Here is a 144179-nt window from a genome sequence, read left to right on the forward strand (position 1 = left end):
TAACAAGGGGAGCATTTCATGCCATGAAATAGTCAGCGATTTTCCCCTGACTAATAATAATAATTATACTTGCTTATATAGCGCCTAACACTTTGTCAGAAGTCTCTAAGCGCTCTACAGTATATGCAGCATAATTACCCTGGCTTTAGCAGTGCAGCTGTTATGCGCGCTACGTTTCAAGGAATAAATTCCTGCCAGGTACCCATTTACCTCACCTGGGTTGAGTGCAGCACATTGTGGATCAATTTCTTGCTGAAGGAAATTACGCCATGGTTGTTGTTATTGTTATATGCTACTGAAATTCTTGCATTTGATTGACTGTTCGTTTCATTTATTAATGCTAAGTTCTACAAGATCTGTTTTCAAACTTTATTTTTAAAGGGCAAAGTTGTGCATTTTTTCTGTTTTCTAGATTTTTATACAAATTAACCCCTCTCTCTTAAACTAGGTTGACAGTCAGGCCAGATGGCTCCTCATTTGCTTGTTACATAAAGGTGCAATTATCTGTGGATCATTTATTAACTTAGAACTATAAAGTACTACTATTTTCAATTGTTCTCAAAGTATTTCCTACAACTGATCCACCTTAATTCTGCCCCCCTACAAGTATAACAAATGAGCATTGTTAATGACTTATTGCAGCATTTCTTTCAAGGCATGCTCTGGCATCTTCCACTTCAAGGTAGGGTGATCAGCCCATCCCACACATCCAGTACAAGCAAATTCAAGATGAAGTGTGTTAACCGTTATGCAAAAAGGGCAATCTTTAACCACGGTCATTAAATGTTCCATTACGCAAACAAAATACCTCATAAGAGACCATATATTCTTCATTTAAGGCCATTTGATCATTGATTAACCATGGGGGAGCTAAGCAAACGAGCTCTATATTCTCATCACTCACACTTCTTCAGACTTATGACCATGATATTGTCAGACAAACCTCAATAGACCGCTTGTTATCTGTCTGCAAATGGCATTTACAGAAACTTGGACTCATTAGGCGGTTTTTGAGTGTTTCCTTGTCTCTGCGTTATATCACCTGTAGCTTTTGTCTTTCCTATGTCTGGGCGCCAGATTACTTTCATTTTCAAGATCAGTACAGCTAACAACATCTCTGGATTATTCCATTCTTACAAGATGAATGAGTGGATGTGATGATTAATAAATCTTGCATTGTTCTTCAATTCAACACCCCTATGATCAGAATGGTACAACCTATTAATGTATCATCAGACACCTACGCAGTATAATGAAGCATTTTTCATGAAGAGTTTTGTCATTGGTTTTCACTCACTCATTTTCTGTCAGCCAATCAGATGCAAGGATTTCAGTAACTTAAAACACTTGTCAGTTAAAATCTCTAGCTGTTGGAAATGCTCCCCAGGTGTCAAGCAATTGTTTGTGTCTGGAGGACTTCCCAACATTGGGATATTATCATTCCAGAAGATCACTTTGAACATGATGGGAATTCATGGAATCCATGACAAATCAACTTTTTATTTAGAGTTGTTCTTAAATTCTAAACCTTTAAATGAATTTGTGTTTCAGATGCATTTTGTGAAATACGTGATGCAAGTCATTCTTAATAATTAAAAAAAGAGAGTATATGGAAATAAGAATACAATCCTTTAGAAGAAATATCGGTAATGCAAGAAAAAAAAAAAGAATAGGTTTAGATTTAACTTTGGAAAGACTGGTATACTTTGATAGTATATGTTTGAATGCATGGTGTTTTAGAATGGATATCTTTCCCTCTTCACAAGTGTACTATATTCCAGAATAATAATCTCAAAGTCCTTTGGAAGGGCATAGTGTCATTATATCAAAATGTGATATGTACTAAACATTAACTGAGCTATTACTATAAGGCAGTTCTGATGATTTCGACTACACATGCAACATTCTCCAGAGTATTCTTTTCGAGAAATTGTTGCAATTAATACACTGATTACTTGTTTATTGTCTAAATACTGGTTACTCTATTGACTGGCCTTGAGCACCTGTTGTTCACATCCTACATCAGTCATTTAAGTTAAATACACATCCACTCAACAACAAAGTCACTCATGAATACAGACAACCTCAGACAAATCCCTTCATAAAACGCTTCTTATGAGTCTCTTTAGAACAGTGTTTTTAGCATCATTTAAATAAAATCATTGGAATAACCTTTATGTAACAATTGATCAGGAAGGCTGGGGGGTGGGTGGGTTAGAGTAAAATCAAATAAGAATGATTTGAACTATGTAATTTGCATGATCTGATTGACATACCAGCACGCTGTAGCTAGATTGCTTAGGGCAACTGCATACTGTACAGCTGGTCTAAGACCCGTTATGGGAACAATGGGATTTCAAACATTTTCTAACAATAAAACAATATAACAATCTTTTTTGAGATTCAAGATACTTATCAGAATACTTCAATCTAGGAATCAAAGTATTCACAGTAATGAATGGCCAAAAATGCTAATAATCGTAGCTAATCGTACCATTGCTGGGACACCATTACAATTCTCATCTCAATTTACTTTTATAATTACGAAGAGGGATAAAATGGTAATTAATTCTTATTTAAGTATTTATTTGATGATTCAGAATTTTTGCCTCCTCTTTACTCAATGATTCTATCTTCCCATCAATTGTTAAAACATTTTATTGAAAATTAAGGTAGTAGGCTAATCGTAAGGGGGGGGGGGGGGTGATTTAAAACTGATTATGTGCCATAAATCTATCGAGATTTAAAATTTTCAAAACTAAAAAACAATAATAATAATTTCATATTTAAACAAAATTAAAGGATTAATCAGTGACGAAATTGATTTTTTTTTTAAAGCTTAGTTTATGTAAACCAAAACACGATACATTGCTTACAGACAGTCAACAAACAATCATGTAGTTTTTAATTGAAATACAAATGAAATATCACCATTTATCCATATACACACATACACACACATATAATTGCAATTTCTGCCAAACAGGAACATTACAAAACATACTTTGTATATAAGTGGGGACACACTTCCCTATGCATCATGTTATTGGGGACAAATACATATGACGATTCATTATTTGGCGGCACTTTCAGGTGCACACAAATGCATGATTTAAAACTGATTATGTGCCATAAATCTATCGAGATTTAAAATTTTCAAAACTAAAAAACAATAATAATAATTTCATATTTAAACAAAATTAAAGGATTAATCAGTGACGAAATTGATTTTTTTTTAAAGCTTAGTTTATGTAAACCAAAACACGATACATTGCTTACAGACAGTCAACAAACAATCATGTAGTTTTTAATTGAAATACAAATGAAATATCACCATTTATCCATATACACACATACACACACATATAATTGCAATTTCTGCCAAACAGGAACATTACAAAACATACTTTGTATATAAGTGGGGACACACTTCCCTATGCATCATGTTATTGGGGACAAATACATATGACGATTCATTATTTGGCGGCACTTTCAGGTGCACATAAATGCATGATTTGGGCCATTTTCAAACGTACTTTGACACCACCTACCTGAGATTTGCAGCTATTTGAGATGTCACAAAAATAGGGACCATTCCGGTTTTTAGTAATGTCCTCAGTGTGATAGTGGAGTGTCACATTTTTGTCCCCAATCACAGGGTGATTATAAGCAGGCACATACACACATATACACACACACATTCACACATTACTAACGTATTGACATACCTCTGCGCTGAAGTTGACTCCTTTACTGTCGCAAATCTGTTGATGTGTAGTTAGTTCTGATAGTCTAGATGTGTAATGGCTCTTGATCATATTCTCCCGAGATGTTTCGTCGCTGCCACCGAAATCCATCGCTAATTTATCGGCACTTCCAAGCTATTATGTCAAAATTAGACAGGAAAATAATACATTTCATTAATAACTGATGCAATTTCAAAATTTTACAACATTACAGAACTCTGATAAAGAATTTTTCTATTAAAAGCAAAGTGTAATTAGACAATCCATTTGTTAATGATAACGAATGGTGTGGAATGGGGTGCATATTTCTTGATTTCTAGTAGTTTATGTCTCTACAATAAATCTAAGCAGTATAGAATGAGTGTATAATAAATTTTGTTATTGTGCACTCATATTTTCTAGGGGAATTGTAATAAATAATTCAATAAATCTTGTATCATTGTTAAGTCAAATGTTTGAATTTAATATTGTGACTTTTATTATCAAAATTGCATTGCAGTAGGTTACACAATTTGGGGACAGGATTCAGAAATATGATCTTTGATCAGAAAATGCAAAGGCCAATGCAATTACTTAATTAAGAGCATATTGAGATAAGGTAGAACAGTTTATTTGACAGTAAGGTTTCCTTTAATCTGTTAAATTTATTCAGTTTAGCTATGCAAATTCAGCTTTGTTTACAGTTTAGTTATGTTGTCATCTATTTTCCGATTGAATTTCACCGCACTTCTCTGTCATTCCTTCCCAATTTGGGACCACACAATATATAGACAGGCATTTTTCAGGATTTTTTTTCGTGCTCTTCATTTGCTCATTACTCTGTAATTATATATTTTCCTGAAAAATATTTGGCAGTTTTCATTTATTTATGGCTTTTTATACTTCATAATTCCAAGTTTTGTTCAATTCTGTGAATATTTTATTTTCTGTTGTAGCCAGTACAAGAGTTAATCTTTAAGCTTCTTCTTATTGGTTAATACAGTTTTAGTATTAAAGTTCTGTTACTTCTGTGCCCTGTTACAAAAAATACACAATTAATTGTACAATTAAGCACAACTGTAAGTCTATGGCACACCTATAAAAAAGTGTACAGTCAATCATAAATATCATGCATATCTCTTTCATATTTGACCCCAAACATAAAGAGATATGCTTGATATTTATAACTGATTGTAACTCTTTATATAGGGTATGCTGAAGACTTGCAGTTATGATTATGTGGCAGAGTAGTATTTTTTATAATGAATAAATGAAATGCCAAACTTCATCAAGTGAAGTCCCAATTATTTTACATCTGCTGGGTTTATTCCTGTGAAATCATTTCTTCTGCCATTAATTGATGCATAACTGTACTTCTTCCTCATCTTTAGTTTGAATATTTTATGGTTCTCCCTTACATACAAGTAACTATGTATTTCCAAATCCAACAACAATAATGACAAAATCAAAACATTTCAAATTACAAGGTAAATGTCTGTTACATTTATCATGGAACAACTATGCATATATACATACCATAGAAGTATCTTGGACAATGTCATTTGGTTTGGAAGCTGCCGTTGAGGGCGGGATCTTATCTTGAGAAAGTGACTGTCTGATGGTTGGTCCTCCCTGGCCTTTGAGGGCTCCCTCCAATTCAGTAGATTTCTAGCGAGACATAAATATGGTTGAAGATTTGACAAAAATGCGAAGAAATAAGAAGACTGTACAAAGAAATTTAATGAAACAGACAAAAGGATCAATAAAACACAGACAAAATTTATATGGCTACAGTGAAAATTTGTCCATGATAGATAACCCTCCAACATTTATGAAACACACGCAAAGTTATGAATTTGAATTTATTGTCATTTAATTAAATCCGGTTGAATCATTTCTGGGAGTCACAGAATGAACTCTAGTCTTTTGTCAAATTCAGTTGACATGCAATTTTACTTTTATGCAATAAAGATGCATTTTTTTATGACACTAAGACAAGAAGAATAATGCAACTGACTTCATCCTAAAAATATTAGGTATAAAATGTTTCCCACAACCGCGTAGCCAGGATTTCATTTTGGAGGGGGCGGTAAATGCACGCGAAGCGTGCCAACACTTACAGAGCGCGCAAAGCGCGCTCCCTAGGGGGTGGGTGCAGGGAGGGGGAGTTTCCCCCTCCCGCGCGAAGCGCGAAGCTTTCAGTGTTTCATAAATTAAAATGAAAAGGAGCCGTTTCTCTTGTCTCTAGTACCTCCAATTCGGTTGACTATATTGCGATTTTGAACCTTGTTTTCAAGTAATTGTGAACGCACAAAAGAGGTATACAATGGAGGAAATTAAATGATAATAACTCCGCGCGAAGCGCGGAAGCTAAAGCGTTTTATCAATTTTTCTTGCCATAAAAAGGGTCCCGAGAAAAGAATATTCTCAAAGATATATTGAATACTCTCTTTGGAAAGATCAGATTTGATTAAAAAAATTTAGCAACATTGCATATTTTTAACTCGCAAAACAGAGGAGAAGATTGGTAGAGGAAGATATTCCTCCCCGCGCAGAGCAATGAAACTCTGAAATTTCAAAGGGCGGACGTTTCATCAAAATGTAGATATCTCTAATACCCAATCGGCTCTAATTCAATTGATTTTCTAAGATTATTGAACTTTATTACAAGGAAAATAGTGCGCAAAAAGTTGAAACTTCTGTGATTTATTGAAATTATCTATCTATAAAAAAAAAGGATGCCTAATTTTTTTTTACTTATCTTGAAGCGCTTCATTTTGAATATAAAGAAACTTAAGTGTTTCTAACTGAGGGCGCAAAACAGGACAGGAGATGAGTGTATACATGGAAATGACATGAAGTTTAATACAATTTGATAAAAAATATTGTACTTTTTTTATTTAATACGACACGAATTCCATACCTTCCTTTTTTTAAATTAGGAACCTGTTTGCCCCAAAATTATGGTGGTTTAGTAATGAGCTGAAAAGCGGGAGAAGTTGACTTTATGGAGGTGACGGCAGAAACTGATATAAAGATTTTACCCGCTCGGAGCCGACCAGACCAGAAGTTGCGCGATTAATTGAAAAAAAAGATAACTTCATATATTTACTTCGGCCTAACCTTAGGCTCAAATTCATGCCCTAATGTATACAATTTTAACTTTAACTGGCAAGAAGCACATAACTGAGGTGGAAAAACAGGGTTAGAGAAATGGTGGGGGAAACAATGGAGAACTTCAATATTGTCATTTAACCGCGCGCAGCGCGGAAGCAAAATTCATGTATAAATTTAGAGCAAGAAGAGTGAAGGAGTTTCTCTTTTGAGAAAAAATAAGAATAATAAAAAAAAAAACACAAAGCTACCTTTCTGCCCTTTCCTCCCTTCCCTTTTCCTTTTCTCCTCTCTTTTCCCTTCTTTTTTTTTCTTTTGGGGACGTTTTGGGGGGGGCGACCGCCCCCACCGCCCCCCCCTGGATACGCGCCTGGTTTCCCATCATCACTATTTCTTATAAAATCACAGGAAAGTACAACCCAATTTACAAAAAGCACTATAAAAGAGATTTCTCTTTTATGCTATATATTGAACTTCACTTAGAAAATTTATTGTTAAAATGGAAGAAATTAGTATCCCCAGAACATAAAAAACAACAAATAATACGTAACCATGGTTTCAAATGCCTGTTATAATTGAAAAGATGATTGAATTCCATTCCATTTAGTTCCATTAAGTTTAGTCTGGAATATATTTAGTGCAGTATCAATCCCAGCAGTATATCAACGGAATACGATAACACAGCATTTGTACAGCCAAGGCAGCTAGATATTAACAAAAAAATTGCTTACAAAAATGAACGGGAAAGGGTACTCCATTTTATGTAAGGATATAAATGGAGATAAATGCTGAGAAAAATGAGGGCCTTACAAAAAATATGTTATATGGAAGAGGGCTGATATTGTTGAAAACTTATTTAATTTTGGAGCCAGAACATATCTAAATTTGGGATCCGATTTTGAAAGGAATATCACATAAATTAAATAATTGCAGAAAAAATATTGTCAGCACACCCAAGGATCCCATCAAAACAAAATTGCGTACAGAATTGATTATCAAGGACACATGGGGGAATGAAATGGAGGTACAAATTAGCAAATTAACTATAAATGGTATAAGAGACGGGAAAGATCAAATTGGGGAAAGTGAAGGAGAAAAGAGGAAGAAGGGACAACAGGCACAAAGAGAAAAGGATAATAAAAACAGAGGGGGGAAAGGGAAGGATCAATATAGAGAATACATGATTTTAAAAAGATGAACTAAATCAGCAGATAAAAAAAAAGATATAAAATTATAATAATTTATACCTGGTAAGCATTAAATGCAGGGAGTACATGTACTTGTTAAAAAGGGAATTTGGTAAGAAATATACAACTAAGCATAGGAAGATGTACAATTTGAAAAACACTAGGTGAAGAGGGAAAGCGTTTTCCTGCACAGAAATGGTAAGATGCAAGGGTTTTAATATATTGCCATATTCTTGCCATGCAAGAGCCCTTGTAAAAGCAAGATATCATTTGTATTACAACCAATGAATCGAATATTAAAAGGAATTTGAGGAATGCTGAGGATAAGAGTTGAGAGTGCAAATTATATTGTTAGTAAAAAAAATTAACAAAAAGGTCAATAGTTACAGCTCAATTCTAATTGTGGTAGCAAAGAGAATGTTGACCTATTGATGAATTATAATCTGAATTGTTCACCTTTAATTAGGCTCATGATTTCAATTTCAATTCCAATTTCAATTCCAATTCTGAATCCGATTCTGATTCCAATTCCAATTTTGATTTTGATTTCATATTTTGTCATTTTTAGAATATTAAGACTTTAAAAATGTGTTTTTGACCCCTTTTCATCATCTTTCTATTCAAGTTCCCTTTGGGAGGATGTTGCAAAGTTTTGAGCGTATGAAATCATTTTCTGACTTTACGATGCGCACATTCAATAATACACAGCCCGTCTGTAATACAATCACTCACTATACAAAACAGGAGTCAGTTTGAAAAAAAGGTGTCTAAAGAAGTGGGAGAGGTTTTTTTGGAACCGGTCAATTTCACATAATTTCAATTCGCTCAATCTGAACAGAATTTTTCCCAAGCCTATTTCTCATGTTCGGCCCACCTAATTTGCATAAACTATTGACAAAATTGATAAAGTTTATTTCTACAATGCAATTTTCTAATACACTTTCACTGTCATGTATAATGCAAAGTAGAAATGCTCCACAACTTAAAATTCCCTCATCCATATAGGTCTGGCCTATCCTACCAAAACTGGAATTGAGCTTTAAAAGCACCTTGAGATTATTACAAACACAACAGCCATTATCATATGACATAATCCATAGAAGCACCGGGCATATGTGCAATGCACAAAGAGCGCACATTCCACATGCATATCTTACCTCACCATTTTCTTCTTTTTGCTAAGGAAAAGGAAGCAAGGAAAACATTCTCACAATATTTTACATTTTGTTACTTAAAGATCTTTTTTGAAGGAGTTGATGAAGTCTGAAAATCTACTTTTCATCATATCTTTAATATTACGATGAAGTGATGGTGTATGGGGTTTATATTCACATGTTCTACAAGTAGTTGATCTACTTCTCATATAGGGTAATACCATATGGGCTTATTTGGTCTGTTATCAATTGGTCTAATTGCCACTTGGTCTACACTTCATTGTTAAAATACCCATTTAGTCCAATTCTCATCTAGTCCAAGGCCAGTTAGTCTATGAATCAATGAATAAAAGCCTGAAACATGGAAATTAAAACATACTTCACTCTTATATAACTACAATCTTGTTCATAGCTGGTTTCCTTGTTGTTTCTATCACAACAAGTTGTTAATTGTCAGACACAATCTAAGAATTTCATGCTGCAGGGCAATTCCATACAGGCAACTGATGCAATTCCATTATCAATTATGTTACAGGAGTTGATTGTGGAGCTATGTTTCATTCAGGAATTTGTGTATTCAGGACTATCAATGTGATTATCACTGTTTTTATTATGAATATGAAGAAATAATTATGATCATTTTCTCACATGGAATTGCCCTTTTACAAAGGAGAGAGGTAATTGGGTATAACTACGGTCCATGCATGCAATCTGTGTACTGGATCATATTTCAAAATTAGCAGTAATGAGTAAAAGTGAATTAAGAACTATTCATCTACAGTTGCTAGAAAAGAAAGTGTTCAATGGATTTTTGCTGATAATCTAAAATGTTTGCATTCATTTAAAAACATTCCTCAATTAGAAGACTGATCTACTTTTTTTATTAAACAAATATTTGCTTTGAAAATGAAAGTAGATTTTAGCAATGCTTTGAGACAAGAATGTGCACAGTAGCAACAAATAAAATGAGCTTAACAACTAGACATACAAAGCTTTTTCATAGCAGAATGTATAATATTGTACTTTGAAGAAATGGATTTGAATGTGATAAATATTATGTCCCTCATCTTTTATTTAAAGTATGAGCTAGAATACTTTTAGTTTTCTTTTGAATCAGTGATTACAAGCTGTTCAAAATAAATCTTCCTATAATACCATAGTACAGACCTGCATTTGAAGAAGCAGAGAAGCTGTTCTAAGATTTCTGCAAGCAACTGCTTTAAAAAGCAAATTATGGTTTTTACTATTTACAAGCATCTACGTATCTTGGTTTAATATTTGTAGCTCTATACTGGTGCATGGTTGTTTCATGTAATTGACTTTAGGCCACCACACACCTTACGACTGGTCTAAGTTCCACTTTCAGAAGAAATCTCAATTTGCTTATTATCTGAAAGTATGAATAAACAGACTCGTTTTGTTTGAGGTTAAAAATATAAAAATACAAATATCAAATTTTGGAGAGTTGCAAGCCTTTGTTTTCGGGTCAAGGCCATATTGCATTCAAATCATAGCTGATCATACAACTACCATGATGTCATAAGGATTAGATTATGAATTTGTTGACATTCACAGATTTGAAATAGAAGTATTTCAATTGATGATTTATAACTTTCAACAGTAAGATGTTCCATGTCACAATATTTGAATAAAATGCTCTGATTTTTATCAAAAATCTGGTTGCAGACCAATCGTCAGGTGTGCGGTGGCATACTTCACCTCTGAGAGGTAATATATGAATACAAATTATTTACAGAACAAACCTCAAACCTGACGGGGAAGCAACACCATTCGATCACATACCTGTATCTCTCTATCGTATTTGATCTGCAGGAGCTGAGCCTCCAGGACCCAATGCTCCTTCTCCTGCTCCAGCCGGGCTATCCTGGAGCTGGAGGAGGCCACCTGCTGGGCGAGACCCTCCTTGCTCTCTGTGGAGCTGAGCAGGATCCGTTGGTTCTGGACGGCCGTAGAGTATGGCACTGTTTCGGGGCAAGGCTGAAAAAGCAACAAAATAATAATACTTATTAAATATGAAGAATTTAAGGACCTATTCCAGAATTCATTAACTGATGTTATTAAAGAGGAAATGCAGAAATTGTGTGATCACCTAGAAAAAGTAGAGAGCAAAGTCATGGATCTAGAATCTAGACTCCAGTCTCAAGACCTCACGTTAACGTCGATTCAAGCTAAATATGAAGGTAGCTTAGAGGAAACAGAAATACTTCAACGGGATATGAACTCTGCTGCGCAATATGCTCACGGGTGAGAGCAAGTATATAGGATTCCCGAGAAAATAAATGAAAATACTGAGTAGATAATGATAAATCTTGCACAGAATAAACTTGGTCTACAGATAAATCAGGATACAATAAATCGATTGGATCTAATTGGACCCTGCAAGCCCTGAAGGTTACCAGAAAACCCACTTCACAACAATCGATCTTTGTGAAGTTTACATCATACCACAAGAGACAGTCCATCTTCTTGAAAGGCAAACTACATGTACTAAGAGGTACTCATACGGGAACAGAAGAGGACGTAACTGCCAGCAATAGAAGTTTATTATTGAGAAGTGCACTGCACATAGAGGAAATAGTCGCAGAATGGCATACTTATGGAAAGATCATAGTACCATTAAAAGCGACTATGGTAACACTATTTGAAGGAGAATACATCAGTTGGTAACCTTGAAAAACTCTGAACATTTTGAACTATGAACAATGTACTGGACTTCACAGTGACATTAATTAATTACTGTATTTTGGTCATTGTAGTTTATAATATTATTTGATTTAATACTGCTTCACAGCAATATAATTGGGGGATGTGGTGGAATTGTTTTCATAATACCCACATATGTACAATTCATTTTTTCTTCTCATATTAACAGAATGGTAATGTAGTTTTGCCTCTGTACAATAGAAACTTACATGTAAATGCTCGTTATATCATTACCTCTATCTGACCTATGATTGCATATAGGGAAATATATGGTATTAAAAAGATATATTACATCATTATTATAATTTTATATAGTTTTATGTGTAAAAAAAAACAACAACTGGGCCCAGTCTTACAAAGAGTTATGATTGATTCAATCAATCTCAACTGTGTGGAAATCCATGCAGTGGATCAAAAGAACTAGACAAGTGCAGAGGCACTTTTCATAAAGCAGAATATTGTCTCAGAAATGAATTAAGTACAGGTATATCATGATTTCAAAAGTATTATATCATGACTAGCTCTATTCATTCTTATTTACTTGTATTTCAAATCATGCTGTTCATAGAATTATTATCTATATAGGGCATTCTAGCAGTGCATTGAAAACACATTATTGGTGAGCATGATTCGCCTATTTAATTTCAAAGCATACTACACGATGGGCTGAAATCTGATAAATTTCTAATAGGCTTATGTACAAATCTTGCAGAGTAATATCCTGCCATATAGCAGGTCTAATAAATAATGACTATTTAAGACAATAGTAGTTTTATTGCATGTCTCTTTTTATCAAGGGACACCAGATATATTCCACTTGCTAGGGCAAATATTGCACTCATCTACGATTCACGCAATGTTCCCAAACTCATGGGACATTTCCACATTCCATTCTCTGGGATGCCAACCCTTTATCAAATTGCAATATTCTGAGGGATAAAAAAAAAACCAACAACAGATTATTGGTGTAAAAAGATTATTCTCAACTTTCTCCAATAGATATGTGTATAACACGATTTTGAGATGAAAATAATTTTTTTTTCATATAAAACCTGCAGTATTTTTATTTTCAAAAACGATAAAATATTGTTTGAAAAATTGTTGGCATCTCTGTATTCTGAGCTATCCAATATAAAATTTATATTCTGAAGGTTTTACCTTATTCAATGCAGCCATATAAGCTACTGCTCTCTGTCGTAGTAATGGCACACAAGGTGATGTGCTCTGACCTCCCGTAGAAGAACCTTTACTGTTCCCAAAACCTACTGGACTTTTGAAGAAATCTAGATTGGTTTTCATGAAGTTAGAGATCTATCACAGAAAAATAAAAATAAAGAAACATACAAAATTGTTATTCTGATTGGTTTAGTCCAGTTTTATTTAGGGCTTATTCCAAATCATTCATTGATTAAAAATTACTTTAATCTTGCATTGAATGTGTAAAAAATTAATCTGAATAGCCAAAATGTTAGGAAATTTACTAATTTCTTCACAGATAGACACATGCAATGTACACAAATATACTTGTCTGCCAATGTTTTGACCAAACATTTCGCCTTTTTTTATAACTAAATAATCTTATAAATGGGCAGGCATCTAAAAAGCAATTCTTTCCAGTGTTCATGTTTAATATAATACAACTTGGCTTTCATTTAACTCTTAATACACTGAATTCCAAAGGGATAATAATTACTACAGTAAAATTTTCTTTAAATTTGATTTACTTCTTGCACCATTGAAACTGATATTATAGATGCCACAGAAAACTTAACACTAAGTTTCACTGGTAAAAAGGTGGAGAAAACTTTTTACAATTGCTTAATTAAATTCTATAAATGTGCAATAATGCAACATTTACATGCAAAGGATAACTTAGGTTGATCAATATCAAACTTTCATTGTAATAACGTCAATAATACTAACCTTTCCTGTACATGTTACTAATGATATAAGGGATGATACAACACACTCATCTGTAGTCTTGAGTTTCTGGGATGCTATTGGTAGCTGATGTTCTAACGACACCTTGAAGTTATAATTCTTTGATAAATCTGTGTAAATAAGAAAGTTTTAAAACTTTGAACAACGCATTTAATAGTTTAATAAACAAGAAGTCAAATAAAAAATCTTATACCATCATCTTTTTCCCATATAACACTGCATCTGTACCAATCTTATGCTAGATCAGACAATCCATGGCCGAGATCTAAGGATCCATAGGCCCTTATTCTGAAGTCGGGTTTATTTTAGACCATGATCTAACTCTGCTAAAATTATGGGGAGCCAAAATTTCAAAAATTATGTTTCTATTGTATATTCATGTTGTTTACTATTTTGCTTTCATAATGAAGAAATATACTTCAAAATACCTCATTTCCCATTCCCACACAATTATGAACAATTTGGATTTCATATGGGTTAATAAATTGGATGTGAATTATTAGAGATTTGTGCCCCATTGGCTCTCCTTAGTTAAACCAGAGTTTGAATTAAACCCGAGATCAGAATATGGAAAATGAATTTAAGCTTGCAAAATAGCCCAGGTGAGGGTTAGTTCTTAACTCTCTATGCACCTTGAACAATCTAAAGACTGGATTAGATGCTTAAAGTAATCCTGATCACTTTAAGCATCTAATCCAGTCTTTAGATTGTTCAAGGTGCATAGAGAGTTAAGAACTAAATTTGAGTTTGAAAGTAAAGATATCTTGCATAAATATGCCCCAGTGAGTATGTCATGAGGCATCTTGTCAGTAATTTCCACAAACAAGCTGCTGTCAACCAATCAGGTTCAAGGATTTCAGTAGCTTACAACAAAAGTTTTCAGGGAAAATTTTTTGACAAGATGCTTCACAAAATGTTCCCAAGATCCAGCAAAACCAAGCAAATCGTAACAACAAATTTTTGTAACATAATAAGTCATCTGGTATTTTTCATCTACTTATTTGAACAATAATTGCCTATCATACCGAAGCCAATGAGTAAGTTGTGGGGGACCTATTGCAACTTACAAAGGATTTTTTTTTCTTCAAATCTTGGGGGGTGAATTGATCTTTTCCCTGCATGAGGTATTTGAATTGCAGCGTTACTGACATAGCACCTACAGGTGTTCTGCATGATTGTGTACAATGTGTAGCATGAGTGATGTTGCAAATTAAACATACTGGAGCTGGCTAAGCTTGCATCCATAATAATTCTTTCAGTACCTCTTTAATCTATTACCCCCTGTGCATTTCTTCAGTTTCCTACATACCTTTCATGACTTCATAAAGGTTGGTAAAACTCTCAGCAAGCTTCTCAAAGATTGTCTTGAAGTTTGCCTGAGGACACTCACAGGATGTGGTACTAGCGGACGCAAGGAGACTAACATAACTCTCGACAGTGGTAAAGACGGAGGACATTCGTTGTAGCGAGGCGTGGAGCTCCATATTACGGGATTCTAATGTCTGGGAACAGGTAGATAGACGGCATTCTTCTTCGATGCTGAAAAAAAGTAACAGCAATGAGGCATGTATTGATGTATAATATATTGTAACAGACATTACTGGCACACAGGGGTTACCCCTGGACACTTTGATTAAAAATATGTGAAAAGCCATCCCAAAACAACATTAAGGTGCTAAAAATTAATTTTGAGCATTTTTTTACTGAGCTTGAAAAAGCATATCCTACGCTACAACATGTTATATAACTTGTCAAAATTGATCAACAGTAATCCACACAGGTATTCGATTGAATGCAGAAGAAATTCACTGAGAGCTTAAAAAAAAAAGGAGGGCGATAAAATATGTATGTCCGATCCCATGTTAGTGAGACCTTCATGAAATTATCTGCCACTGATTTCTGGCTCTTATGGCATTCTGTAATACTCTCAAATGATCATGACTTGGTCAGTTTATGAAGTGAAGTAAAACTTGAGGAAAATGGAGGTCAGATGTACCAAAAAAGGTTGATTGTTTTACAGAATTTCCCAGGAGACAACAAAGTTGGAAATTTGGGGCTCACTCAAGCATGAGATGTGCACACCGTGCAATCTGGATGAAACTTCCAAGCAGTCGAAACAAAATGGTGTCAAAGAAAACATTGTATCTTAATAGTCAACAGTTGTAATCTAAAATGTTGACAGCATAAAGAAGAATTATTCTTTCTAATTTATTGCTTGTTGAAGACCAAATTACTATTTTGGCAATCAACAGAGGACCTTCCCTGTTGACTTATTGTTGGCCTTCGGACAACTGGCTGGTCACATAAGTGGCCATCAAATTCATAATAATAAGGTATTTTCACTCAAAATTAATAACCATATACTGAATTAATCTACTGGTATGAATTACAAATGTTGCAAAAACAACAAAAAAATGAAAATCTGTCTCACCTTAGAAGTTGATAAGGTAAAAGCTTCTGTAGATAAGCAACATATTTACTGAACTTAGCAGCAAAGTCTTGAAGGCCAGTAGCTGTTTCCTAGAAATGTACATATGAGAATGAAGGTCATAGCCATATTAACATTTTTATATTCATTATTAATTATTTTCCTGGATGATTAAATACTTTCGGACATTACAATTAGAACAAACCAATTAAATTCAATTTGACTCTACACTAATGAATCATAAAAACTATAATACATATAAACCATGTGATGAGCCCTAAAAATATAAAATATTTCAGATAGAATACCACCAATACTCAATGATCGAATAACAAAGAAACTCCTGTAAAACATGAAAGAAAGGACAAGGTAATTGTAAAAATGAAAGTGTTAGCATTTAATGTTGATTTGGAATTAAACAATCTTTTTTGAAAGACATAATTTTCTTTAAAAATCTGTGAAATGACAGATGTGGCATTTAAAAAACATTTTTTTTTACCCTAGCTTTACACTTATGTGAATTCTAAATATTGTCGGATTGTTTCGACCCAGGGAGGTTTCATCACAATGAATAGGGTGTGAATGAAAGGTATACCCTACATTTATTCAGATTAATTTTTCGCCTTCAATTTTTAAATTAGATTAAAAATGCAATAGGGATCAAGCAAGTTTGCTTTACTGGTACATTCAAAAGATATCAAACATACAGCAAACATTGATAGATGACTGAAAACAGGGTGGTACATTAAATGCCTCTGAATCATACAAGGTTGTCTGTCTCTTAATAAAAAAAAGAAGAAAGAAATAATTAAATACTTCCACTTTTCTTACCAATGTTGTAAGAGCATCATCCCGAGTACTTTCGTTGAAAGCTGCAAAGGACTGTTCTAATGGTCTTAGGTATGAAGCGTTTTCATGAAGATGGCTACAGAACTGTTGATTAACAAAGTGAATATAATGATTAAATCACAATTATATACTGCATATGGTATCAACAAAATGAAATAGTTACCCAATCATTAACTACTGTGCGAGAAGTGGGCAGGAATCTCAGTGGTTAAATGTCTCTAATTGACACCTGATGAATCAATAACAGAAATTGATACAGCTATTTGGGGAGCATTTCATGAAGCAAATAGTCTGCGGTTATTACTGACTATTGTTACAAGCTACTGAAATCCTTGCATCTGATTGGCTGAGAGCAAACTGGCCAGTGAAAATCACTGACAAAGCTCTTAATGAAATGACAATATCAGTTAAAAATCCTTGGTTGAGACTGGCTGAGAAGCATTGGTCCCATACTGTTACCATGGTAATTGAATTGTTGGAGCTGCGAATTTATTCAGTGCTCACAACTTTCACAGAAACTCCCCTGTGGTCTATTATTAAATATACATGTTGAATTTACACAGATCTCATTAATTGCTAATATTTTTGTAACAGGGCTCTGGATGTAGTATTGAGAGCAAATTCTAACAAGTCCCCCCCTGAAAAAAATTCATTTGTTGATTCATTTATCTTGCAAAGAATGCTGTTTATATGCACATGCACAAGTCGAAGCATTATGGTTTTGCAATATTTCTACCAAATAATACACTAACGGAAGTTGCATCACAAATTGAAATCTGCCTTTAGGCGACTTTGAGGAATCGTCATCATCATCAACAACATTATCATCATAATCATTAGACAAACTAGGATTAGACTATATATGAGACCAACAGAAACTATACAAGGGAGTGTAGACCAAGTGGCAATTCATCTGCAAGAAGCTATTGAATAAGCAGCAAACAAAATTATGATTATCAATGCTTGACTTACTTTTTGGTTAACTTGGCTGATAGGCATACCACTTGCAGAATCAATGGGAAATATCTTTGATCTTTGCTCTGTGTATGTGTGGAAGTTGGATAGTCCGGCACAAAGTTCTTTAACCAGGGAAGATGCCTGGTTCATCAGTTCCATACTCCGATGCTAAAAATAAGTGAAAATGGAAAAGGTTTAACTAAAAATAATTCTAAGAGTTGCAAATGATCATTTTATGATCACGTATCAATGTATATAAAGGGGGCACTTCAAATTCACAATCCTAAACGAGAAGGTTTGCATTCAAGTAGAGATCTTCATCGACTAACCTATCATGCAACCCGGAGCAAGGCCGGTGAACGTAGTTTTACTGTTGCTGCTGCAAAAGAATGGAACAAGCTTCCCATTACATTGAGATCTGAAACTTCTCTTCATAGATTTAAGAAACAGTTGAAGACTTACTTGTATCCAGTATAGATGTAGCCTTTAAGTGTTGTCAATTGATCTACAGTGTAAACCCTATGATATAGCGTTCTATGTATAGCGTTCCTAAATGCCTTATTTATTACATAAATCATTTTGTGCGTTTTACACAAATACAGGTATACAAGATTTAAAATTCAACTTTTTTTTTATAAGTTTGAACAAATAAAACACAACCAAGCTTATTTTCATTTTAAACAATTTCTACACCGTCATTTGATAATATATTTGGAATGTTTTATTGCTGAATCAAAATTTGCTGTGAGATTATAACGGCAATAAACTGAAAAGTTAACTGTACACATTATCTGATAACTTTGAATAAAATCAAATTTGCCACATTTGATATCAATGTATTTGATGTTTTTTGCTATGACATTGAACCAGTAAATGAATTGAAATTGAATTGAGATGTGCCTGGATATACGTCATAATCTGCCTATAAACCTAGTGTGGAAGATCTTCTCCACATGTTCCCCTCTCTCTTTTAATTTCATTAACCCTTTGTGCGCTGATGTTGCAATCTTGCACATTCGTACAATTAAATTCAACAATTGTTATAACTACTTACTTTTCTCCCCTTCCTTCAAATTAGTTAAGCTGATAAAAGGCAATAATTCTTGGATAACATCTATATGATAATAATAAAAAGCATCGATGGTGCAATTTGGAAATTTTAATTAAAGAAAACATGGAAACAATTGTCATTATTATCCCCCAAAATCAATCCAGCGTGCAAAGGGTTAAATCAATCTCTCTCTCCATGAATGGATTTTGTTACCAAGATCTTAGGTGTTTTTATATTGTACCTATTAAGCATGTTTAATGCCTGGTCACACTGCTCGGGCGTTGCTGGAGCGGTCGTGGAGCGATAGGGAGAGAGGGTGGAATTTCGACAACGCTCATCACCGCTCACAAAATTGGGGAAAAAATCGAAAACATGGGCGTTGCCTTAGCAGTGCACCGCTGAAGCCAGTGTAGCTTTAGCGTTGGTTTAACAGTGGCGAACGGTCGCGAGTGTTGGTTTAGCAGTGCCAAACTTTGACTGGGCGTTGTTAGAGCGGTAGTCAACTTTGCTGGAGCGGAAAATTGCCCGCTCGCAATATTTTGAGCAGCTATAAACTTTCGGAGCGGTAGGAGGGACCATCAGTGGAGGCCAACTTTGGTTAAACGGTGGTGAACAGTAGCAAGCAGTGATGATTTTTTTCTCTCCGCTCCACGACCGCTCCAACAACGCTCGGGCGGTGTGACCAGGCCTTTATATTTGAATTGCTATATGTTATCTATCACTGTACATATTGTTCTGTTTCCCAGGCCCATAAGTGAATCCAGTTTGTCAACTGAAGAGGCTACCCTGTTAGAAATAAAACTGAAAATAATAAATACAAAATTATTTAATGGAAAAAACAAAATTCCACTTACCTGGTGCTTCTTGTCATGTGCTGGTACATTCAATCTACTCAACTCAGGTAACTCTGTCAATATCAAATAAAAAGTAAATCAATATTAATAAAGACAGAGACTTGTTCAGTTTGGTATAGTCTACATTCATTTTACACATGACAATACACAAATATTGTCTTTACTGAGAAGGCAGGATCTTCCTATAGGCTAAATAAATATAATGACTCATTTTTCTTTTTCTAAACAAAGCATAACCAAGGAAATATCAGTCACATACCAGCTTGCCATTTTTATTTTATTTCTACAAGAACAATACAATCTCATGAAAGATTATTTATGCACTAACACAGCATTTTACTCAAGTTGCTCGACAAAAAGTGAATATTAACCCAAAGTCCTACTCACCTTCATCATTGAATGGTAGTTTATCTTGGATGATACGGGTCGCCCAAGATAACTTGCTACCAAGATCTTCTTTAGTTCTCCTCAGCTCCTCTGAACACTGTTCAGCCTTGCTAAGGGCTTCACGTACCTACCAAAATAGATCAAACATCACAGAATATCATAACAAAAGGTCTTATTTGTACTAAAACCAGCAACATAAGAAGCTGCAAATAAAATGAATTTCAGTTCAAATAGATAGAAGTTAATCAGTTCTCTACATTTGCAAATGTCACTTTATGTCGACAATGAAATCAAAGATTGAATTGTTTCAATGCAAGCCCTACAAATTATTCATGTGGGCATTATAATTACTAGACAAATAAAGTTAAGCAGGTGGCTATTCATGACCATACACCACTTTGGCATCATTACATTATATATGCAAAAATTAAGACATCAAGTATTTTAAATTATTTCATTTGTTTTCAAATTTCAACACAGGGCATAGTAAATATTCCTCCATTTTCATTATCTGGTGAAAATATCTTTGTGTTGTTGAATACATTCATTTCATTTTCACAGGGCAATCTATCACAAGAGGCAGTTAGTACCATTGTCCAGGAATCAAAATCTTAATCAATTACTTAGGCCTGGATTATAAAAAATAACAAAAAAGTTGACATACTGTGGCACCTTGAATTTGAATGCAAAATACAATTGGCTATTTGCGATGAGATTATGAAAACCCACCATTTTTGTGTCTTGGAAGAGTTACAATGCTTGGAATTCATTAATTGCTAGCATAAATTTCATTCGCTATCTTGCACTTCATTGTCCAATATCCAAGGATTATAACCATGCACTTTTGATAATCGAATGTCTCAAATCAGTAATCAACATCTGGCGAGTATTCGATGTAAAAAGTAATACCGTATTTGCCGGCGTAAAGGCTGCGGCGGCGTACAAGCCGCACCCCCGATTTTGTGAATCATCTTTGAAAAAAAAAAAATGCATGACAGAATTCCCGGCGAAGTCGGACAAAATCTTGGTTGGAAAATTGTTCAACAATCGCCGCGGAATGGGAAATAATAAACACGCATGCTTTAATTCTTCTAACTTACTACCGTATTTCATCTTTTTCGGAAGGCGATGCAAAGAAAATAATCAACCATCAACATGAAGAAGCGGCCGTGGTAATCAAGCGCTGCATGCAGAGGTAACCGAGAGCTGCGGAGGTAAACAAGCGCTGCGGAGGTAAACAAGCGTGGCGGAGATAAACAAGCGCTGCGGAGGTAAACAAGCGTGGCGGAGATAAACAAGCGCTGCGACGGTAAACAAGCGCGGCGAATGTTTTATTTCTTTCAATTAACGTCTTCTTTTCTTACAAATAAAGTTGAATAAATACACAAGCACGGGCGGTGTTTCAATGTTTGTTTTTATTGAAGTCGGCGATGTCGTATGAGAGAAATAAAGACTGAGAGGTAAAGACCAAGTGAAATAAAGACATATTTGGCGGCGGAAGCCCAAAAAATTAGAGGGGGGTCTACCTGAAATTTTGTGATGGACAAATGTAAAATTTGACACGCAAAAAAAAATAAAAAAATAAAAAGGTCATCAACCTAAATTTTAGGGGGGGGGACAAGAGACATTTTAAGGGGGGACCCAGGAAACAAAATTGACAAGCAAAAAGTTATCAATTTAGGGGGATCGTCCTCATCTCAAATTGTAACAATGTAACAAATGTAAAATAATTTGACAAGCAAAAAAAAAAAGGTCATCAACCTAAATTTAAGGGGGGGGACAAGAGACATTTTAAGGGGGTCCACCAGAATTTAGGGGGGGGGATGCAGGAAACAAAATTGACAAGCAAAAAAAAAAGGTTATCAACTAAAAATTTAGGGGGTGATCGTCCCCCCCATCTCAATTTTTTTGGGGACCTGCATGACATTCATTACAATTACAATGCTTTTTGTTGACAAAAGTCTACCAATACATGTCTTGGATCGATCGCCCCGAACAAGCTGCCTGCAATTGGCAAGTACCCCGCAGTATACGGTGTGAGCGCTAGCGCTAGAAGCCATGCATTGCAAACATATTAAACATGACATTGCCAGCCCCAGACAGAGTCAGATCGCGGGCACGGTCTCTGAGCTCTACTGCGTTTATGGAAACAAATTTACACCTGAGCAGAATTAAATTTGAGAAGTAAGATATCACGTACCGGTACTGAAAATGTTTGATTAAATAAGTCAAGATTTTTACTGTTTTATCCTATAAACGCGCTGTTTTAACTACCATTACAATGAAAGCGTCACTGTAGTCCCATACGTACGCACACGCGATGTTTTAACCACGTATTCAGCGTTCGCTGGACGCGGCTTTTGACTTTCGTCACGTATAGGCCGCACCCCGACTTTGCTTCATTTTCTCATAAAAAAAAGTGCGGCCTATACGCCGGCAAATACGGTATTCAGTAGCCGATTTTTGTTAAACTGATCAAATGCTTCAAAGGTTTGAGATTTACTCCCAGGCCTATCAATTATTCAGATGTAAATTCAATCAAAGTGCTTGTAGAACAAGTGAGTACACACCTCTTTGTCCCTTGCCTGGAGCTGTACCTCCATCCTGGCCCTCTCCTGCTGAAGCCGTTCTAGGGTCTCCTTGTATTGTTTCTCAGATGCCTCTATCACGCTATGATGCTGGCTACTGTCACGTTCTAGATTGGCCAGTTTGCTGCTGAGCTCTGTCACTATCTTCCTGTGCTCTTCAGATAGGTCATAGAGCTGTTTTATAAAGAAAACAGGGATGGCCATGAAACTATACAGTATGATCTTAACAGAACTAAACGAAGAAATAAATGTTGGAGGATCTCCTTGTATTGTTTATCAGATGCCTCTACCATGCTATGATGTTGGTTGCTGTCATGCTCCAGAATGGCCAGTTTGATAATAATACTATTACTACTACTACTAATGATAATGATAATAATAATAAAAATAATAATAACAATAAATTGGTACTTATACAGCGCACAATCTATCACAATTGCTCTATGCGCTTTATACAAATTGTTCTCCAATATTACAATTACACTACAACAAAAATAAGTATGTTTTCAAATGCCTTTCAAACAATTCAATGGAAGTACGTGATTGAAGGTGAGTTTAATGCTGAGCTCTGTCACAATCTCCTGTGCTCTTCAGATGGGTAACAGAGCTTATTTTCAACAAGACAAAGATGGGATTTAAATATCATAAGATCAAAATGAATCTAACTAAGACATATATATGTTGTCTCTTTGTTGTTTCTCAGAGGCCTCTTTCATACTATGATGCTGGCTACAGCCACATTCCATAGTGGCCTGCTGGCTGCTTAATTTTGTTACTATCTTCTTATGCTCTTCAGATAGATCATGAAGCTATATCACAGCATCAACAAAAGTATGGCCATTAAATTAATTCAAGTTCAAAACAAAAGTAACCTAAAGGCCTTAAAATTTTGTATTTTTAAGAACAAGGACACTTTTCTATAAAGGCAATTCAATTGAAAGTATAGAAATGATTAGAAAAAATGAAACATTTACAATGGTTATATAAAATGGAACTGAAGCAAGACAATATCATTATTGACGGATGTTTACCAGAATACAATGCAAAATGATTATTTGAAGAAAATCATAATTTCAATCTACCCTGAGTGTCTAAATACCCTTTAAAGAATCTGAAAACTCACTTTTTTCTATCAATTTAACACCTAAACATGGTAATGTTAAATGGAACTGAGGAAAGACATTATCAATATAATTAATGTTTACCAGAACACCATGCAAGATAATAATATGAACCAAATCATAATGTTAATTGAAAATTAAAATATGGTTATGTAAAATGTAATTATCATGATTTATCAGGATACAATGCAATATTAAGCCTGGAACCAAATTAGAATTTAACTGAAAAACTGAAAATGGTATTTACCTGTTTGTGGAGTGTTTCGTTTTCCTGTATTTTTCCTCTCAGTTCCTCTCCTATTACATTGGGCGATGTCTTCACATGGGTGGCATTGTCCATGTCTTTATTCTGGTTGAAGAAAATACAACACCATTCCTCAGTCAGGTTCTAACATGTTTGTATCCACTTGGTCTACTACCAGTTGGTCTAATTCTCAGAGCTTAAAGGGAATGAAACCTTTGGAACAAGTAGGCTCGTGTCGAAACAGAAAAATCAAAGAATAAGAACGAAGAAAGTTTGAGAAAAATCTGAGTTCGAATCCCAACTCTGCCATTGTCTCCACTTTGATAAAAAGGCCCGAGAGTGATATCTGTCATCTATAACGTCAGCCACTATGACTGATTAACCTAGACGTAAAATGTTTCATAGGTAATTGGTTATATACCAGCTTGGCGTTTACCAGCTAAAAATGCTGTCCTGCCGAGTTCCTATGGGAGTTACCACAAACAGAAACAAACAGAAACAGAAATATATAGCCTACTAAAGTAATAGGGAGAGTTGTTTACAAGTGACATCACACATCTTTGTCGCATTTCCAATGTGAGGATCTCCGTAGCATTAGTGATCGCAATATTCAAATGCTTAAAACTTTCTAATTATTTGTCTGATTTTTCTGTTTTCACACAAGCTATCTTGTTTCAAAGATTTCATTCTCCTTTAATACCTGATCTACCATCAATTTGGTATAATTACCATTTTGTCCTACCATCATTTGGTCTAATGCTCACAAGGTGCAATTGTCATTTAGTCTAATGCCCACACGGTCTATATCGAGAATCATGCAAACACACACAAAAATAAGGAGTATTATACGGCATTGCCCATATCAAGATGTAAATTCAATTGAACCTTTATGGATTAAAGAGGTTGATATTGAGCTCCAAGTCTATGAGAGTGGATTCATAAAAATCAAATCTCCTTTGATTGTGCACTCATCCCATCACTTTATGAAATCGGGAACAAATTATCAGTAGCTCAACACTCTGAAATGGATGAGCTAAAATAGTTAGGTTGCTGGGGCCTTTTAAGCACTTCAATATAACATATCCTTCATCTATTGCACATTAAAGGACGATTGGTCTCTATGAATTTCAGCACTAACAGACAGGGGAGTGTTTCATAAAACAAAGAATGTTTTGTGTTGTCAGTGATGTTGACTGACAACTGTTATAAGCTACTGAAATCCTTGTATCTGATTGGCTCTGAACAAAATGAAATCACTATTGCTTCATAAAACACTCCCTGTGAAGAGCTTAGGTTCAAAACATTAAATGATTTTTTATTTTATTTTACCTTGCTCTTTTTGCCCTTTGATTCATGTATGTCCAATTCATCTTGCAGGACATTGACCCTCTTGGTCAGCTGCTGGTTACGGAAGGTCAAGCTGTCCAGCTCCTGCTCAAACTTCCGGATCTTCTGATCACGGATTTTGAGTTGCTCCTAAATGGGATGGCAAAACAAATATTTTCTTGTTTACTACCAGTTTAAAAGAATTAAAAACAAAAAATGCTTAAGAGGTAATATTTCCATTCATAACCAGACATAACTGAATTAAATGAATATAGTGTTGGACTTTAACAAAAGCATGAGACATCTGCAGTTGTCAGTTCATATGATTGAAACCAAATGAATTAATATCCTAAAATGGTGTGCTTCCCTATCAATGTATCCTTGGATTGAAAAAAATTTAAAAAAAGCTATTAATTCATGTTAAATTTCATTCTTAAATATCTATTTTAAAGCAGGTATTTCTGCTTTTATTCATAAAACAAAATTACAAAATTAGAGCAATGATATAAAATCAAACATACATAATGATCAAGTTACAAAGGTGACAATTGTATAGTAGTTAAGTAGATATAGACATAATTCATGTAAACAATAACAAATAAATTTAAATGCAGAGGCCAGCTATCGTAAGCTGAAAGCTTGAAAAAATAGCAGGCAGGGCTTGAAAAAATAGCATCCAGGATATTACAAGAATATTATTCATAATTCTTAGCTGATAGAAAAATTGATCTAATATACATAATAGACAAAGTAACAAATACCTACAAAGAAAACTATCCATCTCTCAATCAAAATCCTACCTAGGTAATCTTAATTCTTAAATCCAAAGAATTTGATTCAGGGAAGCTGTTTGGGACTTCATTTGGGAATAAGTTTAGAAAATCAATGACCTTTGTTCCATTAGAGATACAAACTTTCTTCTGTCTTCAAGAAAGGATTACTACTTACTTTTGGTTTAAATTGTACAAAATACATGTATTTGGGAACTGACCTTTGCATCATTCTGCTTGGCTTGCTCCTCTATGACCGCTTTCTTCAGCACCTGGTTTTGAGCACGCACCTAGAATTAAACAAAAATGACCATATACAGTAAGATCTGGATATAAAAAATACTACACAAATAATTTGTTTTCAATTTGGCTTTTTTTAATGTTGTAATAGAATATGTTGCATTGAGGTTTATGCCCTGCTCGCAATTTAATGCCAATGTTATTTGAATATTATGATCTGCTACTTAGATATAAATTAATGCAAGTTTGCAGCTGTTTGCACAATTTATGTTTAGCCACAAATTCTTTGTGCTTACTTCAGCCTTTGTCGAAATTACAGATGAGGAGGTCCAATTGAGAGTTTGGACTTGAACATTGAGATCAAAGCTGAAATAGAGCTGTTCCTGAAACCCAAAGTTGGATATCAAATCAGGACAAAAACTTTACCTAAAAGCTGTTTGCTAAGATGGGGAAAATGGGTATTTTGTGGTTTTTGGAACCGTATGTTGATTTTTTTAATGCACATCTGTGGACAAAGTGAATAGTGGTTCCCAACTTAGAGATACATACTGTATAATGCCCTAATTACAAAAGTGTATTAGCATCAAGCTCTTTTGTAGCTTGAGCTCCTCCTTCCTACCACCCCCCCTGCCCCCCACCCCCTGGCTGGGTAGCATGTGGAGAGTAAAAATCATTTGCTAATGATAGATTTCTCTCCAACACACTTGAAACTCATTGGTATCAAATACACATTAAAAAAAATAAATGCCTGTAAACAAGGCCTGGAAAACTGTTTCCTGCCTGCAGATGACAAAATTAAACTTGTTAAGATAAAATCATCTTCCCCTTTTTTGTCTAGTCTGCACAAAATGCTTTACCAATTTTTGTTCTTATTGTCGGATGGAAATAATAATTTGTCAATGATTATGCTGCTCTCTTCACGTTTTAACCGTGCAATTGTTGGCCTTATCATCAGCAAGATAATGAAACCGTGCACTGTTTCCATTTGCACAACTGCTTTCCATGACAAAGAAAATAAAGGTCCTTATATTTATTAAATAAATAGTACTAAATTTGAAAAAAAATACGAGCACTAGCGTTTACTTACCCACTGTGTTTACGTTGCCATTTTGGAGTCTCAGTCGATAAATATCATTTAACAAGTTTTATGGTATTTATCGACCTGAACAGGTATTTTACGATTCGTGATGTTTATCGGCCGATGCAATTATTTTTGTAATCTTAGACTGCAGCTCTACACGCGTGTGGTATCTTGGTATCGATAACAAAAGACTCCAAAATGGCGACGTAAACAGAGTGGGTAAGTAAACGCTAGTGCTTTTTTTTTAGTGTTTTTTTTCAAATTTAGTACTATTTATGTAATAAATATAAGGACCTTATAAAACGGGAAGTAAATATTGTTTTGGCCCATTAACGTTAGTTTGGGCTAAAAACGTAAAGGAAGACGTGTGATTTAGGTTGACTTTCACCGTGGGAATCCTATCCCTATACAGGGACAAATGGCATGACGTCCCATGCTTCATGGGAGTAAGCCTACACAGTAAATAACTTTACTCCCCAGATGCCTCCAGGCTAGGCAGGCACTGCACTGGAATGAAAAAAAATGAATCGTAACAAAATGGCCGATCGAGACTGGGGTAGGAGAGAACTTTTCCTTTTTTGAGGATCCAGTTTGTGCCCCAATGTCAGGAAAACTGCCACTCGTTAGACCTTTACCATATAATCGTGGTAATTTCTGTTTTCACACTTCATTTGGAGAAATATTTAGACCATAAATTACGCTAGTCCTGTGAGTATGGTCAAATACACGGTAAGCCCCTGGGCTCCCTGGGTTATTCTTTGTTTTCCATGACTTTTGTTGTGATGTATGATTAATTAGGGCATCTGGGGCCTGTTGCATGAAATGGTCTTTCGTAGAACCATTCTATGTAAGAACGAGATATCGCTCAACTGTTTCACAATGCCGATTTGGGCGATACGAAGAATGGTCCTTTTAAAGACATGTCCTAAGTAGGCATAATCTTCTTTGCACACCTCCCGCCACCGTCCGCATTGAGAGAAAATGCGTTTACGGCAAGCCACACTGACATATCACCTTTAAACATATTTTTTAGGGGGTTGATGATGCATTTTATCTGGGATGGCGCCAAGTTATTTTTTATATTTCATCAATTTCACGTCGACAATTATGTTTGCATCAATATGATTTCTTTTGTTCTCTTTTTCTTTCCTGTAATACATGCATGTACGCATATAAGAATAAGTCAACTATAATTTCTTCATTTCCAAGGGGATCCACACTTTACAAGCTTTGCTTTTTAGTGGATCCCCTCATTTCCATTTATGCTCTAAAGTGCGTATTAAAAAAAAGTTTACACTTTGGAAAAGCCCTGGGAATTTAAAAATATACACTATGTGGGTAATTTTTGCACGTATAATCATGGGTTTGGGTCTCATCTATCCAATGAAGGTAAAAGTTTTGTCAGAATGTTACACTTGAGTGAGCACTGTCCATTTCTGTAAAGCTCGCAGAAATCTGTTTGCGCAGAAATGCTCGTTTTCATGCTGTGTCAAGGGGAAAGGGCGAAATCAAACTTACCATACGAAACATTTATCATACATTTCCCTTGCACTTTTAGTCAATTAAAATAAAATGGATACATTCCAGCATTTTGTAACAATTTTGCCACCCATAGTGAAATTTCAACTCTTATTAAGCAAAACCTTTACCCTATTTGTGCCAGCTGGATCTGAGGACATAACTGAATCTGAAGAAAAGTTTATATCAGACATCTCCAGCATTTTTTCACTAAGTTTTTATCATTGAAAGTGGGTTTACATTGCATTTTTCATTTAACACTTGTTTCTCCAAACTTTTCTCAATTTTAGCAATGATAAACATAATGAAAATCAAGCTTAAGCCATTCCATGTAAATCACACCTCAGTGTAAAGCAAATATCGTCACGATGGGCTCGGTGTGTGGGGAGTGGGGTAGGGCGAAATGCACTCTTCGAAGTGTTTTGGGCAAGGAAACAAGTCTAACAAAGTAGAAGATATCTTCAAATCAATTTTACTAGCTAAATTCCATGTGTTCTTCATGATTACGGTCTACTTTTATTCGCATAACTATTTCAATGTTCTGCGCAAATCATTTTTCACTAACTTTTCAAAAGTAAGTGGTGCTCACTCAAGCGGAAATATTTTTTGACAGTTATATCGTTATTTGCTTTAATGGACCTGTACCAATGTTAAAATGTGGAAAAATCTTCAGGATATTACAAATGCATAGTTTTACAGGATTTTTTCAAAGTGTAAACTTTTTTTTGATACGCACTGTATATTATACTGTTTTTTTTCTGTTTTACGAAGTAAGAAAGCCCTATAAAATTGTACTTGATTTGTATTACTTTATATTATTTTGTATTATGTTTTGAATGGAAATGAAATAAAAGAATTGAATTGAATTGACAAGACGACCAAAAACGGATGTCATTTTAACTTCTCCGGGGGTAATGTAGGCCCAAATACTTTTATTTAAATATGTTTTCTTTTATTCTCCCTCCTCCCTATCCCCACCCCTTTTCCATTAAAAAAATAAACTTGAACTATCGAAATGGGCAGCACTATCTCTCTGATCCCTCATGCTTTCTAATTATAGATAATTAAACAACGTGAAAACAAACTTATTTAAAAGAAATTATGTAAGGAAAAAAATGTTTATAACGTTAAGCAAAAAACAAAGAAAAAAAACAATACAAAACTAAGATGTTAAACATGCTAAATCATTTATTTTTTTAAATTTAATTTTCATTATGATTATTCTTTTATGAGATTAATTTTGATCAATGAAAATTAATTCTTGGATTTGGGATAACTTGAGATGTGAAACAATGAAACAAAAATCTGCAGTATCAAAATAGCTAATAAAAATTTAAGATACAGATTAGGCCTATTGCTAACGAATCCATCACAATCGTTACAAATGAAGATAACTTTAGCGAATAAAATATTATGGAAAGTACATACGAAGAGGTGCATTTTAAATCGTAGGGTAAGCCCCTTTCGGCTCCTATGTCATGTTAAAAGAATCACGGTAGTCTCTACTCCTTAACTTTGAAATGTTGAACATATTTTTTTTGTACATTCTTAAACCTTATATTCTTATATAAACTTCCATAAATTAAGTGATCAACTTTAAATATGACCAACATTTATGATCGTAATTTTTAGCATTATTTCCGTTGATATATTTTTTTCTCCATTGCAGATTGCACAACTTTTTCTGTTTTGATTATTATTGCAAAGCACTACTTTATTCACTTGGACATGTTTGCAGCAATGTTCATATTTTCCTTGTCTTTGTTTACTCATCATGCAACTGAGGTATGTTTATACTCTAAACATTCACATTTGTATTTATATGCGTTATATCTGACAAATTAAATAAATAGATTAGATTTTTCATAAGCATCCTCTCATATTTTCCCTTTTAGTCTCATACAATCAGACACTTTTGATTTTGTTTACTCCATTGATTCAAACCTTATTTTTACCTCAGCAAACAACATATTAACGCATAATTTGCAAAATTAAAATTATATTAGTATTCTATAAAAGTACTGAATATTGAACTAATAAAATGTCGAAATTACTTTAGTTAAATCAATTTTTATATTGAACAAGGGTCTCTTTCGTTGAAAATCAATGAAAGGTGTCTTGAAAAAAACACTGTGTTCTAAATAAGGGAAATAATGAAAAATTAGATTTTATTCAGTTATGTTTGTGAATCTTTAAAGTTTTTTCTCTTTTTACCTCATAAAGTAAGCTCCATACATCAATTCTACAATCAGTAATAAATAAAACATCATTTGATCTCCTTTTATTGAAATAAATGATTTTATGAAAAGACGTCATTCAGAAATAAAAGGTTCAGGTGATGATGAAGACTAAATATTTTTCCGATACTATCGATATCAAACGATGTCGCGGACTTGGAAGACAAAATTGCCTTCGTGAAACGGAAAGCGCTGATTTGTTGCCAATCTTCCTAAGTATCTCGAAAGAATGGTCCTACTCCTAGGACGTTCCTACGTATCGCTTATCTTGTCTTGCAACAGGCCCCTGTAAGAGTAACCTTGCATTAATAAATCATTTTTACTCTCTAAATACCTCTTGGCAATCCACCACTCCCCAACCCCCGGTTTCACCCACAAGAGCTAGCGCTGGCCTGGTGCCGTATCCGTATATATCCACTACCGACCGGCGCCGCTCCGGCGGCGAGCTGACCGCCATGAAGACTGAACTCTGTGATCAGCCACACATGACACACTACACACACGACTGTACTGTACCGATCTTCTTACTTTTGCAAACTCTTGGGCCAGTTTCTGGTACTTTGCTTGTAGATCTGACATCTTAGAATGAATAGGATCACTCTCCCTGGATCCAGTGAAAATTATCCTCACAGACAAGGTTCAACACATCCATGGATTATTAGCAAAGGGAGGCAGCCATCTTCCGTGTACGGATTCGATGATATCGTGATAATTCGGATACGAAAAACGAAATAACAGTCATGATTGACCACGCCCCCTAAGAAAATCCTTCCAAGATAATTTAGTAAACAAAACATCTTGTTTACATCAAAGCAACTGATAAAATATACTCATGAACAAATATCAACATACGTTAATTATATCACAAAATGAAATCATTGTAGTGTGTGTGCATTAATTAATCATTTTTACTCTCTAAATACCTCTTTGCAATCCACCACTCCCCAACCCCCGGTTTCACCCACAAGAGCTAGCGCTGGCCTGGTGCCGTATCCGTATCCACTACCGACCGGAGCCGCTCCGGCGGCGAGCTGACCGCCATGAAGACTGAACTCTGTGATCAGCCACACATGACACACTACACACACGGCTGTACTGTACCGATCTTCTTACTTTTGCAAACTCTTGGGCCAGTTTCTGGTACTTTGCTTGTAGATCTGACATCTTAGAATGAATAGGATCACTCTCCCTGGATCCAGTGAAAATTATCCTCACAGACAAGGTTCAACACATCCATGGATTATTAGCAAAGTGATTAGTGAAGGAGGCAGCCATCTTCCGTGTACGGATTCGATGATATCGTGATAATTCGGATACGAAAAACGAAATAACAGTCATGATTGACCACGCCCCCTAAGAAAATCCTTCCAAGATAATTTAGTAAACAAAACATCTTGTTTACATCAAAGCAACTGATAAAATATACTCATGAACCAATGTCAACATACGTTAATTATATCACAAAATGAAATCATTGTAGTGTGTGTGTGTTTTGTAAATACTCCACGCTTCAGAGGTCTTGTTGTAATACTTAGGAATCCCGGGGGGGCCACTTCCATTCACGAGTGGATACCATGCGCGACCACGGGGTCTCGAAAAGCACCCTAAACACGTAATTTCCATATTCTGAAAATGCACCCCTTAACAAGTATTGGCGTGTGAAACCCTACCCTTAACAAGTATTGGAAACAAAACGATACTCTTGGCAAATATTCCCTGAAATGAACCCCTAAACAAGTACATGAATGTTTTATTGTTATGGGTCCTTCGGTCGTCGGCTTTACCTTATTTGGTTTAGTACGACCCCACCTTCTACACCTCGCGCAAATCGGACTCTAAACACGAAGTTTTGGTGCAAAAAGGACATCCTTTATAAAACATTTTAATTTTGTTTTATCATCCCCGCATATTCGACCCTAAACACGTAATTTTCCTAGCGAAATAGATACCCTTTTTTCATTATTTTTGTGTTTTTGACACCCTTATCACGTTACGTACGTAACGTGCCCTATCGTGAAAAAGACATCCTTTTTACGTGTTTTTTTGGTCGCGCATGGTATCCACTCGCCAATGTAAGTGGCCCCCCCGGGTTAGGAATACCATGATTAAATCAACGTTTCATTAACTTAACGATATTATTATAATACAAAGTGAATGACATTTTGTTCAGGATTGTAGATAAGATTAGCAAAGTACTTACTTTCGGTATTTCTCTTTCATTTAGAACATTGCACTTAACGGTTTTTGTTTTCTTTCATTTTACATCTCCTGTGACACTACTTAGGCCTATAGCCCCTCGAACCAACATGTTTTATAAAACACTTTTTATGAAAATGATAACCTATGATGTATCTATGGAGGCAAATCATATATATTCTGGGTGATATAATCCCATTTTCCTTTTTATAAATCTTCGATTTTCACCTCACAATTTTAATATTAAATGTTTCATCATCGATTCCCTTGTTTTATATCTGATCTTACTACTGATCCCCTATTTTCATCTTCAATATGTGCCCATTGTGCCTATTTAAAAAAAAAATTTGCTTGCAAGCATTTTAAAGGAGGCTTGCTCACAACGTTTAGCTCACAAATATTATTTAGATCATGTAGGCCTACTAAATTATATTATATGAAGGCCTTATCACCATTGGCGGCGGAAGCCAAAAAATTAGGGGGGGTCCACCTGAAATTTAGTAATGGACACAGGTAAAAAAATTGACAAGCCAAAAAAAAAGTGATCAACAAAAAAATTAGGGGGACCGACCCCCCCCCCCCGCTTCCACCGCCTATGCTTATCACTCGTTCATTCATATCTCTTTAATAATAGACGTTTACTGGACAACGTACAATCTCCCAACTATCTACCTAACATTTGCTCTCTCTCTTCGCTCACTCGCACATCAATATTCATGGAAAATCAAAACAAACTGCAAAGTTTAATGCTGCAAGCATTCGGTAACTGGTAAATAAACTGACCTTTTCATCTATAAAAAAAATCGTGTTAGACTTAAACTTTTCAGTGGCGATACTACGGGGGAGGCTTAAGGGGCCACGTCCCGGCGGTCCTCAAAAACAAACAAACAAAAAATTAAGTACATGGGAATCCAATTCATGCCGTCAATTGATTAAAATGAAAACTATTACTAGTTTTTAAAAAAAGAGATCACTCGCTCAATTTAAGCTCCCTTGCAATATCATGAATATGGGCCTACTATAATATATGAATTCATATATTTTTATTTATATACGTAGGGTCTCCCTCTCACGTCCCTGATTTAAGCCACTGATTTCTCTGCACATAATACAGTAGAATGATGCAAAGCCTCGTATATTGACCCTAAATATTAGTTACGATAAATCCTGATATTGTTTATTTCGTTCAAGTACAATATGAATCTTTGTCATTTTCAGGAGCTACTCTGTTGAGAGATTGTATTTTCACAGCTAGGTCACTATGGCCCGACGTAAATTCGGGTTATCAAGAAAATATATATATTTGAGAGTGAAAATAATCCCTCTGGTGTACAGTTCGGGTGGGATTGGAGGAGAATTAATGTGAAATTCCTTTGTGAACTAACACTTCTTCAGGGGCGGATTCAGCTTTCGCCAATCGGGGGGAGTGGAATATTTTCATACATTGTTATCCCGATATCGGCCATTAAAAGCTGATTTAAAAAAATAGGGGATGTTCCTTATTTCATAATCTATTTTATAAATAAACTATTACAAGCGGGAAGTGCGAGCTATTTTTTAGGGTAATTTATGCGTTTAAACCTGAAAGTTGGGCATTCTGAGCAATCTTTATAAGCATGACCAGGATGGGTAGACTATCTAATCAAACAACAATTTTGATGCGAGCGCGAATATTCCGACCAATTTTTTTTTAGACATTCTAAGCACTTTTAATAATCAAGAACAGGATGGGTATCTAACTAAGCATCTAATGCTAGCGCGAAGCGCGAGCTGAATAATTGTGATATTCCGATCCCATACTGCACATTCCAAGCACTTTGTGTAACCATGCATGAACAGGATGGGTATATATCTAAACAACTGATGCGCTCGGAGCAGGAGCTGAAAATTTGTGATATTTTGACTTAAAATGTTTACATTCTAAGCACTTTTAGTACTCAATTGGGCATGTAACTATATACTTTGAAGCGAGCGCGAATCGCAAAATGAAAATGTTTAATATTTTGACAAATGTACAAGATGCGTATCTTAACAAACAACTTATTCGATATTGCAAATATGAAAGTATTTGATATACTAACCTAAAAGGGGGATTTACAAAGGACTGTTTGATGGAATCCATTAAGAAGATACGCCTATTCCTATCCTAGTAATGCAAGCGAGTATAGCGCAAACAATTTTTTTTTCACATAAGCATATTATTGTAACCATAAACAAGATGCATGTATTGCTAATTATAATAAGAACTCGAATTCTGAGCAGAATAATTTTTACATAATTGCATATTAATTTAAAAACGGAATATTGAAGCCCCATGTTGTTGAGAAGAATATTCTCCTCAACAGGCATGTTTGCGCGAAGCGCGAGAAATTTTTTCTTTATAATGACCTGAAAGTAATGTTTCCATTTTTTCACCTTATTTCATTCACTTTTATCAATATCTCTCATGTTTTGTTTTCCTTCACCTTAGTCCCTCCTTATTTTCTTTTCTTTTTTTTTGCTGTCTTCTTGTTTTATGCGCCGTCAAGGGGGGGGGGGCTTGGGCCCCCACCTGAATCCGCCTATGCCTTTTTTCTTTAATTATGTGAATTTCCCTCACTAAAGTTGATTTTCATTTATTTCCTATTTCATATTTATGAAATATTCCCTTCTTTTTAATAAAATATTTCCTTCATGTTTATAAAATATTTCCTTCTATTTTTTCATTAACTTTCCCTTTTCGACCCGGAAGGAAGACATATGGGTGAATTACATTGAAGGAACATGATATGGCTAAATGCCGTATGACGGGATAGCAAAATAAGACCTTTGCCCAATACCCCCCCCCCCCCCCTTCACTCAACGGCAATTAAAAAATGACATGATAATAAGTAAAATATTCCTTCTGTTCGATTTGTACTCAAATGGAGTGAATTGAAACCTGTGTTTAAAATGAATATATAAGCATTCGTCACTAATGGCGATTTTCTTTTATTTTTGTGATTTTTAATTTTGGCGGGGCACGCCGTAAAACAAAAAAAAGATTACTTTGTAAAGTGAAGAGACCTAAAAGAGGCACCTCTTAGAGTCCCCGTCGTAAAAAATGGCTCATCTCTTCGCTAACATAGCTATGTGATTAGATATGTGGGCCGAAACCACAGCGCTTCCCCCTCCCCTATTGGCGAAGCAAAACAAAAACCGGAAATGCAAGAAAAAAAAACAATAAAGGAAGAATGGTAAATGAAACAAGGGGATGTGTTTATAAAAGATTTTCAGGTCATTATGTTAAAATGGAAATTTCTTCCGCTTTCCTGTTGAGTGAGATAATAATATGTTCAAGTGGATATGACGGGATTAAATATCCCGTTTTCAAGTCGAAATGCACGAATTTTTCAACTTGTGATTAGACTTAACACCCAGATCATGAGTACACACATACACAAAAAGCTTAGAATATTCAGTTTTCATCAAACATTTTTGGCTGCGCTTGCTTGATTCAATAATAAGATATACTTCATGTTTATGATACAAAAAGTGCTTAGAATGTCGAAGTTATCAGGTAGGAATGTCAAAAGTTTAAAGCCTGCGCTTCGCACTCGAATATTTTAATTGGTGAGATATGTATCCTAATCATATGTCACTCATGATCACTAATTAATAATTTTATTTCGGACTTCGCGTTTCATGCAAAAATAGACATCTTGTAATTCTTGTTCAAACCAACTACTCAGAATATTCACTTTTTATGTTTAAATAATGAAATATCTAAAAAAAAAAAAACAAACAAAAAATTGAGCTCGCGCATCGCGCATGCCATATTTATGTAGGCCTTATCTTTGTAAGAATGAAGTTAAGATGAACTTTAGTCTTTAGTTAGGACTACCCCCTCAGAAAATGAAATTAACAAAGAAATAGCTGCGAAGTTAGCGGCAGTATGGTAAAATGAATTTGGAAGTATTTTTACGGCCTGCCTATCACGTTCTCTTCAATGATAAAAAAGGTCAAAAAGGTTAATACATTATATTCAACAAACAAAATCACTTCAAGGGGAACGAAATATACTTTTTAATAAAAATTATCTGCAGAATATACCTCACAGGGAATTACAGAACTTGCAGTTTTCAGATACTGCTCGTTCCCAATGCTCTCTTGCAGGACACTCTTAGACAAATTACTCCTATTACAAAAGAAGTCTCTTCGTGTCATATGTCACAAAGCATATTTGTCTCATACTGACCCATTATTTTTGGAACATAAAATATTGAAAATTAAAGATTTTGTTTATAGTTTATATTAATGATTTTTGTAGATCATCAGATGTTCTTTCTTTCATTCTCTTTGCGGACGACTCTAACTTATTTTTTTCACATAAAAATCCTCTTCACCTTGCTAATACAATCAACTCTGAACTAAAAAAAGTCACCCAATGGATAAGAGCAAATAAATTGTCAATAAATTTACAAAAAAAAAATATATGTTGTTTAGCAACTCTATTAATACACTTCCTGTTGATATTATTTTGGATGGAACTCCCTTGGAAAAAGTATCCCATATTAAGTTTCTTGGAATAACAGTCGATAATAAGCTCTCATGGAAATTCCACATAGATAACATATGTAAAACTATTTCACGCAACATTGGTATAATTAACAAGCTTAAATTTTGTTTACCATTATCGTCCCTGCTTACATTATATTCATCCCTTATATTACCGTATTTAAATTATGGAATTTTAGCGTGGGGCAACACACATCAAACACTCTTAGACAAATTACTCCTATTACAAAAGAAGTCTCTTCGTGTCATATGTCACAAAGCATATTTGTCTCATACTGACCCATTATTTTTGGAACATAAAACATTGAAAATTAAAGACTTGTATTTGTTCAATCTCGGTCAGTTTATGTACAATTATAACAATAACAACCTCCCAAATGTATTTCATTCAATGTTTCCAAAAAATCAATCCATTCATAACTATCCAACAAGGCGATTGGGTGAATTCCATTTACCACTTCTAAGAACTTTGCTGGCTCAGAACACATTTATATATGAGGGACCGAAGTTATGGAACTCACTTCATAATGATATAAGAACTGCAAAATCTTTGAACTCTTTTAAGACTAAATTCAAATTATCTCTATTAAAATCTTATAATGTATCCTCAAATTAAATCTTATTCATCATCTCTGTCAAGAGGTTAGTCATCATTTTCACTATAAAGACTATAATTAAAACATAAATCATCCCTTTTTTTTAATTGAAAAAAAAATCTGACACAAGTCCTTCCCAATTGTGCTCGGTTTTTAACCTCATATATTATTTGTGTCTATCCTCTCATCTTTTTTTCTCTTTCCTGTCCGCTTATCCGCCTTCCTACCGCTTATTTATTTACGGCATCAATCACATTTTTCGCGCATTTTATTCTTTCCAGGTCATTTTATATATTTTTTTTCTCCTTTTATACACATTGAATCCAGTTTGCTTGAGTCCACGATGGCATGTGTTCTACCTACGTTTAGCAGCACCCATCCATCTTCTCAGGGCATTCTCCCCTTTCTCTTTTTTTTTTTGGGGGGGGGGTGGGAAGGGTGGATATATTTCCTATACAAACTATATTTTTTGATATCTTCGTATTTTATATTTTGTGAGTATTTCTCTCTCATTTATTTTTTTTCTCATTTGATTACATATGTCTGTATTTGTACTCCGTTAATGGTTTTGTTATCTATTTTTGAGGGGCCCACATTGTACAAGCATTGCTTTTTAGTGGGTCCCTCCATTTCCATCTTAATTTAATTTCTATTGAAAAATAGTATACTTATTTAAAACCTCCAATGTGTTGCCCAAATCATGTAAGTTTTTTTTCTTCACAACATATGTATTATTATTTTTGTTTCTTTGCAATGGATACAAATGATTATTTTTTATATATATGGTATACAATTTGTTTTTGTTTGATGGAAGTGAAATAAATAAAATTGAATTGAAAAATTGAATTGAATAGTACATTTTATTTTTAAACAGGCATCAGAAATCACATCAAAAAAGTTTTGTTCAACTTACATGTATATTAACACGAAGCACATTGCTACTTCAGGCAGAATCATTACTTAGTGCCAAAAATATCTGTTTGTACCCGAATGCCCTCTTTGATTTTTTGCTTTGCCCCTGCCCCCCCCCAGCGAAAAATATGTTGGCCGCCCTTTTTTAAGCGTTCATCTAAGTTTAAGGCAAACTGCATGTAATTACCCAAAAGATTCTTTATGTTATTGATCTAGCAATAAATTATATAAATAACCAAAAATTTATTCGATAAACAATAAAAAGTTTTTATCGTTTTGTAAAATTGCGAATCGTAGAAATGCCGGCCGGAGTCCAACATTTCGTGAGGTGTCGCGGCCGTCAACTACGAATCCGTATGTATCCGAATTAACTTTGAGTTCTTGCATTGAACCCGACGCATCCGTGGCCGTGCATTGTCGTCGGATTGAGCAAAAGTGTCTAACTCGAATTTGTAAGTAAATTCATGTATAGTAATCACTTGATTTTTTGGAAGATTCCCTGGCATTAAGAGATATTGTGAAATAAAAGCTTAATTTATGGCTTTCTCTTTGGAAGTTTTTAAGCACCCACGCTCACTCGGCCTGTCTCAGTGTGATCACTTCAGTCCCTCGCACGTAATTTTGTGTTAGTGATTAGGATCTAAAACTTGTAAGTGTAACGTCTTGAAGTAAACGCTAACAGTTATTCCTAGACCGTACTAGTTAGTTAGTAGGTCACGAGTCCGACTTACTTGTAATTTTACTTACATTAATACTCAATCTGTTATTGAGGTAGGAGGAGCAATAAATATAGGATTTTTTAAGGAAGAAACAAAACAAAACTTAGACTAAGTAAGACAGAGTTAGACTAGAGGACAGACTACTCTCTATCTCCCGCTTTTGTAACTTTCTTTTAATTTGATCATTTGAAACTGTTGAACATACTATAACTCAAAATAGAAAGCATGTTGGCAAGTGGGTTATCATTTTGAATACCATAATAAAGAGGAAAAAAAAGCAGAAGGCTGTTTCGTTATGTTTTTTTTTGTAGGCCAAGCGCCTGATCATTTTGTGTTTTGTTGTAAGCAAATAGATGTTGTTACTGTTAGACATGTCATTTTATATGCCAACATCATTTTAATCTTATAATGTGGTCTGTTATATCATCAATGTTTTGTTATGCTTACTATGAATGAAAAGGATCACTAAAACATGAATTACAAAAAAAAGAAGAAAAATAATTAAAGGAAGATTGGCAGAGCACAGTTTAGCACAGTATCGGTTTTTCAAATTTATCCAACTAAGGAAGACAACAAAATAGACTTGGAAATTTTTCCAGTAGATGCGGTATAAAGGTATTATAATATGTAACAAAATTTGTGTAACTTGGTGAGTAGAAAAAAAAAATGAATTAAGAATGGTGAAAAGTTTGAAAGAAATGGGACAAGTCTTGGCCATTATAAGAATGAAAAAATTGTCAAAGTGCATAAAAAATTGTAATCACTATACCTATGTGTTTTCCCTGCTATCCAATACAGTCTACAGATTCTGAATGCAGCTCGCCCAGATCATCAGGTGACTACATCGATTCCCATGCATAAGACTGAATGAGAGTCCGAGACAATGTTTTCTGCAGCTCTTTTAACAAGACAACTTAACAACACACCAGCAGCAAAGACCTGGACCTGTCATATATGGAAGCACGGTTTAACATGGTCGCCCCAGAATTTCTTCCACACCAAAACCATCAAAGTGCCCGTTGAGAGTATCCCAAACATCTGGTGTGGCAGGCTAGCTGTGAGGAGTCACAGATGTCAAGGAATTCAAGATGGTGTCCATAGGAATATAAAGTTTCTTCCATGCTTGAGGACATTCAGTCAGTACTCCAAGACGGAGGTTACGAGGGACGTACTGCTCTACAAAAGTGACAAGACCACTTTCTTTAGGATCCTGGGAGTGTTTGCATGTGCACAGGTGTTCTTCTGGGGTTACCTGACTCACACAGCCTTCCTGACCATGAAGGACACTGATACATACATGAAGGTCAAGTATGGAGAGGAAGGTCCACCAACTGAAGTGAAGAACTGGAAGTCATGGTCAGGGATAAGGGTGCAACTAAGCTCAGGATTATGGCGGTATACTATCACAGCACTCAGCATCTGTGCAGGTAACTATGACTGCATGTAATTGAAACTTACATTCAATAAAGTGCCATTTAGCTATTATTATTTGTGACACACCAATACAGAATGGACAATGATTCACAAATCAAACTTTTCTTGTTTTTAACCAGTTGAAAATAGTAATTGTTTCTTTTGATGATCTTGTCCATCTCTTGATTTAAAGAAACAAAGATTGATATTTAGATGTCAGAAAATGAAAAGGCAATATATTTTGAATGTATATATACATATATATCATTGAATGATCATTAAAAGTTTTAATTTTCTCATTTGGTCATAGGGGATTGCTAAGATCATAGAACATAAAAGTTATGTGGTGAGACAAAATCATAATGGTCATCTTTCGTAAATAGTGAATTTTTCTTTCTTTCTGCAGCTCCTCTTTTTGCCTTGTCTCTCTCTTCTTCATTTTCCCTCTACCTTCTTTGCTGAACACCTCTGCTATCTTCATAACCCTCTCTCTTTGTTTTCTTCCCACAGGATCTATTATTTTCATAGCATCCTTTGTGTACTCTCGGAGATCGATATACCGCATTGTCCTCAGGAAGGGTGGTGAGAGTGCCACGATCCAGACCTACGGTCTCTTTGGCTTACCCTGGAGATTCACTACATCAATCAACAACATCTCCTGTGAACATTCTAGAGATGGGATCCGTACCCAACTGCCCATCAAGGTCAAAGGTCACAGGCTATTCTACATCCTGGACAAGGAAGGAAAGTTTTACAATGCAAGGTTGTTTGATTACAGTGTAGGTATGCACAGGATGTTTTGAAGCGATGACCAAGGTTCGGATGAACTGAATAGACTTGATTTTATCTATCAGAGTCAAAGGTCACCAGTTATTCAACATCCTAGACAAGTAAGGAAAGTTTTACAATGCAAGGTTGTTTCATTATAGTGTAGGTACTACTTCTATGCACAGAATGTTCTGAAGTGATGACCAAGGTTTTGATGAGCTGATCAGCCTTACGGTTGTCCATCAAGGTCAAAGATCAATGGCTATTCTACATCCTTGACAAGAAATGAAAGTTTTATAATGTAAGGTTGTTTGATTACAGTTTAGGTATACATGGGATGTTCTGAAGCGATGACCAAGGTTTAGTAGAACTGACCAACCTCGGGATGTCCATCAGGTTCAAGGGTCACCAGCTATTCTACATCATGGACAAAGAAGGAAGGTTTTACAATGAATTAATCACAAGGGATGGCACTGGAGATTCCTAGATCTTGAATGGACAGTATTCACTATCCAAGATGTCCATAGGCTTTTTAATCCATACTGGTCACATTGTTTTTCGGACTAGAATGTCATAAGCTTAGTGAATTTTGAAGACAGTATAGGAAGGTGCAGAAGGTTCTGAATTGTCAGCTGTAACTAGACACAATTCTGTGTTAAATGACATGAGAGAAATGTTATGAAATTGATCATTTTTGTCCTGGGGTGACAAAACATTGGGCTCTTTATTTCAATAAACCAGTGGCATGTATCATGAGGACTTGTATATTTCATCCATTGAATCGACCTGATGTAAAGTGATACCTATTAAAAGAAATTATCACATTTTGAAAAGTTCTTCATAATACACTTCTTTGTTTTGCAATTAACCTTTGATGTATTTTGGACAGTTTCACAAAGTAAGTAGTGATTTTGACAGATTTGCAAAATTGTAGATCTTATGGATCAAATTTCATGATTTTCATACATATCATGGTCATGACTGTGTCCAATTTAATAAAAATCAATCAAGAAAAATTAAATTGATTGCCACCATTGAAACTATCAAAATTTAATCATACGCTACCTTGTGGGCCAGATAATGTAGGTAATTTCCTTGTGCATCTTTCGGTACCAGAATCATGAACATTGACAATGAATAATGACTGCATGGACCATTTTGAACTTGCACTTTGTCTGGAAAAAGAAATATATAATATTTTCATAAGTTGGTCCACACCAATATCCAATACAAAGTTTTCATGAAATTATATGAAGTCCTGCTTATTTCATCTCCTAAGCAATTTGAGTTTCATTTTTCTTAAATGAATCATGTAGTAGAATACATTCATAGAACACTGAAGGAAAAAAAACTAACAAAGTAAATCAAAAACAAAAAGTACCTTGTACCTTGTTTGTTTGGCGTCGCCTGTGTTGGGAGGTGAAGAGCGAACTGAATAACCGACCTGCAGGTCTCTTCTGATATAACTGATTGGGGGAGTGCGGGTGGACCACTACACCAGGATTTCTGCCTACTCTTACACAAAATAGTGCAGTGGGTTCTTAAAGTGCAATGGTGTGACTATCCTCTACACAGGGCCTCCATTAACATCCTATCCGAGGGACAGGCTTTGCACCCACGACCTTTGGTTTCAACAGGCAGATACTTTACCGACTGAGCCAACTTGGCCTTGTTTGGGGAAATTTAACAAAATGGAAAAATATACATCTTGTTTGTATACTCTATGATAATGAATTAAAATTTTCAGATCTATACATTTCTGTGGATAATCGATTACTGTGTAGCAACATTCTTTACACTCATTTTTTTTATTGTTTGAAAAAAAATGGGGAAAAAATTTCTTGTATAAACTGATACTGTCCCTGCTGTGTAATATGAATGCTGCCATCTGTGTTCAAATTCAGCCAATGTGAAATAGCCATCATGTCTGGATCATGCACATTCTAAGTATGCAAGAACAAATCATACGATTGATGATTGTTATGGATTAATATTATAAAAATGCCTGAAATGAAAGTCAATGTGTGCTGATTTCCTTCATTATTGACCTCTTAAGTTAAAGATCGAACCAGCAGAATGAGAGATTGGCAAAGATTTAAGGTTTTTTGTTACAGATCTGGGAGTTATGGAGTGTGATATTAGCGAGAGGTGCAATAGAAGAGAGGGTAGATAGAAAAGGGGTAGAAAATTATATACACTTTTAGAAAGGGAAGGAGAGAGAGGTGGTGGGGGAGAGAGAAAGAAAAGAATTGACAGAGGGGAACAAGAGAGAGAGAAAAGAAAAGAGGAGAATAAGAAAGAGAGGACAAGAGGAAGAGATAAGAAAGGGGAAAAAGAAATAAAAGATGGAAATAAGAGGGGAGGGCAAATAACCACAATATTATAAATGTAAGAAACATTGCAATAAAAGAGTTCAGGGGCCCATTGCAGTACGAATTTCATATAAAACGCAACTTGATCTACAACCAATCAGAAGTGGCATTTGTGCTTGATTTCATGAGTTGTGATTGAACCAGGGACCTATCCACGGAGGATTAGTCTATTGTTACTGGGGGTGCTGAGTATTGTCACAGCACAGTCATAGATAATCCTCCGTGGCCAGGTCCATGGATTGAACACAACTCGGACAGTCAACCTGTCCGATACGTCCAGTCTCTCTACCACTCATCATCTCTACTCGCCGACTCAAGCCAGCATCTCCTCATCAGCTCCACTACTCAAGCTGTTCTCACTCAACATTCCTTCTGGTTTACAGTCCTTTTCAGGACTATTTTCAAAAAAGAATACTCTACTCTCAAATCTCCACTTTCTCGCCTATCCATTTCTTCTCTTCTTCTATCCACTGTTTCTATAACACTCCACATGGTGTACCGTAAACCGCATCAGCAAGATCCTGAGTAATGTAATAGACATATATTTCAAAATTAAATGGTAAAATATTGACAGGGAAGGTATGAAATAGCTGCACCTACTCTAAAATGGTAGTAAAAGAATGAATGACATGTTGAATTGTCATTTACCCATTTGTATTGGAACCCCTTGTTCCCTTCAACAATGGAATGAATGCAGCATGTATGGATGAATGAATGAATGGTTTTGTAATGATTAAATGAATGGATGGATTTTGAATGATTCAATGAATGAATGAATGAATGAATGAATGAATGAATGAATGAAAGAATGAATGAATGAATGAATGAAAGAAAGAAAGAAAGAATGAAAGAATAAATGAATGAAGTTGGGATGATTCAAAAGTGAATGGATAAATGAATGAATGGCTTTGTAATGATTAAATGAATAGATGAATGAATGACTGACTGACTATGACTAAATGAATTGACAGATGAATGAATGCACCCATGCATTTTAATGATTAAACAAACACAAATGAATGTATAAATGTAAATACATAACTAAACCATTAATTGTACTTAAAGAATAAACAAATTTGAATCAAAATAAAAAGCAAGAGTATATCGCAGTACAATTCTAAATACGAAGAAAAAGACTCCTACATTTCAACCTATCTCAAGACTCTATATAATTATGTTAAATACTTTTGATGAAGATTGCATTCGGTGGTTTTTCATTTTAGCATGCTGTTAGGTTTCACTTTATATCACCATGTTGGGGGCACTTTCATAGTTCATGTAGCTGAAATCTGATCAGTAGTACAACTAGCCTCTAAATTTAGAAAGCAAATATACATGGAGAGGAGGGGCGGTTAGAAGCAATCTAAAACCATAAAGGATCAAGTTCCCTAGATACAAGATGGAGGCTTTACATGATGCACAATGCACACTAAAGATATTTATAAGGCAGGAAGAGACACAAACACATCTCACATGGCACTGATGCTTGCAGTTTCCATGACAACCAAATTAGTCTCAAATTTGGATTAATCTCGTCAGTGAAGAGCAAAGGAGAGTAAAAGTTCCTGTTGGCTATGTGGTTACCATGGCAACTGTCTCTTCACCAGAAGCCTTTCTTGTTTGTCATGCTTACAGCTGGTATCAAATTACGCCATAACAATTTTTTTTTTACCAGAGAGAGGGAAAGATATATACAAAGTCGGCATGGCAACAAGAAATACAATGTATGTTTGCTCAAAGGCTTGGACCACTTCATATCAAAAGTATTCATACACTGCCACTTCAAGAAAGAGGCAATTTGAAACCATTTTCAATACATTTATGAGCTTGATCACTCTGTAAACATGGTTTGATCATTTCATTAGAATAAAGGAGTGGATTGGACAAAAGGAAAGCAAGTTGGATATGAGTGTACCTACATAAAACCATATTTGAAATGCAGATTGATTGGAGCCTGAATGACCCTTTTTCCCCATCCACCACTCAATGTAATTTTTAATACTCTATGACATGAATCAATCTCATATTTTGGTCAATCACTTTTTTCGTTTAAATCTCTGTAACATTTTGTAATATATTCAAAAGAAATATATCAGTAACAAAGGGACTTACAGTACTGCAGCTATTCAAATTTGTTGCTTTTTTCCTGAGGCAAAGTCATGAAAATTAGGGGGGGGGGGGGGTTCACTCATCTGTTACAACTTTCTTGCATGAAATACGTGGAATAAACTTGTTGATCACTTATTGCTATTTTGGGCAATCCTCTGGCAAGCTGTAAGATTTTTTTAAGAACATACGTTTAAAAAGTATTCCATTCACCTGGCATTTCTGAATTGCCTCAAACACTGGAAATCAAGACGTAAATCACTAACTTAGAGGGATGCTCCGGGCTGAATATATTTACATTTCAATAATAATAGTGAGTAAAATTCACAGATCAAAATGCTGAAAATTTGATCAAAATCGGATAACAAATCACAAAGTTATTGAATTTCAAAGATTTGCATTATTCTGGTGAAAAATTTCTAAGAATGTCTTCATGAATATTCATTAAGCAGGCTGATGATGTCACTTGTTCTTTTGTAATTAGGTTCATTCAATATTTTCTTACCAAGAACTAAAACAATTGGATTGACAACTGATTAAAGTGCATTAGTTATTTTTTGCTGCAACTTATTTCATATATAATAACACATAATAATAACACATTTATGAAAAAATGAAACAATTATGATTTCATGTAATGACATAAGAAAAAGGGAAGTGGGGATGTGACATCATCAGCCCACATAATGAATATTCGTGAAGACATGCCCCGGGGGCCGTTTCATAAAGCTGTTCGTAAGATAAGAGCGACTTTAAGAACGACTGGTGAACCTTTCTTACGCGCTAAACCATCGCCATTGAATATACCATTACCACAAGAAAGGTTCACCAGTCGTTCTTAAAGTCGCTCTTAACTTACGAACAGCTTTATGAAACACCCACCAGAACTGTTTCACTGGAATATTGCAAGGAACTTGGTCGCACATCTTTCCGCCACATCAATGCCAGGCTGGTACAAAGCATTACCGAGGAGAAGTTGTATGTCAGTCATATTGGCAGACCTCAAAAGAGACGGAAATTACTCTTGGGTCTTTTCTATGAAAATGGAGATAATGGCTTGAGCAGGGTTTTGAACTCAAAATCAGGAGTCCAATGCTCTGACCACTAGACCATATGACCCTTATGTGTTTTTTTATAGACAGGTGCTCTGGCTATAAAAGTCCATGCTATATAGCATGTATGATAGCATCATTCTAATTGCTAACCATCATTTAGTTTTGGAAAGCGAAAACTTAGTCCCTTGGGTGCTTTTTGATAACTGATCAGTACACCAAAATTAAAAGAAAACACTTATAAGTCTAGCTTCAGTAAAACATCAAGTTTATTATAGGCAAAACTGTGATAACGATGCATTTGCTGTTACGTATTCACATGAGCTCTCAGACCAACTTTCATGTGCAAAACATTTTAACAAAGCAAATTTCAATACATGTCCTCATCTAAACATAGATCTCTAAAAAGAAGACATTAATTCAAAGTTTAATTTTGTAGTTTTGCAGTAAAATTTTGTAGTAAAATTGCATATGCACTGAAATCGCATGGAATTATGTCAGCTACCTCTGTTGAAGAAATGCTTGTTATATAAATCAGGGATATGTACAATAGTTGGATGCGTTTGTAATCATCTCAGAGTACAAGTGTTATGCTAAGCTGAATGTTGCCACGGGCAACGATTATGATTATTTAAGGGGTTGATCTTGCCAACGCTCAAGTACATGATATGTGTGTTCAATTCATCAATCATAACTCCACTTCATAATGAACTTTGAGGTTTCCCAGTTTTGGCTTCTTTAGCCAAGTGAGGTGTTGATTTGTTTCATCTACAAATGTGAAATTCTGACCATCAATGTGAAATTCTGATCGTCTTTCACATTTCCATTTGCAATTTTTTTTGTATCTATCATTTCATACTAAATATCTTTCACTCTCGTCTGTTTGTCTCTCATCCCCTCTCTCTCTCTCTCTCTCTGTATGCCTATCCATCTGTCTGTATGTGTGTCAGCCCCCCCACCCCTCATCTCCACTCTATATTTTGTGTGTTTTTCCTCTTTCTTTATCAAATCAATCTCACATAAAACAATTTAATATCAAAGGTAAAATTCATATATAACATACGAGGATAACATATTTCCTATCCTTCATTCTTTTCATTGAATAATAATAATACCCAATTTTTATAAAGCGCTTTTCCCAGAATGGCTCAAAGCACGTTACAGCATATTATTACCCCGGTCATTGGATTCATTTCAATCCCGCACGAAAGTGCACAATTTCCACTCCCTGGGGAGCATTCCTTGCATTCATCGCAGCCTCATTATGGCGCTGGCAAAATCAAACATACAATATCTTTCGCATCCTATCGGGTACCCATTTAGCACCTGGGTCGAGAGTGGCAAAGTGTGGATTAACGCCTTGCCAAAGGACGCTAGACCGCGGTGGGATTCGAACACACGACCCTCTGTTTATAAGGCGAGAGTCAGAACCACTACACCTGAACGGGAGAGGGCGCGCTCGCGCTTTTTAAATTCTTGGGAGTTCTTTTCGGGTATGGCAGTCCAGAGGGCTGAACTAGCAAATCAAGTAGATGTATGGAGTTATTGATGTAAATAATGCAACATACAAGAAGTACAATTTGAAAGACCAAGTGGTGACACAATTTGGCCTACCTCCCCCTCTCCTATTCTCATTCTATTGTCATACAGAATTACGCAATAAACAAGAAATTGCACAATTAATAAAGAACAAGCAATTATACATTTTGCTTTATCATTTATTTCCCAACGAGTTTCTTACAAAGGTTGAACGAAGTATTATTCTTAACTACAATATACTGTACAATGTTTTTTCTTCTTTTTTTTTAGTTCTTACTTGCACTATACGATTTTGTGTAAGTGTACAAAGCATGCGAGACAATGATATGAATAACAATAATACACGGTTACCAAATATTTCTTTGGTACCAAATACAAAAAGGGGAAAAAATGGTGCTAAAATGATACACTTTGAGGTCACATGGCTCTTCAAGTGTTTGTTCGTTATCGCCTTTCACTTTCTTGCCTGACCTATCAATTGAGAACTGTAGTCAGGATAGGTAAAGGCATAGTCATATTTCCTAACTTTTAGAGTACATACCATCCATACATTCTTTGACAGATTTTAGCATAAATAAATAGCTATTCAGATTTATTCCCTTAATATTGTTTTGCGATAAATAAATGCATGGATATTCAAATTTATTCCCAACATATTGTATTGTGATGAATAAATATAGGTCATACCTGATGTGAAGTTTGTTGTACGCAAAATAGAAATCACCGTAAGTCTCTATCATGATTAGTAAGAATAAATATATATTGAGATGTAGATCAACATTACTATCATATAATAAGGAAAATCACTGGATAATAACGTAATAGAATAACTTCAAAACCTTTTCTTCTTGATCAGTACTCCTTCTTTTTAGAAAAAAAAAACTATGCACTTACAAAAAATATATGTATACCAAATAATATTCATGGATCTAAGAGGTACAACATACATTCTACAAACAAGTTTGATCGAACCGTCTCTTTAAATCATGTATGATAAATTACATAACCATCACATAGAAAATACTTTGAACAGTAATAATACATTATTCTTACCAGTTTTAATCAGTAGTCCTAGATAAAAATGAAAAATAAAATCTTGGTATAATACATTTTACATCCTAAACATAAAGTACTTCTTAAAAACAAATAAAAACGCTTTGAACTGAAGTGATTTTCATTTTGGGACTGTAATTTTTTTCGCATAAAATTAACAAATAATCTACATCTAAAAAAATAATAAGTCAAACCCAATGTGTACACATGTCTATAAACCTGAAAATTCATTTCCTGGACATATTTTAGATAACTTCTGATGGTATCTTGTCAAAAATTAAGAGTAATGTTTGTTCACAAAAAATGGTTTTATTATGACAATAATTATCAAACAATAAAATTGAAACTTGCTTTTCCTGATATAAAAGTTCTATATAATTTAATCACACTCACACACAAAACCAAATTGTGAAGAAAAGAAATTACCCAGAACACACGTGGATTGCAACATTCTTTTTCCATCGGCAATACTACATAATTTCAGAAAAGAAAAAAAAAGTAATAATTGTGGCAAGTTACTCATGATATAAATAAAAATTGAACACAACCCTGATTAAAGAACATAAAAGAATTGAACGTAGATTGTGACAAAATTGTCCCATAAATAAATGATCCCACATATCTACTACCCCAATGTATGATTTTGAAACAATTGCATGAATTAAAAGCTTTGATTAGTTCAAAATTACGAGAATCATCAATATCATCATAATATTTTCCTCAATCTTTTTATGATGGGAGGAATTTCGATGATAAATCTAGTGCAATGTCTGGTTCCAGACCAAGCTAGGCCTTTCAGGTGATGATGATAATGGGCGGTTCGAGATGTAAAAATAATATCCGAGTCATGCAAGATTACATAATAATAAAATTTAATTTTGGGAAGTTCTAAGATGAACTATCCCTTTAAAACATGATAAAAGATGTACAAATGATGATAAAAGGTTCTTGTTTTCTTCTCAGGCTTTTATGGATTTGTTTTCTCACATGAAATCACCAGGTGCAGTTCCAAAGACAATAAAAAATATATAAAACTTATAATTACAACAACAATAAATATTGTAAAGCTGGTATTGATAATGATTCCCAAACTTAAAAAAAAAAAACTACCTACAAGGAGAAAAAATTCTCTTCCAAAATAAAAAGGAAAACCCAAACAAAATTGCAAATAATCACTATGATTTGTGCAAGATGAGTTTGATCTACTTCTAAAATTACTTTTAAAAAATACACGTATGCAAGAACGTATTGAGTTAGTAAACATAATACTACTAATATTGCACGACGTGACAGAGAGATAATTGAAAGCAATGAACAAATAATGTTGAATAATGAATGCACAAAAAGAAAAATGAAATTGCTACTGTACAATATCATAGTCTAAGCAAAAAATATAAGTCTAATTTAGTTATATTTTTCAAACTAATATTTTGGCAAATAAAATCGCTTTCACTCTTCATTCAATTTTGATAATGTGGCATCACTGTTTGGCTAAAAAGAAATTCCCTTGAATAATTCTAATATGCAGACCGACTATAAAATGGTAAAAATATTATTTACCGATACAAAATAACACAATTTAAGAATTTCATTTTTGTTTGAATTTCCCTTCATTTTCACCCCCGGTTACAGATAAACTTACAGAAAAAAAGAAAATCAGATCAACATAATATTGTTTACTTCTGATTTAAGATTTGTTCAGTGTTAGCTAGTGCATTAAAATAACAGTGCCTCAATACATTCATAAATACCAATGACATACATTTCATAATGTAACTTAACAAATGTAAACTGATATGGAAGCACAGCGCAAATAAAAATGCTCAACAAAGCAAACCTGGGTTTTTCCAAATAATTGAAATAATTAGATTTTGATTCTTTTGATGAGATACATATAAATATCTCAATTTCAGCTCAGGGCCAAGATCGTTTCGGATAATTTGTTCATAATTTTGTTTAACTTTGCTTCATTTGTACAAAAGAAAGCAAATTTCAGTTCTGAATACTGGCGGTAGGGAAGACTCTATGTACATATAACAAATAGTTCATGTACATTAGTAGCACGGTGAACATACTCGAATGATTCATAAATACAGTAATGTGTTCGCTGAAAATTCTAAAGCATGATAATGCCTAGTTTAGTTTTATAACCAAACTCTGGATTTGTTCTATTATTAGCTCATTAAACATCATAGAATATTCCAAAATGATGGAAATTTAGAGACAATTAGTACGTTATCGTTTCTCAATGATAATGTTGCCAATAAACTTTGAGTGTATATGACCATGATTATCAAAACAAGACCTGGAAAAAAAATGTCACAAAATATAAAAAGGATTCAAAACTTTGAATTTATGTAATATAGTGAGCCACCTCATAAGCTGATCATCCTTCCAGTTTTAGTACTGTCACAAAAATCTTGCAATTTTTTCTATTCATAAGGACATCCATGCTCTTATCTTACAATAACAACTGCAATAAAATCTTACAAAAAAGAAATTACCCACTAAACGGCAAATAATTTGTTTTACTGTAAATGTCAAATCAGCACTAAAATGTTCACCTGATGTTTATTAAACTGCTTGATATTCATAACCCAGCACCATATTTTTAAACTAGGAAAACCAAGAAATGCACCATTCCCATCATGTATTACTCTTAAAAAAAAATGAAAATAACAAAAAACACTACATTAATCCTACATTGGGAAGTATATCACGACTAGCACCGCACGTGTTTGTTGTTCTAAAGCTCCACATTTCAGCAATTGTTCAAAAAAATTGGAAAACTTTTATCTACTTGTTCACACTATTTGCACTTGAAATATTTTTCATCGAGCTGCATTTCATGTTGCATTGAAAATGATACTGATGACTACAACAAAAACATATTTGTTCCCTTTCGATGACAATTATCACCAATTCAATACCTATATCATATCAGTTGTATTTCCACAAGTAAATCATTTCTGATCAGATTACTACCATGACATTTCTCTTTGGTTTCCTTACCGTTGCGGACCAAGACTCAACAGAAATTAAGACCTCCTGGAAAAGAGATAAAATTTCATTTTGATCTAATTCAAATAGTGATCATATTGGCAATGATTTTTGGCACTACCATTTGTTTGTTACTCTCAAAAAGTATGAAGTAGTGTATTTTATAACATTAAATAACCTGTTCTTAATCAATCCAGCTGAGATGTTTTCAAATGTGTTTAAATTAACATTCTTTTAAGAAAAATACATTCCTAAGAGCAAACGCCTTATTAAGTATTTAAAAAATCCTTGTAATCACCTTAATCAATTCATATGACATTAAAAGTATGTAAAAACAAGAACTCGGCAAATTTAAGTCTTTCATTTATCTGTTATCATCGAATGGTGTGCAGCATTTGCGGCATCTGACATATGACCTTTGACCTAACAAGAGCATCTAATGCATGACCTTTAACCCTTCTCCTACAGCTTTCTTTTTCCCTTACAACAAAGTACTAAAATCTTTCAGACATAATTGTATATTTTTACAACATATTTACACACAAATCCCTCATCTATGCTTTCAAAGCAAACACGGGTATTTACAAGATGGAAGCACTTGTCCAATGCTCACAACTTTTTCTAACAAACTAATGCGAGAAATAAGAAATTAAAACAATTTATGTACTATTATTGAGATATGACTAAACTACCTACATCTACAGTCTATATACGAAGTTCTTTCTACGGCAAATGTTTCTATGTATATACACCTTGCTCAAAACCATTAACTTTGCAGCAGAAAAAAAAAATCCAACCTTTCATATACCATGTAATCATTAGCTTTCTGAAACTTAAGCTATTGATTTATATTAAATTAATGAAAATGGAACCGAATGATGTCTTTCAAATTAAATGAAAGTACATTTTCTCCTATTAAACCATGCAGTTTGTTTTAAGTTGTCAAAAGGGAGACAAAAATCATTTGTTGAGGTTTCTCTTCCTTGTTGGCATATACCAAATTAAAAAAAATTATTCATTTTTCACTTACAGTGTATGTTAAGAATTTGCTTGATAAACTAGTTATCTATTATAATTCTTGTAATAATTTGTCTTGTAATTTTTATGCAGGGGTTACACTAATCAAAGTATAACAGAGTGGCATAGCATTCTTCTTGAACTACATCTTTTAAAAAAATACCTCAGCGGGAATTTGTAACTACCTCTTTTCCTCCAATTTTTTCCTATCTTTTAGGAATATCTAAGAAAGAGAATTTGTCATTATAAAAGCAAGCCCAATCTTGTCTCTGGAGGATTTCATAAAATAAATAGTCAATTCAACTATTGTTATAAGCTACTGAAATACTTGCTTTATATTGGCTCAGAGCAAATTTGTTAGTGAAATTCACTGACAAGAGGCTTCACATGAAACCCCCCTTTTCATCCTCTATACGCAATGGGCACAAAAATGGTTTCATTTGCAAACGAAAATGAAAGTAAACTATACAACGTGATTGCACAAAAAAGCTCTTTCAACGTGCTCTACAGTCTCAGGTTAAAAATTTCTCATTTGAGATGCGTTATTCTTTATTCTTGAGTTGTACCGAAAACAATCTTTTTCAAAATTCCCCTCATCACAACAAAGTACAAGGAAAATCAAATCCATCTGCTTCCTTCCAATGGTATTTATCTTTTTTTTTTGCCAGAAAGCCGCACACCACTGATGAATTTTCCACACCAACAAAAAATGGTTCACATTTTCCTATGAATGTCTCTCCACTGCTCAGATACTAGGAAAAATATTCTGCTCTTACATAGCACTTAATACACTGACACAATGTCTCTTAAGCGCTTTACATATTTATTATTATCCCGATCATCAGATTCTGGCTTGCCTGCACACAAGGTATGCACTTCCTCCACTCCCTGGGGAGCATTCCAACAAGAGTTTCCTACACACCTACAGACAAAATACAAATCCTTAGAAGATATTCCAAACATCTTGGATCTGCGACTTCTTCATTCGCTGAACAGGTGATAGCTCTCCATGTAAACACAAAACAATTAAGAAAAGTCGATAGGTTGGCCTTGGAAATAACCAATACCAATCGCTTAAAAAGTTTTTATCCCGGCATTTTCCACTCAACATAATCACTATGTTATTGTTCATCTTTGTCATAGTCTTTTGATTGTCTTCATGACATCGCATCACCGTGCAATTCAGGCTTCACTACCTTGAGGCTTCCAGGACTTCTTCCGTCACCATGGCATCTGGACATGTACTTTCACCTGGACCTGGACTAGCCTCTGGACCTGGACTTGCTTCTGCGCTGGGACTAGCTGCTTCCTTAGCGGGCATCGGCTCTGCACCGATACCAGACAGGATCAGGAGGGCATCGGCGAGTCTCTTGTCTTCTTCTGTCATCCGGGGAGGACGCTTCTTGAGTGGCAATGGGGCTCCTTTTTCGTCAACTCGTTTGCCTTCCTCAAGATGGAAGTGGACACCACTATCGCCAAGCCTCCTGAAATGAGAATGACAGCAATTGCTTTAAAATGATGAAATCTTCTATCTCCCCAAAATGCTTAATAGATGGATCTCCTGCAAACTATGGAAATTTACCTTATTGTCAGATTCGATATGCATTAGTAATGTTTTCCAAACACAATAATTCATTTTGAAAATTAAAGGATTTTCTTAAACCACTGTTTGTAATAGAGTTTGCTCCCTTGCCTACCCCCCCCTTCCATACCCTTTACACATTTTTTTTTCTTGTGGATGCTGTCCACTCTTCAATGGAAGTGACCCCCGGCATAATCATCATCAAAAGTGCACAGTAGATTACTTTACCTCGATTCCTGCTCCATGTCTGATTCTTCCTCGAAGCTCTCGTCACTGAAATCGCTCATCTCTACATCACCAGGATCCGAGGAGTAGCCATGATCGGCCTGTATCTTGATGGACGAACTCAGGCTGTAGGTGTGGTCCATACCGTCTGGTGAAGGGGTACACTTGGCCTTCAACATCTCTCGGTTCTCTGGTGTCACTGCCACTCTACTCACTCTGTGGTCAAAAGTCAAAGCATTTATATCATAAAATTCTAGTTAATCTCATCCATATATCAAACATATTCGTCAAATGAAATAATAATAAAATTACAACTGATAACACTGATTTTCATCCAAAGTTTTTCTCAAGTTATATACTTATTTTTGATATTTCCTCTTAATGAATGAGAATGCTGCATTTATATGTTTCAAAACAACAAATAAAACTATAACAAACATCAACCAATTTTTGCTAAACTCTTTGCACTTAATTTCTTTCAATGAAATAAAAGCTTTTTCCATTCACTTCAAAATTGCTTTTCACTTCTTTACCACTTTTCAAAATGATGAACAGAAACTGAGGCCGTTGTTTAAAGAAGGGGAAGCTAGCTTTGATTTTTGTGATCCCAAATTGTGGAACAGTTTACAAGTCCATTTCCGGTCTTGTACATCAATGGAATGATTTTTAAAAAAATCTATAACAGACCGTATTAAAGAGCTGTATATGTAAAGCGTATACTGCAGTTTTTATTGCTTATTGAAGCTCTAAAATCTGTTTCATACCCATTGTCTCCGAGCTCGTTGAGTGCCGTCTCTGCGAGGTCGTTAAGTGTGGGTCTCCAGTGAGGCTGCTCTGGTCTGGCTTGCATCGGAGCTAGTCCGCCCATGATAAAGAGGTTCTGATTGGCCAACGGTCCTGCCCCTGGGTAGGACTCCCTCTTTAGTCTGTCATCTGCAAGTGGAAAGATAGGTAAATCAAATATTATATATTTAACTAGTTTGAATAATTCATCCTGTGGGCTGTTAGGTGTGGTTTATTCAAATAACTTTTTATACAACCTGGGCCCCGTAACACAAAGCTTAGCAATGATCGTTTTTCTACGTTTGATTCCATAGTCTACAATGTACAATCAATCGTATGATCAATCGCTAACCTTTGTGTTACGGGATCCAGCAGTTGGATGTGTATACGCTTTTGATATCATGCACACCAATCTGCCAATAATATTTCTATAAAGGCGTCATCAGATTCGAAATATGGATTCTTGCAATAGAGGGACTTGAAAGTGAAATATACATGAAACCTATTCATTAGTACATGTTTCCAGACACAACATTAACCATCTTGTATCTTGTATAATTTTCTTCGAAAGAGGTCCAATGCAATATTTTGCAACTTATTATCCAAGTCAATGGTTGTGAGAAGAGTGATTTTGAATAAAATCAGATATTCCAAAATCCATAAGTGAAGTTATCATTATTATAAATACATTTTAACAATACCATACACCCAGTTTCTCAGATTTTACTTAATTTACTTTGACCAAACTTATTCATATATTATCTCATTACATCACACTGAATAAGTGTATCATCATTATACATGCAATGAACAAAGTGCTAGTCCTACAGCCATTGATGTACTACAGCATAAGTTATCCAGCTTGTGGGAGAACAATTCAACGCATGTGTTACGTGTAATTCTGTATGCAGCTCGCAGAGCAAGACATATGGTTTTCAGATCAGCTAGTTCTGTGCCAGAACTAATTACCCCCTACACTTACACTGCAACACAGTTTGATGATATTTTTGTCCCCTATCACTCTATAAGATTTAATTACATGTAAGCAGGATGGATATCTGCTGGTCCCATGCACAAACATATATTGCATTTCAAGAGCTTGTCTGGGGATCTAGTTGCACTAGCCTGCATCCAAGGCTTGACTGGTATTTCATTTTGGTTACAGTTACCATTTTAATATGGAATGTGTCTTTAAAAACAACACACTAACACATTAAATAATAAAAGAAATAGGGAATTAATACTATTATAGGCAATAAAGACAAGTTTGTTTCTTTGGATTGAATATTTGAAGAGAATTAGAATTTTTGGTCACTGGATTTTAAGTTCCATGACGTGCAAACACTTGAAAACAGTCACATCAGATAGGAAAAAGAGAACAAATATTACTAGAAGCAATTATGAATGAGAACATTGAATAACACTTGAGTCAAAATCATCTTGGATAATTTCCATCCATCTCATCACTTTATCACAATCAATTTTAGAAGTAAAATATGATTAAATGCATTAGAGTTGACAGAATGGGGAAAAGGTTCTCTAGAGACACCTCCAAGGAAATCCATCTTGGCACATACAATCACAAGGATTGACATATAATGGATGCTCGAAACTAGAACCATGGAAACTGCTGGGGTAAAAAGTTGCGCCAAAAAGTCTGACACTACCAACTATTGTTGATTCTACCTCATCATGGATAAAATGATAATAAATATGGCCTGCCAACCAAACTAGCAAAGTTATTCATTTAGAAACTATTCTCGGTTTATTCTTCACCACCATAAATTTTGTCATTTATTGAAATGTTAAGTCAGAAGCAGTCCGAATTAGCTTCAGTTTCAGTTCGTGTCATTCAGGTATTAATTCTTTGAACATCAGAGGGTGGAAATATCCCGGGAAATATTCTCCATAATGTGCTCAAATTGACATTGTTTTATGCTATATTTGCAATTGTAAACTGAGTAACCTATATTGGTCATGGGAATACTTGAGTGCTCTATTTTGATTGAAACTATCAGATCATATAACACACCTCATAAACCTTGGGGGAGTTATTACCTTCCTCAAGGTACTCTATACATGACTACAGAGAAGAAACATATATCTACTACACCCAATCAGTTGGAATGATGGTGGAGAAAGATCCCAACATTGCCACATTTAATCACATAACATGTATCATCATTTATTATACTTTCAAAGAATAACACTCTCCCTGAAAATTTGAAAATTGACAATGTTTTTCCCTACAAGTTGAGTTTTGAAAAGAAAATCCTTCATGATCCCACTCTGATACCCTGCCTTTGTTGTAATAATAGTGCAATTGAACCTTTGACATGAAAGTGTCATTGGGGTAAGCTTTGTGAAAGCTTACCTTCAATGTACCTGATATGAATGGATTGGGGAAAATATGTAGATGTTACAGTTAGTATAAAATCTAGTGGATTCCGGTCCCAATGAATAGAACATCAATATATACGTTGGTGGATCTAACTAAGCAGGGATCCTAAGGTGGTGCCCTCCCCATATTTTGAAAATCATCCATTGCACATAAATACAAAATAAAATCCAATGTAAAAAAAAATCATCTTTAAAGAAAACATACTCAAGTGGGCGGGGCACAAGTGATTCCCCCAAATTTTCGCAATCATATCTATTGCATATATTAATATATCAAAATCTAAAGAAATTGTTGTCCCCCCCCCCACCATTTCAGAATGTGCATCCCCTATATTTCACAATCCTGGATCTCTCACTGCCATACATTTCATGCTGGCTTACTTACCTTCAGTGTATTTCAACCATTTCCCAACAAAACCACAGAGCCTCGTCCCAGAAAAATTCAATTATGGAAATGTCCTTCACACATTTAACAGTTTTATTTTCTAAAGCCGTTGTATATATCAAATAATATCATTTGAATGATCTACCATTTCCTTAATTTGGAATTTGATGGAATTTCATTTTTAAATTACCAGAGTTCATTCACCTTGGTTAAATGGTTGCCAATTTGGCAATTGGTATGTGTTTTGCTGGTAAGACGTACTGTGCAGGATCATCATAGCTCACAACATACCAGTTATCAAACAAGGCCACCCTACAATAAGAGATTAGTGTGGACACTGTTTGGGTGAATATTTCTTCCTGGGAAATAATAAAAATCTAGTTAAGAAATACTTCTCCTGAGCAAAAATCATCCGTTCACCTGCATTGGTACACACCTAAAAATTATTCTGATGCACGGATATGATCTTATCTATATGATCTTAAACAAAATATTCAAATAAAATTGTTTTCTTACGTTCAGCAAGTCTCCTGTCTGGAGGAGTTCTGAACATCATCATGGTAGCTGCAGCGTCAACCTCAGATTCTGTATAAAAAAAGAAAAGGAAAAAACATGAATAAAACAAATGGAACCTGCAAGATATATGCCTACACATTTCACAAACAAAATACCAAATAATGCATTTTTAGTCATCTGTGTGTTTTTGTAACTTTTCATTTCATAATCTAAAGTAGAAGCTAATTCATTACAGGCGACTGATATTTGTCTTATAAACCTGGATGACTAGTATTTAATTATATCTCTCTATATGAATCATGATTGAATGTGTAAGGACATGTGCAAAATTAGGAAATAAGTTAGGATTTGCAAATTTTTGTTTGATACAATGCATGATTACTGCATACACTCCTGGGCCTCTAACCTACAGCTTAGTCATTGATTGTGGAGACCAATACTACCATTGATAGCATTGATTGTTATGTATGATCAATCATAAAACTAATCCCTATAAGATCAATCAATAAGCTTTATGTTACAGGGTCAATGTTAACTAGAAGCCTAAGGTGAAGTTTACACACAGGGTCATCAAACACTCTTTAGCTGTACAAACTTTGCCATAGAAATGACAGAAAGGAAACCACATGCTAATCTACGAGGAGGCTCCTTGGCAAAGCAAAGGAGCAAATAGATAAGCCATTATCAACTGGTTATCATCATCTACATCTTGATGTGTTTCTGTATCAACAGAAATACTTCCACCGCAATGCAAAGATTGGACGAGGGCACTCCGAGGGGGGTGCCAAGCGTTTGCACTTGGCAATACGCAGTAAATTACGGCACACACTTGCCAACGTGCCGTGAATATCTGCTCAAACAGCGCGAATTAACCAGCTCCCGCATGCGGCTTTAATGATTAACACCAGAAGCTTTGGTTGCAATTATGTGCATCAGAGCAAACATTAATCCAATCGCAATGTTTCGGGGATGGGAGGATAAAAACCAGTAGTTTGGGTGTCCAGACTCTAAAATTCATCACAAAATTTTTACCCCATTGATCGATTTGATTCGGATTTATATTCCACATTCACAAAGATAAAATTGTGGGAAGGATAACTAGATTGATCTACTGAAAAGTTTAGCTTGTGTGATGTAGATCCCCTCCTTGATTGAAATAAAAATGACATAGATCTACCAATACAACTGACATAATTAAAACTTCCCTAGTATAGTCCTTTGAATAATAATTAGAATCAATATATCTATATTTCAAAGTCAGTTCCGTAAGCAAATCCTTTGAGGAAACCATTTCACAACAAGGAAATATATCAAACATGAAAAAAAAAGATGAAGAATTAGTATGTTCAAAACAGGGATACAAGTTATTAAAACCTTTCATATGATGCTTGCATAAAACCTCAATCCCAAAGACTAATGTGGTTAAATAAAGGTGTGATTACTGGGTAAATTTTTCACCGAGAAAGGAACCGGGGCTGTAGCGGGACACGATTCAAGCTCGAGATAGAGACATCTGCCCTGTGGGGTTAATCGCGCATGCCAGATTTTCATGCGGACCAGGCAGCTCATGAGGGAATCTGAGATTTTCCCACTCAGACAACCAAGCAAGCATGCAGAGCAGGGCATTCAGCTTTGAAATAAGAAAACACCAAGAAAGTCGACAATTTGCATTCACAGATCTCAAATATATATAAAGAGCTACTCATGCAGCATTGCCCCCCCCCCACCCCCCCAAAAAAAGAAAAAAAGCATAATTAAGTTTACATTAGGACTAACTGCCAGTCAACTGCATCAGATGGTAACAGATATGGCTGGATTAAAAGGCATAAATATGATTTATATTTATTATTACATTTTTTTACTATATATCTAGTTTGATGCCTAAGGCAAGATATTGAGGTGACTTTGTACATATTCTGAAAATTCACACATAATTTGTGAACTCATTCTACCACTATTTTTTTTTTACTATATATCTAGTTTGATGCCTAAGGCAAGATATTGAAGTGACTTTGTACATATTCTGAAAATTCATACATAATTTGTGAACTGCTTCTATCACTACACTTGACAATAAAAAATGGTGTTCTTTTGTCTTGAAAACATGATAAATGCATTAAACAATATTGATTTTGCATTGTTTGCTTTGTATCCTGTTATCAAATAGCCAACACAGGTTGTTATTGTTAGCTCTCTACTCTCTTAAAATAAACTTTATTTTGGAGAAAAAATTGAACTGAAGAGCTTAGGGCCCCAGTCATCAATCACCAACAACGGAGAACAAGTCTATGCCATATGTTATCATGTTTACCCAACAAGCTCACTTCCCTATATGATTCCATTAATAAACGGTAATTGCCATGGTGATAAAATAGCCCCCAAACAGTACTTGGTCAAGTACCAACATTCATTATACTTTATAGAAGCAATGAAAATTATGATTTTAATATGATCTGAATATTATTGATCAAATGAATTTTCTGAATAGTACTAATAGTATTAAGGATTAGTTTAATAATATTAAAGCCATTAAAAAAAACCCTGTAAATTCTAATATTGGTATTTGCTCTAAATTAGGAATAATAAACAATTTAAGATGGGGCATGACATTGTTAAAAATTTCCATCTATATCTCCAGTTACCTGGTGGGTTTTTCATAAAGCTGTCGGTAAGATATCAATAACTTAATGCCTGACTTGTGACCAATGACTAACGATCACCTAAGGACATGTTCCAGTTGTTTGTAAGTTGTTCATGAAGTTGTGCATAACTTTATGAATCGCTTTATATTACCCATCTGATATCTATAATGAGATTTGGGCTTACCGAGATCGAGACCATTTTGATGAGACTGGTTATGAGTCGGTTGGCTGTTGAGAAGTCTCTCTACCAATGCTATGTGAGCTGTAGAGAAAATAAAAAAACAAGGAAAAAATACAAAATAAAGAGCTGTTATTTTACTATCTAATCTACAGGCATATAAAGTATTAAGGACAAGAAATATATCAGTAAATGCATACTGATACACATATATATATATACCAAACAAAAAAAAGAACCCCTCCCCCTAAAAAAAAAAAGGCTGATTGGCCATGTAAACTTCCAACCCTAATCATTGTTGTAAATAATCATGAGGAAATATGAAAGGTTACAAAAAACCCAAATATATTAACAAATTAAAGAATTGAAGAGAAAAAAATTAACTATGAATGTTATCAAAAATAAATTTAACAAGAAGATACAAAGAATTACATAATATGAAACTGGTAAAATCTTATTTCAAGATTGTATCCTTATCTGTTGTTTGTTACCTTCAATATTTCATGATTTTACTTAACTTTATTTTAAACCATGTCAAAAGGTTTTTCTCTACAAAAACAGGAAACAACATTTTCAATCTTCACTGCTTGACAGTTATTTTCAGAATTATTTATCAACCATGCATGGACCCATCAATAACCTAAATCTTTATTGAAGGTCCTTCAAATAAAATCACAAATAAAGATCTTTGAAAAGAAAGGACTTTGCATGAAAACAAAGAGTTCTTTTGAAATGGCATGGTCCTGTTTTTAGGTTGAACCATAGTTGGCCTTAATGCGAGCAGCAGCCGCTCCCAAACTGTAAATAACATGAATTACTATAACAGATCATGTGATAACGATTCCTGTCTTCAATCTGTATTGGTTGCTATGGTAATAGCTAACCACTGCCATGGCAACTGGCATGTGGCTTTGCTATTTTTGAGGAGAGAAATGATGAAGGACAAAAAACAATTCTGACCTCTGCATGATTATTCAATTATAGCAGGCCACATGATACCAAGGTTGCGAAAATCATTACCGGAGCTGAATAAAATCATTCAATTGGCAGAAGCGGATATCTCATCTGATATTTCTCCCTTTTTTTATAAAATAATCACTTACAATAGAAATAGAGTTAACCACATTTTGCATAAAGTCCTTGTTTCTACCTAGTAAGTTTCAACCATAAAATTAATCAACATTCTTTTTTCTCACAACACATAATACACACACAAAGAGAAGCTGAGAAATATCCTCAAAATACAGTATGTACCTTTATATCTTCATGATTTCAAGAGAAGGGTCTATTCCCTACTTGCAAAGATTGATATATCATAATTAGAAATTAAAACTAATGATATTTTTGGAGGATATTGAAAAGGATATCCTGTCCATTGGTATACAAATATAAAGCCACAGCGATATCAATTTCAAAGTGAATTTATTTAAAGTTTATGGACATAATATAGGCTTACATGAATCCTCTTTCCTTCTTATTCCTTCAATGTGCACAGATGATAATAGATGACATATTCATGTTGAAAATGGAAGCAAGCAAAAGCAAAAGTATAAAAAGAGAACGGAGGTCGGTGTAATAGCAACTGAACGAAAACTGATTTTTAATTAATGAAACATAATACCCTCTAGCCGCTCACATACAAATAATAAGGACCACTGTTCAAACTCATGAAAAATACAGGATAAAGGAATTGAAGAACAATTTATTGGAAGTAACAGTGGTCAATTAATAGCCAATCCACAGATTATATCTCATTTTAACCTATATACACCTTGCCATAAATATTTCACAAATGTGACTCATTTCGGCAGGAAAAGAACGAAAAGAAGCGGGCAAGCTCAAGACAGAGAAGATTATCTGTGGAAGTAATCTAACTCCTCAATTAAAAAAAGAAGAAGCAAAAAATGCCAACGCAAATTGGATGAGGGCATTCTGAGAAGATAGGCAATCAGTAAGTGTTAATTCGGGTGCGTCACTTGGGCCCTTATGTTTCATGCAGAAGGTCTGTAATAAGGTTGGCTTCATCCCGCCGAGTCCTGCCGAGACCTGCGCTGACAGGCGTAAACTCATTAATGTTGTTAACAGGCCGATCTGATGTACACACTTACAGCTGAGAAAGAGGCCCTTCTTTATCCTGCCATGTTGCAAGCGACATCGTGAAGCGGTCCTAACCGCATTGTAATTAAACGAGCTGAGCAGACCCTATTGTCTCAAGAATCTCTATACCATCAACAACACAGACGGGTGAACATAAAAACTCCACTACCTACAGGGCCTACCTGCATCATAACAAATTCACAATTTGCAGTTTTTTGTGAAACGATCTTTCTTTCAAGTTTGCTCAGAGTGTGAATTTAGTATTTCCTTTTAATTTGGAAGAATGCTTTTTGAGTGAAGGAGGTATTTAGATGTTTAATGTCTACAGTTTAGATTGAAATTTGCGACATCCTTTCATCTATACCGAGATGGGAAGTGGTAGAAATCGACTGTATTCTATTTCATTGAATACACCTTTAGAAAACATCCATTAAAATGATGGCAAAAAAGTGGGTCAATTAGCAAAGAGAGAACAAAAATTGAAGGTAATTACTACATTATTCCATAATAAAAGACCACTCACTTTATCAAGCACAGACCTATAGCATTTCACATTAATGTATACAATAAAAGCTGATCATAACTGCACAAGCATAATGATAATTAGTGCATTAAGCATGGCAGGATGTTGCTATAAACCAATCAGGGTATAGCAATATGAGTGAATGATACGTAATATTGATATTTGCCCTGAATTTCAACCGGTTTCTTTTCTCAGGTTTCACTCTCGATATTTAATCATCTTTACGTGCCTTGTGTTACATGACTGGAGTTATATGGTAGTGTCTATATTACTTATTTCCTGCGTAATCATACATCTGCTTGCCGGGGCTTAATCAATTTGCTTTAATACAACAACCTTGAATGGGTATCATGCAAGAACAAAAGAAAGAACAGGAAGAAGGGAAGACGAGGATACAAAATATAAAAGATAAATTAATTCATCAATGAATAAATTTACTAACTATATTTGGATTAATGATTGATATGAGAAATATGAAATAAATCTAATAATTTTGTAGAGTTTTTGCTGATCATAAAAATGTTATGTAGTTCTAATGTTGTGCTTCATTACATCTAATTGAAAGGGGCACCCAATGTAATAAATATTTAATATAAAAAAATTGTGGTATGTACATTTTGAAAATGCTTTGATAATATCATCAATGTTTGTAGAGGTATCCAAAAGATGGGTGAAAGGCATTATACAACTATTAACCAACAACACTCTATTCCTGTGTAACAACCCCCCCCCCAAAAAAAAAAACAATTTTTTTTTAGGCAAAAATATTCTTCCTGCTTCAAACTGCGATTCACAATTCAACTGAGCTGAAAGTATCACCAGTTGCCATGGCAATGGGTAATCACAAATGAATCGAAGGACAAACAAAAATGAATGGAACTTGAGATAGAATTTAAGAAAGGGGAATGCATGATGTTTTAACAGAACGTGTCATATCATCTGATTCTTTTGAATGATACAGCAAAGAGACGACACATAGTACAAGGAAGAATCAACGGAGGGGTGTCATTGTCTATCTACTCCCCCCATTCAGGGAGACGGCTCTGCATCGTCTCCAGCCGCACCTTTGTCTAAGCCATGTTGGGCAAACTGAACTCCTCTGAAGCTCGCTCACAGCCAGCCAGTCAGTCAGCGAAAAAAAAAAAGTAAATACTTGCACACAAAAAGCTCACTTATTTACAGACCCCCTTTTCTCCCTTTGTACATCCAATGAATAATGCACAGTGTAATTTCTGTACAAAAATTTGAGAGAAAAAAGTTGCCTCTGGAAGAGTAAGATGAACTGGCTATTTGCTGATCCCATTAATATTTGAATTACGTGCTACTGTGGATGACAATTTCTAAGGTTCATGACGGTGGTGCACTTTCTGTATGAAATTCTATATTTCGCCACAGAAAACAGATTTGCTACAAGACAACCTGTCAGACGAGAATGCTATTTGGAATGGTTTCCCTATTCTACAAATTGCTTAACCTAGGCACCAGTCCTGGAATTGAAGTTATTCATTTTGTAAAGAAATATTTATATATATAACAAAGGACAAGCAGATTATAATACCACAATACCTTTTCCTCTGGAAGATTTCTGCGTTAAGTGTAATCTCTTTACCCTGTCATCCTATCAATGATTGAGTGCTTTGATTTGATTTCATTCATTGAGAGAATACAGAAACTGAAGCAATCCTATATTTGTAATTAGAAATTTCCATATTGCATAAACCTTGAGAAAGATAAAACAGCGGCTACTAATGCCATTGCATCATGGGAAAGAGCCACTTAGCAAATCAATAAATCCGCCATCTACTTCTTGCCCAAGAATGAATTATATACTCTTATTCATGTGCTTTTACTCATTCACAAACACTCCCAATTAAAAGCCGTCTTTTAATCAGATCGCCTCGCAAACAAATCCCGTGTTACACGACACAGAACAAAGACAAGCGTCAAATGGCCGCAAAACTGAATTACACAAGGAACCTTGTATACTTTCTCCCCCCAGCCACCAGATGTGTTTATAGCGTTCCCATGGCAACTGGGTATTTATCTTGCAGTACACACACTCCTAAATCAGATTATATATTGTAATTACCATATGTTTCTATGCAATGCCAGACTACGCAAAACAGGGAGATGATGGAACTCGGAGCTATAAGCCTCTGGTTAATAATATTTCTTTCTTTCAAATCAGGGTTAATCCAAGTATTAAACTAGATTCAGATCTTTCCTGTTTTGTTGCATTTTTTAGTTTTAGTTTAGATCTCTAGGGTATGCTATTAAATGGAAAGTGCATAATACATATATAGAAAACAGGTATAATTTCATACCTAGATTTGAATATGTCTTTACTTTTTTGGGGAAAAAGCTAAATGAAATGATGCAAGTTTTTCTCAAGATTTCATACAAAAGCAGGCTACACAACCTAAAAGTTTCAAATTTTGTATTGCAAGTGATCCTTGAGCAAATTCAGTCTTTGTGAAAATTTAAACACAAGAAAAAAAATGAAAATATTGCCATTTGTTTCACGTCACACTTAAGGAAAAGGAAAGCAACTATATTACAGACAGACTGTGTGCTTCGGAAATAATAATCTCCAATACATGAAGACTATTTTGTTATACATTTTCTTTCTGTCACAATCTAAATGAAATGATTTTTCATTAATACATCAAACAATAAAACACCGAGTTGGTGCTGACAGGTGATTTTTTTTTAAATGTTAACAATGGCATGTAAATCATACAAATAAAATATTTGGCAACATCATGATTGACATCCACACAAATTTAACCTTAACGCCACTACAATAACTGATTATTTCCAATCGTAAAAATCTGTTTTACTCCAATCCCAGAAATCAATTGAAGCATTCTAATCTTGATTATTTAATTCCATCACTAGAACGAGATCAGCTCTCCAAACATCTCCTCAATCCTCATCAATCTCACGTCAGTATTCTGAGCCGATTCAATCAATTCTGTGTTTTCAATTGTTGTACTTTGCTTGATTCATTAATTCTGCACAATAGGCACAGGAAATTCAGACCTTGTCGTTCATCCATCAATAGCACAACCAACGATGCTGCATTTTGCGTTACTCAGGAAATTAAAGGCGGGCACCCCGCCTTTGGGATGCCTACGACCGAACCCGTTCTGACAAAAGCACGTCGGATTTGAGCATATTCAACAGGAAATGTACAACACCTGGAATGCTGAGTGACGGGGATAATGAATGAATGAACCGAATGAAAAGGATCATCTACCAACGTTTGGGTTGGGAGGATGATGACATGTTTACGCATCATCAACTGACACAAACGTAGCCATAGGATGGGGGGGTTTATTCGGTTTGTTTTTCCAAGTATTCATATTGCAATAATCAAGGTGACATCATGGGAGGTGTTTCATAAATAGTTTTTGTCAGTGATTTCTACTGATAAATGTTATAAGCTACTGACAATCCTGGCATCTGATTGGCCAAGAGCAAATCACTGATAAAACACTTCTTGTAACGGTCCACATATTAGAAAACTCCCATTCCTGACATGCTCATACTTTCTGAGCAAGAAATTGAGCAGGCTTCAATTTCTGAACAATTTAACATTATGAATTAATCACTAAATCCACCTTTCCTGAAACAGAAAGAGCACAAAAACTACAAAAAATCTCTGTCAAATGTGGTTTAAGCAACTTTAATATCATGGCATTTTGAATAATAAAACAAATTCTAATGTTTGACTTCATTACCACAAAAAATTGTAAAATTGTGAATTGAATGGCTAAACTTAAAAAAATTATCTTCATCTCAAAGGCTGATGCACCCATGACTGAAATTCATTTACAGCACAGCAGATTGCAATAAAGAAAACCAATTTATTTCTCCTTCCTTAATGAGCTTCATCCAAGGTTTGAAATGAATTCCCTTCCATAATCTAATCTGCATGAGCATCCCAATTGCCATACGATTTTCTCGCTCTAGATCCGATAATCAACTTTCTCAGACTAATTGTATTCTTCCCGGGGCAGGAGTACGACGGAGCACTGCGATGAGCTTCTCTTTCCATTGCCCCCGTAATGAAAGAAAACATGGAAATCTACTTTACCCCTTGATGAAGAATCCAATAAAGAAACAATAAAACCCCCATTTCAACTGCACTAAAAATAGATAAGCACCCCCCTCACCCTACTCCTACCCCCCTCACCCTACTCCTACCCATCCCAGTCCCAAGCTGTATAGGCAGGTAAATTTGTTATGAAAGACGATTCCCTTTAACATATCAATGCATGGCAAAAAGTTCAATTATAAAATTCAGATGAATCCGGTAATTAGTACACCGCACTGCAAATGAGGAAGCGATGATCTGGATTCCTATAACGGCTTAATGAATGTCCAATCATTTCACTGCCGTACACTAATTGCTTGTATACATAAATGATGCTGGTCATTTTCTGTTGATGATTCTGTACTTCCGCTCGCTACAGTCACACCAATCAAACCAACCCCAAACCGAACGATAACATGCCATTCGAGTTATGTAATAACTTTAATCAGTCTTTAGCCAGTTTCGTTGGTGCAACTGTGGCATAAAAGGTAAGAGCATGGAAATTGACTGAAAAAGGGAAAAGAAAAATGAAAGCTAATCCCAAATCAAAGAATGATACATTAAACATTACGGGTCGTGTGGTCCAGTGGTTAGAGCATTAGACTCATAATCGCAAGGTTGTGAGTTCGAATCCTAACTCTGCAATTGTCTCCACTTTGATAAAAAGGCCCAAGAGTGATATCTGTCGTCTATTACGTCAGCCACTATGACTGATTAACCTAGACGTAAAATGTTTCCAAGGTAATTGGTTATATACCAGCTTGGCGTTTACCAGCAAAAAATGCTGTCCTGCCGAGTTCCTACGGGAGTTACCACCAACAGAAACAGAAACAAACAGAAACCATGAATAAAAAATATAGACCAATGCCATGAGCATTTTCAAAATCCCAAAAGGAAAAATGCAATGCTAAAAAGGAACATTTAACGCTATGATAAGATGGCTGCTTCAATTAGAGAGAGAGAGACCCATCCGATTGATGATCGCATGAGAGAGTTGTCTAACCATGGACCTACATTGTAGGTCTAACCAAACATTATTGATAGTGCTACACTCCTGTGACTTTGCTTCTATTAATCATGGTCTTATCTTTAACCGCTGCGTATATCTCAAGCGTGTTTATCACAGCAGCTTTTAGCGTCACGAACAGAGATGACTGCAATGCAGACAATTACGTATTTCTATCAATCAAACGCAATGAGAAAGAAGGGAATAAGAAAGCCTGGGCAGGGTAGATCCCTGGGCCAAAAGGACATACTTCTTGTAATACAATTAACTTTATCATGATAATAAAGCAAATAAACTTGTAGAAGGTGATTGTATAATGTATCCCTTCTAATGGCTGCATTCTGGATAGAGGTATCTTTCTGAAGGAAAACTGATAGAATAGAATATAACACAGGCATGTACCTCCATATCTACAAGAAAATGATAGAACAATGCCATTGCCTGAAATGAAAAAGGTGATAACTTGTTTAAAACTAAAATATATATATCTCTCTCTCTCTATATATATAATTAAAGACCAAGAATGAGAGGTAGAGATATTTAAGAAGGATTTTCTTTTTCTTACAAAATATGAAAAGCAACACAAACAATATTTTTGTAATATAAAAATACTACTTGGAGCTCTGTTTGAGATCCTGTGCACCAGTCATCTATTGTGAAGAATCCAAATGTTGTGATGCTTCAGTTTTTATTTTAGTTTTAAAAAGGATGTCCTAGCCAGTGTTTCGCTCCCTGCACCCTCCCCGCGATCCCAAGTCTTGCAGAGCTAGGAGGGCTGCCAAGCAAGCTCTATGAGGAATGACTCACAGGAATTCCAAAATTAGAGCTCCCCCTCTGGGTGCCCCAACTCACCAACTCCCACAGGCAGCATGGTATAACGTCGTCATAGCAACTGTTGCCAGGACACACACTGAGGCAAGCTAGATCCAGAACTGAGTCGCCGTGAAGTTTATGGAACGGCACACACACACACACTCCGCCCGCTCTCAAGAAGTTTCCAAATTTAGAAGCCATTACCAAGAAAAACATTTATTAATGAATGTTCATAAGGGATTGATATGACTTGTGTGTGACACCAAGAGCGTCTATTTTTTGCCATTACCTCACTAATAATAATTGTTTATAACTATTCACTAAAAATTCCATAACTTTTGACATTTCATATGCCATGCCTTGTATGCTATTCTCATCAAAAATTAGAGAGATGAATGTGGGTGTTTCATTCTTATCGGACTCAAGTAAGATGGTGTTCATAAAGTGGAATATAAGTTACTATTAATAGCAGATATGAATAGGAAGATGAATATCTTATTTCTATTAAAAAATGATTTGCATTATTTTTCCTAGGCATTTTGTGGTGAACATAATTCGACATATACAATGTAATTTACCACTATTTATCAGCCACAAAAAAGTACACTAATAAACTGCATATCTGATTCGCATTGGGAAAAATCCAATCATTCAATACCTTTCCTGTTTTTCCCCCAATTGTTAATTCAACTTCCTGTCGCTAAGACCTTTGCCTTTAGCACTCAAAGCTTTACACATACAATCAATTTATTACCTACTGAACGATAAATTAAGAATTGTTTAATTGTAGCAATTGTACATTTCGGTTTGGATCAACAGCAATGTTTGCAGATAAGAACATGCTTGTGGGAGCAGCTGAATAAATAGAGGGCCGGGGCAATTCTTCTTTCGCTTTCTACCTCTCTCTTTCTTTTTTTCAAGCCAAAAGACGTTTGGGCCTTGCATGAAAAAATTGCAAGCTTCCACCACTCTCGTTGAGCACAAGTCTTCCTGCATGAATTTTTCAGTGGTGCTATCAAATTTCAAATGGTGCCCAAGATTCTTTCTCCCCTCTTTCCAAATTTAGCATATCCCCCTCATTCATATCCCGTCAAAAATTTAAAATGCGCCGTATTAAGGCTCAAAAAGGACACGGCGATACCGGGTCATATATCATAGAGTACTTGGCGAGATTTTCATTAAGTGGCACCCAGCTTGACTCTTGATCATGCTCCGTTCTCGTCTTACTCCTTCATGCCTCCCTGCATAAGGCTGCATCAAATATGTCGGGATCCCTGTTCTGAATTCTGTTATGAACTTTGGTGATGCGTTATCTCCCCTTTTCTCCTGCTATTACGTCCATTTTAAAACCATTCATGCAGCAATTCTCGTGAGTTCTGATAGCGTACGGCCGAGCAGAGTTCAGCCGAAGCATCTTTCGTGCTGCGACAACCACATGGAAAGGATTCTGGGAGACATTAAAGCGTGCCGTGATCTGTGCAGAATAGATGATGGATTGCATTTTGAAGGGAGTGACAAGCCTGAACAGCACAACGAAAGAAGCCTGAAGCAAAAGAAGCAACTCCAAAGTGATCATACGATCAAAAGAGTACAGGCAATTTGGTATATTCTGCAGTCCATTTGATGGCTTGCTTTTGATGCAACTCAACACAAAGAAAATAATGACATGCATGGGGGTCACTGACATTTAGTATTGATGCCCCTTGAAAAGAATCCATTTCCGGTTTTTTCAGAAAGTTTGGGATAAAATAGAATATTTCATCAACTTGCAAAAGGGACCCTTTATTTAACAAGACCATGATCACCATAACCCCAATGGCAAGGGAATCCATACCAAAATGAAAGAACAACATATTTAATTGATATATATTAATAAAAAATGAAGATCAGATGAGCAAAAATTTAAATGTATGAAGCAAAGTCAAGATGATGTGCAGCTGATTAGATTATGGTAGTGAAAAAAAAAAACTTTTTGAAGCATGATGCACTTTTTTTTGGAAGTTTAGAACTTGGGCTGAAAAAACTGAAATCTCATAATCATCAATCACACATAAGAGATAAATGACAAGGAAGAATTTTGATGAGCCCAGTTTCATTGTGTCTGTAAAATTAAAGATACTAATCTAAGAAATGAGAATCAAGTAGTCTAAACAATATAAAAAAGTACTACATGAAAGGGCAAATTTTATGACTTCTGCCATTCTTTAGTCAAAGTAATTGAGATTTTTTTTCTTTTTATATATATATATATTTTTTTTTTTTGGGGGGGGCGGAGAAATACTGAGCCAAAGAATGTCAAGCATTATTTTGGTGCATGTATTAACTTACAAATCTTGCATATAATATTTACTATTTCACTCTTTACATTTTTTTTCACCTTGGAAATACATTGTAAAATTTTTGCACTCTGCATAAAACTTTATTACAAGTTTACACTTATTTAAGAAAATCGTCAACAAAATGTAGATGGACATGCACTTTAATAATGACAACAATTATTTGTAGTGGAATGAACTTTGAAGCCTGTCGTGCAACAGCAACAATCCTATCATTCATTTTCTATTCTTGTTACAGATCCAATTATTATTATTATCTTAAAGACACTGATGTTTTACTATGAATATAAATCGGTTTTCAAAATGGTTCCATAATAATAGTTTAGGTGTGGTGTGGTTTCAATGTGGCACAATAGGGTGTGGTTTTCTTTTTATCCACTAGATTATTGTGTATCTAAATTGATCTATTATGAACATAAATCATGCGGGATGTAGACGAGACAGGTCTGAAAAATAGCACTTGTCTTTTGATAAGGTTATATGAAGCCTACAGAAAGACAGAAGAGTATTCGAATAATAGCAATCATTTTAACAAACAGTAATTATCTAACAATAAACTGATAAATGAATTCATACAGGCTTGAAGGAAAAATTGATTTATCATTGAAAATCTCTGGTCAATTTTCCTATGATAAAGCTGAAAAGGGATCTCAATAGGCCTGGGATAGTTTCTTTTTCTTTTTTTAAATAGGGCCTGCAGCTTACACATCTATGACCATATGGGACTAAAGGTCCGGATGCAGGCTAATACCATTACTACACACAAGAGACTTTCGCTCAATACATAAGACGGAGGGTTCAACACTGTTAAAACTTGAAACTTTTTTCCAGACTCGAATCCAATTAAATCCTGTTGACCACTCACAGGAACCATCACCAACTGAGCCAGAATTAGTATGGCATTGCTATGGTAACGGACAACAACTTGGGATCAAAGGGGCAAACTCCCAAGGTAGCCATAAGTGGCCTAGAAAAACTTGGCCACTGAACTTTTGGTTTTCTGGTGGGTGTATTCTTTTTCGTTGTCAATCTATACTTCAACCAAGTGACCAAAGTTATATAAACCTCAACTCACTTGGCAAGGGTGCAAATAATGGACTCCTAACAACACTAAATAACAAGTGTTGGCCTATAGGAAGTATACCCGTCCTTTTTCTGTAAATGCGCTAGTAAGATGCATGTCAAGAAATTATATTTGACTTTCTTTCATCATTTCTGCAACAAAATGAAAAAAAAATCATGATTATAAGTCAGTTACACTCACGCCTTCCCCTTTCCTAAATTCAATGGAAAAGATTTGTCAAAAATGCACAAGTCGTACTCGACTTTCAGTTACTTGTACTACTCACACGACAGAGTAGAATTAAACAAATCTTTATCTTCAAGGAAGGGTCTATGTCCTCTAAGCTAAAAGACAAAATGCATCGTAAGCTCTCTCCCAAAGCAGCAGGGTGAATACACGATGACCTTAATTTTCAAAGACTTTCTTTGACTAAAACCGTTTCTGACAGCCACTCAATTCCATGTAGACAGAAGATGTATCAATCCCTCCTCATATAAGCAATCATCAAATGAAAACTACAGATTAAGGAATATACACATATATATGCAACTAGCCATTGGCAATGAGAGAAGAAAGTCGACTAGCAGCTAAAACAACTGGCGTCAGATAGACATGGTCCAGCAGTCTACATCAGCACAATATATCCCATGAAAATTAAACCAGTATCCTACATTATATCTCTTAATCAAAACTGAGGTTTAGAAAATGGTGGTTTCAAGGGCAAATGCTTATTCATACACATTGGGGGATGCTTCCATGTTTTGTTTACAATTTGGAATATGTTTTCTAAGGCACTTACCATGAATACCCTGCAGAATGAGGGGGCATAAAAGCTTTATTGTAAGTTCCTCTAATTGGATGTCCTCTGTGACCATCCTAACAACCAGAGCAGTTCTTTAGAGCCCAGAAATAATTGCATTATTTATTGATTTACTTCAACAGCATAAATATCTCTGCACTTTATGTGCCCTGCCCAGATGGGTCAGCACCATTACTGCCTATAGGCCCTATCTGTTTCCTTATTTCCCATCTTTGCCACAAGATTTATTCCTTTCCATCCATCTATTCAGTTATCCGATTTTCCTTCTGCATTTTGTTTAATAAAATAACTATTTTGAAAGTACATAAAGGCATTTATCCCAATTACCCCTTTATTTTTCATAAATATAAACAGCTTCTGAAATGCCTTCCTGTGGTGAAACCCTGTTTTGTAGTGTAGAGCCTATACGACAAAAAGCATTCATCCATAATTCAATTTTCATAAGTATTACATCAGATACACTTCATCTCAAAATGCTTTTGTATTCTTTTCATATTACTGTTGAACCGCTTTCTCTTAAAAAGTCACCAATGTAATATTCCGCTCATCAAATCAAGTCTCGTAGCCTCAAATCTGAAGCGCTTATGGCCATCATTTACTGCTTCAATGAATATGATAGTAATAAGCGCACCGAGGTATACCGACAGTTAATTTACCCGAGTGACCGATAGGTCTACCCCATGCTGCCACAGCAGCCACACCCAGGATTAATCTCCTGATTAATCTCCGACATCTTTATAATCATTCTTGGTTCATAAATATAAAATTATTAAAATCCTTTTTCAAAGGTGTTTTTACTATTTCATTCTTGAAATCAAAATAAAAAGTTTGCAAGCCAAGTATAACAGTCAAGCCCTTCTTCAGTGGTCACCACTTTTTAGTGAAAACCTGTCTTTAGTCACCACCAAAATCGTCACCTATTTGATAGGAATATGTCTTGTAGAACCTGTCTGTAGAGGCCATTGGTCTACAGGGTTCCAAAACACAAAGGTTAGCGATTGATCCTACGCTTGATTTTCACAATTGATTGTCCAATGTGGTAAATGCAATCAATCATAGAATTGTTCTACGATCATTGCTACGCTTTGTGTTGCAGGCCCCTGGAGCCACTTTTCTTTTCCCCGTGGATGGCCCCAATAGACAGGTTTGACTGCACTAAATCGACAATCATCATAAACTCTACTATCATAACACTTTTTTGGAAAACCGGCTTTCTTTTCTTACGCCATTTTTATTTTCCCCCTGATTTTCTCACCAATACTGTCATCATAATGAAGAATCTGGGATTAATCAATGGAATTAAATGTTTGGGGGCTTGGAAAGCACTTGTGTACATCGCTGTAATTGGGGAATCAAGTTTTGTGGCCATCCACCATCCTCCATGCTTCCATCATCATGATCATAACCGGAGAAAGTAGTGCTGGTAACTCCTTGGTAGGGCTCTTCAATTTGTGTTTCTAATCGTAAATAAATATGATTTACTCTCCAGCGACATTAATTCTCATCAATTTCCCATTTTGTAAGCAAATAGGGATCTCGCAAAGTCTGATCCTATAGAAGCTAGTCCCTATAATTCATCAATGTCCAGTCTTGGTGTTTGCTGTAGAAAATTACAATCAATTCATTTATCAGGCTCACGTCAAGCATTAAAGAAGACAGATGGATAAATGAATGTCGACTCTTGCACTTCCAATGCTCTTTCTAGAAGAACTAAGCTTTAATCAATGTCTATCAATTATTGTTACAGAATGTTGCTTGAAATATTATTGTAGCAAGTTCACTCGCGACTTTATGAAAATTTACCATCAGAACTTCTATGTCCATTTAACATTCTCGCATCCTTGAGTGAAAAAGACACCAACCAGAACTTGGAGTGTTTCAAGAGAAAAATGGTCAAGGGAGCATTTCAAGAGACAAACAATCAGTGATTTTCGCTGACAATTGTTTGAAGGTTGTCGGTAAACTTAATTTGTTCATGAAAGTATAAACATATATATTATAATTATATTTTCACAAATGTTTTGCTTATATTTTCTCATATGAAATGTAAGTGTTTTTATTGTGATGATCTACTTATTTATTTTTTATTTTTTTGGGGGGGGTGGAAGTGAATTGCTGCTGCAAGTCGATAGGAATATTGCTCATATTACATATTATACAGGTACATTCCACGTCATATGCAGATTCAATTTTTGGCAAATTGAGGGGTGACTGTTTATATCAAACCTATAACCGATTTCAAAACTGTATTTTCCAATTTCTGAAACTCTCCCCAGAAATTCTTCAACCTTTGTACATTATCATATCAATTACTTCATTTCAGTTAACATAATTGGGTGTGAAATGAAGTATGAAAATGAGATATGAAAACAACCCTGATATATCACAAAGGTATCACACCCGAACAGAATTTGCAAATAAATATTTTCAGAACCTACTAAACAATCCAATTTACTATACTATTTCCCTTAATTGTGCTGTCAAATACCTTTTAAGCATGTTTCAATCAAAGTCTGGCACGCATTATTTTGCCCAAACTATGAATTCCGGAATTTCCCTTTCAGGATAGTTTATGAGGCCTATATAGGCAATAAAATTTACGAATTGGTTAATTCTGCTTTTGATGTTATCTCTAAACTCTAAAGGCAAGCATACACGTAGAGGAAGCTGCATTATAGCATCATATAACGCAGAATCCCGCCAAGCAAGCGGGGGAGACAGGGTTAACAGCACAATCGGCTTGAGGTTTTTTAAAAGGATTAACAATCTTCTCACCCGAGAAACTGAGCAAATCAATTTGATTGATTTAGCAGACAAGGAAACAGGATTGACGATTCAGCACTGCTGTTACACCTTGCCCATGAGCGGGCGGGGAACGGTGGATCTCGAGCAGTGAAAACGCTTACTCCTTATCTATTCATCCTATCGCTTGGGAAATCCAGCCAGGGATGCTTCAAATATTAAATTTCACAGAGTGTACACAAGGATTAGACAGGGGTATAGAGGGAAGAAGAATTAAGTATTATGCCACTTCAGACCCAGCTAATACATTGGGGATATATAAGAAATAAAGAGGAAAGTAGAAAAAGTAGAGAATCTTGTCCAAATTCACCCCACAACTCTCGGGTCACGGGCTTCGGGCATCGCCATGGATTAGGAGAGGAGCTAGCAATGATTAAAAAGCCAGTGTTTGTTTTGCTGTTGCCATGGAAATGAGTACTGTGAAACAATATTTTTGCTTGCATTGCCTGACCAGGCCTCTCTTTTTTGAACTGCGCTGAACCTGGTGCCTTTTTCCTTCCTCTTTTATGCATTTACCAGGCACATCCAGAACTTAAAGATCGGTTCTAGTTTTGGTACGCAGCCATCAAAAGCTTTATATATATACATGTAAGCTTTATAGATTCGACACGTTGCCATTTATGGCTTGGTAAAGACAATTTTTGTTCAATTTAGTAGATACAACATTGATCCCAAGCTCAAGGAGTGATTTCCGGAGCAACATTTTTATTTCTTTATTTCAAAAAGCAAACAAGTGACTTGCTATGTACAAAACAAAGATAAGAGGTTTGCTTAAAATGTTATCGCGGTACCTGGTGCAATAATAAAATTAGTTGAATTACTATTTGCTTTCATGATTTCAAACAGCAAAAACATCATCATACATAACTGCCTGATTACTTTTTTGCTTTCTATATGCATTCATGAAATAATACATCATTTTGAGAGCTTACTACTATATAACTGGTATGTGGTCAAAGGTTATAGAGGACGTGCGGTTTGCATTTTGGCCAATGTGTTTTAACATGGCATTGCAAATAAATTATCCTTCATCTGTGAATAAGAGGGATGATATGCCAAGTAAAGCATGATTTCTCAAAGATAAGCTCAATTGTTGACTCTGTATTGCAATCTCCAGATCGAAAATATGTAATAGCCTGTTCATTGCGTCTTCATTACAAATGACTTCGAACTTACTTTGATATGGGAACCATTTTCAAAAGGCTTTTTGTAAGTAAAGCCTAGCTTTGGAATAACTAGTCATGTACTTCATTTTTCTGAATGAAATACACCCAATTTGTCCTGTTTTAACACAGTGGGAGTGAATTTCCTATTTTTGCCAATCAAATTTTTCGAAAAGTTTAAAATCTCTTGCAGTCTGGCGCTTGTTATAACAGTTATCAAAATCTACTTCACAAGTAATATTCAACTTGAGGTGACGGGAATTAAAATTGAGAATCTGATTTAGCATCCAAGGGATCCGTTGCAGAAAGAGATACGATCAAACGCATCGTGACTTTCAACCAATAAAATGCGTGCATTGGAGACTTGCGATTTATTTTTTTTCAGATGCATTTAAATACAAATCTTTCTGCAAATGGACCCCTGAACAGCTCACAAATCATGCAGCACTTACAGCCTTTGGAAACATAATTATTTGCGGGATCCAAAAGAGCAGGATAATTCGGAAACCCACGCTGCCATACAAAGTCCCAAATGGATCATAAGTACCTCCCATTAAAAAGGAATGCAGGCCTATATGCCATTACCAAATCCACAGAATATTCATTAGACTTCATGAATGAATAAATGACTAAGTTAATAAATGACTAACACAGCATGAATAAATGACTAACCTGGAATGGGAACTCCATTGTAAGCTGAGAGAACTGTAGAAAGCCTGTTTTGATTGCTGTTAAAAGGGAATAGAAGAGAGAAAACAGAGACGTCAATAAGACATTTGACTTACAATAAACCCAAACTAGCATAGACGCGGTAAGAAAGACATTCTGGAATCAATCCATGCCTAGATATCTACACAAATATTATAAAGAGATTGTACTATGAATATAATTCTCATCCAGATGGCCACAAGAAAGTGAATATAAACAGGGAAATTAGAGAGAAAATACTAATAACTTACCTTTCAGATAGTGGAGAGTACCTTTGCCTCACTTGCAAACAACTATCATAACCATCAGTAAACAAAGCAATAGGATTGTAAATAATTTGACAATTGACAATAAACAATTCATAAAATCCCAACAGATCATTATAAATCCTCAAGATGAAAAAGGACCCTAGATGTTTAACAGCTCTCATATCTTGCCATTCCCCCTACATCCATCTCAATATTCTTCAGAACACCTTTTTTTTTCTTTACCTCTGAGAAATATTTCAAGTAGGGATCAATGCAATATCTATGGTTCACTTACAGAGGGCAGGGATCATGCTACCCGAAAATCCCTGCGCCCTCTGAAATCTGATCAAATAATTCCACTTTTGGGGATTCTGCAAACTGCACCCTGGGAATACATTAATCAAAGTCAGGTGATTCCTTTATGACAGTTGACAGCTTTTCGTGACTGGACGCCTTTTTTTTGGTTTGGTTTGTAAAGGCCCTTTCCATATCATGTAGAACATCCATTGTAACATTCAACTGAATAGTTGGAACCACAATTTCGGGAACTTGTAAAAATAATCATGTCAGCAACTCGTAAAAATATTGTTTTGTTTTTTTAAGGAAACATTCATCCAGAAAAAAAACACAACCTTTTCATTTTACAGGTACAATCTCCATTACAAAATGGGAAAGAAAAATATCTTCTTAAACTTCAAATCTAATAAAATCCCTTTGATTAGTTGAACTAGAAGTTTGTTTGAAATGTATGTTTTCTCTGATTCACAACTATCAGTTATGATGGCCAATAATATAAAGGACACATTTATACTCGACTTTTTATTTCTAAGAACAGATTCACATTGCATATGGAAGCATGAATGCAAGAGACGCTTCACATGTGCCATGAGGAAATATGCAAAAATGGACTCTCTATAAACTCCTTAATTAGTTTATAAAATAAGAGATATTCTTATAAACAGTACTTCTGATCTCACTATGCTCTGTACATTTCACTTATTCTGTTTTTCTATACATATGCATATATGCACCCACGGTCACGCCATACACTGATGCACTTACGAGTCCTTGAGTTGATCAGGTAATTAGTGTTCAGACCATTGACCAACCACAAGAACAGACTGGTCAATATTTACACATTATCGCCTTGACCATTCATTGTCAGAAAATTTCTCTCCGGTTAGCAGATATCCAAATCCGCATAAGAGGATAATGATTGAAAAGTCATCCCTCGTTTAACCCAATTATCATAGTCTGATTCTTTTCTTTATATGTTTTTGTTTAATCATACTATTTTTCAATTCATTTTTTTGGAATTTGACTTCACAGTATCGGTTCTGAGTTCTTACATGGGTATTTTAGTAAATGGTAAAATGGGAAGGATAGTCAACCCCTCTTGTCTTTCACATAAAAAAACTTTTAAGAAAACTCATTGACATAAAAATAAGAAATTAAAAAAAATCTGCAGACTTCTCCCTATTTCTGGTCACTAAGTTTATTTATCAAATCACAGAAAGACAAAACAAATATATATATATATATTCATACTGGAGAAATATCTGGCATTTTCTGACCTGGGAAGAATTTCCATCAGAAAGTACCAGGAGCTTTTTTTTCTGTACTCAAGATGGTATAAAATCACTGGCAACTTTGAAAGTTAGTAGATGGGTGGGGCATTGGACAAAAGTTTACCTTTTCTTGCATTTTGCATTCTTATTTGAACGTTCACACACATTTATTCAACCATGATAACAAATGTTTGACATGCAGGTCGCTTCCTCTTAATGTTCTGATGTCCATACTCCATTGACTTTGACACCTTAAGCAAATTCAAATTCACACCAAAATGCATACTTGCAAATATGGTGTGCGGAAATGTGGCTATGTTTGCACAATGACAGCCTGCGAAGAATGCTGGCATACTTTGGGAGGAAGATATAGAGAGATTTGATGTGATTTGATTAAACTTTACTAAAACCCATTTTCATTTGTACCCATTGAAAAATTTGTATTCTCTATATTTATTCATCTTGCATCATTAAAATCATTTTATGTCCCATAAAAGGAGTTAAAATCAAGATTCCCAAATCCAGACAAAAGGCCCCCATCTAAACTGGATTCATAAATTATTCCTTTATAACCAAATGGGAATAAAATGAAACATACGGAGATATCTCCACGTAATATACTCGTCAAAATTTATTATGATTCAAGGAATCGTTAGAGCCAAATTTAACCAAGGAAGTTAAAGACTTTTTGAAGTACTAAAAATTTATGATATCTAACTCCATTGGATTATATTCTTTGTGTACATACAGTTAAATATCCCAAGAAAGGGTTTTCACCCACGCTTTAATAAATTAGAAGATAGGATTATAAAATTTTGAAATGTGATAAAGCTACATCTATTCAAATAATGAAGAACATAATTGACCTTGCATGCTGGGAATCAATATTTGCACCATTCAGACAACATTTATCAAATGTAGGTTGACTTTTTTTTACAACATATGTAGGGTGACTTTTTTTTACAACATATACATTTATCAAATGTAGGTTGATTTTTTTTACAACATATAGGCCTTCTTATCGTGTATCAGAGGCGGGAGATGAAAAGATGTCTAGGAGGAGTGATAAACTTTGCATTTCTCTTTGGCGACTCCTTGAAAATTTGAATAAGGCAAGTGTTCTGATGGGGAATTCAAAGACTTGCACTGAAGTGCAGCGCAAACACTCTCGCACACACAACAAATTTGTCCAAACAAGATCTCTCAGTCAGTTTGTCTTTCATTTTCATCAAACTTTGCTCATTTTTTTCTTCTTTTCATTGGTTCTTTTAACTGTTTAACATTTTGGAGGAGGGGTGCAGATTGTGTCAATGGAAGAGATCATTTGGTAAGTTCCAGACTTTCGTTATTTCAGGTCAAGGAACAATATTTTACATTATTTTCATTAAGGAATTGATGGGCTAAAGAAAAAATGGAAGCAAACTAGAAGCATAAAAACATTAGAACACTCAGTTACCGGCAGAATAAAATCCCGGTATATTTTTTGGTTGGGGGTGCTATTTTCCCTAAGCCCTTGCTTAGTTCTGTCCGGGGGGGGGGGGTAAGAACAACTCTAGATACCTTGAGATGTTGGAAAGTGTTCCTCCTGAGAAACCATAGGGCGAGTACGGCAGGACATGATGATACAGATGGTAAGGTATTAGGGAGGGGGTTAAGGGGTAGGGGAGGAGAAGGGGGTTGGAGAGGTGGTTAAGGGTTCAGAGGGGGTATGAACATGAAGGTAAGAAAAACTCTAGATACCTTGAGATGTTGGAGAGGGGTCCTCCTGAGAAACCATAGGGCGAGTACGGCAGGACATGATGGTAAGGATGGTACGGTGTCTTTCTCAGAGCCTGAAGAAGGTTGGGCCTATAGTCGGGATCCACACACCATAATGAACCTTTACCTAATGACTAGATAGAGAAAGAGGGAAATAATGGGAAAAACTATTGAGTTAAGGTCATGATACAGACATTAGAATGAAGGTATACATCTTTATATTGTAGATTAATCATAAGCCCTTCGCATCATCCATTTGTGATTCAAAATACCAATAAAAATAACAGCTATTTGAGGATAAAGTATTCCACTTCAATTTTTCCTTCATATTTGTTATACTTTTTATTGGATTGCGTTCTTTTAGACAGAATTCTGGAGAGGGGACATAAAATAAATATTAGTAAATCTTGATTAGAGGTCATGGGGTGGGGGGGAGGGGGGGTCTGTGGGTACCGATGACTCCTTTCCCTGCACGTCTTATCTCTCTGTCTTCATGATACTCTGAAACCGAGCAGTGTGAGAGGTGGTGACTGCAAGCATTCATTGCTCATAATGGAATAGGCCCACTCAATCATCTCCTTCCACAATTCATCACTCGTGGCAGATTATAATCTCAAATTATTCAAGTGAAACAACATAATTCAAACCAACAAATCAATGAATAACCAACGGGGCTCATGACGAAAGACAAAGAGAGAACTCAACATCAACAACAAAATGTTTCCGAATGCCTGGCCCGTGATTCACGGTGTGATGGAATTCCTGCCAAGAAGATGTATTTTTGGCTCAGTACATACCCTACTCAAGATGTGTCACTTTATGGAGGAAATATGATATGTGACCGCATGCAATGGTGATATTTATGGTATGTTTGGTGCATATCTTGGATGCATTACCCACAATGCACTGGCACAATAAATCTTGTCTTGTACCATGTGCTCTTGCAAATTAGGTATTTTTATTTTTCTTATGATACTATAAGAGTTAATATGATTGAAATTACCATCAGATGACCAGAAATATTTAGGCATAATGGATTGTTATTAAATCCTAATATTATTCATAGGTTTTATACTTTACTCAAGCTCAGTCTACAATCCATTATTAAATTCTCACATTGCATTAGCCTACATCCTAGCCTCCCATTCCGTTAGTATCCCCTCTCTTCCCACTCATTCCATCTCTTGCAAATACCCGTATTGATCTTCGCACCAAGTTCTCGCTTTGAACCGACGTGCGTTTGTGTACCCCTTGACGGCTTCACACGTCTGATGTAGAACGATGGAGAGTCCCATGAATAGCATTCTCATTTTGGGAGATTCTCTCACATCGGAGCAGCATTGTACCTCATAATAAAATCACACCTTCCCCCTTTTTTTACAATTTTTTTTGCTCTTTTTTCCCACCTAATGTTGCTCAATATGATAACTGCATTGTAATGCATCTGTAACATATGATTCAGTCCTGTTTGTATTGTAACCAAATACCTTAACCCAATCATTGGCAAGTTGACAAGGTTGTATTAATGTTCACTGCAGATTTTTCCTTCAATTTTTTTTATAAAAAAATATATTCTGATGTATGGATATTCAGGAATATCATATTCATTTGCAGAATTACCATCTAAAGTACTGTGGTAGAAGTTCCGTTATCTCTGATTCTTTATCTTCATGCTAACAAAAAAGATTTTCAAATTTCATAAAGACATATTCTGCAATTGGTCATTATCTTTCTCTTTTTGCAATAGGAATGATGGGTGAATGAAAGGATCAAAACCGAAGATACAGAGGAACAGAGAAAAGGAGGAAGGGAGAGGGTGAAACAAAGAGGAAAGAGAGGAAGGAAAATAGATGGTGTGATAGAAAAAGAGGGGAGGGGGAGGAGGAGGAAAGAGGAAGATGGGGTAAAAGCAAAGGGGTGAGAGAAAGAAGGGATAGGATAATCAAAGAAAAGTGGGATGCACTTTTGACCACAAAGGCAATCAATCAGTCATAGCTGCAAGAAACACAATATGAAATATCAGATTCTCTATTGCCATTATAAAAAAAATAATTCATCGTTGTCCATCAACTGTGCAGGCTGCCTGGGTTTAACTACCGGCAAGCCTATCAGAAATAATGAAGAGAAACAGACTTTATACCAAAATGAATTCGAAGTGCAAGAAAGAAAGAGAGAAAACACAATGAAAGAAGGAAATCTGAGAAGTAATCTTGCTACAGCTCCAGGGCATCATCTCTGTAATTTGCTTGGTTTCCATGACAACAGAACCAAACAACAGCTTGGTGCTGGATTTTGAACATATACCCTAGACCCTCATTTTTGTAAAGTCTCGATTCCTTTGTTTAAGGATGTTCGCTGGTCTTGCTCAATAAGACTTGCATTGCTACTAAAATTCAAACGAAACCACTTTACTTGGTTGATTACAATAAAATATAGCAACAAAATGAGAATGAGAAAGCATACTGTCTCAAAGATTGCTACAAAACCCTAGATTTTTAATTAAGTTACCATTAAAAGCTCTTTTGGGAATAAACTATACGCTCGCAGCTGGCCATTGATTCTACTGCCTTTAACGCTTTGTTCTGACTATGCATTTGGTTCTAAGGGAGGGTTGGAATTAGTATTAAAATTCATATTCCAATGAAGAAGAAGAAAAAAACACACCAAAGAACTAACACTGGTGAACACTTTAATCTATATTTTCTGGTTCACAGGATTTGTTATATTTAGTGGAAAAATGGCACTTGCACATGTCATCATCTCTGGAGAAAGAACACCTTTAAATACCACATTTTCATTCATCACACAGAAACACACTTAAGCATTCATATTTCAAATGAAATAGAATAAACCTACCAGTAATACAATGCAGAAACATATTTTGTATGTACTTTCTCAATTTTATTAACTTCGGCAAAGAAAAAAAACACCAAGAAACACACACAAAAAAAAAATAGAAAATGAGAAAAAGGGAGATACAAACTGTATTCTACACCAGGAAATTTTCAGTACGTTTCCTCATATTACAAATTCCACATGAGAGGGGAAGGCAGAAACAAAACCGAGCACAGCAAAAACAAGGAAGTTTGCTGGCCTTGTTTTGAAAGCTTCTTCCTGATGAAGCCAAAGAAAGGGCCAAGTTGAAGTAAGGGAAATTAACACAAAAATACAGAGAAAGTGTGAAAAGAAGTAATTCATGTCCCAGGTAACTAACCACTGACCTCATCTGTCACAAGCTGAGTAAGCCAACGGTTGCTAGGGAGCTTTCATTGCTAGGCAACGGCAGTCTTCTCTGGACAGGACAGGAAGAGGAATAGCCTTGCGTTCTAGCAGTTTTCTTGTACAAATCTCTGCCTTTTTGCTTTAATTGAAGCACTTCCATGAGCTTCACACCATGCTGAACAAAAATATTACAGGTTATTTTGATGAAGAGGCTTGATGATATACTACATACCTTTAGGTACTGTCAGACCTATACGAATAACAAAAATATCTTATATCATCTGAAAGGGAACAATCTACCCCAACTCGAATAAATGGCCTACATGCCCACAATAGATGGTGTTTTGTGAAACCTCTACGTTGCTGATTCTCTACTACAAAAAAAAACTTTCAAAAACTGACTTGTAAGGTTCTTATCATCAGATCTTAATTCTAGATTCATTAAAATATTCCTGACTGCAATCTTCTTCTTTTTTAATTCTAAGCATGGATCAATTCTATGAGAATTATGTGCAAGGCTGTATCCTTAGACTAGCACACAGGTGGAGGATAGAGAAGATGGAAGCATCACCATGGTAACCATGCCTGAGAGGGAACAGAGGGATGCTGCTCAAGATACCTGAAGGGATGAGCCATGCTCTCTAGATTTCCGGAAAGGCATCTTTTTCGCTTTCCTCTCTGCTCTTTTCTTTGCATACCACTCCTGTCATGTACTCCACGTTTCTCCAGACTTTCTTCTGTCATCTTAGCCTTCTTTCTCTCCACTCCGTTCTTTCTTTCTTTACTTGCGCTCCTTTTCCCAAAGCACATTTGCTCTCGTCTTTCACTCTCACTGGCTCATCCGGGGAGTGTGTCATGGAGGGTTTTGATCTGTGATTTTCACCGACTACTTTGCTCTCAGCCAATCAGATGCAAGGATTTGCAGTAGCTTATAACGATAGTCAGTGAGAATGAATGACAACACTTTTCATGAAATGCTAACCGGAGTCAGGGTAACCTTATGTTTCAATAAACATCATATATAACTGAAAGAAGATAGTTTTCAAATGTGTATGATAACACTTCACCCTATGCTCTTTTCTTCCATATTCATTGGCCTTTATATACATTAGCATTTTAAAATTACAAGAATCTTTGCAGAGAATTTCTCCAAGATCATGGGAATTTCTCATTGTGAAAGAAAATAACGAGACCTTTAGAGGCGTGGCAAGAGGAATAAGCATTTAGGTATGTCTTGTTAATAGCTCATTAATACAGAAACTCTATCTGGTTCTTGAGGGTACAAATCAGGCTTGAATCTAGGTTCTCCCAGTCTAGGGTATTTTTTAGGCCAGGTGGGTGTCAAAGCACCTCTATGCATTATCCAATCACCTCCTCTTCCAATTAACCCTTGAGTTTCCAAGACAATGAATGCTTAATGGTAGAGGAAATAAGACACTTCCTTGTAGAGTAAAGGATCTATGCAATTCTAAATTCCTGTACTGGACAAATGACTAATAGAGATATGCCTATACAGCCAAATACAGCCTCTGTGCTAGGCCTACTACATGCATTATTGCCTATCGAAAGTGAAGTCCAAAGATGACAATGAAAGCAAGGTCATATGATAGCCAGTTAATGACTGAAGTTTCTTTGAACAAAATACATATATCAGAGAGAGAGTGTTAGTTTTTTTCATTAAATCCAACATAATGCAGACCTCCCAACCCACATAACTGTAAAATGGTGATGATTTTGCATTTAAAATATTAAAACGGAATCATATTTCTTGTAGGAGTGCAAAGTTATCTAGAAAATTAGGAAAATCTTATCGGAACAAGATTTCAGAATGGTAAACAGTTCAAATTCAGACTGGTGGGAGGTCTGACAATGGCATGAATAAAGAAATCAGATTATTTGAGCAATCCACCAAATAAATGCCCACATAGAATTGATTGATTGAATTCATTTTTTTCTTCATTTCAAACAAATTGACAAAGTAGGAACAATACAGAATACGAATAACAGAAAAGTGTCCAACTGAACTTCAAATTTCTCTATTCCATGATTGCATAGGGATGCTCTTGTGTGAAAGATATGTACTATAACAAAAATTCCTTAATTATAACTTATATATCTACAAAAAATAAAGCTAATTGTTAAACTATTGAACAAATCTGGAGGTGCACAGCAGTTGTACTTTTATCACACTGCATAATGGCATCGATAAAACAATTTTCCTTTTTAGTACATGAAGTTCTTCTAACCTCATGTACTTAATTCGTAACAATAAATTGAATAGGGAGGGGGTGAATTATCATAGCAGCTGAAATTATGTTCCGACAATGCTTCAGTGAAAAAAAAGCATACCAATTTCATACAAATTCTCATCTCACAATGACTAAAGAAAAAATGAACACTTTTCAGTACCTTGCCAGTTAATGACCCCAAATTGCACGGCCTTTGTTTGCTATCATCATTTTACTTTGTTGGGCCTTGATAGGCAGGTGAAGGGGGAAAGCGGGTCAGTTGCTATGGCGATAACATAAACAACGGTAAACATTGACACCAGTTCTTTGTTCTTTATCGCAGATGTACATTGTTAAATTAGTTCTACCATGGGCGTATTTTGATACCACATCCCCTGTTTGACCTTTATTTTAAGAATAAAAAGTAACTCATGAAGGAAAGAGTTTTTAGCGAACCACGAAAAGCCTGGATAAAAAAATAATAATTTTGCTATTTTTTTAAATTTACATCCAAAATATGTGTAGTTATATCAAGTTCTTTGAATGGTATTTTAGAGACAAATTAGGCATAACTTTATGTGTATTTATCAGGGATCGTCAAGAAACCAGGAGCTCTAAGGCTGAAACCACTGAAAGGCACAGGCCAATTTGGCCGTGTCCAGGCTGACCAATACTTTGTCGCTCGAAGTGTACTTGAGTAAAATTACACTTATTCATGAATTTTCAATTACCGATACCGAATGGATTGGGTAATACTGTAGGCTATGTAGACCAACAACATTTTTCTGTCCTTCCTTTAGCAAACAATAGTTTGTATATATCTAGCATTGTTTGCTGTTTTTTACTTTGTGTATACAGACAAACATGATTGGCCTTCACAAATGAAGAAATTAACTATTATAGAGCTTACATAGACCTACATGTGAGGTGAAGGTAATAACATTCTTTTTACCTAGTAACTATTTGCTCATATATCATACTATAATCTGTAAATTTCATTTCAGAAAATGATTTGAGGTGGAAGGAGGGGGGGGGGGAAATAGGCATTTCTTAAATGCAACCTTAACATAAATTTTAGTGAGTATATCCAGGGAACACTTCCCTGGTATATCCCTACCCACTCCAAAAAAAATTATGAAATGCATAAATTCCATTTGTAAAGCACAGGCCTACATAATACACATTGGATAAATGGAGGAAGCATTTTCACCTCCATGTCACAGACCATATATCATCCACCAGTTATAAAAATATCACTTTAATGAACAAATCAATGTTTTTTTTTTTCATTTACAAGGTATAAAAGATGACCTTTCATACATGCAGATGGCTTTATTCCAGGGCAAAAACATTATCAAAGTTATTAATGCAAAAAAAAATGGGACATGGCTGTTTGATCTTAAACTTTCCTTTTGAAAAAATATGGAGTTTCACTGTGTGTACGTGTACCATACAGCATGAATTGACGTATATAACAATATCTTTCTTTACATAACATTAGTGTTTGATTTGTAAGATAACTGTGTTAATCACCTTGATGATCATAAAACTATAAAATATTATTACACTTTTCCGGTTCTTTATCCTTTTCTTTGCCCTGCAAGAAAACACCCCTTGGATTAAGGTAAAATAAACTTTAAAATTGCTATCACATCAATAAACGCATACCTTGATCAAACAAAGCCTACATTAGGTAAATACAACATGAAAGAGTTCCCAGGTCTGTATATGAACATACACTTTACATTTACCTACTGGATTTAGATCACAATAAATCCTTCCTATGTAATTTGGCACAAAGTGACACTGAAATGATTTAATTACAATGTATATTCCAGCCATGACACAAATTAAACAAACAAGGAAAAACCTCACCGATTTTTCATAGGGTAATATTTCACACTCCTGTTTCTTTTGTCAAATGATAAATGGATTTTAAGTAGAGCATATCAAATATTCATGAAAAAGGGAGAATAATTCCTCAAACCAGTCATATTTCTTTATCATTATTTCATTCTGGGAAGTCATTCGAAAGAGGAAACTTGAACGAGGAACTCTTTTACAAAACATTAAAACATATCAACTAATATTCACCTTTACATGTATTCAATTCTTGCAACACTCCTGTGAAAAGCTCCCTCAACCTGACTAACCAATGAAATAATGAAAATAGTGATGCTACTACAGTACTTGTAAAGCTTTTATTTGATTAGAGATCTGACTAAACAAAAGAACATTTATTTGTTCTCGAAACCAAATAATAGTTAACAAACTTAATCTCCAAACCAAAAGCAAGATCATTAGAAAAAAAATAAAGAGAAGTGTAAAGTAAAAAAAGAAATGAAGAATGGAAAATTATGATCTTCACAGGATAAGTACAATTTGCAAAGAGAATGAAAATTTGATTTACCCCTTAGAAAATGATATCAAATGAAAAGAAAAATTAATCAAACTTTGCAAACTTCCTAATTGATCACTTGAAGCAGAAGTTTTGAACTGTACCACGAGTGAAGTACAAGCTAAACTGTGTGTGGGTTGTGATTTTAAAGCACTAAACTGATAACAGCTTCTGGAAAAAAACTAGAATGTGGGGGAAAATCCTGAATATTTTCATGCAAAAGGCATATTTAGACAAAAAAAATCAGTGCTAAATGAACCAAATCCTCCATTGAACTTGGTATTTGATAATCGTTATCCTGATAAACATCACTCAGTCTCTATTTCACCTTCTCTTTCTTTCTCTCTCTCTCTCACCTTCACCTACAGCTAATATTTGTCAGTTTGTGTCATTCCTCAACACAAATCAGCACACATCGAGATATAACTTCCTAATGACTGCCAAACAAAAAAGGGAACCAACAAAACTTCTACCATTGGTTGGAAGATGAAGCCACGCCCCCCAAAGTAATTGTTGATATAGTACAATGCAGCACGCACAGGCATTCTATGCAAAAAATAAAAATAAATGCTATGTCATCAGCTTACTTTTGCCTCACATCTGATAGGTCGCAAATCTTCAGAATTGTTTTTTCATCACCAATCCAGATAAACATGGAAGTTTAAGTAAACAAGCGTACAATCCCATAAATTCATCTATATATATTCAGAGTTTTTAAGACCCATTATATTCATTTATCTAGTGATATATGAATCCATAAACAAAATTGATAGTGATGGTGATAAAACATGCCTCTTTGCATTTATGTTAAAAAATAAATTAAATAAGATTACAAATGATTTCATTGGCATTATCAAGTGCCTCTATGTATCACACAAATGAAGGTCGGTTAACATTTAAAAATCATTGTATGAATTTCATATTTCTGATTTTTCACTCCAATTAATGTTGAACATAATTTGATGTAAAATTTTCATTAATATTGTTAATGTTAAAAAAAAAAAATGTCCAAAAAACAAACTAATTTGGATTTTTACTTCTAAAATACAGAAAGAAAATGTGCCTACATGTATTCTATTGCCCATGTTAAGCATTATCTTGCCAATCTTTTCTTTATATGGCTTATGCTTGTTTTATTTGACATTTTATTTCATTAAAATTAATTTCATATCAGGGTATATTGCATCTTTAAATGCAATTCTAACTGACAAATGAAGAAGAAATGAGGATAAATGTGAAAAAAGGAAGTACTTCTGGAGGCATTACTTTCAGAAAATCAAATCCCCTACATGCATTGAGAGCAAAATAGAAAGATAAACTTGAAGAAAAATTGTTAAAGGAAAAAATAACCTCTTGGACAGAAAGTCTAAATTCTCAAGAAAATGTTCACAAAAAATGCAATAATCAAGATTCTACCTTCTCAGGAATTCAATATCAATGAGAAAAAAGAAAATCCATCACAAAAACTTTGAGAAATGACAGCAAAGAAAAAAAAATGATCGAAGCACAAAGTAATCTTTGATAGAAAATCTTTCAAAACAACCCTCAAATTGTAGTATATCTATCATATATATTCTCTCAAAAGATGAAAAAGTGAATGATAAAAGATCAAAATCAATGAAAAAAGGAAAGAAAGGAAAAAGAAAGAAAGCCAATCACATAAACTTTGAGGGAGAAATGAGGCAAGTCAAGTTGAAGGCAGCTCCCATTATCTCTTGGCGGGCCGTTCCTGGCTGAATTCGTTTGGCCTGGAAGTAACCCAACGGTGGAAGTCACACTCACATTAGTCCCCATAGCAACCATGCATCGGTTGCCATGGTAATCAAATCAAAGTTGCCTGCACTCTCAGCCAGCAGGAAGTGAGTAAAAAATGGCAGCCATGATGTAGAGCAATGGGATGTTTTCGTTGTTTTTAGCGAAGCAATCAAGCCAGAGGACGTCATCAAATTAAGGAAAACTTAGTGCCTATTTTTTCTCCCTTTTATTGCTTTTTAAAAGCACTATTCTTTTCACTTTTACATTTACCATTATATTTTTCATTTGATCTTTTGACTTTTCAAGCCGTACTTTGTTGAAAATGACTTTGGATTTCATGACATAAATTCAGCACCAAATTTATTATTTTTCATGCCGTCATTCTATTTCTCAAACGAAATAGAATTGAATAACTGCAGAGGTGAACAAGGGAAATTTCTACTATACTTAAAAAATAATTTGAGTACTCTATTCACAATCACCATGGACATTTCCTGCACAGGAAATGGACATTTCCAGCCCAGGAATGAAAAGAGAACATTTTTGCACAAAAATATTTTACTAAAACTTACTTGTCCCTTGATTTTGTCGACTTTTCGGAAGCACTTGTTGAGAGAGAGATTGTGTCGCACCGAGTTCTTCCAGCCCGTAGGCGCCGTGCGGAAGTATGGAAAGTGGTCCTGAATGTACCTGTAGATTTCCTTGACGGGAAGACGCTTTAGAGGGCAGTCCTCTATCGACATAAATATGAGGCAGCTGAAGGAAAAAGGAGGTTTGCTGTTAATATGTCGATGTGGGTCCATAGGATCGTCCTGGTATCCATAACCATTATACGTATTGCTACCAACGTCGTTTTCCTTTGAGTACGACTCATCGTCATCATCGTCATCGTCCAAATTGATGTCTTTAAGAACATTCGTGGTGTGCAACCACCCGAGGGGCTTTAGTTCATCGTCGTCCAAAGGGCCCTTGTCCATTCGAATGGCTCCAAAGCAACTGCTGCTCAGGTCGGGCAAATCTGTATCCTCCATCTCGATTTTGACTTGTTTCAGTGCAGTCGATAATGCAGAACTGGGGAAACTTTGGCTGAGACCCAGCGTGAGGGGTTTCTTCAAGAGAGTGTCTTCTGGCTTGCGATTAGGAGGCATGGTGGCTGGTCACCACCTGGGTAAAGAAAGAAAAAAAGAAAAATAATCATAAAGCTTTCAACTTTAATTCTTTACACTGCACGATAAAACTAACAAAGAAAATCTTTTCACAAAAGCACTTTTCAATATTTCCCCTTATCTTTCCAATCTTCCTTCCTTTCTTGTTATTCCTTCGATCAAAAGACTTTCCTGATACAAAAAACGGATATTAAATCTCACCATGCGAAGAAAAGTTATCCATTCCATTTTTAAAAATCCTTTCAATAGCTATACCAGGTGAAACCCAAAGTTCTGAGGACTGAGATTTTGGGTTGTGTGCTGGCAGTACCCAAGACTCAGAGTTGGGTGCAATGCTGCACCCCTGTGCTGCCAAAGCAGGCTAAGCCCTGCCCCCATCATTTGCATGACAAGGGCTTCTCCACCACCTCATTAAACTAACGGTAAGGTAGGAACAGCCCAATCTATATAACATGGCAATGATTGAATTGTATGCCACCGTGGCATTGGCCTTTACAGACCATGACATCACAATAATGGAAAGAAAGAGAGAAAGAGAGAGAGCAGTGGTTTTTAAGGTTTGGCAGGTTGGCTGTTTGAACAAGGTCAGACTTTTCATTAATTTGGAAATCAAAAAGATTTTGGAACACAATAAATCGGGAAGCTTAAATGGGCTTGCACTGTCATGATCTTTATTGCATGATTGAGTTATCTTTCATTTGATTTTACTTTCTTTTTAGACTTACAGATAGAACTGCCTATGGGGGTGTATTTTTTTCCAATTTTATATAGATCCCATTTTTTCTTAATTTCTTCTGTTTTGTATCTACTAGATGAATTTGCCAATTTTGATAATTTTGACAAATGAATTATCCCCAAATTATAATTACTATCGAACTTTTGTTTCATCTACGTTTTTATTGAAATAACCTTCAAGAATCACAATAGTCTATGGAACTTAAAAGAAAACTTTTTAAAAATTCACAATTAAAAAATCAAGAATTTGATCACATCCAAAGACAATTACTTTGGAAACAAAATGTCTCATCACTTAATTTGATAATGCAACATAACATTCACACAGACGCCAACATCGAGCAATTACACACTAACATACCACAAATAAACACGATGACAACCTATGTGAATGACGACATTCAATCTTGCTTTCGGTACGAGCACAGCATGGTCACATCAACTGTATAGGGTTTCTCTTTCAGAGCTGATCATACAATATTGTTTACTGTAAAATATTTCTACATGGAATGTGGGGTATGTGGACTTGGACTGTACACAAAACGTGACATATATCATACTCATCTTACACACCATCACGAACAGGAGAGCAAGGGGATCACAAACCAACTTAGCCTCTGTACAATAAAACTTGAGAAGCTTCTGTTGGGAGAGAAAAGTGTGAGATCCTCTCTGATTTCGCCACAAAGGCCAGAGACATTCTCATCAGGCAATAAACCACTGCTTATGACAAGAAATAAGCATCGATTCAGACAGTTATCATTTTATTTCTCTTCTACTTTACGCTGGCAACGAAATGAAATGTGACACGATAAGTAGGGCTTGAAGCGAAGAGACAAGTCAAAGCCGGTTCCTGTCGTTTCAAGACGTGGCGAATTAAGCGATGCTCTTGTCTGATGGATTAGAGATTATTTCCCCCTTTTTTTCCCCACAGACAAAGTGATCATCTTCAAGGCTAGATTTATTTTCAAAATAATATTGGATAATAACAAATTGGAAGTCTAATGCTTTAATGTTTTTTTTGTTGGGAAACAAGAAAAGATGCCTCAATGTATATTCTGTTAGAAATTACGTCTTTTCCATTAGTCCCTTCACCACCACCACCACCACCACCTCCTACGCACATCTCCCTACGGTTCCATGACATGTGCTCTGGTGACGATTGCTCCAAAGGAAAAAATATAAAATCTATCCTCCAACACTAAATAAACCCTAATCATTAACTTAAAATTAGTCACAACAGAAACTCTACTACAACACTTACTGTAACCCTACGTCCTCTGAGATATTAAGACCGGAGCAAATGTCGCAAGAGCAAATGTTGCATCACCCTCCCTTCATTACATAGATCTCACCCCATCCCCCATATTGTACCATACCTGTCTACCTCTCTTCTTGACTTTTTCTCCAATATAATTTAGGCCTACACATTAATAGAACAAAAATTAACATATTCTCTCTATACTATTCTTTCTTTATAATGATTTCCTTTATTCTTTACATCATGTTTTCAACTCCAATGCATACATGTAGGCCTCCAACTACAAGGTCCAGTATGTACGTCCTGTCCTGTTATCATTTTCTCCTATAGCATAATATACACATTATTATCTGACCTCTGGATTGCAAATTCTTCAAAGGTGAACCGTGTGACTGGCTGGACATATTTCATTCATACATGCATTGGGAGATTTAGGTTCGGGTTAAATGACAGGATCACGACTCCTGTGCACAGGTCTAGAGCTAATGGTGTAAGGGGCTGACAGGCAGAAGAAAGGAGCCCAATGAAGGACTATGGACATCTTAACTTTCAATTCTTCACTTTTCAGTATTCTTTAAAGGGGAATGAAAATTTTGTAACAAATGGGCTTGTGTAGAAACAGAAAAATCAAAGAATAAGAATAAAGAAAGTTTGAGAAAAATCGGACAAATAATGAGAAAGTTATGAGCATTTGAATATTACAATCACTAATGCTATGGAGATCCTCCCATTGGCAATGCGACAAGGATGTGTGATGTCACTGATTAACAACTTTCCCTTTGGTGGACTATAAAATACCCTCAAAATGTCTCTTTTTGCTTTTTCTTATGATGATACAAACTCTTTATCCATGATGTATTCTTAAAAAATATGTATTACATGCCCTCATGTAGAAAGAACACATGATCTATGGATAGATGTGATAAAAGAGGCAATTCAAGTGAAATATATACTAAAGTAATGGGGAGAGTTGTTCATGAGTGACATCACACATCTTTGTCGCATTGCCAATTTGCTATCTCCATAGCATTAGTGATTGCAATATTCAAATGCTCATAACTTTCTCATTATTTTTCCGATTTTTCTCAAACTTTTGTTGATCTGTTTCTTTGATTTTTCTGTTTTCACACAAGCTATCTTGTTCCAATGGTTTCATTCTCCTAGTTCATGAAAAACAATTCTGCAAGACAACGTGAATAAAGAATTTTATGAGAATTGCCGTGACAGATTGAATGATGTCACACCATTATCTATCAATATTTTCATTTTAGAGTTATTACACAATACCTCGGCACATTCTTCGTATCAGAAATCCTGTATTTGAAGATGTCAGAATGAAGGAATCAAGTTTACTACACTACTAAAATATCGGACGCATCCATGAATGAATCAACAATGGTACGCCAGGCTTCGCTATCTGACATGAGAGTTGGTAAATCATGTAACAAATTATATGTATCCATACAATTTGATTCATAGGAATTGAATTTATTTTTCCAAACCTCATTGATAATTTTGTTTACACATAGGTTCAACATACATGTACACATGGGCCTTCAACTAAAATTTGAAAAGCAAAGTTGGGCACATGAAAATTAAATAAGCAGTAAACGTCACAAATTAATCAAATGGGATAGGTGACAGGTGATAGGCTATATTGAGCCAGTTCTTGGAAGATCAACTCATGTGAACGTACTGTCTCACATATCAAACTCTGCATGGTGCGATCATGTTACATGCAACCAATTCAAAGTACAGTCATGTTCATTGGATGTACTTCATCACATTAAGGTCAAAACGTATTACGAAACTGGCGGATACATGGCCAACTGAGAAAAACAATTTTTAATGCGAAACCATGGTGATTCGCTCACAAAGCGGGGAAATTGAATATCAAAACCTGGCAAGTACAAATTTTTCTTTCTAGAAGAAAAGGGTCAGCATTCTCTGTGTTTCACCATTCTTGTTGGTCTTTGCTCGGGGGTCCACTTCCACTAGAATAAACTGCCCTTTTTTCATACCATAATACAAGGTGTAAAACCAAAACACAGATTTCTGCTCACATGACCTGTTCTATTCAGTTTCCATGGCAACTCAACCTGGTTTGTTTGTTCTCTTTTTGTTACCTTCCCAACTTCCCGTCCTTTGTCGCAGCAAAGAAAAACATGCCACCTTTTGTTTGGCAGACCAAAGACGCAAATTGGGACTTGCTGGGTTCTCTCTCTCTCTCTTTCTCTTCCTCCTTTCTCAAACAATTTTGATGGAGCAGGGAAAAAAAAGGGAAATCAATGAACAAAAAAGTTCATGGATCAATCACAATATGGACCAATGAATCTCAATTCTTCTTCAATTTTGGCAATCAAGTTTGTTCCGTCCCACTACCTCTGTTAGGGTGAACTATTTGGTTGCCATGGAAATCAGTCATTGTTGATTATTGAGGCAAGTTGTTGTTATGGTGATCATAGCCTGTGGCCAACCACCGTTTTGATCTCTTTTTTAGTGGGAATATTGCGTGTTTATTATTGGGATTGAACCATACACACCTTTACTTGTATAATGCACTTCACTCAAATTAGTGAAGGGCAATATTCAGGCAATCACGACACTTGGTGTCAGATTATTTCCAACACAAACTCCTAAGATTTCAGCATCCACAGCATATTGTGGAGGAAAAAAAAACATCATTCTCAGGGATACCTCTACAGCCACATTGGTGAAACACCCTGTCGACAGACGATATCTTATACTTTACACCCAATGATGTGCCATCGGTCGGTTTGAAGTCAGCTTTGTTGGTGTGACTGCATCAAAAGCCAGACTCTTAAAGACATCTAGTTAAACCTCATTGGGAGAAATGTCAGGAAAGGTGTAGAAAGACACGTCATATCAATCAAATGAGAAGCTTTATGGATTTTCTCTTCTATTACCAGTATCCATGAGAAAACATATCGAGATATCCACAGTTACTCTCGTAAGCAATCGTCCCCATGATGACGGACGACCAACAACAAAGAGTCCTTTCTAAAGATTCCCCACTGAAACTGGAACATGAATCTTTGGACCGTGAACTTGGAATAGCTTCTTCAAAAAAATAATAAACTGTAACACTATATTTGTCAAGCTTTGAATATCTCTCAAATGAATCACTTGATAACAAACACATTTTCCATAGTCTGAAACTTGAATTTCACATGGAAAAAAAATGCAAAAATTAAAATTCTGGGGAATCGAGAGCCATCTAAAACTCTAAAAATATTGATGTCAAAGACGGTTTTTAATAATTGAGACACTTTGAAAATATGATTTGATTTGTTAAAAATTTTGCACATTTTGCACTTTCCTAAGAGTTCAGAGTTTTCGCAGGAGGGGGAGGGGGGTTGAGCACAAGCATCAAAATTGAAAATATTCAACTACTTTGAATAACGAGCAATAGACAAAAAACTTAGCAAATATTTACAGAATAGCTCAATTATGATACAGATTTTAATTTTCGATAGAGACAGAAATTAAAACACCGTGTAACCGCATACAGATCCTCCGACACACCCACAAGCATTCCAAAGTGAAATAGTAAATATGTATTTCACCATATCATGAGCATTGAATGGATGGGATAATCCTTTCATAGCCAATCTGGTTCTTCTGCTTGAACAAGCCCGACACAAAGAACCATCCTCTAACCGAAAAGGCAATTTCAGCAAGAACGAACAGTTATATTCTAATCGAATTCCAACTCTTATTGGATAAAGGCACTCGTGGGTGGCTAACAAACTTCATAATAAACTTGGCTTTATTCAATACAGGTCGGAGCTCCACCGAAATTTGTCAAAAATAGAATTCTCCACAATGAGGGGTTAATGACGGCGACAGTACAAGACTATTTACTTTGACATGATGAAAAACAAATTGTTGGGGAGAAAAGAGAGAGAGACAAGCTTTTTTGTGATCAATGCAATGCCATGAAATATTCCCATACAATCTGAATCTCTACTTAAATCCACAAGCTTCAATAATCCCATCTGACTATTAACAAATGCTTTTGTTAATATCTCAATGTTTTCATGATTTGTTGAATATGGCATTCTTATAAATCACAATACCAGTAAAGTTTGGCAGGAAGCTTGCTTATGAATTCCTCATTCTCTTCTTCATCTTCAATAATAGTTTGGTACCTAAATTGCTTGAGAAGAAAACATTCTTCCTTTGAATTCCTCTGGTTGTCAGGGGCAACATCCAAACAAATGAAACATACTTGGTGAAGATCCAAATGATCATTAACAAACCTTTTATTTTGGATGTATACAATTCTCGAATAAATGTATCATAATACATTGTCAATGACTCGATTCCTCCTTTAGTCCTTTGCACGACATCATCTCTCCAACTATTTAGATGCATTATCATTATTCCTTTTCACTCAGGAAAGTAGCCCATCTTTTACAAATATCTTTCCAAAAAGATACTTCAAAACAAGTTGTTTTTTTTGGTTCAGAAATATTTACTATTCAATCTTTCTCCCAATTTTTAAACGACGACATTAGAGCTCCCTTCACACTGTATGAGCAAACTGAAGCTCTTCTCTTGTGATTTCATAACTCAAAGCTAACTTGTAATTTTGGCCCTTATATTTACAAGGTAAAAACAACATACACAAAAAATAAACATGTCTTTATACTAGTAAAATTTGAAGCAAAACATATCTTAAAATTAACTTTGAAAATGTTCAGGCAATATGCAGGCAGCTACATTGTAAATGCATCTCAGTCACACTCAAGAAGCAGACTCCAAACCGACCGATGGTCTTTCGTTAGAAATAATCTAATGTACTTTAGTCGGTCTGGAGTCAGTTTGGGCTATTCAGTGTGACTGAAGCATTGGAGTGTGTTTTGGAAACTGGGCTGTTTACAAATTTCCCACATTTTCCCAGGCCTCATGACAAAGATATGAGCAGAATCATGATCGGCCAGAATATAAAAGGAAGAGAAATGATCACGATTATACTGCACTAATTCAGGAGCACTGATCTGAACAAACTTTAGAAGAAGAAAAAAAATGATGAGCTGTTCTGGCCTTGATATAGTCAAGTGTAGAGATTACCTGTCCATGACCTGAATCTCAGAAAAGGCTATGCAAAAAAGGTTATGAGAAAAGTTTTGAGAATGATGACTGGACCGACAGATACATACATAATGTAATGCCATAGCAACCAAGTACAGTACAATGGGCAGGGGCTCATATGATCAGCAAGAATAAAATAAAATGCCATGGAGTAAAAACAAAATACTTCTATGAGAAGGGATGGGGGCAGGGGCATTTTTCACTCCTGTTCAACACTTTGTATTGAACCAAGTATCCATGGGGTTAATGCAACACTTTGTATTGAACCAAGTATCCATGGGGTTAATGCTTTTAGGGTCAATTTTTAAAACATTTTAGAGATAAGCTGGTCTTTGCTTCTCCATGTATTTTCTGCATCCCCTCCATGGACAATCTTTTTGATCATCAGGCAGCTTCCTTCTGGATAGATAGAAATGCTGCAGACAAGAGAAGACACCACAGGGAAGGGCTCAATGTGTACCCAAAGGTTTATCCAAGCAGTGGAAAGAGCAATTGAACTGTCTGAAGGGGGGGGGGGGGTCAGAATGACACCGTTCTCATTACGCTTTATAAAACTAGTTTACTGGAAACCGGTTCAGGAAACCAGTTCGGAAGATCTCTTTTCAAAATCACTTCACATAAAGCGATCTTGTTGCTATGGGAACGCTCTCAGCGGGGGTGAAACGTTTCACGCGAAATTCGAAACCGCAGAGTAGGCTTTCTACACACAGTATGTGGAATAGCGCACTCAAAATATGCAAAGATCGCTTCCCGAATAACGATTGTATTCTCACGCTAAAACCAGTTAACGAGGCAAAGCGATCTTGAAAACTACATCACGAGGTGGTTTTATGAACAGGTAAGGAAGATCGCTTCAACCATTCTTATTACCTGTTAAATTAGTTTCCAGTAAACTAGTTTTAGGTAGGTAGTGAGAACGGTATCAATGATCCTCCAGCAGAAAGGTGAACTAATAAGTTGTGTAAGCTAGATGAGCTAATCTGTTGTCCTTGCTCTTCACACACCCTATCAATTACTTCATCACTAATAGGCCCTATTAAACCCAATTGAGGACATACAGGGACAATAAAAGGAGATGGATAAAAGGCTAGACTTGATTGGAGATGATGAATCATCCAATGGAGTTTCTTCAATTTCTATATAGACTCATTTCACAGTAAAATGGATCTTTTTTGTTGTGTTTTCCTCATTCTGGAGGTGATTTGAACAAGTAGTCCTGTACATTATGATCTTGTTTGAACTTTAAATTGATCAACTGTAACTTTAAAGACTTAAAGTAGCATGAGTAGGCCTACACTCTTAATTCCAAACCTTATGCAATTCATTGTAATAAATACAAAGCTAAAAAATTTAAATTAAAATCTTTGAGACTTAAAAGTTAATCCTTATCATAGCGCAAGGATGGTTGATGATAAACCAATGAAAATGAAGACTAAGAATCGGAGAGAACAAATAAAACGTTGAATTTATTATTACTTCACTTAAAAAAAAGTGATCTAGATTTACTAAAAGAAGTCTACGTCTTATTCAAAATGGCTTTCATCAGTATTGCAAGAGAAAATGGGGAATGGGTTAATTGATCGATCATCAGATTCTGAAAACAAGACAAGTATTTGTGTATTAGTTGGGGATAATCCCCTAGAGATGAGGTTGATCCAACATTTATAGTTGGAATAATTGTCTTCTAATGATGTTTAACCATTTATCCTGATGGACGATACTTTAATTAAAAACAAACATACCAGTCTGATTCATATGGATGACAAAGAATGGCAAAAAGCAAACAACTATTGTGTCCTTACACACAGGTAGAGCACTGCATTTAGATATTGGGCAATTAATTTGAACTTAAAGTGTACCAGAGATTGTTTGAACTGATATCCGTCCATCAGAATTAACATGAAATACAGTGTCTAAACCCTTTTGCTTACAATTTAATCCCCTAGGTGTACATCATTAATTTATATCATCTAAAGGAAATCGGAGATTTACTTATTTACTATGATGAAGAAGTACATTTTACTGCATCATTCACGCAGTTAATCATTACCATCCATCTCTTAAGAATGCATGGTCTTAACACATCATTGCCAACTGGATCATAATAGAAGATTGTTACACAAGCAGATTATATCTTAAAATTAATCATCCCGGGATCTTAGAATGATTTTGCATTTCTTATGTGTTCAAATAAATGATTCACACTCCCCATCACACTGACAACATCCCCAAAATTCTTACAACATGATGCAAAGCTTGAAGAATTGTATTTTGACTTGATTCTCTTTCATTGGGTATGCAAAAGGGGGGGGGGGGCACAGGTGTTCAAACCCCATTTTGATATTTTTTTATACCTAATTCCCCTCCTTACAAAAATGTTGAAGACCTTTTTTTGTCAAATTTTGTTTGGGAAACGACCTAAAATTTATGGTGAAGACCAGTTTGAAACCCCTCCCCCTTTCAAAAATCCTGCGTACGCCACTATTTTCTTTGGTGCACACACGAGTAATTCATATGTGCGCAATGCATTATCAATAATAATCAGAATAGGCAAATTTACCCAGGTTAACCACTTCAGTTCTAAAAACTGTTCTCCCAGCAGGCCCTTCTATTATCATTACCCCGGCTTTAGCACAGGGTAAGTAAAAATGATAATATATAACAGTTACTGATTTCGTAAATTCATTTCATAATTGTTTTTTTTTATAATAGATGATAGCAGTTGTAAATTAATATCTTTAAAAAGGTAACACTTTGTATAAGCTAGGACACATTTTCATATTTTCAAATAAAAAAAATTCTATTCCAGTGCTTCTTGCTTTGAAATAACTGAAATTGCAATTAATTTGTTTCTTAAAAAGGCATTTGACTTCCCCATTCCCATTTAAATGAACTTAAACATTTCAAATTAACAAAAATGTCATTTGGGTAATCCTCTTCTATCATTTTTTTTATTATTTCAGTCAACGTTTGACACAATTTATAGGGGGAATGCGTTTTGAAAATACATCCAAGCATGGTCAATTTGTCTGTGAAGAATGTAGCCATAAATAACCACAAATTGCCAGCACAAATTACGCCTCCTACATCATGAAATAAATCACTTTCTTGTGTTCATTCCGCAGCAACTTTGTGATCACCGTCACGGCGAGGGTTCCTACCAATTACTTCACAAAACAATCGGGCGTAAGAATAAGCTCCTTCAGCCGCATCCATACATCAAGCTTATACCACAAGCAATTTATGCAAGAAGATGTAAATTGTTTTCAGTAATAAAAGGAGCAGGAAATGAATGCATCTAGATTTGGGATTGAGGTCGTCTTTCATTTGGGATTTCTTTTTTTTCCCCTGCTTGGACGGATTTAATCAAGCGCAGACAATTTCACTGCTTAATATAAATCAATCAAGGCAAGGTAATGTAATCTGGTTCTTCATTAATTAGCAGATAGCTCTCATCTAATCTTTCCCACAAATAAAACCTTAAGATTTAAACAAAGTTATTATAAAATCATAAGTTGTTCATATGAAAAATCATATTTTTTGTTTTTAATACATCAATAATTTCCTTTATTATAATCATCATTTATATCTTTATTTCATTATCTATTTTGTATTGCCGCTCTTTTTTGGCCCATATAGTTTTAAGTGTTATACTTTTTTTTCGTCTTGAGTGGTCCACACTTTACAAGCTTTGCTTTTCAGTGGACCACTCCATTTTTCCAACATTTTTTATATATTATCTTTTGTATCAGGTGTATATTCTTTATTTTTGGTTTATTGAATATTTATGTTATTTGTATTTTCTGATTTTATAATTTATTTATTGTAATTATTGCTCATAAATTTTGTTGGAAAAATTGAATAAATGAATGAATCAATCAAATACAAAATTAAAATAGAGATTATTAATATTTTGGCAATGTTGCCTTTTGTGCTATTGATTTACCAAGCTGGATTTACATCAAAATTTTCTTTCCAAACAATACATTTGTTGGTTTTTTAAGGAGTTCATCTCCTCTTTTATAGGTGAAATTAATACCTGTTGTTCTGGCAGTTTTGACAATATTCAAGACACACAAAAATCAGGCTTTGCATTTATCTGAAACTGTCTTGAAGAAGACTGTATTTGATGGGTTAAGTTTAAACTTTAATTACTAGATAGTATTTGTACATGAAGAGTTCACAGGGTCTGTCATGAGCGTGATGTATTATTAAGCAATCTGCTGCAATTCAATATCACGACAAGCAATACAAAAATGAAATCATTCTGAATACATTTATATCTATATAGCCTGAGTCATATCGATTATTTTGAAAACCGGTGTTCGACAGCTCTAATTCGATCGAACATCGATGCATCGAATATTGAAGGCGGGGAAAATTTAGTCTTTTGTTTTTGCGTCGATGCGCTTTGCATATGCACTACGCACTGACGGTATGCGCTGGCGTTGGCCGGGTGAGCGTTGCACAAGCAGATGACAGAGCAAAGTTCGTTTGTATTTTCCATGATCACAAAACACAAAAAAAGGCCGGGGACCAAAGCAGAATTCTTCCCAAAATATCTTCAACAATGATATTTGCAGATGACAACATATAAGTTTAAAATGAAACAATAATAAAGACATGAATCACGCAGAGTCGATCCGAATGATTTTCGGTCGACTAGCATTCTCAGTCCATTCACCAGCCCCGTACACTCACTCTCCCGAAACGACAGGCGTGCTTGGCGTCAGCGCCAGCAAACAAGTGCAATCAACGGAGAGCGCTGTAACTTGCCTGAGATTGTGTAGTTGGATCCAAAATGAGCTCCAAATAAATTTATGGGAATAAATACGTAATTTTCTCTGGATGGTCATTTGAATTGCTATTCAATGCTGATATAACGATTGTGAGGAAAGATTGTGGAATATGAGTTATGACGATGTTCGAGAATTAATCCTGATAATGACAATCCAGTTTTTTAGACGCAATTATGAGCATGCGATCAAAATAAATACGAATGTTTCGAATCGAGCCCTAAATTCATCTAAATTATTACGATTTAACAAGATTTTATGGTCATACTAAGAATATTGACGATGTCAGCAAAGTATGTTATGTTCATATGGAAGAAATAATACTGGGATTATTTCTATTGTTATTCCATCTCTGGACGTCTCCTCCAAGCTCCGAGAAAATAAGCACAATGCGCATGCGTGTTTGATGACGTATGACATATTTTCCCATTCATGAAATCAGAGCCCAAAAATGGGCACAAACTAGCTTCAAATTGATGGGAAAAAATATCAAACGCAATTTTCTCTGTTTTGTCATGTTAAATATTATTATATGGTGATATTACGAACTTGAACAGAGTTTTTGCATGTAGACAATGTTCGAGAATCAATCCTGACGTGATGATTATTTTTTTAGACAAGTGCACTAGCTCGACTCAAGTCAAGTCGATCGTCATGAGATGTCCGCCATTGAAAATTGAAACGAAATACAAACGTTTCACATCAAGCTCTAAATTCATATTAATGATTATCATATGCAAATTATTGTTAAATATTACGATTAAATAATGTTCTATGGTCATGATTTTAATATTGTTCATGAAAGCAAGATTTATTTTACGTTGATCGCGTCAATTTCCGGCCATTTTCTGGTTTGATTAAAGAACAGTACTGCGCATGCACGATCGATGGCCATGACTTCCATTCATGAATTCATCGTGCATAATTATCTCGGCACGAGCAGACGAGTAAGACTCGAACTATGATCGAAATAAACTTCAAATTAATAGTGAATAGCGTCATAATTACTCATTCGGTTTCATTTTGGGGGCAATAGAAATCAAGTAAGTAGTAGTAAAGTTGGACATTACTGATATTTTGATGATTGATTGTGTAAACCAAACGAATCGGCCGGCCGACGTATTTTTTTTTTTTTTTCGATGCACCGATTTTGCAAAATCTGCACCGGTGTTCGATGACATCGATCGAACACCGATTTTAAAATCGATTCGACTCAGGCTTAATTTATATCTATATATACTGTACAATGACACATTTACAACTGAATCAAGCTACTTGCGCGTTTTTATTCTGTTAATTTGCAGATAACACACCATTCCCAGTAGAAAATATATCAACTTGCAATGGGCGATGGAGTGGTAATTCAAATTCACAAAAATAATACCCATGAGATTCAACCATATGGCAATCACTGATATGGCTAAAACTGATAAATATAAAACCTTTCTATCAAACCAAATCCAATACATCTTTGTTTCAATGATAAGAAACAAACAATTGGTGATGATGGTAACTGCTGCAGCAGTTGGTTCTGTAACATTTGCACCAGGTGCTGTTCAAAGCTTATTGTGAGGGAATTTATCAGGAAAAGCTTATGAAAACTTTAACAACCACAACCCAATCAGAAATGCTAAACACCATATTTCTCTCCCTTTATATATATTCATGAATGAGTTTTTATGTAATGTTTTCCTTATCAAGTAGGTGAATATGTACTGAACAATGAGAATAAAGCATACACACACGTTAGAAATAGTTTATAGCATTTGGATGTAAATGTACATTACATGAAATGCTTCTTATACTGTAGGTCTATGTGAAAGAGAGGAAAGTTTCAATTAAATATAAATATGTATGATGTAATAAACTTTGCAAATAGGGCCTACATTCATGACATTCTTCAGTATTCCTTGAAGTTAAAGGGCACTCACCACTGTATTAGTGTGAACCATGATTGATGGCTTCAGAAGTTTTTACAAGAATCCAGAAAATAGTGAAAGTATTCCTTAGTAAAAATCCAGAATGGGAAAAAATAAAGAAAACAAAACACACTCAAATGCTGCCATGCGCAGGCATAAATATATCCTTCGTAGAAGTCGCGTACAACATATACAGTTTGACTCAGCACTCGTAAAGCAGACAATGAATGATATCCTCTCTATAGGCAAAGGACGCGCGATAGAGGGAAAGAGAAACGGAAGACGGCTAAAGTGGCGACGACGCATGCATGGGGACGGCCCCTCCAGTGTTGGCTAGCGGCTTAGGAAAGCAGGGATCGGACGACGGTGCCCGGTGCATACGTAGTACTGCCTGCAGTCAGAGTAGTAGATCCGACGGGCAACGGAAAAAAGAGTACCAGCAGCATTAAGCTTTCAATGTGAGTCATAACACATCCAACTCCTGCTCTCTGGCAAGAGGTTTATGTATCGGGCTCTGTGATTGGACAGAGCAGCTGGTTTCACATCTGGGACACACACACGCTGTACCCTACAAAACCATGGGACTGCAAGTGCAAGCCAACAGATTTATGAATCTTATCTTCCTCATGCAGGCACATTTTCCACATGTCTTTGTTCTAAGGCAGGTCAAAACTACAAGAGGAAACACTAAAATAGCAAGAGCAATAAGAAGGTATTTAAAGTTGAAGGAAGTATTATTGTATACACCATTCGCATAGGCATTGAAGAACCTGTGTCTTATCCATGATGATGAACCTATCCAAACAAAAACAAACAAATATGCTCCCATATACAATCACTTCAATGCAGAAAAAGCCTATTTCAACTTAACTCTTTCAGTTAAATCTTCCACTCAATAAAGATTATTTATGTAATCCAAGTCATAAAATAATGCAAACTGCCATTGACTGAAGCAGGTTATAACTTGATTTAATCTCTATTAAATCCATTCCATAGATTTCGACACAACACAAGTCAAAAAAGGTTTTATCATCAGGTGAATTAACCACAACAATAACGCCTTGAATGCAGCTGTGATGAAATCTTGAGAAATGTCTTGAAAAGAAGAAACTTCTATTCCTGTCATATGATGTAATTTTTTTCAGGGTTGTGATACACTTTTTACTTGTATCTTACAAATAATGAAAAGTAAACAGCACACCCTGATGTTCTTGTTTCTCTCTATTTCTCTATTCATGGATGCCTCTATAGAAAAAAAACTGGTTTTAAAATGTGTCTAAATTTCTGTACTTTTTTTTTTACTATTTATGCAAATTTTGACTACGAAGATGTAAATACCCAGTAATAAATTGTTACATTTTCTTCTCTGAAAAATGCCTTGAATTGAGTGATTATTTGACTTATATGGCAAGTCAACTTTAGCCAAGTTTACTGCATTTCATCATTATTCAGAATGAGCATCATATAACTACATGGTTATATATACCAATATTAAACTGAAAAGCATAAAGCCGTAGTTGACATGATATCCCTCTTCACTATAGGCCTAAATTTCTATGTGTAGTCCCATGTGCTTCTAATGAGTTAACACAGTTTATCCTGGCAACAATGGTTCCTGACACAGGAAATCTTTCTTAGAGGAAACTGGTGGGTTGATACCAAACAGGAAAAACAACCAACCTAGCTGGTCACATGCGAAAGCGATTAACCCGTCTAACCCCACCAGCTCTGCAACACCTGGCTGAATTAATATTTATGCTTGATAATATTACTTGTTTATCACCGAGAGCCAACAGGAAAGGATATGTTTCCCATGAGCATTAGGTCATAGAAACCATCCAACCATAGACTAAAAAGGTGCTAAATTTCATTTCATTTTAAAAAGTTCCTTCAACTTCAGTTCCCTTTTGCATAGTTTCATCTTAAGATCAATGCATGTCCAGTACATTGACTACTACTCAAAAAGTTAACAAGCTGTTTGGATTGTAAACTTGGCAAAACCGCCCATAACACTGAATTTATGTGCACTTGATTTAAATAAACACAAAAAATACACTGGCTTTCGAACTCATTTCAATAACTCAAGTTATTGAACTTTTTTTAAAGAAAATATCCATGTGTTACATGTAAAAGTTCCATTAAAATTTCATTCTCTGAACTTTATTTTTTACAGTTCATTGACTAACAGAAAGGATGGTTGCTCATAATCATTCATATCTATTCATCATCTATATTGTTTGTGATCATTCGCAGTTCTTCAAATCTATTCTTACTTATTCAACAATATTTCATCATTCATATCCTCTGTATGACGAAGTTCCTTCCACCCCCCCCCCCCCCTTCATCTACAACCTCAAAGACCCCCTCTTTCCTGACATTCATTCAGTTCCGCTAGAGTACTTTCCCCAACCCAGTCCTGCAGGCAGCTACAGCCAGCTAATCGGCCAATCAGCATGCTCCTTACGTACATGAGGTTGCTTGTAAGTCTGCTGGCACCCTGTAACTTTTTCCATAAATGCAAGAGTTTGGTTACCATGACTACCATTAATCTATGCAATATCCCCTGTGCATTCATTCCCAGGATATAGTTCAATATAAGCGTATCCCTCATGACCATAGTATAATATATCCTGACTTTCTTTATGAATATAACAATAATCTCCTTATATTACCATATATGAGCTAGCGTATACATGCATTCATTTTTTTTAATGAATAGCACACTTTTGTGTTAATACCAATTTTCAATGAAATAGTCTAAATCATGGTTCCCTTTTATAAATTTTCAGAACAAATTCCAAAATGTGAAATCAAGACATGCTCTTCCACATGTGTAAATAAGAAGTTAGGTGTGCAATTCAAATCAAATGTGAATTGTCAAGAGGTTGAGTTGATTCTGATGCCTAGATTTGGACCGCACTACTGTACCTGGTAAATGCGATGGCACGCTCAAGTCTCTTTGAGGAGACTACAAGAATTGCCAAGAGTAAATACAAGAGGGAGATTGTCCGATCACCATCCCCATGTCCTAAGAACGAAGTTCTTACCAGACACCGATGTGCATCCCTCCCTTAATTGCTATGTTGATGATGGAGGGCCATGCTCCCGTTCCCTGCAGAGCCTCGAGGCGATTCACCGACAAATTTGACGACTCTGTTTGCCCTCCCGCTCATAATCAAACACGACTGACAATCCAGCCGTGCAATTGTCGAAACTCCCGACAAAGATCCCATCAAGAAGAATTTCTGATCTTTCAAAGATTTAATGGGGAGATTTCTACGATTTTTATTTCTTGTAATTTGGGAGAGAGTAGACCACAATGAGACGTGTATCAAATTTGCTCTTGCACAGTAATATTTGAAACCCTTATGCATGCCTGCACATTTCTTGATGACATCTCTTACAAATTTTCTCCTTCATAATATATTTCACCCTCTCATGAGTATACATCAATTTATCATAGCACGAAAATAAGACTACATAAACATATTAAAAGAAAAAATAAAACACTTAGATAAATTCAATCCACAACAAAGTACAGTTATTTCATTTATTTTATTCCTCCCCATATAATGCATCAGGAAATGAAGAGAAGGAATTTAACTTAAAGTACATTATTTTAAAGTAAACCTACATGTACGAACTCTATTAACCCTTGTGATTGTATTCTATATTTCTGTTTTCAAAAACTCCTAAAATGTATTCCGGTACACATTAATTTCTGAATTCATGATGAGTGCTCTCAGTTTTCTCTACAAGGTGAAAGAAATGCAATTAGACAGATTCTCTTTTCACATTCTTCATTGGTATTGTTCCTACTCTCGCTTTGTGCCCATCTTGTTGACTATTTTTCACCATCACACACAGGCGTAAATCCACTCTTACGAGTGGGGGGATGATTGACTTCTTTTGATGATTTTTTTCCTGTCGATCTCACACTTAGGTATAAGCACACACTCTCACTGACCCCCCCCAGACCCCCTTACACACATTTTAATATTTATTTTGTGAGCGAGCGAAGCGAGTGAGCCAAATGGAACGATTTTTTTTAGTTTTCAATCGCATTTCCTAACAGAAATTCTAAAATATGAGCGAGCAAAGCGAGCAAGCCAAAAATAACCACTTTTTTTGTTTTAATTCGCATTTTCAAATAGAAATTCTAAAATATGATGGTTGTTTATGACAGATATTAAACTATATTATTAACGGATTAATCAAAATATATTTTCTTTCTTAAAAAGTGGGGGGATATTTGTACATGCCATCCCCCCTCTCCAAAAATGGGGGGATATATTCCCCCCATCCCCAGGGATTTATGCCAATGCCATCACATGAGAGTACCCATCCCTTACTACTCGGGAGGGGTAAAGACCAGTGCAATAATAAGAACTATTTATTTACTCACTGTGCATATGAATACTTAAACTGAATGTGCTTGGAAAATGAATAGCATTTAGAAAGTTTACAATTTAGCATGGCCTATTTGCTGAGCACCACAGCCAACAAACTCCATGTGGAATCTTGAATAAGGGGAAATGGTATTTGAAATGTCTGCACATTCAAATGTAGGAGGCAAACAGATTAGAAATATCAATATAAAGCAGGTCTATCAAGCAATTATTGACAAGGCAAATACGCATTAGATCATGATCAATGGTGAGAAGAAAGGAATAAAGTGCAAGCAAGTGGATTCAGAAAATTTATAACAAGAAATTAATAATCCTTAAAAAAATTATGGAATTACATTTTCATTACATGGTTAACGAAACCAAGGTGTGAATGCCAAGTACAACTATTCACTATTACTCTCATTCACAGCATTTGATATTTAAATGACCATGTAATGCTAATGACATACAATTCTGTGGTCAATCAATTTTTAAACCATTCTTTATCTTGTGTTCGAAAACCATAGACAGAATAATGTAAAATTACTGAAAATAATAATAGCCATGTTCTACAATGTACATGTACAATCAAGACAATACAAGGAAAATACATTTAAGTAACACACTAAATCCTCGGTCTGAGGCCTACTATTATGAGATAAACGTGCACTAATCTCACACAATATCTACCTCATTGGAAAGAGTTCCTCCATATCAATCCACAACAGATCATCACTTTCAAACGACCTTCAAAGCTGTCCTCAAGAAACTCATAAAACTCCTTAATTAGCAGAAATGATGAGCAGAACGCTCCCGAAAGCCTAGCACCATCGTCATCTGACAAGGCAACCCTGTTTGATCAAGCGAATAGCTTTCTTTGCCCTCTGCCATGCAATATACTCCAGACCATGCACATCGCATCTCAAGTCTACGTCGTCCTCGGAACGCTAATCACCGTCTCTTGCTCCACGGCATAGGAGATGCTTTGCACGGCTAAGAGAATGAGGAGAGGCAGGGACGGAGCAAGGAGATGCTGCGGCTGCTGCCTGGGTGACGACGCAATCCACGTTGCTATGGTTACACATCCAACAGGGATGGAGGAAGACGCGAGAGAGAGAGACAGAGAGAAGTGATTCACCCCTTGAGTTGCAGCACAGCACAAAGTGGTGCAAATGAGCATGCACAAAGCTCTCCAAGATGCGGGGTAGTAGAGAGAAAGGAAAATGGGAGCAGGAGGCTCCGCTCTGACGCTGGTTGATGATGTCTTGGCATTTGTGGAGAGAGGGGGGTCTTGAGCTATGCAGCTACATTTAGGTCATGGTTACTTTCTGCCCTTGGGGTTGGGGTGATGATGTTCTCTCCATCATAACTCCTGTGGTTTTCTCTTGGTTTGCACCTCCCACGGGAACATGCTTCACGTCCATCAAATTGAACATTCATTGCATCACTTTGCAATGGCTCAAACTGAATTTGAATGGTGATGATGAGGATAACAATCATCATTTCAATGGGATGAATTGTTAAAAAAATTGAATAAATTAGTATTTCTGAATGATTAAGATATCATCTGCATTAATACTTTAACATCTTATGAAGATAGAATGGGTCGGTGTAAATCCATGCATGATTAATATAGTTGCTAGCAAATCTTACAGAAATCTTGGACATTTCTTAGCTTTCCCCTCTCACATGCAAACAACTTGTAACACTGATTATGAAAACATTCATTTGATCTACATGTAGCTATTAAAGTATTCCATGTATAATTTGTCTGCACCTAGATTAATTCTGTAGAAATTTTTTTTTCAAATAAAGAACATAGAAACAAGATTAAATCTTTACTCTCAAACATGAAGCTGTGAACCCTTTCCAACTCATACATTTTGATGAATTTTCATATTGCCATTACATATATAACTACACTCCCTCCCCCCCTACCTTCCATACCACATCAACATGCCCTTTACCCTAAGAAAAAAGCTATGTGTCCTCTTATATGTTTGTGCAGCTGACACACTGCACAAACAGAGTCGGAGTAAATGAGGCTCATTCAACAGCCCAGGTATAGTTCATATCCAAATCAGTGACAAGACTGTCAGTTGTTTGTAATTATACCACCATCATCCACAGCTAAGGATAATCACTTTGCAAGGGTTTTAATCAAAGTTCCCCTAAGACCAACCCCCCCCCTCGCCAAGTTTCACCATTTTAATTGATTCTAGATGCCAGGTTCCAAATGCAAAGATTTTATTTCTGCTTCTTCATTAAAAAGTAAGTTCGCATGGGCGTAATTTCTTTAAATCTCCCCTTTTCTCTTGCTTGCTAGCACCTTACCTTTTAAGAACTTCTGATATGAAAATACATTGCGGCAAAGAAATGGGACATCCAATTCAGATTTGCATAAAAGTAGAAAATAAGCATTATTTTGAAATTCTCATGAAAGTGGCTTAAGCTTAATATCGGCCCCAATTTAGAGCTTTTGATGAAATTCTATTTTCCACCTTACTGACCCAAAAAGTCCCACATCCATAGTTTCCATTTGCTAAAACTGGAACACACAAAGTATCCACCACGTTTCCCTGGTTTCTGTAATCGATCCGTTCCTTTTTTTTTTATTCATTGCCTCATCTGGGTAAGATCTTTACACAACATTAAATTTCATAATGATTCCTAAATGTAAACAAAAAATGTGACAGCCTGTTTTCACATGTTCTGCTTTGAAAAAAAAATCTATTTCCTGAAGACATTTCAAGTAATATTTCAAATTTTCTCTGAAAAAATATAGTTACATTTATCGGAAAAAATCTTTGAATGATGAGTATCATCTGTAACCTACTTCTATTCCAACTTTTTTTTTTCTCAATCAGGAATGATTACCCTAGTCCCTTTCAAAGTTAAAATAAAGGCACAAAGACCCCTTTCCTACTTCATAGTACATGCATCACTATCACCATGACAACTGCTGTAAAAAGACACCCCTCCTTGAAGTCTCAACCTGGTCAAATTTTATTGTTATTTGCTACAAATTCACTATAAATTGAAATCGAGTTAACCACAACCATTTAGCAATCAAAATAGCCACTCCCGCAGCAGAAAAGAGGTTGCAAATGACTCCACAGATCACCATAGAGACATCAGCGTGCATGGCTCGGAAATTCTATTTATCCCCCTCTCTTGGGTCGAGATGAATATTAACCACCTCCTTTGTGGAATGCTTGTATAATTTCTTTCCACTTTCAACTCAAACAAATGAGAGAAAAGAAGAGGGTTCAATGAAAAACACTGGTATACAGATGGGAGATAAGAGGGGCTGGGGGTATGGATCCCAAAGTTTCGCAATCAAGAAAAAAAAGATGAATAAAAAGAAGGAAAAAGGATGAAATATACTATCCTTTTCTGAATGTTATGTAAAAATCCATCACAAAAATTGATTGTTGTATCATAAGGTCAAGATCTTTTATTGCTCGCTTTGCTCACTCGCACTTTTCTAAAAATTTCACCCAATACACCATGCAGCGCACGACCTTTGGCACTGGTACGATGGTCCCAGACCAGTAAAAATTGCTGTCAGGTCAGTAACTTTTCAGAAAAAGACAGATTTACTGGTCGGACATGACCAATAAAAAATGTATCAAACTGACAAAAATGATATTTTATCCTTTTTTGTAAATTATAAAAGTGGCTCTGGCATCTTAAAAATGAATCTCCAAAATTGAGAAATAGCTTTCATGTTGTGTGTGTACTGTTTGTTTGTGCATTTTGGTTTTTTTGGGGGGGGGCAATAAAAGCTATAAAAAACAGCAAAATAAACTTCAGTCTTTTTTCAAGTTTTTCTTTATTTTGGGTTACCAGTAAATTTAAGGTTCGGACCAGTAAAAAAAATGGAAAATCTGGGCATTTACTGGTCGACGTGAACAGTTTGGACCAGTGGAAACCTGCACCATGTCCGAGTCCCTCAAAAGTTTATTCTCATAACACCGCTGATTAGAAATGTAGCTTATTGTGAGATCCAAACCATTTTATTGTATGGATGCTGTATTTTCATTATTTATTCACGAAGCATCAACCTCTAGTACATGGTAATCAGATAATGGTTCATCTTTCATTTTAAAGGAAAGCTTAATTTCCTTTTCAATTGCAAGATAGAAGACCTGACAAAATTTTAAGGGGCTGTGTCCTTGGATCAAATTTAAAGTTAAAGAAAATCATCTTGAATGAGGCTTGCTATTTTGAAGCTTAGTGGTCTAGACTGCAGAGAGAAGTTCAAATTTAACTTAATGATGTTCCCTCTAATTCCTGCTCTTCACACTTAAAAAGATTTCAACCAATTGCAAAGCTGGTATCAGCATAAGATATCATCCATTGGCTTGCCTTTCTTATCTAAACCATCAAAGGCCTATACTCAACGAAACAAAGCGATAATCGCTTATTTTCCCCTTTCCCCCATTCATTACAGACACCTTAATGCGATGAGCTACTCCATGATAATCCAAAATACCAATAGCATACCTGCAACATGGCGGTACCTTGAAAGAGGGTGGGGCTTTTCTTTTGGTGTTTGAGATTGGTCAATAGATTAGCTCTGGATAAGCACTTCACTTTCCGCCCATTGTTGGGTCCCATCGCCCCTCTTTTTAATAAGCGTAAACTTTGTCCTCGTGACAAGGGATGCAAGTCCCATGAAGAGGTATTTGAACACTCTTAATCTCGTGCCAAAAATATGGTTTGACGAGCGTAGGAGGGGTATGGTGAATGCAAACAAAGTTTCATTTCCGATTATGAATAATGTCAAACAATATGATAAATGTGTTTACAGTAATTCATAAATGATATTTAATGACAAATTGAATCTGTTTGCACCCCTCTACTCTAAGTGAATCAGTGGCAAGCAGATCAAGGCTAAGATGCCCATTTCTACTTTGAGGCTGTTCTCATTACGCTTTCTACTGGAAACCGATTCAGGAAACCACTTTGGAAGATCGCTTTGCTAGCGTTCTCACTTGATCAAACGAAAGTGGTTTTCAAAATCACTTCACGTAAAGCGCTCTTGTTGCTATGGAAACGCTCTCAGTGGGGTGACACGTTTCGCACGAAATTCGAAACCGCAGCATAGGCATTCTACACCTGTCGTGAGGAGTAGCGCGCTCAAAATGTGCGAAGATCGCTTCCCGAAGAGTGGTTGTGTCCTCACGCTAAAACCAGTTTAACGAGGCAAAGCGATCTTGAAAACTACATCGCGAGGTGGTTTTCCAAACTGGTTTAGAAGATCGCTTCCAAGACCGCTTTGACCGTTCTCACTACGCGTTAAACTAGTTTCCACTAAACTAGTTTCCAGTAAACTAGTTTTAGGAACGTAGTGAGAACAGCCTCTTTGAGAACCATCCATTGAACTGTGCCCCCCTATAATTTGCAATAAGAGTAAAAAGCTACTGAAATCCTTCAATTTGATTGGCTGATAGTAGATTTATCATAGAAGTTTTTTCATTTGCTATTATAACAAATATTTAACAGTCTTGACCCAAATTCATATCATGCTTCTTGTCTCACCTTGTTTCACATTCTCACTGGAATATAAGGTATGTTGGCCTATATGTGGAGCATTTACGATACCTAACCTATTAAAAATTCTGCTATGTAAGATCAGGTTTATGGGGATATTGATAAGAATAATTATTTGGCTCAAAGTCCAAAGATAGCCTACATGTACATGGAATTTCCAATATACACATAGTGTAGTAGAACGGCTATCATGCACGATGTTTACCCCCATGGCTCAATCTATAATTCATAATGGATCGGTAGGTTAAGATCATAATTCTATCATGAAATACATGAAGGTCCCAAATTAAGCTGGAAAAAAAGGTACGAATGAATGAATGTATGTAAGAGCAAGTGAAAGAAAAGCTGAAAACATCATTGAGAACATTTTGGGGGCTCTGGGGGTAAAATTCTCAAAATATATGTTGATATTACTTTTAGTCTCATAACATTTTCTAATGAAGCGACATGAATGAGCCGCTTCTCCCACAAAGAGGCAGAATATTATAAGGACAATTTCGCTGTGCACAAGTGAAGCCTACAAAACAATATACGCTGGCCTGGATTGTGATTCACCACCAAAACATATCCTAGCCATGATGTGATTCTAAAATTCTACTTTTGTGAGGAGTCACCATGGCAACAATACACATCGCCATAGCGACAATCAAGCTAAACTTGGTCTCTGCGATTGAGTGGGTTGTTCATCTATGAAGCTGAACTTTTCATCATGCAACCTTTTACAGTTTGTCCATGATAGAAGAAGTACATATCACTGGTCGTATCAATGTCCTATCGGGTTACTGTATACAGAGGACATCGCTCATTCAAGATACCGGATTGGTGCAAAGGAAGATGACCTTCTCGGCAAGTTGTTTAATATATCACTTACCCGGTAACAGAATCCCACCATGCATACAACGTTAACCCCTTTAATTACATCAATTCGGTGGCGTGGTGTACCGGTGAACAATCAACACTTTCCAGTAATGTGACACCACACGATAATGACCAATATGAAGTATTTTTTAGATAAGGAAAGGCAAGATGAAGACAGAATTGGAAGAAATTTACAGGAGTCTTGAGAGGCAATCAAATATTTGCTGATCCCAACTCACATTGAATCAAAAGACAAAAGGACTGATGCATGATCTTGGTTATATGTATTTCCCCTCTTTATCTCCATCAACCCTACCTACCAACATCCAACATCCCCCACCCACCCACCCCACCCCTTCTTTCTCTGCCTCTCTCTCCCTCTCTGTCAGTCTCTTTCTGTCCATCTCTCACTCACTTACACACGCACGCACACCCTCTATTCTCAGCTCCTCTTCTTCTCATTATTTGATCCTCCCATCTCTCATAACGCACGAAAAGTGCACGTCACCTGGACGACCAGAGCAGCTAAGCCTTAAGCAAAATTGCATTTTAAAATGCATACACCCAAATGTACACACAGGACTACATATGCCTTACATGCATGGATACATTGCCTCGGGCAATGACGTCTTTGCCGCCTCCTTTTACGAAAGACTACCAGGTAGAAGACGCGCTCTGCAGACCTCACACCCCTTGTTAGACATCTTTAGCACACGGGCAGTTCACTTTGTTTGTATTTCTATGAAATGTCTAAATATAAAACTCTGACAAATGGAAAATTTTCGTAAATGGCCAAGACGTTATTGATGATATGAAGTTGTTCAGAGAAATCTTATGTTTTATGAAGAAATTGAATATTGGGGTCAATTACATGAAGTGGACAAGTGGTGAATGAAAGTAAAATATAATACCCCTACAAGTAACCATGGAAACGAAACAAACGGATGTCAGAAAACCCAAATAAAATATAGGAGTTCATAATCCGATTCTTTTTTTTTATTCTCTTAAAAGAATCATCTTAAATCCCATCTTATCATTATAACTTTCCAACTTTATCATAATACTTACCTGACTCTGTGCCGTTTTAGCCATTTAATGAAAGTGATTTATGATAAATATTTAAGTGTGAGTCACTCAGTTTTTCTTATATACCATGGCGAATATAAGTAGACAAATCATACACTAGTGATATCAAAACCAAAGGCTCTAATGTTTTTTATGGATGTATGGCAACTGCAAAAACAACCAGTAAATGTTCCGGTTTGTAACCATGGCAACTATGGCAATAGCCAATTACCTTTCTACGCACCCTTCATTAGGCATGGAATAATCACCTCGTTATAATCTATCCTTCTACTTAACCATAACATTCATAAATACAATAACCATATGATATGCCCGGGAAATCTTTTATTACATTTAAAAACCATGCCGGGTACATCAACTAATGGATCCCCTATTATCCCCCTGATTTATTGATGAAAGCAAATTAAGGATACGCTCCTGCATCATATATCCCATTTATGATTTATGAAAAAACTCTCCCTACCCCACTCTTCCATCTGCTGATGATGAGTTGCCTAGCAACCAAATATCAGACATTACTGCAACTTAATATTCCAGGTCTCTCCATATTCACATTCTAAATTTGCTTGATTTTGTTGATATAGTCAATCTTGAAGGAGTAGAGTACTTATCTGCAAGTGCAGTCATTCATTAATTCGCTCATTTGAAATTCATCCAACGATTTTTTCCTTTCCATTGAATTAAAAAATGAATATAGAGATATGGAGATTGTATCCCAAAATTGTGAATTCAATGAAGGAACAGATGAAAGGTAAAGGGACTGTACAATTTAATAATAATTCTAATTTTAATTTTGAATCTAATAGGTTGGCCCTACACATACTTGGTTAACAAGTTCAAAGCATATTTCAAGAAAGTCACAAGATATTCCCCAAAATTCTGAGCCGAAAAGAGAGGAAAAAAAACCTTCATGTTCCTTAACATGAGACCCCTTGCCTGGATGACAAATTGCGGGGCGCGGGCCTCCATCTTTAGGTTAACAACATCAACAGGGGTGTTGCCCTTTCCAAATGGGGAATGTTTTCAATTCAATGCCAAAATTCAAAGACTTTGGTTTGAAATCCCCTTTGCTTTGTCCCTAGGGGTGAAGCGGGTGGTGGAAAAACTGATTTAATTTTCCATCTCATCTGCGAGGGAGCCATTTCGGGAGCGGAATTGGCAGGTCACAAAAATTGAAACTGTTTTCTTCCAACGCCACATGAAGTTAACGCTATCATATCATTCATGTACCACATGCTATGATCTATGTAGGGGAAACATTGCAAAAACCAAGCTGTTTTCACAATCAGTTTCATATGGTGGATTCAGACTGTATTTCTATCATCATCGCCATCCTATTAAAGTTTTCAACATTTTTATCTTATACGTGTCCTAATTCCTTCAAAGAAATCTGGAACAGTTATTGATCAATCACACACTTACAATAGACACCAACATTATTTCAGACATCCACAAAACATGCTATTCTAACATGAAGTGTTAAGGCAATGCAGCATGTATCCATATATTACAAATTTGATTCATTTTGTGACCATTTTCCTTCCAATTCTGTGAAATATGATGAGATAGGTCCTTAAGATATATTCCAGCTTCACTAGAATATTATTAAAACAAATTACATTTTTAACATTACACTTGCATTATTTTGAAGTGAATAAGGATGTACACTACAAATGAGTTTATATAGGTGATGTCACCTACCCATTTTTTCAGTTGTATTTTAATATGAAATTAAAAAATTATAATTCAAATGTCTGCTCTGAGAATGTTAAACATGGTATAGCTCCTTCTTCACAGAGCATATATGTAAAACAATAACATTTCAGGTACAATCCTCTTTTATGCAAATGTGAAAAACATTATATTTCAGATTTCACAAGACATATACAGACTGAATATTTTGAAGTGCGCTTTAACAAACCAAAGCATTTTCTTCAATTCCGATGAGTTTCAACAATCTAATCTCGCAGTAGATACTGGATACAATTTTCACCCTTTCATTACTCAAAGGAAGATCTAAGAAAGAAAAGAATTAAATATGCAGTACTAAGTGACAAGCAATAGCTGCTTGAGCCAAAAGCAGCTAGGTTTAACCCTCTCAATGCTAATTCAAAATACCACATTTGAAGTTTGCGGCAATTGTGGGTTGGAGATAACTGGAGGTTAATTGCTTGTCTTGGTATTCAGTGACAAGCGAAGGTACCTAGAGTATTTGACCACGTGGCTCAGGTCACACAAAGAACTTGTGAACAAAGTGCAGCGTGAAATACTCTGCACTTACAGCAACACGGGACGGCAGTTTGATAGTCTCCCCCATCACAAACTTCTGCCGTTTTTGTGATCACACCTTAAATTTCAACAACCTACCAGCCCCTTGTTCACTTCTTCACTTTCATCCATCCACATACAATGGATGGCCGTAATTCATTTCTCATTATATTCTGACAATGCTTCTCGACCACAGGATTTTCATCATCAAGGTATCAGAAGTTTTCAGAAACAAGCGAGTCTGACTGTCCCATTCTACCCCATCCAGCACCCTTTCAGATTACCTTCAGATCAAAGTTGACATGCTTCAGGGACACATCCCCATATTTGGACATGTCATCCCTAACAAAAGCATCCTCCACCCTGTTCCCTAGCAACGGTTTCCATGGATGCAGGAACACATTGTTGGTTTGGTTGGCAGAGGCCCTTTGTTGCCTATCCCCTTGCACTGGGATGTTGTCGAGACCAGGCAGCTGGATAATCTGGGCTAGTTCATCAATATATCACGTTGCAGATATGATCATGTGGACCTGAATGACTGGTCTGGCCATTCACTCTGGTCTGGGGATCCACAAATATTCTAATAAATGTAAATGTATTCCCAGCACTTGCATTGCAAGTTAACAGAATATTTTTGGAAGTCAGCTTTGCTGTTATGTTGCATGGACCAAAGACATGACATTCAATATTGAATAAAAAAGTGTGATATTTCAGAGTACCAAAATAAACAAGGGTGCATGCCCTGCAAAGTCAGTGCAAATTGGAAGTTGATGCACAGGCCTACATGTATATTTAAGTAGGTTAACTTCATCATTTCTCATCTGATACACTGTAATTGATTCTTTAATGGATCAGATTTGGAGGTTAGAACTTAGACTCAATAGCAGTTCCCCACTTTGGGAAATCTTACACCAGACCATTAACCAGTCTGAACAAAATCACTTAAAAGATTAAAATACCATCCTATCTCACAAGGAACTATATCAATAGCATGTTTATCATTCCTGGCAAAATTTAGTGTCATCCTAAATAAGATTATGCTTTTCAAGAAAGAAATCGTCACGGCACTCAGCCATTACAGGGACAATCCAATGACCCTGGATAAGAAATAAAATGCATCACATTCCCTGCGATGTATACCTACCGTGGTATGTGATATGCTTGAAAACATCCCGCAACAAGTTTATTGTACAACTGTAGATGATGACCTGTGTTGATAAGTATCGTCATGACCACCCATACAGGATTCCATGCTTTCAGTGTGGAGATCTTTGACCTTGCTTCACTCCCTGAGCATGCATGAAAGCTTGGAGTTTCAGGTTTTGAAAATGACCACGCTAATTTCCCAAGAAAAACAGAATCTAAATTGAATTCTGTTTTGGTTTCGATTAATGGATCACTCATTTGGATATTAATATAAAGCCTAACTGATTCATCAAACTTGTCGGCCAACTTTATTACTTGGAGTAACTTTGAGTTTAAAGGTGGTGTTCTGACTTTTTCACGTGTTATATTGGAAAACAAATAGACTACATGTTGATAACAGCAGCAATTCACTCATAGGCCTATCTGTACTTTATCATGCAATATTTAACAAATAGACTCACTTGAGCAAACAATATATAGTATGGCCTGCATTTATGAAGCAGTTATGTTGTATAAAACATTCCTACCATTCATACCAGACCCATTACCAGTATTCTTAATGCCATTCATTCGCAAGTGATGTGCAGTACGGTCCACCTATATGAATAGATAACTTCCATTCATCCTCATGTTTAATCATATCAAAATCAATCCCATCCTCCAATCTCCAGCCAGCCAAAGTCATCTCATCCATGATCGCTCTTGACCTCCCATAATCCGCTCAACACCACTTCCAAAGCAAGAAACGAAGGACGACTTCGGGGGAGACAGCAGACTAAGAAATCAATACTGGAGACTGGGGAAGAACCATGTCTGGGGGTCAGAATGTCCATTAATCTCATTATGTTACTCCCTGGTGAATAACAGAAATCGGTATAATCTCCCAGTTGTTTTAGACGTGGTAAATCCCTGGAAAATCCAAGGTTTCTGGAAGACCCTGCATTTCGACATCCATCAAATGCGCTGTTTTATGAATTCACCGGGAAGATATGTTTTAACCTTGAAATTGAAGGTTAATTACAGGAAAACATTCTTCATATGATTTAACTTATTATTGTGAATCGTACGGATGATAATTAAAATCTACTATCCCATCCCAATGATCCCAAACAGGGGCAGTGCCAAGGAATTTTGATAGGGGGTGGGGGGGGGGGGCAAAAAAATGAGCTCTGAGGACACATTTCAATTATTAACATAGGCTCTAATCAAATGACCATGAACTTGTTTTATGATTTTCTTTCTTCATTATCCTTCTCCTTTCACTTTAATCCTCCACTTTTTAAAACTTATTTTAATACTTGAAAAATCAAGGGGGCATTAAAACTGTACCCCCCCTCCAATTAGAGCCATCCATACATGCACTAAATTTGACTAATGACATCAACCTTTTCATCCTTCAACTGTATTCCACCTTTGAAAATTATACTGTCCTCTGAACCGAGTTTAATCTTCCATCTCAAAAGAAATGCTGGGAAGACACCCAATAAATCCGTATCATGGAACACAAGTTGACATCAAATCTTTTATAAATTATACCAAACATCCTTCAATATCTTATTCATTTCTTCTTTTCTACACAAAGGTTTGTACTGGCAATATTGATCACTGTGTTTCGGCCAATCGTAGAGTTAATTGAAGATGCATTTGGAGAATGCATGGTCAGATGGAAATTAGCGGCATTAGAGTTCAGCAATTACCACCATGAGCCCAAGGCAACCAGCTGATGGTCGGCTCATATCAGATTAATCATGTTGCCAATTTACCTGCCGTACACCATGATACAAAATGAGCGTTCCTTCAGTCCTGCGCATGATTTCAGACCCAGCATTTGATTTCTCTTATTTCAAGCTCTATCCGGGGACAAATCACCAATTAAGGTTAATTGAAAGATTTCATTTAGACATGGCTCATTTATCTGGCTATATCTAGAACTGAAAGCAATATTACCATACTGGTACTTCTTGACTTGCGATCAAAGGTCTGCTAATGCATCCCATATGTGTAATTAAACAAATCCATGAAATGGCTAATTCTTTTTGACCCATGACAAGTGTTTCATGAGAGGATTTAGTGAATTTGTAAATATTAACCTTTTTTTATTCATTTGATTAACATACGTGCCTGAAATATAACTTTTTTCATTATATTAACATTATGTACCTGAAAGTTTACATACATGTAGCATGAACATAAAGAAAGTCACTCTTCTCAAATATTAATAAACAATGCAATTTTCCAATCTTCTCTATCATAGCCAAACAGCCTTAACAGCTATAAAAAAAAATCGCACACTTCCGTCAATATTGAAAACCAGCCATGCACATGGGTGAATCTTCTGTCATACAGGCCTGTATAAAAATGAAGGAATTTGATCTAATAAAAGAAAAACCAGCAAAGCAAATCCCACGTAACAGTTAGGTTGGACAATATGACTAGATAGAGGGATTCTTGCATGGACTATCAATTCTCTCAGCTCAATCCATGCAAGTCACTCAACCAGCGAATAATGAAGATTTGGTTTTCCAGGATAACGGGCCAGGAATTCAATTAGGGGTCTGTCTGCTACTCTCTCCCACAAAAGCTAAATCTATAAGCGGATCAGAGCAGCCATCATAATGAAAATGTAGAATCAGTGAATAATGCTTATTCTGATTGAAGAAAGGGCATCAAGGCTAATTCCTTATGAGAAAAAATTTAATGGTTCTCTGGTCACTTCACTAGGTACTTTATTTCCATGCAACATTCACCGTAGGCCGACACAAGCAGAAAGTCTGCGTCAAGATATCTAAACTGGTCGCATTTATTATACTATTAAACTTCTCTTTCTTTTATCAAAATGCCTAGTTATTACTCTTGTTTGAAAGAGAAGTCAACCACATATAAGCCCAGTCACTATCTTACAATCATATAATTATGCCCTGATTAAAAAAAAAATCCTACCCTCCAGAGACCTTTAATGGCCCCTAAGAAAAAAAAAGTAAATATCTTCTGCTAGCCCTCATGACAAAGCCTTTGTGGCCCAACCAGTTACACCATCTTCTGGTTCAGGGTGCTACATAACTTTTAGAAGCACTTGCCCAGTCAGGCAAGTAAATTTTTGAATAGTTGGAATATACTTGCCCAAAAATCTATTTCACTTGCCCCTAAAAGATCCTTGGAAATGTTTTCTTACCTCTTCAAAAGAAAATTTTGCGGTTTTAAAAACCATTGACATTTTTCTCTCTTTTTGACATGAACAGAACCTTCCATGATAAAAATTAGGGTCAATATCATATCGACCCTAACTTCGGTCATTCTACTGTGAGAATTTGCTTGCCCAGTTCGGGCAAGTAGTTTTGGTCTTTATTTCAAAACACTTGTCTAACTCTTACTTTTACTTGCCCCGTGCAATCAGGCAAGTGCTTATGTAGCACCCTGTTCTGGTTGGTCATCATAAGCTGAGACACCATGCAAATGGGATTTGTTATCCAGTTTTAAGGCAAAATGGCGATCTGACCCTCATTTCATTAATACGATGATCCATAATACCACATACACAAATAACAACATATGTTGTAGCTTTTTAGCTACACATATGCCATTCTGGTATTTGTCTGCTTCTAGTAGTTGGTCTACAAACATCAACCTAATCCAGCCCTGACCTATTCTATAGTTCAAGAAAATGTAGGGCCTACACAATCTACTTATAATCTTCTAATAAGTAGGTTATAAAGTGTGAATAATTCCCAACATAGGCCTTCTAAGCAGGATAAACCAAATGAATGCGAAAAAAAAAGTTTAGAGGATTCAACTTTGAGAAAGAGTCAATGCACATTGAGTGTTCATCGAGACAAAAAAGGTAGCTTGTCAAAAATAAAATACATGCATAAAAAATATTGAGTGCTTGTATATTTATCTACCAGGCTTAGCAGAAGTATCTAATTCCTTGCCAAATTCCAGAAGGCCGATGCAGAAGAAAGATTTACACAACTGGAATCCCAGGTTCAATGCCATACTCCATCCCTCCAGGGGAAACATCATCCCCAAAGATGACTTGCATCTGCATTGCCATGGCAACCCATGTAAATTAACCGGCAGAACTACTTTCGGACCATTTCTGTCGATAAAAAGGAAACCGAGGAAGATGGAAATCGTCTTGCATAAATCGATGATGGTCATCTATCATTTGTGAGCTTGTTGTTGATTTTTTGGTGAAGAGGTACAAAAAGAGGTGCTCTATAATTTCATCCAGCATATCTATACACTTCTTGTTACATCAAAAGTGCTCACTTACATCCAATTCTTTCCCAAAATAACTGATAAAATTTTGGATGATAATGGTTAAATTACACATAAAATTTTCATAACTGACTCTGGATGTATTTGTGTACATGTAGGCCTATATGTGATGTAACTGTGGGATGTCCTAGGCTAGATAAAGGAAGAGCAATAGAAGGATGCTGTTTTTAGTCATGTTAAACAAATAAATACATGTCTTATCACATTATTGTGAATATCTTATAGCCATTCCTTTAAAGTTAACAGTTTACTGTTAAATCTAAAGAGGGCTTAGCTTGTTACTTTTCTCCTAGCTGTTCTATGGAATTCATTATTCCCTCCCCCACTAAAAAAAGCCAGCTCAATGATAAGCCCGGCAGAACAGTCTACATGTACACCTGGGTATGTTCAAGTAATATATTCGGTAGAACAGGTCCCAATTACATTCTATTGTGATGAAAATCCATTGAACAATTGAACACACAACCCAGATTAGAATGTTGGTGATTAGGCTAAGCCCCTTGCACCATCTCATTATCAAGTTTGTGCCCATAGGTTCTTTTTGAAAACTTTATCCAAAAATAAATCTCAGAAGACAGAGCCTGGGGCCAACCAGAGACACAAAAAACATAAATTAACAGATTCAGATTTAGCCTTGGGGGCTGGCAGGACTGTTCCATTGTCAAGATCATTTTCAAATTCTTTGGAAAAGCTAAGTACTGCAAAGTAAAACTTTTGAATGTATGTTGGTACAGGGATGTGTATAAGTAGGCTTGCGTGTAACTGTTTCACATAACAGCATATTCATATTATAGTCTAAAGGGTCTATAGAGCATGTCAGGAGCCTTTGCCCTTCTTGTGGTATGCTATGTTACATAAAATGAGTTAAATGAAAGCAAACAAATGAAATGAAGGAAACATGAATCAAATTCCCTATAGCAAAAGTCCTCTAATGTACATTAATAAGAAGCTGATAAAAAGACTGTCTTCAACAGCTTTCGTTCACTTATTTTAAAAATACAAGTAAACAACATCTAATTAAGATGTAGTATTTATTTATCCTTCTTTTGGCTATCTTTGACTAGGCTTATATTCATTTAAACGGGAATAACTGTTTCTGGGGATTTAATCAATAAATTTAAGCATTTTGAGTGGAGTCAACATAGTTCAGCATAACAACAAATGTAGAAAACTGAAGCTTTTTGTCTAATATTCATCAAGCATAATATCTTTACAATTCAACAAATGTCTTTGATTTGACCAGAAGATTAAAGCAATAAAGCTACATAATTAAGTACCCATTACTAGCATAGAATGATCCAATATTACTTTTAAACTTCAACCACAGCCCTATATTCTTCACTGATAACAAAATAATTACCTAAAAACCACTCCTACTGGTGCTATTTTAGCACCTAGTATACACCTCTTGTTTGAATGTTTTATTAAAAACTGTCCAGGCCTAAAAATCTTTGAAGTTAAGATTCTAAGCAAACTATTCAGATACCAAAAGATAATAAAACAGCTACTTGTCTGCGTGCTTAATCTCGGGTTGATCTTTGTATTCTCAGCCAACCTTAGACTGAGGCCCCATCGTGTCACGCTTGTGCAATTATCCGCCATTTTCTTTCCATAGCAACACCAAGCTTTAGTGGGCCATACTGGATACTCGGTCGTTCACTGTATTCCATGTACAGGTTTTTGTTGATCTTATGCTCTTGTTTTACTGATCGATTCTAGGTTGTTTACCACTTTTCTGAAAGTACACTATAATCTCAATGACCTTACTTTGTACAAAAAAAGAAAAACATTCCCAAACAATTAAATAAATTGAATTGAAAGGGGGTTAGTTCAGAGAAAGGACAGTTTTGTAAAGACGAAGCACTCTTTCAGTTGGAACAAGATGAAATCAAAACATTTTGTAAGTGGTAGCGTTGAAACATTCAATAATAATGGGTACCAGTACTCAAATGATTTTATTTAAACCACTTGTCCTTGTCACATACATGTAGCCTTGTAGGCCTAACATACTTTTTTCTCTCTTGAAGATACTTGAACCTGTAATGTATGTCAGGCCTGTGTATGTATTATATATCCTCTTTTGAGAAGGCAATCAATGAAACATTTTGGAGGAGATAAATAAGATATCACACAAGAAATCGTGTTTTAAAATATGAAAATATGCATGTGTACACTGGCATTCAAACCCACCAACAGGCAAGAGATAAATACGGCTCACACAAACCACACAGGAATAAGCCTATTTGGAACTAAGGGATTTTTGAAGTAATCCTGCATTTAGGGGTGCCACAAGGGCACTGGTCACAGGAGAGTTCCCCCAGTCATTTGGCACACATTCTTCACTTTTCAAAAAGGTGAAAAAAAATCATGCTCCATCAGAATCTCTTTGGTAATAGCTCGGATATGAATAGGAAAAGGAAAATGGACAGATGAATCCTAAACAATTACACACATCATTTATATATAAATTCATCCCTTTTGTCATTTAGCAGACCAATGAGCACCATGAGGTCACTTTGTGAGGTAACTGCATGCTGTTACACTTATGCTGCATCCGAACAAAACATCCCAGTATGGGATTGGAAAGGGGTGGGAACATCTTTGAATGCAAAGAAAATATACCATAACTAGACAATAATGGGATCGTTCAGCAATTGGAAATGTCTGGACAAGAAGATAAAATTGCTACATTTCATGACTTTACTTGCCAACAAGGCACATGGCTCAGCACATCCATCTTTGCTGGCAAATGGCTCGCGAGAAACGGAAAGATCAGAAAGGCAGACCAATCAAAGATGATTGATGAGCCACTCCACTCTCTAACTCTAATTAGTGATGCATGGATAAGTGTCTGACGATGGTTGCCATGGCAATGGAAGACACAAATCCTTTGTGAGATGTCACTTCTGATCGAGGAGCTGACACCCCAGAGGACTTGATTTTCTGAAGGGTCGATTGCTCATGCTTCAAGCAATATCTTATCCCTACTCAGCACACCCTCCCCCCTTCTAGCTCTTATAAAACGAAAAGTCTAATAAAAATGAAACAAAGATGCTCATTTTGGCATATTTGTGGACAAACAGTTTACATGATATTCTTCTGTCTTACAATGGAGAAAGCAGTGGAAACAAATAGACCCAGTTAATTTTTGTTAAACAATACAATGTATATTCATACCTGTAAAAAGTAAATAGGTTGATCTTTATTCATTGTAACTTTAAAAAATTACCTTTTAGGTATTTCACAAAGACTACATGATTGAAAAGCACAACTGTATATAGGGCCTAGATGTAGCTAATCTCCTCTATACACTGTCATTACCTGAATACAGTATAAAAACAAGTTGATTTTAACATTACCAGTTACTTAAAAGAAGATGTTAAGTCTTGACTTACGTGAAGATATGATCTTTAGTAAACACTTTGTAAAAAAACAGTCCACAGAGGCCAAAATCAATGAAAGCCTGAAGAAAAAAAATCAATCTAGACTATTGAATATACATTGTTACAAATTTCAGACTTTACCAGATTCACTTTAATAGATCATGGTATTATAGACTCAATCATTTACTTAGCCAATTTGCCACACTAAACAAAGAGCTTTTTTTAACGGGGATCTAAAAAGTTGTTAACTATCCACTGATAACTACTTGTGAAAGTGGTGATGGTATCTAGAATACTTCAATACATGTAAAACTGGCAAAATATTGGTGTTGGATTGATGAAGGCAAAGATTAAGTAGGCAACATTCTGGAAAGTGCCCAAGTCTAATGAATGATTCCAATCACATGATATGAACATGGAGCTATAATTTAATAAAGTGTTCAGTTTCTACCTTCTAGGGTTAATTTTGTACTTTTGGCAGAAAAGGATCCACTTTAGGCTTGTTATCTCTCCTGTTAAAGATGAGTATTTAAGCAAAAAAAAAAAAGAAAACAACCAGCACTTTATTATTCATATCTGCTTTTCAGATACTGAAAGCCTAAAACCATTACCAATGTGTTTTTAAAAGGCAAGTCTTCCATTTGTCTATTCAAGGTACACAATGGCCTACCTAGGCAAGTACCCACCACCCCATCCCACCCCTAAAAAATATCCTGGTTGGCATATAGCAAGACCAAACTTTATTACTAGAAATTCAAAAAGCATACAATCATTCATGTAAAAAATAAGAATGTACAATTTGGAAATGGAGACTGGGCACTGTTGGGCATGCAATCAATGCCGTTACAGTTTTCATCATGTTGCTCCTGATCCTCTCTTCCTGTACTGCCCTGGCCCTCCCCCCCCCCCCCCCCCCCACCCCATGCCCATGTGCCCTCCTCTCCAACAAAGGACTGAGCCCATGATCGATGCAGAACTTGGCTCCAAACCATTATCTTGAAAACTGCACAATACACCACAGGAAATGAACAGCAGACAGGAGTAAAATATCAACTCATGAGACTAAGATTTACATCTAAATATAGCATTGGCATAACCTAGAACTTGACCTTTACTCGCTCCATGTTGTATTTTTCTTCAGTTCATGACGACACCACTCACTCAGATGTAATAGTCGGTCCTGATTTGATAAACCAGAACTTTCATTTCTCTCTCAATGTAGGCCTAACCAATAAAAGTATACCATCATTGAAATAGTTCATATATCATGTAAAGCATGTAGTAATGTAAGTGAAAGTGCTAATACATTGTGCGTGAATCATTCTCTCTTTCAGACACGTCATCGTTTTTCCTCAGTCATGCAATCAAACTCAAAGCCCCCAAAAGCAAAAGCACGTGAGCAATTAAAATACACTCCCACATCACCCCGACTGATATGACTTTACACAAGAATGACGCATTTCAGAGACAACACCACCCACCAAAACATGCGGTTTTTCGAACAGAATATCACAAAAACACTCAACTATTACGTCTTCCAATCATCATTATAACGTAACTTTAGTAAAGTGTGTAGTTTACTTACAATTTCTCTACTTGCAGATAAATATAAAGAAAGATTTTTGCCCTTGATTCGCCTTCTCCTTCAGCACAGGTTCCGATACCAGTGGCCCGAACTCTTCGCCGTAAGCTGTGTCACTAAATCACAGGAAAGCGTGTGGATTTGGTCGTGGATCTGAAAAGGGGGGACTGGTATAACAGCTGGCTGGTATCGGAGCGAGTACACGTGCAGTGTATTGAGGCAATCTATTGTCATACAGGTCGCACGGTACGCTAGCACAGCCTCGTGTGGTCGCCACGTTACGCGTTTACTCCCTTGTATTAGAGCATAATTTAACAAAATATTCACCATTTTGTATTACTTTAAGTAACCTAATGTCCTTAATAATAGATACATAAAATATATTCAATGTCATAATATTTCACATTTTTACATTAAAAAAGTTTTTATTATATTTGATTTGAGTATACATTATATTCGACAGGGGGTGCAACATATGCGATGGACAACGGAAGAGCCGCCGATAGCGTATTTAGCAACCAATCAAAAATTAGGAAATCGCTCGCGCGCCCTCCTAGATATCGCGGTACCTTTAAATCGGGGAATACCCTTCTTCCGTTCAAAACCGTACGTCTATAATATTAACAAAATAATTCTGTAAAGTGTATCTTTTCCTGAAATAAATGGATACTGGATATTGATAGTTCAAATCACAAAAAGCGTGCGGTTGCCCGGTGGTTTTGTAACCCGGAGTCGCACGTATAATAATAATATTAAAAAAAAAACAAGAGGTTGCAAAACTATTGGTGTGGGTATGACGGAATTTCATAAAAGGAAATAAATTTGTAAAGTCATGAAAACAAAAAATAAAGTTATGAAAATTATGATATGATTTATGAGGCATCTAATTATGACGTTGGTCTCGTCATGATTAGATGCCTCATAAATCATATCATAATTTTCATAACTTTATTTTTTGTTTTCATTTGTAAAGGCCTATTTTGATGAGATTTGCTCTTAAATCCCATGATCACTATCCACCGTTTGTTGATAATAATAATAATAATGATAATAATGAATAATACTAATATCGTTATATTTACCCAGGATTGCCACTTCAGTTCCGAAAACTGTTCTCCAAGTGCTATTAAGCTATTAAGCTAGGCTAGCTATTCAGGGGCACACGCGCTCTTAAATTTGATTCTGATTACATTTTTTCTGGAATTCTGGAATATATAATTCTGGATTATATTAATAATTATTATCACCAACTGTCGCAGTTTGGAAGAGACGGAAGATGGCGCTGTGAAGCACATAACGTAATTTGCAACTGGTGAAAAAGACCGAGGAATTTTAACGAGATGAAGAGGATCTTAAAAAATCAAAATATATATAAGTATCTGGAAAAGATTGAAGACGAATCAGAAGCCATAAAAGAAGTAAAAAACAAAGAAGGACAACAAAATATGGAAACAGAGCCCGTTGTCGACCATGCCGGGTCGCGTGCTGAAGAACTAGACACCCGCGAGGAGCCGAGCCTGAGGCGCGGACCGGGGAGAGAGTCCGGCGCTCCGCCGGAGGATGGACATGTTGAGAAAAAACGTCGAACGAACGGGCATGACAGCGAGGCAGGTAACCCGATTGATATGAAAGAAATGCTTCTTACGATCATCACCAAAGTAGATTGTACCAATAATAAAAGTTGACAAGATGAATGTGAACTTAGATCTGGCCCTTCAGAAAATTAATGAAAATAGAAAAGACATTGACAAACTGAAAGAAAAGGAACAACACACTGATTTTTGAGCTGAAGGAAATGAAGGACAGAGTTAGAGAGCTTGAGAAAGAGAATGCAAGAATGAAGGGTCAATTTGTTGATCTTGCAGCCAGAGAAATGAGATGCACTGCTGTATTCTTTGGCTTTCCTGAAGGCTGTGAGAAAGGCAATTGTGAGAAGCTGATTCAGGCCTTTGGAGAGTCTCATTTGGATCTACGAGGGCAGGATTTATGCATAGAGAGGGCACACCGTTCAGGTCAGCGATCTGAAAGAGGGGCACCCCGCCCGATTATGGTGGCATTCAATAGGTATACCACAAGAAGCTCTGTACTTGCAAGTGCTCGAAAACTACTAAAAGACAAGCCATTCGTCTACGAGGGAAGGGGAACCCCATATTCATTGATGAAATGCTGCCGAAGGAGATAAGAGACCAGCGAAAGAAGATGTCGCATACCCGACAGAAGCTGAAGAAAGAGCATGGAAAGGCCTACTTCAAGTATCCGGCTAGGCTGTTTTATCGGGACAAACAAACACAGAAGGAAGAAGAGTATAAACAAGGCTTATAAGATCATTTTGTTCACCACGCAAAGCGTCACTCCAAGCATGAAGCAAGTGGTTGGGAAAGCCGCAATCATCCTGTTTTTTTGTTTGCCGTTATATTGTAATTGTTTGTGTTTTTTTAGTGGACCATCGTCTGATTTTTTCAAACAATGGATTTAAAATTAATGACGCATAATGTAAATGGATTAGGGGATTTCAAGACTAGAAAACGATACTTCAATTTCTTATCGAAATTAAAAAAGGACATAATTTTGCTACAAGAAACACATTCCACAGAAAAGGATGAGATATGGTGGAGGAATCAAATTAGATCAGACATATTATTTAGTCATGGTACATCAATGAGCAGAGGAGTTTGTATGATTTTGAGGAGAACACCTGATATTAAACTTCTCGACTCGATTAAAGATAAAGTAGGTCGCTTTTTATGCATCAAAGTTGAAGTACGAAAGGAAATATATATCATTGTTAATGTATATGCACCCAATAATGAAAAGGAACATGTGGAATATTTACTGATCTTATTTGAAATTACCAAGAATTTAATGATGAAGGACACAAATGCATAATAGGAGGAGACTTTAACTTTATACAGGACTTGGATATGGATAGAGAAGGTGGTAGTATGAGAACAGTGTGGAAACGTTCATGTACAACAATAGAAAAACTGAAAGAATGCTTTTGTCTTATTGATATTTGGAGAACAAGAAACCAAACAACAAAGAGGTTTACATGGAGGAGACTTAATCCATATATGTGACTCGGCATACCGAAATGAGAGACAAGTCGCAAATGAAAATTCCTAGAAATTCGACAAACTAATAAAAAAGTCAAAATTTTGAAGATTTTTTTTTTTTCATTTTTAGATTCTTCCATGTTTCATAATTACTGTGTGAAAAAAATGAGTGAATTTGATGACGGGAAAGTGATAAAAAAACAGTTTTTTGCGAGTGTTTTTTTTCGGTCAGTTCGAAATTTTTTTATACTTGGCACGCTCGATTTCATCGAATTTCGCTTCATACTAAGCTCCGCCCCTAGCAACGTAACGCCATTGTTGATTGGCTATTCATTTAAACTCAAGTACAGCTGGCGGCGTCCGCCGACCGTCCGCTCGATCGATCGGTTCAATGAGCCTCAAAAGAAAGATCAAAAGCATCGCTTTCAATAGGTATTCTGAAATTGAAAAGGGGGCTTCTGAAAGTTAACAAACGGGATTCAACTTCTAAAGGGCTATTTTTTGTAATAATGGTAGTTGGTACTAGGCGGGGGCGTTAGCGATAGATTGTTAGGCCTACCTGATTTAGAGTAGAGCTAGCTTGTCTCGCGAAAAAGGTCATGCGTAAACGCAAAGTGTTTATATAACACGGTTTGTTGGCGAGGATTAATTTCATAAAACATAACATGGACATGTTGAAGATTCTCTTTATTATTTGCAAGTGATCGGGATGTTTCGATGAGAAAACTCTAATTTCAAAATAAAGGGTTTAAAATACATAAAAGTGTTGTATGTTCGCGAATGTGGGTTAATTGATCTGCAGTAGAAAAAAAGTTCATCATGAAAGCTTTGTGGGCTTTATTATTTCCAACTATATTTGCCTTCAATTTTTTTATCATGTTTGAATGAACGATAGAGAAAGAAATAAATGTCAGAACTTCGACAACTGAGGCACGGATCCAGGGGATGGCACGTCCCCCCCCCCCCGGAGAAGAAAAAAAACAAAATTTTAATGTAAAAATGCCATTGAAGCCGAGATGTACCCCGGGATGTACCCCTTTTTGAAATCGAAGACTTCTATTCTTTTTTTTTTTGCTTGTCAGTTTTTTGGCGGGTACGAAGTATCTAAAAAAAAATCCTTTTTTGGTAAATCCTGGATCCGCCCCTGACTTTGACAAATGAAATATGGGACCATGCAGTAGGCCTGCATTTTTAATTTTTGGATAATGGTATACGGGTCTTACGATATTGATTGAAAATATTAGTCATTTAAAATACACCTATTGAAATTATCATTTCCTAAAAGTCATTGTCACGTTGTCCCATTCGACTTTACCCAGATCTATTCTCTCTTTCCCTCTCTGTTATTCTCTTACCTTCTTCTTTCGTCTTTCTTGTGTTTTATTTTTTCCTTTCTACTGCTCCCCCTTTTCGTTCGCAATTTTCTTTCAGATCAGTCGGTCTCTTCTTTCTAAATCTCCCCCCCCCCCTTATTCTTCCTCAACCCCTTTCTCTTCTTTAATCTTATTCGTTAATTCCTCTTCTGTTTTCCGTTCTTTTCCCCTTTCGATCTCTTTTTTTTCTATGTCGATTATTTTCTCCTCTTTTTTCTTCTCTCTGCCCTTTCTTCACCCTCCACCTTTCCCCTATTTTCACTTTTTCTTCTTTTTCGTTTCTATTCACATAATTCTGTTTCTCGTTCTTCTCTCTTTTTCTTTCTTCTTTCCTTCCGTCTTTTCTCCCTCCCTCACCCACCGCCTCATTCCTCTTCCTTTTATCTTCGTTCCTCCTTAATAATTTATAATATTATTTTTGTTTTCGTTCTCCCTCTCACCTGCTCATCCCCACGATCTTATTCCTCCCTCCATTTCTATTTTCTTCCTCTTTACCTCATTTCTTCCCCCTTTCCTTCTTTCTCTTTCTTGCTCATCCGAACGTCTTATTCCTCTTCTTTTCCCCTCTTATTTTTTGTTGTTCTATATCCTTCTTCTCCCCGTTCGATCTTCTTTTTTTATATCACAGCCGTTCTTTATTCTTCCTTGCCACATCCATCGTCTTTTCCTCCACTCCCTTTTTCTTCTTGTTCTTATTTTTGTTTTATCCTCTTCATATTTCGGTTTATCGTTCTTTCCCCAGTTTGATCTTCTCTTTTGTGTGTGTAAGCAAGTGCCATTTTTCGTATGCCAATTTCTACCCCCAAATGCCATCACAAACGTGTTCTGTACGTGCAGCCCATTTCACTCCCGAGAATTAAGGGCCCGTTTTTATTCCGTTAAAGGGACCCCTTTGCTTTCTGATATAGGTGACCTTTCTCTTATCAGTGCCCTTTTACCCAAATAAAGTGCCCCTTACCAACACGCTGTGCTTCTTTCACCTGGGAAGGACAAGGTTTGTCACGGTGTATAACGAGTGCCCCTTTTAAACAAGAAATAAAGCAATATTCTGAGGGAAAAAAAATAACATCATACGTTCATGAGTCAGGTAGTGGGTGAGTGGTAGGATGGATGGGATTCTCCCCCCCAAAAAAAAAAAAACAACAAAAATCACAAGCAAGAAAAAAGAAGAAAGAATAAGAGAAGGAAAGAGAGATATGACATTATTCTGAATAGGCCTATGTAAAAATCTAACACAAATTGGATTTTCGTTAGAAAAAAAAGTTGATATTTGCTCGCTCGCAGCGTCGATACTACAGCCAATTAAAAAAAAAATCGCTCACCACACTACTGTAGATGCCTTTCTTTTTTAAAAAAAGATTTAGTGCCCTTTTAACGAGAAGGTGCCATTTTTCCTAGTGCCCCCCCCCCCCCTCCCTTCAAATTCGCTCCAACGCCCCTGAAGTAAAGTGCTTCAAAGGGCTTGTGATTATAATTTTTAATCTACATAAAATCAAAAGCAATAGAACGGGCTGTGGCAGAGAAATAAAAACAAAGGATCCCCCTTATCCTTTCATTCCCGCCCATGCTTTAAAGAGATTTTAATGTGTGCCTTTTAATTATCTTATTTTATCCAAGAGTTTATAGGCTAAGATTTCGCTGGTTTGAAGGTTAGTAATGGCGAAATGAAAGCCAAGCACAAGAACTGTGAATTGTTTCCGTAGAAGGATCAAAGGAGATCAGCGCTTTGTAACTTTGGAAAAAGCTCTAAACAAGAAGTAATTATCATTATTAACCCAAGCTCACAACCCGTAGTTTGGGAGGCCAGAACCTCGTAACACAAAGGCTAACGATCAATTGTGAATACGAAAGTACAATTGGTTGGTGCCGTAATCACCTTTACAATTAGTATAAAACAGACCGCGCCGGCGCTGGGCGGCCGGCCGTCGGATCGACCGTTGTCTGGATTTGTATGTTACTCGCGCGCTACGTCCGGGCTTTCGTTATTTCAAAACGTGCTAAGTGTCGATCATCAACTCAGAAATGGCGTGTTCAGTGCGATATCAAAAGTCGAGACTGCATTTAAAGACGGAATTAGCGAAAAGGAGCGAGGAATGGGAATGAATAAGCAAGAACAGGGCAGAAAGAGAGAGGGATGATAGGAATTAGCAAAAAAGGGGAGGAAGAGCGGGATGGGAGGAATAAGCGAAAACGGGGGGGGGGGGGGGGGGGGGGAAGGAAAAAGCATAAAAAAAAAACAGAAAGAGAGAGGGATGATAGGAATTAGCGAAAACAGGGGAGGAAGAGAGGGATGGGAAGGAAAAGCGAAAACGGGGGGATGGGAAGGAATAGGCAAAAACAGGGCAGAAAGAGAGAGGTATGGGAAGGAATTAGCGAAAACAGGGAGAAGAGAGATGGGAAGGAAATAAGCGAAAACGGGGGAGGGGGGGGGGGGGGGGGAAGGAATAAGCAAAAACGGCAGAAAGAGAGAGGGATGATAGGAATGAGCGAAAACAGGGGAGGAAGAGAGGGATGGGAAGGAATAAGCGAAAACAGGGGGGATGGGAAGGAATAGGCAAAAACAGGCAGAAAGAGAGAGGTATGGGAAGGAATTAGCGAAAACAGGGGAGGAAAGAGGGATGGGAAGGAATAAGCGAAAACGGGGGGGGGGGTGGGAAGGAATAAGCAAAAACGGCAGAAAGAAGAGGGGATGATAGGAATTAGCGAAACAGGGGAAAGAGGGATGGGAAGGAATAAGCGAAAACAGGGGGATGGGAAGAATAGGCAAAAACAGGGCAGAAAGAGAAAGGTATGGGAAGGAATTAGCGAAAACAGGGGGGGGGGGTGGGAATGAATCAACGTAAACAAGGGAGAGAGGGATGGGAAGGAATTAGCGAAAACAAGGGAGAGAGGGATAGGAAGGAATTAGCGAAAACAAAGTCAAGAGCAAGGGGATCGGTATTATACAGTGATAACATGAGAAAAAAAAATGACACAGCTTTTATTGATTCTGTTGTCCTTCTCTAAAATTTCAATTTTCTTCTTGTAAAAATAATATCAGTGGTGTAACAGGCAGGGGGGCAGGCTGCCCTTGCTGATTTCATCGCCATAATATAATTAAAAACGGTGGGGGCGGAATTAAGAAAGGGAACAAAAAGAGGAAAGGGAAAGAAAGCGAGGATAGGGGAAAGGAGAAATGGAAACGGAAAAGTGAAAGTGAAAAAAAAAACAATGGAGGATCCAGGGAGGGGGGGGGGGCCTAATATTTGAAAAAATAAAAGAACGAAAAGGCGCCGCTTAAAAAAATGAAGGAAAGAAAAGAACATTTTGACAGGGTCAGACTTTACCCCTTTTTCAATTTGTACTTTTATGGCGCCGGTGAAGTACAAAAATATGTATGCCGCTCGGCATTACGCCCCCCCCCCTTCGCCAAAAGCTGGATCCGCCTATGAATAAGTAAGAAAAACATACAAAGCGGGAAAGGAAGGAAAGAACATGTGAGAAAGAACAAATCATTCCATTATGCTAGCGTGATTAGTCAGAAAGGGAAATAAATGACAAAGATGCACAAAATAGCAAACAATTAACGGCGGGAAATCAAGCTGAGGTAGAATGGAATGAGTCAAAAGTTCGATTGGAAAATTAACAAAACGGACAAAGAAAACAGAGAACTATAAACACAACCGGGTTGTCTTGTTTTAATGTTTGAATCATACTTGCAATTAGATTTAAAATGGCGGCTAGTTTTTAAGGTTTAAATGAGACTTGGTGATTTTATTATTTATTTTAAATCTATTTATTATTATTATTACGTTTTTCTCTCTCTCTTTTAGGGGATCTCTCTCCTCCAAAATAAATCATTCAATCTTACAAAGGCTTTTGCATGGTCTCATTCTTTATCTGTTACTGTGTTAGAATAAAATATTGGTTGTGCTTGATTTGATCCGAATCAGCATTCATGTTGGAGGTGCCATGGCCGAGCTGTGTCTGGCTATACATGGAGAGCGCGGTCAGGCGCCGATCCCAGCGGCTACGACATTTTTGCTCTTATATCCTGCATTCAGATACATGGAATCCTTTACGCATTATTTGTAACTTGGTGTGCACTTGTTTGTTTAAAAAGTGAAAGCGTATCTTCCCTAATCCATCCTCTGTTGGAAATTATGATGGGACTTAATTACTCATGGTACCTCCTGGCTCTTTTTGTTGTAGAATTAAGACGTATATGTCAAGGTTTTTTTTTCTGCATCACTATTAGAATCACTTTAACCTTTTTTTCATTATACCTTTCTGTATTTTGTTCTAATTTTGAATCATTTCAATGCTGTATACCCCCCATGATGGGTACGATATTGAACCCATTTATTGAACAATTATTCACGTTTTTACTCACACTGTCTCAATCTAACTTAAATATTAATAAAACATGAGCACATAAAGGTGAGGTACGAATTATTTTGAAGGCCCATCTTACCATTTTACAAGGGATATTTTTTTAGAACACGCGGTTAAAGTTCAGGTCATAATGACACGCTTGATAGACTACATGTCACGAGTCCGGGTAAGAGTAAACGCCATCGACATTCAAACAAGCCGATGGCACAATCCCTCCTCCATGGTTTTAGGTCCAACTTTTTAACCCCGCCTTTTATTTCATTAATAAGGGAGATCATGGCATTCTTTTTTTCTTTCACGAAGATTATTATAAAACCCCGGTTTAACTAATGATGTGTACGTAGACGATAATTGATTGACGTGGAACGTTGTTTCGTCTTGCAGTCGCGCGTGACTAACAAGTTGACTATTGTTCTCAATGCAGCCTCCTCATTGGTTAATCGTTTCGCCTTTTTTGGCACGCGGTTACTAGGGCCTTTCGGTTAGCTCGGCGGTGGCAAAATATATTTTTTTCATGGAGCAGGGTCAAAACGGAAGTCAAACTTCGAAGGCGTTTTTCTCTTGATTTTTATTTTCAAGAGCCCAATTCTTCCTCCATTCTAAAGCTAATATCTCCACTAATATTTACTCCTAAGGGTCGAGTGATATATCAAATTAAAGGTAAAGAAACGGGGAATAATAATCACTAAAAAAGTTGGATTTGAAAAATTCCGACTTGTCTCTCATTTCGGTATGCCGAGTCACATATTCAGTCAAGACTGGACTTCTGGTTGGTCACAGACGCTCTGCGGTCTGTTGTCGTAGAAAATGATATGTACCCATGTGTCTTATCTGATCATGATTATGTAACCTTGCAACTCCATATTGAAAAACAAAAAATGGGACCCTCATATTGGAAATTTAACAACAGCTTACTAAGGAATGAGGAATTTTACAGCTCTCAGTGACAGCCCTCCCATCTTGGGTTGATGAATGTGAACAAAAACATGATAAGAAAATGTTGTGGGATTGGCTGAAATACAGAATTAGAAAATTTACCATCCCATACTCAAAGAAGAAAAAAGGTGAAAAGGAAAAACAAAGACAAGAACTAGAGGAGGAATTGAAAAATATATGTGAAAGTATTGAAATGGAAGGAAATGGCTTAGATGAAGAAGTTGTAGAAAGAAATACATTGAAGAGGAATTACATAAATTGTATGATTATTTTGCAGAAGGGGCAATTTTGAGATCGAGATGCAATTGGTATGAGAAGGGGGAAAAAAGCAACAAATATTTTCTTTCATTGGAGAAAAGCCAGGCTGAAAAATACATCTATTGATGTATTAGATACGAATGAAGGGACTTTCAGAAAACAACCAGACATTCAAAGATTTATCAAGGAATATTTCACTGATTTTTTTAAAAACAGAGATATAGTAGATGAAGAGATCTCTAACAATTATATTTGTCATAGTAATCTGGAGAAAATAACAGAATCAGAAAAGGTTTCATGTGAAGGTTTAATCTCATGTAATGAAGCAAAAGAAGAACTGGTTAAATGGCTAAAAATAAAACACCGGGAAATGATGGCCTAACAGTGGAGTTTTATGAAACATTCTGGCCCTGGTCTCAAAATATATGATAGACTCTTTCAATGCAGCTTACAAAGACCAGTCTATGTCAGTTTCACAAAGACAAGGGGTGATAAAATTGATCCCAAAGCCCAATAAAGAAAGATCCTTATTGAGTAACTGGAGACCAA

At 35.8% G+C, this 144179-nt stretch overlaps 3 protein-coding genes across 8 annotated transcripts; 1 reads left to right on the top strand and 2 right to left on the bottom strand.

Annotated features, from left to right (window-relative positions):
* Nucleotides 1–3686: 3686 nt before the first annotated feature.
* LOC121418465 (protein phosphatase 1 regulatory subunit 21-like) lies at nt 3687–32798 on the bottom strand. 4 transcript variants are annotated; one of them, XM_041612359.1, is made up of 17 exons: nt 32610–32798; nt 26642–26710; nt 25654–25800; nt 24328–24429; nt 22942–23133; nt 20372–20498; nt 19985–20037; nt 18095–18247; nt 17105–17206; nt 16277–16365; nt 15155–15384; nt 13828–13955; nt 13063–13215; nt 10984–11178; nt 9184–9204; nt 5262–5393; nt 3687–3881 (listed from the first exon to the last, which is right to left on the bottom strand). In XM_041612359.1, the coding sequence occupies exons 1-17, from the start codon at nt 32658–32660 to the stop codon at nt 3702–3704; spliced, it is 2124 nt and encodes a 707-aa protein (XP_041468293.1). In that variant the 5' UTR covers nt 32661–32798; the 3' UTR covers nt 3687–3701. The 4 variants fall into 4 exon arrangements, with proteins under 4 accessions (XP_041468293.1, XP_041468292.1, XP_041468294.1 ...); XM_041612358.1 differs by lacking the exon at nt 32610–32798 and adding an exon at nt 32025–32187; XM_041612360.1 differs by lacking the exons at nt 9184–9204; nt 32610–32798 and adding an exon at nt 32025–32187.
* Nucleotides 32799–40100: 7302 nt separating this feature from the next.
* LOC121418466 (transmembrane protein 223-like) lies at nt 40101–43973 on the top strand. The gene is made up of 3 exons (XM_041612363.1): nt 40101–40188; nt 41254–41882; nt 42379–43973. Exons 2-3 carry the CDS (start codon nt 41339–41341, stop codon nt 42669–42671), a joined length of 837 nt encoding a protein of 278 aa, XP_041468297.1. The 5' UTR covers nt 40101–40188; nt 41254–41338; the 3' UTR covers nt 42672–43973.
* Nucleotides 43974–49866: 5893 nt separating this feature from the next.
* On the bottom strand, nt 49867–114500 carry LOC100500774 (forkhead transcription factor N2/3). Of its 3 annotated transcripts, none has more exons than XM_041612366.1 (9): nt 114167–114500; nt 94666–95257; nt 84473–84624; nt 80881–80936; nt 63493–63570; nt 60667–60735; nt 57347–57515; nt 56586–56798; nt 49867–56259 (listed from the first exon to the last, which is right to left on the bottom strand). In XM_041612366.1, exons 2-9 carry the CDS (start codon nt 95239–95241, stop codon nt 55968–55970), a joined length of 1605 nt encoding a protein of 534 aa, XP_041468300.1. In that variant the 5' UTR covers nt 95242–95257; nt 114167–114500; the 3' UTR covers nt 49867–55967. The 3 variants fall into 3 exon arrangements, with proteins under 3 accessions (XP_041468300.1, XP_041468298.1, XP_041468299.1); XM_041612364.1 differs by lacking the exon at nt 114167–114500 and adding an exon at nt 109101–109819; XM_041612365.1 differs by lacking the exon at nt 114167–114500 and adding an exon at nt 95461–95570.
* Nucleotides 114501–144179: the final 29679 nt, after the last annotated feature.

Source organism: Lytechinus variegatus, chromosome 7 (assembly GCF_018143015.1).
Source record: "Lytechinus variegatus isolate NC3 chromosome 7, Lvar_3.0, whole genome shotgun sequence".
NCBI classification, from domain to species: Eukaryota; Metazoa; Echinodermata; class Echinoidea; order Temnopleuroida; family Toxopneustidae; genus Lytechinus; species Lytechinus variegatus.

Bases quoted from the DNA above. Each gene is read 5' to 3' on its own strand.
- LOC121418465 (XM_041612359.1), bottom strand. From the start codon at position 32,660: ATGTCAGATCTACAAGCAAAGTACCAGAAACTGGCCCAAGAGTTTGCA. The intron at 11,179-13,062 runs GTAAAACCTTCA...TTGCTTTTTCAG, and splicing joins ATATGGCTGCATTGAATAAG to CCTTGCCCCGAAACAGTGCC. The intron at 3,882-5,261 runs GTATGTATATAT...TTGACATAATAG, and splicing joins TTGTCCAAGATACTTCTATG to CTTGGAAGTGCCGATAAATT.
- LOC121418466 (XM_041612363.1), top strand. From the start codon at position 41,339: ATGTTTTCTGCAGCTCTTTTAACAAGACAACTTAACAACACACCAGCA. The intron at 41,883-42,378 runs GTAACTATGACT...TTCTTCCCACAG, and splicing joins AGCACTCAGCATCTGTGCAG to GATCTATTATTTTCATAGCA.
- LOC100500774 (XM_041612366.1), bottom strand. From the start codon at position 95,241: ATGCCTCCTAATCGCAAGCCAGAAGACACTCTCTTGAAGAAACCCCTC. The intron at 84,625-94,665 runs GTAAGTTTTAGT...TTCTCTATCTAG, and splicing joins TCGACAAAATCAAGGGACAA to TCATTAGGTAAAGGTTCATT. The intron at 80,937-84,472 runs GTATCTAGAGTT...CCCTTTTAACAG, and splicing joins CCCCTCTCCAACATCTCAAG to CAATCAAAACAGGCTTTCTA.